This window comes from Prionailurus bengalensis, chromosome X (assembly GCF_016509475.1).
Source record: "Prionailurus bengalensis isolate Pbe53 chromosome X, Fcat_Pben_1.1_paternal_pri, whole genome shotgun sequence".
Taxonomy (NCBI): Eukaryota; Metazoa; Chordata; class Mammalia; order Carnivora; family Felidae; genus Prionailurus; species Prionailurus bengalensis.
The window spans coordinates 38,525,771-38,653,095 of record NC_057361.1 but is presented as its reverse complement, the minus strand read 5'-3'; the positions used below and the strand labels follow the sequence as shown (position 1 = coordinate 38,653,095).

Genomic DNA, 127,325 nt, shown 5'->3' with positions numbered 1-127,325 from the left:
CTCACAGAGGGGGGCTCTAGATGTTACAGGCCATTCCCATCGGCAATGGCCATTTCTTTTTGAGCCACAAGTTAGGGCAAAATGTTGGGTATTAGACTTAATAATCAATCCTTCCAACTTCTTCCTAATAGAATCTTGCTTTGGTTCAGCTATTCGCCCACTGTTCTGCTGCAGGATAGCTAGGCTGGCCACGTCCTCAGCCCCAAGTTGTGGGTACTGGTCAGTCTAAGCAAATCGTGGTGGGCCTGTTTCCTTTGTCAATGATTGACTTAAGCCTATGTGATGCAATTCTGCCTAATGGAACAAAAGAAGTCTTGGGAGGTAGGCTAGAGCTTCTGGGAAAGTGAGGGAAAGGGTTCCTCACTCTTTTTTTTTTTTTTTTTTTTTTTTAAGATTTGATTTTTAAGTAATCTCTACACCCAGTGTCGGGCTCGACCTTACAACCTCAAGATCAAGAGTCACATGCTCTACTGACTGAGCCAGCCAGGCACTCCAGGGACCTTCATTCTTAAAAACAGACACATGAGGGGCGCCTGGGTGGCGCAGTCGGTTAAGCGTCCAACTTCAGCCAGGTCACGATCTCGCGGTCCGTGGGTTCGAGCCCCGCGTCGGGCTCTGGGCTGATGGCTCAGAGCCTGGAGCCTGTTTCCGATTCTGTGTCTCCCTCTCTCTCTGCCCCTCCCCCGTTCATGCTCTGTCTCTCTCTGTCCCAAAAATAAATAAACGTTGAAAAAAAAAAAAACAAAAAAAACAAAAAACAGACACATGAAATAAAAAGTCCCCTCCCATACTTCCTATGGACAAGTGTCTGGATGAGATATTCGTAATCGCTACAACCATCTAACTTTCAAGCCAATGACAAGTCCCACACGCAGAACAGCTCAGGGCTTAAAAGTCACAGAGAGGGGTGCCTGGGTGGCTCAGGTGGTTAAGCGTCTGACTCTTGACTTTGGCTCAGGTCATGACCTGACGGTTGTGGGACCGAGCCCCGCGTCGGGCTCTGGGCTGATAGTGCGAAACCTGGCTTGGGGTTTTTTTCTCTCTCTCTCTCTGTCTCTGCCCCCCCCCCCACTTTGCACATGTGCGTTCTCTCTCTCTCAAACTAAATAAATAAACATTTTTTAAAAAGTCACACAGAAACTGAGTTGCATTCCTGATGCACCCTGCTTACAGCCTACCCTGACTCAGGATGGCTGACCATATGAGAAATAAGTTCAACAGTTTTAAATACGTGTTTTCTGGTATTTAGAGTCCAAAGCATCCTACAAGATGCACCTAACTCGACATAACTTAAGACCTTCTTTCAAGACCGTCTTTGGATAATAATCATGCTTATTATTAATTGTGATAACAGCTACCCTTCATTACACATGTATTATTTACAAGACACTGTATATCATCTCTTTCAATCCTGAGATCACCCCCATCATCTCCATTATACAGATGAGGAGTCTGAGTCTCAGAGATGCTATAAGACAAAGGTCTCATAATCAGGAAGAGGTGGACATGAGCTTCAACCCCCCACCCCCACCCCAGGAGTTGTTTTGAACCTCTAGGTGTTCTCTTCACTTCCTGAGCCAGGCTTATAAGAAGTTATCCAGATGTCCATCGATGGATGAATGGATAAGGAAGATGTGGTATATACACACAATGGAATATTACTCGACAATCAAAAAGAATGAAATCTTGCCATTTGCAACTACGTGGAGGGAACTGGAGGGTATTATGCTGAGCGAAATTAGAGAAAGACAAATATCATATGACTTCACTGATACGAGGACTTTCAGAGACAAAACAGATGAACATAAGGGAAGGGAAGCAAAAAGAATATAAAAACAGGGAGGAGGAACAAACCATAAGAGACTCAAATATGGGGAACAAATATGGGGGTTACGGGAGGGGTTGTGGGAGGGGGGATGGGCTAGAAGGGTAAGGGCCACTAAGGAATCTACTCCTGAAATCATTGTTGCACTGTATGCTAACTAACTTGGATGGAAATTTACAAATAAATAAATTAGTAATAAAAGAAAAAAAGAAGTTATCCAGAACACCAAGGACCTGACCTCTCTGAGTTGCTAGTATTTCCAAAGCCTAGATATTTTCCTTTGCAAAACAGCTTTTTTCTTGCTCTCTTAGCACTCTGTTGAACCCCAACATCTTCTTGAGATATATATATATATATATATATATATATATATATATTTTTTTTTTTTTTTTTTTTTTTGCCTACTGCACTATATGGATCATAGGATCATGCCCATTCAACCATAACTCAGCAAGTATATATTGAATACTGTCTCTTCCGGGTCTTCTAGGTGCTGGGAATATAGTTGTGAACAAAACTGAGGAAGCCCCTCCCTCATGGAGCTTAAATGCTAACAGGTAGACAATCAGTACTGTGATGCACCATCAGTGGAGAGAAGTGTCATCAAGCAAATGCAAGCAAGGTAGGGGACAAGTTGTGGTGTGGGCAGAGGGTGGCTATATGCTCTTTGGGGGAAGAGCCTTCCAGGCAGGCGAAACAGCAGGTGCAAAGCCCAAAGGTGAGAGTGTGATTGGAACATCAAAGAAATAGCAAAGGAGCCCGCGAGGCAGGAGCAAGAGTCACAGAAAACTAGCGGTAGAGGAAATAAGGTTGAGAGTTTGACGGGAGCCAGGTCATGTTTTAGGCCATAGTGAGGCTCTGGCTTTTTAGTCTGAGGGTGAAGACAATCTACTAGAGGGTTTCTAGCAGGCGAGGAGGTTTGGCAAATGCTGGGCCACCTGGGTGGCTCAGTCCATTAAGCGTCTGAGTCTCGGTTTCAGTTCAGGTCACGATCTCAGGGTTCGTGAGTTCAAGCCCCATGTCTGCCTCTGCGCTGCTTGGGATTCTCTCTCTCCCTTTCTCTCTCTCTCTGCCCCTCTCCTGCTCATACAGTCTCTGTCTCTCTCAAAATAAATACACTTAATGTTTTTTTCCAGGGGCACCTGTGTGGCTCAGTCGGTTAAGCGTCTGACTTCGGCTCAGGTCGTGAACTCGCGGTTTGTGAGTTCGAGCCCCGCGTTGCGCTCTGTGCTGACAGCTCGGAGCCTGGAGCCTGCTTCAGATTCTGTGTCTCCCTCTCTTTCCGCCCCTCCCCCACTCATACTCTGTCTCTCTTTGTCTCAGAAATAAACATTAAAAAAAAAACTTAAGGGGCGCCTGGGTGGCTCAGTCGGTTAAGCAGCCGACTTTGGCTCAGGTCATGATCTCACGGTCCGTGAGTTCAAGCCCCGTGTCGGGCTCTGTGCTGACAGCTCGGAGCCTGGAGCCTGCTTCAGATTCTGTGTCTCCCTCTCTCTGCCCCTCCCCTGTTCATGCTCTGTCTCTCCCTGTCTCAAAAATAAATAAAACGTTAAAAAAAATTTTTTTTTTAATTTTTAAAAAACTTAAAAAAATTTTTTTTTCCAAAAAATTTGTTTGTAAGAATTACTTTGTAGAGGATACTATGGTCTGCCACCCAGATCCCTCTGCTGGGGACTAATGGTTCTCCTTCTCCCTGGAATTTAGGAAGCTGATAGCTCATGGCTGTATCCCTTTCTGTAAGCTGATGAAATCCCCTGGCCCAAAGATCTGCCCCTCCCTAGGGGTAGTCCACATCCAATGACTGGGCTCAGATGACACCTCTATGGCAATGAGGTCATAGTTCAACTTCACCTTCTGCCCAGTTTTGTTTCCCTCACTCCCTCATAGGTGTTGATCCCAAGGGCACCCTCGGGAAAACTTCCTTGGTCGCCTGGTCTAGTGTAATAGACTGGAGAGATCTATTACATACCCATGGACATCCAAGTGTAGATGGCAGGTAGACTATTGACCATGCCTGTTAGAGTTTAGGGGAGAGTTTGGGGCTGATGATATAATTCGGGGAGCCCTGGGATTGAGTATAGATAGAGAAATGTCTGGGGATGCACCCTGAGACATTTGAACATTTCGTGTGAAATGTTCCGTATATATTCATTCAATTACAAGCAGTTGTGATTCTGGGGCGCCTGGGTGGCTCCGTCAGTTGAGCCTCTGACTCTTGATTTCAGCTCAGGTCATGATCTCACAGTCCGTGGGTTCGAGCCCATGTCAGGCTCCATGCTGACAGAGTGGAGCCTGCTTGGCATTCTCTGTCTCCCTCTCTCTCTTCCCCTTCCCTGCTTGTGTTCTCTCTCCCTCTCTTTCAAAAATAAATAAACATTTTTTTAAAAACCCAAATAGCTGTGATCCCTAAAAGAACCATGGCAATTAGAGTACTCAGAAAGACTGCTGCTATCATCCATGCTTTCACTCTGATCATCCATTATGAGCTACATTATTACCGCTTTTCAATGATGATAATAACCTGATGTTAGAAGGTGAGTAGTTATTTTTTTAAATCTCCTGAAAACATTTGTTGTATATTTCTGATGTTCAGACACCTGGTGAAACGATCTGCTGCTGTTATTTATGTATTTGCTTATTGTCTGCTCCTTCCCAAAGGATTTGAGGCAACATCTAGCAGTACATGTAAATATAAAGATAATAAATCAAAACAAAATCAAGACGTGTGCCCTCAAAAAAGATGGCGGGGTGGGGGAAGGAAGGGGGGAATCTGAGGGACAGGACTCTGGCAAGGACACACTGACCAAGGCCTAAAGTGTCCCTGTTTTTTTAAATGTTTATTCATTTTTGAGAGAGAAAGCATGGGGCGTGGGGGGACAGAGGATCCGAAGCAGGCTCTTCGCCGACAGCAGCGAGCCTGATGTGGGGCTTGAACTCCTGAGAAGCGCCGAGATCGTGACCTGAGCTGAAGTCTGACACTCGATTGACTGAGCCGCCCAGGCGTCCCCTCCATTTTATTTTGTCGTAGTCTGAAACATTACATCAGAAAGCCTCTTGGTTAGGGGTCTCTCAAAATGCACATTCAGCCCACCAAGTGAGCTCCTGGCACGTCTTACCCTAGTGTGAATAAGCTTCATCAGATTGTGGTCAACCCAGAGATAAAATCTTCTCCGGAGATGGATTTCTGAGCAATATTGGCACCAGGTGAGCTCGGGATGTTGGGAGACCCATGATTCCTCCTTCCCCTTCACTTTCTGGGCTCCTTCTCCGGCTCTCCCCGTCAATGTCAGCCTTTCCTCATGCCTCTCCTTGGCCTCCTCCTGGTCTGCTTTTGGTGGGCGACCTCCTCCTTTTCCAAGATCCTGTGGCCGGGAAAGGGCCCCCCACGTGTGCCATGTTTTCCGGGGGTCAGGAAGGGGGTTGCTAAAAGATCCTTTACGTGGCTTGACCTTACGTGTGTTGCCTGTTTGAAAGAGCTCAGTGAAAAAGCGCACGGGCCAACTGGGATAAAGATGGGTGACGGGGAAGGCGCTTGGTGAGTTCTAGTGGCCTTTTGTCCACCCAGCAGACTGGGGCCTGAGAACCCTCTATTGGGGCTTGTACTTGCGGGCAATACCTCTTTGTTGGGCAGCCTCCCCTATTGCCAGCTTGGAGAATTTCTACCTTGTGTCTTCAGCCGCTCTGCTCCAGAAGGTCGTTCTTCAGGAAGTCAAGGGGAGGAGGGTGGGCTGGGCCAGTGAGGCTGTACCCCCAGCGCGATCCATCGGGACTTGCAATCACAGAGTACCCCTGGCTCGGTAGGGTGACCCGGATAGGTGAGCAGGGAGAGCAGCAGGATCCCAGGTGGGACTGGCAGGTGAGTCAGTCAAGGTCTCAAGGGAGACTCGGGCAGGTGGATCCAGAGGTCCCGCCCTCAGCTGGGGGCAAGGGCAGGAGGTGGGAAGCTCCTGGGTTCCGGCTATATCCTGGCCTCACAGGGCAATTAAAGTGCCCAACGCAGACCACGGGCCTAAGACTGGGTCCAGACCCCATCCTCTGACAAAGATAGGTCTGCCTTAGGGAACAGGACTGAGGTTCTGTGCCCTATAACCATCAGCAGCCCCCTGGGAGGGGGCTTGAAAGCACTCACCTCGTGCCAAACGATCCTCATATTGTCCCAATACTGTCTTCTCGCTTTACCTAACCAGAAATTTCACCTTGGACGGACTCATGTGTGTCGCCAGGAGTGGGAGTCCAGGGGGTGGAGGAGAAGGTTGGCCTAACTTTAAAAAACGCGGGCGGGGGTGGTGGGGGGGAGACCCTCCCCCGGGTGTGCCCAATGTCAGTCCCAGCCCTTGAAGTGAGCAGGGGGCGGGACTGGGTTTGTTCCTTTCTGTGCCGGTTAGTTTTAATTTGTTAATTTTGTATTTCAGCCCGATACCCAGCTTCCCCCTCAAGACTGGGCATGTCATCAATGATCGAGCAAAATAAATAATGAATAAATGCTTCTCTCTTAGATTCCAATTTAAATCCAAGGAGCCCTGGTGAGATCTGAGGACTGTTCCTGTCAATTATTTCTTCCAGACTGACCTCCGGTTACTAATTGGCTCATTTAAATTCCTTCTTTTGAGGGCATGTCGCAATGGAAGTAAAATAATTAAAGAGCAGAAAACTTGAATTTGTGGCTGGATACGTTTGAAGCTATGTCATTACCATTATGATGCCAGGCACCATATGGAATTGTGGTCCAGGGAAATGACAGTGGGTTTTAATTTTTCTCCCGCAAGTGGTGTTTCTTAGGAAAATATGAATATTAATGATGATTTCTGGTCCTTGCTTGCTTACAATCTCTATGTGTACCAAAAATACTGGCTTAAGTAAGTGCTTTTCACACTCTGCTTAGAGGGCTAATGGTCCCCAGATCTCTGCACACATATGCCCTATTTGTGGGGGGGCTTATCATTTGGGGAGATATTAGACATCATTTAAACAAATGTGTGATTTCAAAGTTTTAGGGAGGGAACATCAAGACGATGATAAGAGATTATGATGGAGAATTCTTTGTGGGAAAGGGATTGTCAGGAAAGGCGTCATGAGGAAATGATATACCATCAGTGACCCAAAGGATTTAGCCAGGAGAGGGAGAGAGAGAATCTCCACTCCTGATGTGGAGTCCGACGTGGGCAGGGCTCGATCTCACACCCGTGAGATCATGACCTGAGATGAAATCAAGAATCAGATGCTCAACCGACTGAGGCACCCAGGCGCCCCCCTAAAGGCAATTCTTAAAATAAATCAAAGTGTACATGTGGCAATCATAAGTATTCTCAGTTCTGTGTTAAATCCAGGAACTGAAACCAACATGCTTTCCTGTCCCTGAGCTGAACAATACGGGAACCGGTCAAAATAACTTGTCCTAGGACATACTTGCTCCTCGAATACAATGCTCTGAACTGACAAAAATATATTATCTACCAAGACTAAGGGCTCGCTCATCAAGACTCCCTTCATGACCCTGACCTCACTACGCCTGTAGACTCAGCCAATCTTAACCAGTTTTCTGCCTTGCAAGATCAGCCTTAAGGATCACCAAGCCCAAGTTGAAAACCCTAGAACTCCATCAACCCTGCCCTAATTTCTCCACTGCCAATGTGGCGTTCTCCCTTACTGCAGTGAGCCCGACAAACTGAGCGTTGCCCGATCGACGCGTTTTCTCGTCTTTCGGGAGGCCGACGCTTGACAGGGGCCTGGTAGGATACTTGTACTTTGAGGTTCTGCTAGCTAAAAGGGGGACTGAGAAGGTTTCTAGAAAAGCACAGTATTCAGTCATGGGCAGAGTCTGAAAGAACTTGGGTCAGAGAATAGATATCTCCTTGGATTAGAGAATAAAAATTTCTGTTCTCTCGTTTATTGAGGGTGAGAAACCTGGAGTCTAGTTTTGTGCTGACGTAAGACGATACGTTTGCTTCTCACGATCACAGGTTCCAGTCTTTCTGTATCGAGAAGACAGAACCGGAACCAAGAAATGGTTATAGTCAGATGTGTGTGTGGCGGGGCAGGGAGTGGGGGCATTAGCAGAAGCAGAAGAGAGCGCGTATGTTTTTAAATCATTGAAAGATCTCCCTGCTGCTCCAAATTCAGGCACCTGAAATAGAAGGAATTTGAGGACAGACAAATGATGGCATTTAATTCTTGGGTTTCAAGAGCATGAAGGCCCACGTGGCAGGTTGAATAATGACCCTGACAAAGATGTTCATGCCCTAGCCCCAGAATGATGAATCTATTGCCTTCCGTGGTAAAAGGGACTCTGTGGATAGGATTAAGGATTGTAAGAGGGAGGTTACCCTGGATTATCTGGGTGGACCCCATTTTTAACGCAAGTATCCTCCTAAGAGGGATATCCTCAGGAGGGTCAAAGTTAAGGAGGAGGTCGTGTGTCCGTGGTAGCAAGAAACTGGAGTGATTCGGCCACCAGCCGAGCATGCTGGCAACCTCTGGGAGCTGGACGAGGCAAGGAATGGATTCTCCCCTGGAGCTTCCAGAAGGAGCCGGCTCTGTCGACCCCTTGATTTTAACCCTGTGAGACTCATTTCAGACTTTTGACCTCCACAACTACAATATTAAGTTTGTGTCGCTTTACGCCACGGAGTTCGTGGTCATTTGCGATAGGACCGATGGCAAAATAATACAGCCCAGAGAATTAAAACGGCTGACATGGCGGGGCGGCTGGGTGGCTCAGTCGGTGAAGCGTCCCACGTTGGCTCAGGTCATGATCTCGAAGTCCGTGAGTTTGAGCCCCGCGTCAGGCTCTGTGCTGACAGCTCGGAGCCTGGAGCCTGCTTCAGATTCTGTGTCTCCCTCTCTCTCTGCCCCTCCCCTACTCGTGCTCTGTCTCTGTCTCTGTCTCTCTCTCTCTCTCTCACCTCCCCGTGACCTTGTCTTTAGGATGCACACTCTGGCCTGCTCTGTGCAGTCTAAATACAAAACCCATCTCACCCTGGCAGCCGAAGACCTCCTTTTCTTAATATAAATCCAATTCATGGTGAGACCTACGGAGTGTATATCCAGGCTGGGGTGCATGCTTCACCCGGCTTGGATGTGGTGTTTCCAGGGCACGATTGCTGAGGTCCTTCTGTTTGGTTCCAGGGAGATCCCATTCACCGAACCCGCAGGACTCCCAGACACCTTTCAGGATGCCGGGCACTATTAGCCATAGATTTTCTGAATTTACGTAGCCCAGAATAATACAGGCCGTTGGGGGACCTCTAAGGTGGTCCCCGTACAATACAGGATCTAAAAGAAACACAATTTGGACTCCCAACGTGTAAAGAGCCGTGATCTTACTGCACCACGACTCCTAGCTTTCTGTGTTCCTGGCTTGTCAAGGCAGCTTTTGAAAAAAACCCTTCTCTCCAGATCCAAGTTGACTTCCTGGAACTTTCTGTTCTTCGCACCTCCCAGCCTCTCTCTCTCTCTCTCGCTTTTTCCAGATTAGTTCCCTGCCCTAGCTAAGGTAAAACAATTCCTTTCACCTCTCTTGGCTGCCACCAATTTTCTTCACCCCGTGTCGTACGGACACAACAGAAACTGAGCCGCCAAACGCTTCTCACAAAGCACCTTCCTGGGGGATTTTGGCAGAGGAAAGGCTGTGGACATATTAAGCATTAAATGTTTTTGATCCATGTGGCAACTGGAAAGCAAGAGAGCACAGACAAATGCGCCTGGAGGACATTCGGGGTGAAGGCGACACCCCTTCGTTTCGCCAAGAATGAAAATTCGTGAATACTTTAGGCTTTCCCTTGAAATAGCAGTATTTGGCCAGAAGATGGCACTCTTTTAAAACAAATTTAGGCGGCCCCTTCGCACAGGGAGCTGGAAGAGCATCCTAGTTGATACAGATTTTGGGGTGCCGAGAAGGGCTGGGTAGAGAACAGGAACAGACTTAAGGTGAACAATGGTCCATGGAGCGAGTGGGACTTAACATTCAGCACTTATCGATGATGCTTGTGACTTTCTTTCCCATGTAGCCATGTTGTCCGCTCTGGACCGAATGGTGGTGTCCCCACCAAAATTCCTCCGTTGAAATTCGAACCCCAAAGTTGACGGTATTAGAAGGGGGGCCTTCGGGACGTGTGTAGGCCATGAGGGTAGAGTCCTAATGCATGAGATTTGCGCTCTTAGAAAAGAAGCTGGGGCAGTCTCCCTCACCCCTTCCGCCAGATGAGGACACAGGAAAAAGGCATCGACTGGGAACCAGCGAGTGGGCCCTCACCAGTCACCGAATCTGCTGGATCCGGTGATCTTGGACTTCTAGCCTCCAGAACTGTGAGAAATAAATTTCTGCCGTACGGAAGCCACCCAGTTTACGGCATTTTGTTGAAACGGCCCGAACGGACTAAGCCATCTTCTTATTTGGTACTTCCTTTCTCTGTCCGATGCCGTATTCTCATTGATTTGCTACATGGTGACACTTCTAAAGGCTTGAGGACGTATCCTGGAAACTTCCCCTTAAATCTCATGTCCTCCCAGAACACTTCCGCCGCATTCATATATTGTGTGCCTCTCTGTCATGGCACCGACCAGACCCACGGGGAATGTGTTCCTTGGCGTCTACACTAGACTTCGTGCTCCGTGAGGTGGGCTCTGTCTGTCTTGGTCACTGCTAAATCCCAGCACGGTGCCTGTCAGCACATAGTAGGTGCTCAGTAAGTATGTGTTGAGTGATTGTCTGTTCCTCTGATGTCTCAGCCGGCCTCTTCAGGCTAAGGGACACACCTTGCATTTTTACTATGGACAGTAGTTTCATAGTTTTTTTTTTTTTTAATGTTTATTTTTAAGAGAGAGAGAGAGCGAGCGTGAGTAGGGGAGGGGCAGAGAGAGAGGGAGACACAGAATCGGAAGCAGGCTCCAGGCTCTGAGCTGTCAGCACAGAACCCGATGCGGAGCTCAAATTCATGAACCGTGAGATCGTGACCTGCGCCGAAGTCAGATGCTTAACCGACTGAGCCACCCAATAGTTTCATAGTTCTAAGAAAATCTGCTCAATATTGATGTCCTGATTACGAGAATTACATCGTGGTCAGCACAGACTGAGCGCTGACAGAAGGATATGCTTTTCCCAATAAAGTTTGGTACGTTCTTGTCAATAGTGACTTTGACATGACCGGAGATAAGCATTGCCTGGGGTGGGCTGGAAGAAGGGCAATTTCTTGAGGGAGATTTCTGGTCTAAGAGGGATTTTTTTTGAGGGGGGGGGCTCTTTTCCCCTTTGTCTTTTTGTCCTTCCAAACCAGGCCTCTCTTACGTGTTCTAAATAGTTTCACAAGGGGCGCCTGGGTGGCTCAGTCGGTTGAGCATCCAACTTTGGCTCGGGTCATGATCTTGCGGTTCGAGAGTTCGAACCCCGTGTCGGGCTCTGTGCTGATGGCTCGGAGCCTGGAGCCTGCTTCACATTCTGTATCTCCCTCTCTCTCTGCCCCTCCCCCACTCTCACTTTGTCTCATTCTGTTTCTCAAAAAATAAATAAATGTAATAAAAAAAAAATAGTTTCACAAAATGGTTGCTGGTCTTATAGTGCCACTTCTCAGAAAACCAAAAGCACCCAAAAGAATTTGTTATTTAGGGGCCCCTGGGTGGCTCAGTCAGTTAAGTGTCCAACTCTTGATTTCATCTCAGGTCATGATCATATGATTTGTGAGATGGAGCCCCACATCAGACTCTGGGCTGGCAGCGCAGAGCCTACTTAGGATTCTCTCTCTCCCTCTCTCTCTGCCCCTCTCCCCTGCTCGAGCACTCACTCTCTCACAATAAACATTAAAAAAAAAAAAAAAGAATTTGTCATTTAAGTGACGTGAAACCAAACCCTGCATTTTTATCTATCAGAAACTTACAGAACAATTTTGACATGTGAGCAAAGCCTTCAAATGTTTTCACTGGTTAGCAATCTTTTGAAGGAATTCGAATGTAAATACTGTTGAGAGAGGCACCCACCAGGTCAGCCACAATCCCTGCTACTCTGGAGGGCACCCTCCCTGCTGCTTGCTGTTCATTTTTAGCTGACTGACTCCTCAAAACATCAGATTTGGGGCTCTTGCTTATAAATGCACATCTCCCCTGCTTTGATCCGCTAGTAACCTGTGGAAGGGGCTTCTTCATTGAGACAGAGGTTGAATGATTTCCAGTGTTTCTTCCACTTCTGAGTTTTTTCTTGCCCATACATAGCACAGAAGTACAACCTTCTAAAAACGGTTTCCTTATCTAACAGGGATAGGCTCACGGAGATAGCCCCGTTCTATCTGTAAAACCGAAGCTCAAGTTCACAACGTCTTTTCCGTGACAAAGGGCGACTGTATGTTCATGGGGAGTCAAGTGGCTACCACATGCCCCTCCCCAGATTTCCCAGCTACTGGCAGTCGTCCTTGGACCTGCCTCACCCAAGTCAAGGAAACACCCCCTTCCCAGAGGGCAGCTAATGAAGGGAGAGAGGCCAGATCCCCTGTCTCAGTGGGGATCAATTCTGAAGCGTCTTCCCAGCCCCTCCTGAGGGTCTGCCGAGGTCTCAGCTGCAACTGCTTTCTGGCCGCCAACTCCTGCCCTCTTCGGCCTTGCTCACCCCCTTCGCTGTATTTCCTGAGAGCTGTCCCCAGTAAAGTTTCTGCCCCGACTCTCAGTTTGTTTCCAGGGAACCCGACCTAAGACAAGGAATGAGCCAAGACACAGGCTGAGGGGCAGCTGGGTGGCTCAGTCGGTTAAGCGTTCGAATCTTGATTTCAGCTCAAGTCACGATCTCGTGGTTCGTGAGTTCGAGCCTCGGGATGGGCTCCGTGCTGATAGCGTGGAGCCTGCTTGGGATTCTGTCTCTCCTCCTCTCTCTCTGCCCCTCCCGGGCTCACATTCTGGCTCTCTTTCTCCTCCCCACCCTCAAAAAAAAAAAAAAAAAAAAAGATAAAAAAGACACAGAAAGGCTAAGTGACTTGCCCTTACAAAAATAGAGTGCTAAGCGAAATAAGGCAGTCAGAGAAAAGACAAATATCATATGATGTCACTCATATGTGGAATTTAAGAAACCCAACAGATGAACACAGGGGAAGGGAAGGAAAAATAAGATAAAAACAGAGAGGGAGGCAAACCATAAGAGACTCTTACATACAGAAAACAAACTGAGGGTCCCTGGAAAGGTGGGGGGATGGGTTAAATGGGTGATGGGCACCAAGGAGGGCGCTGTTCGGGATGAACACTGGGTGTCATATGTGAGAGATGAATCACTGGGTTCTACTCCTGAAGCCAAGACTACCCTGTATGTTAACTAACTTGAATTTAAATAATAGTTTTTTTTTAAAGGATGCAAAATTCAAAAAAAAAAAAAAAATAGGCAGAGTGCTGATGTGTACATCACATAATACTGAAAAAGAATCTTTAGAAGCCATCAAGTACAGCCCACCCTTTTCCAGAAGGAGACTGAAGCAGAAAACCACGGTGATTTGCTCAAGGTATCCTAAGCTGAGAAAGCTTCCATCAGACTCCACACTGATTGTGGCCCCGTCAGGAACACAATGTCCTAGCATTTAATCAGCTCCCCGGAACCCTCGGTACGACAGAAGAGTCACGTGGAAGTCTGAGCATTTGGGAGTCCATACAAAGTGGCCTTTTGAGCCCACTATCCATGGACGAGGCCTGCTGGTGACCTCCTGCTCTATGAAGCCAGTTAACCTGGGGAGCACTGACGGAAAAGAGGAGCCAGGTCTGAATCAGGGATGGGAGTGCACTTTATTAACAAACAAAACAGTACCACACAGGCAAAGTCGTATTTCAGTGGCAAAACACACACATACGTGTACTCGCACATGTAGCGCTGGGGCACATTTCAGACAGAACACGAGGCACCAAGTTCACAATCCAAGTAAACATAGTTCACAATCCTTCGGTAGTTTTCCTTCAGTGTGGTTTAAGTCGTTCTTCAACATCCGGGACAAAAAGGTGCGCTTTTTACGTCTACTTCTCGGCCTTACTATGGAGTGAGGCCTACTCAGCCTTCAGAACCGGGAAGCTAACGCCAGGCCCTATGAGCTGCTTAAACTGCCTTTCATTTCTCAGGGTTGGAAGAAAGACCTACCTATGGGATCTTGGCAGTGGACAAACAAAATGGCGGGTGTCCTCAGCTCTGATTTCCTACCTAGGTACACCTGGACCAGCATTCATTTTTAAGCTCAAGCTGCAGTTTAACAGGGCTGGTTCTCATCAGGAGAAAGAAATGGGTTTTCTAAAGAGTTTGAGAAGAGGGTACATCACAGACTCAGGAGTCTTTCTACATTAAAGACTTAGCTATGCTAACAACCTCCTCCCAGTTAAAACTGTTGCCAGTTAAGAGGTTTAAATCAGCATTTCCCAAAAGGTGTGTCAGAACCACGTTAATCAGTAAGTGAACAGAAACAACTGAAATAGATCAGGGATGTGATTTCTCTAAGCGGTTTGATATAGTATGCGGCAACTCCTTCCGGACTGGAGCACATCCAAGGCGTTACCCAAACTCCTACGTTAGCTAAAACGCTTTTCAATTACAAAGTAAAGAGTGGCAGAAAAATCCTGCTCTTTGCTCTTAGGACAGGCAAAACTGGAATACCTTAAGCCCTCGTTATCAGGGTCCAGTGACTTGCAAATTTATAAGGTTAATTATGCAATAAACTTGGGTTGATTTTTCTCTGCAATCTTTAATTCCCATTCAATAGGAGATAGGAGATGAGGTCAAGAGGTATTAGGATAATAAGGGTATGAAATAAAATCCTGAATATGGGAGAAGATAGAAGGAGCAGTAGTAGACTTAGCAGCTATAAACCAATCATGTGACATTCAGCAGAGGGGTAAACACAATGGTATCATTCTCTCTTATGAAAGTATAAAATAATTGAGGCACTTAACGATTGACCTAATTAAAAAAAGATGAATTTGAATCTTGTTTGTTGAATAATGTGTGGAAGTATGCCCATCAAAAATTTTATGTAAACTTTTTGGTACTTTAAAGAGTACACTTCAAGTATCTAGAAACTTCCTCTAAAATGCCTCATTCATCAGTGACGTGGGGGTTAAGTGCATATCCACCTGTGTACCCAAGTTCACTGAATCTTGTCAACTGCTTTATTTGATCACATCGGTGCTGGTTTTTCTTCTGGATGCTTATATCTAAAAAAGTAGTGTTTTAAGGCTGAAACCCTCTGGAAGGGGCTTTGAAAACAAAACAGAACAACAACTGAGGTTTTAAAATGGGAAAGGCCAGAAAGAGGTGGGCACCATTCTGGGCCCACATTACTCCTAAAATAGAGAAGTCACTCTTCGTATTAAAATCAGTCAATGTCATGTCTGTCATGAACTTAATAACTAAAGCCAGTGAGGGTATGCTAGAAAGTCCCAATTTCCTTTCTGTATTTGGTAGTCTCAACAAATAACAATTGGAAATTTATCAGGTGTATTTCAGTTCCTACTTGAGAGAGATTAGCATGCCAGTATTTACTCAAAGGTAACTGTGTCATTTAAGTTAACAGACCCGCCTAATTCTACTACGGTCCTAGGACAAAAGAAAAAAAAATATATGCCACTAGGGGTCTTCAGACAGCCAGGGTCTACCTGCAAAAAGGACAATACTGTCTTGAAATCGGCATGAATATTATCACGAATGATGAGTGAAGTGATGTTTAGCCATCTTCTAGGAGGAAGAGAAGATACCGAATGCAGCTGGTCTCTTGCAGAGCTCATAAGGACTGTCCTCGCGGGAGACAGTCCTGCCACTAGGTCTACTGTGATCCCCTGGGGAGCTACACAAAAGTCACAGCAAGTCAACTGAACATTAGATCGGATGTCTAGAAACTTCACAGGAATTAGAAGCGGTCAGGAGATCCCTGAGGCACTGCCCACAAGATGTCCCCCACTAATGGTCTATCTGTACGGCTTCCATTTACTACCCCTCATCCAAAGGGGGAGCCTCAGCACCCCCAGGAAGCTATGAGCCTCTGGGCTTCACCATTTCCTAAGGACTGAAAAGGACAATCACAGGCTGGGCTTGTGCCTACGCAACCGCTCCAGGGAGAAAGTGAAATGCTTCATTTGTGCAATCATCAAGCATTTTGTATTAACGAGGAGAAAAAACCCGACATGGTAATGGTTTCTGATCAGCAATTCAATTTGATGTCTTGAAATTAAGAAATCGATCACATGGCTTTACTCTCCCAATCAGAACAAATCAGTCTACACAGGCAAATCATACAATGAAGTTTGATCTTATTGAAATTACGAGGTGGTTTTTTGGGTTGTTTTTACTCTGACACCGAATGAGACTACACCGAGGGGTTAAATCCGGTGCATATTAACAACAGTCCAACGACACAGCCTTTGCCAACAATTTGCTTTTGATGCTGCTGGGGAAGAGAAGCAGAAGGACACAGGCAGAAGAACCTCATGACCGGGACAGGAGCCTGAATTTGTACACCACAATGCACGCGGCAGTTACTGAGGTGGTAAATCCGATGATCTTCAGCAGTCCTGACACTGAGGGAAGGTTTCTCTCCCAAAAGGTGCGGGTGATCTCTACAGCTGGAACGTCCTGCACGAATGAGCAGAGATCATTAGCAGACAGCTCTCGCTCGCATGGACAAGGACGGGCGGAACGTATCCGCCAAGTCGATGCATACGTGTGTCCTAGAGCGGCACAGTTTTTTACGCAATTACTTGTCAGTGGAGGTGAAGCTGCTAGACTCACCTTTGATTCAGGTTCTTGAACCTTGATGTCCTTCTTCGCCACCTTCCCGAGAGCATTCAAGACCTGCAAGAAAGTGGCCACGGTATTATGAAGTGACATTCTGTAGGTCCGACCGATTTAAGGTTGGGGGTAGCCACAGATGAGCCCCATGAGTGGCGTGAGCGGCCGAGAAGTGGATGCACAAACGTACCAGAGTCAAGATCCAGAAAGAAAGGCCAGATGCCAAAACCGCCACCGCGCTCCGCAGGGCGAGTGACACGGCTGTCTCCCTTACCTCTCTAGCAGCTCTCTCTCCAGCCTCTACTGCCCCTTCCATGTAACCGCTCCAGTGTGTGGCAGTCTCAGTGCCCGCAAAGTAAATCCTGCCGACCGGCTGGCGGATCACCCTTCCAGGGAACAGAGAGGTCGCGCACAGTTACTTGGGAAGGCCCATCACTGCCCTCATTTATTTATCCCACCCAAGACAGGGCAACTCCAGCCGTTCAAAGACTCCCATGCGGCCCAACCGAAGGTGAAAGGCTGCCCCCACACCCCTATTGTCTGGGCCTGCGCCCAAGGGGCTGAACTTTCAAGCCAGGGAGAATCAGGCTGCCAGATCATCGGTCGCTAAAGGGGACGTTGGCCTTTTCCTAGCCAACCAGGATCAGAACACAAGAAGACACGTGAAATCCGCAATCGGATTTCCTGGCTGTGGGTTTCCCTGTTTGTGGTCCATTCTGGTCCCTACACCGTTTCTTCCAAAGGGGTGCGTTCTTCACAAGAGGGCATCCGGCAGCAGACCCCAGCCGTGCAGGCACTCCCAGGGTGTCAGGAGGAACCGCAGTGGCCAGTGGGAAGACAAGGAGATCACTGGTTTTCTAGCAAAGGAGGGACCCGAGGGATTCTATGTCTGTCTCAAAATAACCAGCTCTGTACAGTTAGCTTCTGTGAATTTATCTGGCGCCTGGCTGAAGACAGGGAACTGGGCCTTCTCTCACAAAGAGGTCTTGGCAAAGGGGAGCCTGGGTGGCTCCGTACGCTGAGCATCCGACCTCGGCTCAGGTCACGATTTTGCAGTTAGTGGATTCGAACCCCACATCGGGCTTGGGGCCGTCAGCATGGAACCCACTTCAGATCCTCTGTTCCCCTCTCTGTCTGCCCCTCCCCTGCTCATTCTCTCTCTCAAACAAACTTAAAAAGATCAAATAAAATAAATAAAAATAAATAAAAGACAAAGAAATCTCATGTAAGGAAAGGGTTAACAAGTCCTTGTTTCTCTGTGGACACATGTGACCTTGAGTTAACTTTCGAGCTCCGAGCTCCGTTCCTCTGGGAACCCGCTGAAGGTATAATGCCAGGGACGTTACCAGGCGACACTGCTTATGCAAAAATGCCTCCCCCCCACCCCCTACACACACTGGTGATAGCATCTGGGGCGGGAAGACTTGTCATGAATTGCAAATACCCAGTAGGAGGCTGTCACTTTGGGCTTCCCTGAGTGTGGGGCCTCTTGTAGCAGGGCATATCTCTTGCAGGAACCCTGGATGGACACTATGCGTATGAGGCTGTTACAAAAGACAATGGCTCCTATGGGGCAGGGGGCTTCTAAGCTAAGGTGGACTCCCCTGACACTGTGAGAGATCACCCCCGCTGTGCAGTGGGGACGCCTCCCCGTCAAGACGAATGGCTGCAGCAAGACGTGTTTTGCTAACGTCCTTCTGCGTAGAAGGCTACCCAGAAGCCTAGGGTAGTCGTGTGAAACTAAACGTCTGACTGAGCTCAAGAAGGCCCCTTGGAGGGGTGCCTGGGTGGCTCAGCCGGTTAAGCGTCCGACTTTGGCTCAGGTCATGATCTCGCGGTTTGTGAGTCCGAGCCCCGCATCAGACTCTGTGCTGACAGCTCAGAGCCCGGAGCCTGCTTCGGATTCTGTGTCTTCCTCTCTGTCCCTCCTCCGCACACACTCTGTCTCTCTCTCAAAAATAAATACACAGGTAAAGAAAAAAAGAAAAGAAAAAGAAGAAGGCCCCTTAGAGGACAGTGCGGCTCGAAGAGTTCCTACATGGAGCACTGACACCTGAAATCCTCACCCGTGCTCTGCTCTCATTCAATGTTCTGACAGCTATTGTTCTATGTACCGACATCCCTATTTTCCTATAGATGTCCAGAAATATACACACTAGCTACCGGATTCCAAATCAAAGTGCTGACTACTATTTCTAACTTTCCATCAAGTTTTGCTTATGAGTTTAAGTTTGGTGTATGTCTTTTACATATATATATATATATATTTGGGGGATGTGTCTTTCTTTTTTTTAAATTTATTTTGAGAGAGAGAGAGCAAGCAAGCACGGGAGGTACAGAGAGAGGAAGAGGAAGAGAGAGAGAGAGAGAGAGAGAGAGAGAGAGAGAGAATCCCAAGCAGGTTCCACGCTGTCAGCAAAGAGCTCAGCTCAGATCTCACGGTTCGTAAGATCAAGACCTGAGCTGAAACCAAGAGTCGACGCTTAACCGGCTGAGCCCCCCAGGAGCCCCCTGTGCATGTCTTATATTAATCGGTATAGTGGCCACGTAGTACCTTCCATATTGAGTCATGATCCCAGGGGGGAAGTAGGCGGTGTAACAGCCCCCAGAGTATTGCTCCTCGCACCAGTTCTTCTCTTCATAGTGCACGGGCTGCAGTTCAGTGGGGAGAAAATTCCAAAGGGAAGACAAAGCTGAAATGCAACTTGTCAACAACGAAGTCTCTCCTGTATCTTACTTTAACAACAGGTTTATGTTTAAAAAAAGGTGGCCCTGCGTCGCGATTTCGTTTAAGGGGAAACATGACGGTACCAAGCAAATGGCCTTCTGTGAGGTACCAAGTGACAGAACATGTATATTTTGGTTTTCTCAACCTCTTGGCGAGGGGAGCCACAGAGTAGTCCATTATCTGGCAGAGAGGGCATCGCCACGCAGACTCTGAAGTCTTTAGAATAAGTCTGCAGGAAACCCCATCAGGGGTCGGGTTCTGGAAATCTCTGGATTCTCTGAATAACAGACCTTACTTGCCATCCACCAGGGCTGAAAGAAAAGGGTGGAAGGGAGAAGGCAGAAGATAAGCACAATGTCTACGAAAGGCTTTCTTCGGAACCATTTCTCCGAGCTGGAAAAGCAAATGATGGGAATCCTGTCTAAATGGGGACCACTGAAGATGAAAACTGGTTTCCAAGAGACACGAGAGAACGTTGTCTGAGTTTTTCCCTGACACGGTCCGCAAGTTTATTATCGAACAGTTCAGAGATAATCCCCTGAAAAAGCCTCCAGCGATCTAATAGGATCCTCAGATAGAATCCCTAAGTGAGCTGTGAATGGAGTCTCCAGATGGAAAAATCAATGAGGATGACTTTGACCTGAGAGAGTCTAGATTCAGCACTCGGCTGGCTGGTGGGGGGGCAGGACCTCCATCCTGGGAACTGATCTCACCCAGCTCCAGGTTCTGACTGCAACTGGCTGCCAGTTTTCCAGTGAGCACTGAAACAGCCCAAGAACTACTGCAAAAGAAATTGCATGCACCTGCCGGCAGCCGTTACTGGCTTTTTTGTGATGGAAGTTAATCCTCCAGTAAGTGTATATCCCTTTATAAGACTCTCTTCATAAGACTGTCGGGAAACCGGAATCGGCTTTGCTTTACCACTTAGAGCAAACAGAGCAGAACCTTCTAGGGATTAGAGCTGAGGGTTTCTTACGTGTAAAGCTTCTTGGGATCCTAGCACTTTGGCGTACAGCTCACAGATTTTCTTCTTCCTATAAAAAACAATAAAAAAAAATGTGAAGGAAATAATAGCTGAGGAGTATAGAGTAAACATAATGAGTTCCAGGGCTGCTGCCAATGAACCAGATTTATTAAGAAAAAATAAAATCGATGGTAACTACACAAAAGGAACAGTTCCACGGATCTCTGCACTCAAATTACCCCTCTACGCCTCAATATAGTCATTTTATTTGAAGACTCAACAGAATTTTCCTTTTACACTTTCACCTCTTTTACTACCCCATATCATGTCTATTCAGGATTCAAATGGGGAAAATAAGATTAGATTTAGTGCAGGCAGTTAAGGAAATGATGTTAAGTGACTTTTCTGGACTATGGAGACTTCTAGGATAATCCCTTTTATAAGTCTATAATACATATGACCGTGTCTTTGAACTATCCTCTATTTATGTTTTAAAGACCTATGAACAACTAAAGCTCACTTAATCTTTTAAATATAACATAAAATATTCTACACGACGAGAGGCCTAAGGTCGTCCTAGTCTAGTAATCAGTCACTTGACAGAATGGTCTGTGAACAGAGTACTTCCAAGGGCAACTGACATGCTGTGCCTCATGACGTTACCTCAGTCTCTGGCTACCCTCATAATTCATTAGGTAAACGACTCCACAGAACATGGCCTGTATTAGGTCTTAAAAACCAGTAGCTTAACTGATCTAAGCACTTCCTCAAACATATTTTCACACTCACAGTGACTCTTGGTGAAATGAAAAAGTTCTTGGGGTGCCTGGGTGGCTCAGTCAGTTGAGCGTCCGACTTTGGCTCAGGTCATGATCTCGCGGTTCCTGAGTTTCAGCCCTGTGTCGGGATCTGTGCTGATGGCTCAAGGACTGGAGCCTGCCTTAGATTCTGTGTCTCCCTCTCTCTCTGCCCCTCCCCCCTCCTTCCCTCCCTCCCTCCCTCTCTGAAAAATAAACATTAAAAAAACATTTTTTTACGTTCCAATTTACTAAAATCCCCCCCTTTAGAAAGAAATGGTTCAATTTCAGGATTTGTTTGAACAGCTTCACACTGATCCAGTTATATGCTTTGGTATTTACCTTCCTTAGTCTTTACATAGTTTAAACACTGAAATTGCTCCAAAATATTTGGTATACGCTAATGAGCAACTGAAAAAAATGCTTGGTAAAAAATGTGGCGAAGGGCTTAACTCAAATCTGAAAGATGAGCCCTGAAAGCTGAAGAGACAAATGGCCAAAAAAGAGAGGAGGGGAAAGGAGGTAAGGGAAGGTTATATTTACTAGTAATAAAAGAAACAGAGGTTTTTTAAAAATGAAAATTTTAGGGGCGCTTGTATGGCTCAGTTGGTTGAGTCTCAGACCTCGGCTCAGGTCATGATCTCACAGTTCATGAGTTCGAGCCCCGTGTCGGGCTCTGTGCTGACAGCTTGCAGCCTGGAGCCTGCTTCAAATTCTGAGTCCCCCTCTCTCTCTGCCCCTCACCTGCTTGCATTCTCTCTCTCTCAAAAATAAATAAATATTAAAAAAAATTTTTTTACGTGACAATTTTATGTTGCCAATAACATTAGAAAACATTATTTAATGTTTATTTTGAGAGAGAGAGCATGCCCTCAGGCAGCAGAGGGAGAGGGAGAGAGAGAATTCCAAGCAGGGTCTGAGCTGTCAGCATGGAGTCCCACGCGGGGCTCAATCCCATGAACCGCGAGATCATGACCTGAGCCAAAGTTGGACGCTTAACCAACTGAGCCACCCAGGCGCCCCCATAGAAGGTTTTAAGGGAAAGACAAATGTGATGGCTAGGGTGATGTCCTAGAACATTCATGGCTATGTAAGTTCCAGCACAAACAGGAAAAGTTTCGTTTCCTTGAAAGAGCTGTTCGTAGTACAGATCAATAATCATAACGGAAAGGCAGAACTACTGTCTGCCTGCCTGCCTGTCTCTGTCTAATCTATGCCCCTCATGTAACGATGAGGTGGCTGAGGTTCAGTGTGAGCAGATGGGTACAACATCACTCAGCAAATTAATGGCAGGGCCAAGGCACTTACTCTCCTGAGCAATCCTGCCTGCAGCTAGTTGCTCAATAAAAATTTACTGAGTCAAAATCCGTCCTCGGCCTAGTACGGTACCCTCCTTCCTACTCTCGAAGGAGATGACTAATTCTTACCCACCTACTTCATGTGAGTGTTAGGAAAGGAAATGCCAACATTTGTGAGTCAACCAGAAAACAGAAGTATGGACAAGCATTATTCTGAAGGGTTAGTGATGCTTAGCTTATTTTGGGGACATGTGATAAAAATCTTCATTAAAACAGAGTGAAATCTTGGGGCGCCTGGGTGGCTCAGTCAGTTAAGTTTCTGACTCTTGATTTCACGGTTCGTGGGATCAAGCCCCACATCGGGCTATGCACTGACAGTGTGGAGCTGGCTCAGGATTCTCTCTCTCCCTCTTTCTCCTAAATTCCAGTCAACTTACGTTGCAGTTAATTTTTCATTCATGGACAATAAGTCACTTATATAGAAACGTAAGTCATTATTTACTGTATTTTGTAGTATTAGATGAGTCAAGGATAAGTTCATACAAATACATCAGGAAATTATCTTCCCTATCCCTTCCTCCCATTAAATTTAAAATTTTAGGGGGGCATCTAGGGGGCTCAGTTGGTTGAGCAGCTCGCTCTTGATTTTAGCTCAGGTCGTGATGTCACAGTCATGGGAATAAGCCCCAAGTCGGGTTCTGTGCTGAGTGTGGAGTCTGCTTAGAATTCTCTCTCCCTCTCCCTCCCCCTTCTGCCCCTCCCCTGCTCTCTTTCTCTCTCAAAATAAATAAATACTTAAAAAAATTTTTTTGTAAATGTTTGTTTATTTTTTGAGAGAGAGAGAGAGAGACACAGAGTATGAGCAGGGAAGGGGCAGACAGAGAGGGAGACACAGAATCCGAAGCAGGCTCCAGGCTCTGAGCTGTCAGCACAGAGCCTGACGCAGGGTTCGAACCCACGAACCGTGAGATCATGACCCGAGCTGAAGTAGAATGCTCAACTGACTGAGCCACCCGGGCACCCCAATAAATAAATACTTCTAAAGAAATTTCTGATTAAAAAAAATTTTTTTAACTTAAAAATTTTGGAAAAGTTACATAAGTCAAAAATGTTAGAGCAATGCACTGATTAGTTGGACTTTAAAAGTAATAGAACATAATGGCCAATAGAGGTCAGTGTGCAAATCTCTTGCAGTTGTATTTACTCACTGGTTTCTAAATCTGTCTGCTCATCATAATCATTTAAAAAGCTTGTTAAAAGGGGAGCCTGGGTGGCTCAGACAGTTAAGCGTCCAACTCTTGATTTCTGCTCACCCATGATCCCAGGGTTATGGGATCGAGCTTTGTGCTGGACTCTATGCTGAGCGGGGAGCCTGCCTGAGATTCTCTCTCTCCTTCTCCTTCTGCCCCTCCCCTCTCATGCTCTCTCTCCCTGTCTCTCAAAAAATAAAAAGAAAAGCAATTAAAAGAAAAGCTTGTTAAAAAATACAAAATACTCAGGCCCCACCGCTAAGCTACCAAAAATCGTAATCTACCAGCCTCAAAAATATATATTTTCCAAATATATTTTCCTGGTAGATTTTGAGGCAGTCAGGTCTGGGAAACTTGCTCCAGTCAATGACATATTCGGAGTTCTAAGGGTTGTGCTTCATAAAAACTTTTGAGAAGCTCAGCTACCATGTGGAATCATAACCAAATGTCTACATCCAGGCTGGTATTTATTTTACTATTAATAAGGAGGGAAAGCAGGAAATCCAAAAGAAAATGTCAAGCTTAGTGTGGCGTAATGAAAAAAACGCATGCGTTAGATGCTATTTCTAACTTTGTCGCAAGCTAGCTGTGGAGACTTGGACAAACCATTCCCCGTCACTGGACCCCAAATTCTTCCTCTTTTGACTGAGTAGGTGGACAATGGTTTCCTTCCCGAAATCAGAGCTCATGGTAATTCAAATAAACACATTCGTGTGCAAATGTGGGAACCTCTGCAGCCTGAATCCCAAAGTCATCGAAGTAACTCTCAAAGCAAAGGCGGCTTGTGCATTTGCTGCTTAATTTGTTTCAATTAAACGCAGAGAGAAGTGTACGCGTGTGCGAACTGGTCCCCTAACAAAGGATTTAGGGCTACCCTCGAGAAGGGAAGCCCAGAAATTCCCCGAGGCAACCCCCCAATAGCCAAATGACTATTTCCAGGGAAGAGTTCCTGGTAAGATTTTATTTGAATGAAGGAAAGGATTCCAAGGCAAAATAAAGCAAATACAACATGGCAGAAAGAGAAAGGGAGAAAGAAAGAAAAAAAAGCCACTGTCCTAAAATGACTGTGTTTGTTATAGTAGGAAGCTATCGAAGGGAACATCAGAGCTGCATGCTAGATAAACAAAGGGGGACACATGCACACAAGTTGCAACACGCTGAAACACACCTATGCATTTGCCTTCCAGAAAAAGGATACGCCCGTCCGAGAACCACGTCCCAGGGCTAATCTGAGAACCATGTCAAAGGGCTAATGGTCTCACAAGGTGAACAGGACTCAGCCTCAAGCTTTTTGCACAGCTAGTGTTTCCTATCATATTTCCTCCATCTCTCCTGCAGAGAAACCCTACTTCTCCACCGCTGCAAAATAAACCCAAATATGTAAAACTAAATGAATATACGCATGTGGGCAAGCACTGAGTCCACGGGGCTATAACCAAAAGTTTGCCACAAGGTTGATTTGTTGCGTTTTTTGAGAATACTCGTGGACTGTGGTGTTTTTCATGATGCCGTCAGACTGTTGTTAGTGCAACAAGCACAATATAAAGCTAACCTTTCGTGTAGGTTTCCAATGTCGATTCTTACCTGATTTCTTTATGGAGCTTGGCAAGTCGGTCTGCTTTTCGGGCAAGTATGAAGCTGGAGAGAGAGGTTACATGTGAACGATTAGGTGACAGGAGAGTTGCTTTTTTTTTTTTTAAGGTGTTCTTGCCTCCACATACTCAACATTGATTAACTCTCCCACACACTCCCATTATTTCCCCCTACGACAGCAAATGCCATACTATCTCCTGTCTGCCTGTGTCCAAAACCCCTCTAGGCTGTGGGCTCCTAAAGAACTGGTTACCTCCTACTCAATATTTTACCCCCAAAGTTCAGCACAGTCCTTGGCATATAGCTGGGATAGCAAATGTTAGTTGAATTCATGTTGCATTAAATGATATCCTGGGAATGACTGTTACCCTCTGCCAAACACTTGATAAAAGCTGGAAAAACATGGGATGCCTGGGTGGCTCAGTCAGTTGAGCGTCCAACTCTTGATTTTGGCTCAGGTCATGATCTCACAGTTTGTGAGCTGCAGCCCTGTGCCAAGCTGTGCGCTCACAGCCAGCGCGAAGCCTACTGGAGATACTCCCTCTCTCTCTGCCCCTCCCCTGTTCGCATGCTCTCCATCTCTCTCAAAATAAATAAATACACTTAAAAAATTTTAAAGAGCCCAAATGTCCATCAACTGACGAATGGATAAAGAAGATGTGGTTTATATATACAATGGAATACTACTTGGCAATGAGAAAGAATGAAATCTGGCCGTTTGCAACAACATGGCTGGAACTGGAGGGTGTTATGCTGAGTGAAATAAGTCAGTCAAAGACCGATACCATATGTTTTCACTCATATGTGGAATCTGAGAAACTTAACAGAAGACCATGGGGGAAGGGAAGGGAAAAAAATTAGTTTCAAACATAGAGGGAGGCAAACCACAAGAGACTCTTAAACACAGAGAACAAACTGAGGGTTGAAAGGGGCTTGGAGGGGGGCGGGGAAAATGGGTAATGAGCACTGAGGAGGGCACTTGTTGGGATGAGCACTGGGTGTTATATGTAAGTGATGAATCACGGGAATCTACTCCCGAAGCCAAGAGCACGCTGTATACACTGTATGTTAGCTAACTTGACAATAAATTAAATTTAAAAAAAAATTCTTTTTTAAAAGCTGGAAAAACATCTATAAGTAAATAGCTGTAGTGGATGCCATGGTGAGCCACCCAGATCCCTCTTCAGGATCAAGCACTCGTTACCCTCAGCTCATGGGTGAACACTTCCCCAGCCACTGCATTCGGCAGCAGAGAACTGCCTGGCTTGAGGTCCTGCCACTCCCCAGAATGACTAGCTCTGGGGTGCGGTGAGGGTATCAAAGCCCCGCACCTCAGTGCACGACACCTCTGAAGGGCCATCCCAGCTCTAGACCTCCTTAAGGGCTGGCCGAGACTTCCAGTGGGACAACACTGGTGCCCAACCTCTCCCCCTGCCCTGTCGTGACTCCTTCCCTTCCCCACGGGCAATAACCCTGAGCGCACACCCCAACGGATCCCCTCTACCCAAATCTCCATCTCCAAGTTGGCTTCTGAGAAACTGGCCTAGCAAAGCCTTCAAATTCAATCACTCAGTAAAACTCAGTTATAATTTATCTGTAACGCTGATATTACTAATTGTTCAAAAATCCAAATGAGCTACAGGACAATGAAATTTTTTCTCGGATGAAATTATTCGAGATCATTCTGGGAAGCAAAGATTACAACATGCATTTCGGGGGAAGCTGTGGACTACTTAAGAAATTGGAACTAATGAACTTTATGGGATATAGTCCTAATTTTGCTTGATTTAACACTGTTACGTCATGGGGCTTGCTAGAAATGATTCTGGTTAAATTTTACGTGTATGTCAGAATCAGTCATTTTAGGCTTACACAGGATTTCAATGAAAATCCCCAGTATCCAATGAAATATTAAATGATATATCTGAAAACCTTTTCAGATCTTGGGTGCTTCTTACAGTTACTTTTTAAATTTTTTTTTTAACATTTATTTATTTTTGAGAGATAGAGAAAGACACAGCATGAGCAGGGGAGGGGCAGAGAGAGAGGGAGACACAGAATCTGAAGCAGGCTCCAGGTTCTGAGCTGTCAGCACAGAGGCCGATGTGGGGCTTGAACCCACTAACCGTGAGGTTATGACCTGAGCCGAAGTCGGACCCTTAACTGAGTCATCCAGGTGCCCCTTACAGCTCCTTTCCTAAAGGGCGGTTAGTGTTGGCCGTTCCTGTCAAATCTCAAATCAAGAATGAAATAACCCCTTGGATCTAATTCTAACCACGGACGACTATTCTTTAACTTTCTTTGCTGTTTTATTGAGGAAATTAAACATGCTGGCTTTGGGTGGGGGACATTTCACAGCTCTGAAGTACAAGGTCCTTTCTAGTTTCCAAAAGGTACTAGTTATCACAAACACAGTGCTGGGCAATTACCACCCCTATCGTTAAGGCTTTCATTGCCCAGAGCAAAGAGCAGGGTAGAGGCAATCCAGTGTCAAGGCAAGAACAGGGTGGAGGCAATAAATGTAGGTGTCCAGATAAGACAGATTAGAATATCACTTTTTAGGAACTGCCTAAATTGCCCCATTCCCATCTGGAAAACTACGGCCACACATGTCTTTGTTAATAACACTGAAGAAATCCCAGAAGGGCAGAGGCCACAGTATCTAATTCCCAAGGGCAAGAACATCAATGTCCTTCCATCCACAGTTGGATTGCTCTTGACGGACAGTCTCCCAAAACCTCCACCTCAACCTTCAGTTTTCCTTTGGCATAAAGAAGGTGATGGCAAACTGCCCACGTAATCTGGACCCCTTCTTGCCCAGTGGGGTTAGAGACGAGGAGGATGTGTTGTTCCTGTGATCGTTCCTTCATGAGTGCCTGCCCTTCACCCTTCCCAGGGAGGCCAGCGCCATTTCTGACAATTTACAGCCAGAGAAGTGGTTGCAAAATATCTTGTGAGCAGCCCAGGAACGCAGCCTGCAGAGTCCTGGGTCTTGGGTCTGCTCCTTTTGGCTTGCTAATTTCCCTTCTATGATGCAAACCTGCGTGAGCTCAACTGTCCCCAGGGAGAAAGGGAAAACCACCCTGTCTCTCTGAAAGTTGCTTGCCTGTTACAGAAGCTGTGCCCTTCTGGTGTCATGTGGTAGAAACAACAGCCCTTTTATTTGTGTAGCTTTGAGGCCACAGTAGCTGTTGGAGGGGGAGGGCGGGGCGGGGATGGGAGGAGAAGCGGGGAGGCTCTCCTCTTCTAGACACAGAACCAAACCCTGAACCATCCCCAGTGAAGGACAGCCGTGGAGCGACCTACGGGGAAGAGTGACATCCACTCGAGGCCTGGCTCTAATTCCAACAGCACTTCCTCATTGGCTATCTCTCTTATATACTAGGGTGATAATGAACGTATTCAACAGATGCTATGCAGTGATGCTTGGAATAAAGACGAGGCTAAAGCCTTCCCAGGGTTCTTGTGCCACATGCAAAACACTACTCTAATATTTTAATACGTGGAACAGGATATATTTCTGTAGGGTTATTTATGACTGCTTGCATTCGATTCCATATGCTCTGCCAGCATCCACACCAACACACCAATACGAACTAGAAATTTAGAAATTTAGTTAGAGCATCCAGCTCTAACCTACCCCATGATAGCAGGCAGTGATCCATCTGGCTTGGTGTCATCCAGAGTTATTGAGATGGGTGCTTCCTCATCTTGAATGATCATACAGCCACAATAATCTTAATAAGGAGAAAATCGGGAGATTGAAATTAACCTCATCCGAGATTTATGGGAAAAATACACATACACACACACACACACACACACACACACACAAAACTATTTTGCTGGAGCACCTGGGTGGCTTGGTTGAGTGTCCGACTTTGGCTCAGGTCATGATCTCATGGCTTGTGGCTTCAAGCCCCACATGGGACTCTGTGCTGACAGCTCAGAGCCTAGGGCCTGCTTTGGATTCTGTGTGTCCCTCTCTCTTTGCCCCTCCCCACTCACACTCGGTCTCTTTCTCGCTCAAAAAAAAAAAAAAAATTAAGAAAATTTTTTCTTAATAAAATAAAATAAAAATAAAACAGCAACAAAAAAACACTCTACGGGGCGCCTGGGTGGCTCAGTCGGTTAAGCATCTGACTTCAGCTCAGGTCACGATCTCACGGTTCGTGAGTTCGAGTCCTGCAAGGGGTGTGCCCCACTTCTCTTTTCTCTGTCTCCCTCCCTCTCTCTCTCTCTCTGCCCCTCATGGGATTCTCTGTCTCTCTCTGCCCCTCACTCACTAGTGCCATCTATCTCTTTCTCAAAAGAAAAGAAAAGTGTAAGACAAAAAAAAAAACTGTGTTGCTAAGAGGAAGGCAAATCTCAAAGCATAGTCTTTGCCCCACCCCTAGTAGGTATTTCCTGTTCAATACACACACTAACTACACAGGGTGTCTGTGGAGCCAGACACATGGAAAATGACCCACGTCTATGAGCTTTACATAATGGTCACGTATGACCAATGCGTGGCTCACACTGTACCGTGTCCCTGGAGCCCTGGGCTACACGGGGTAACAGGTGCTTGAGTTAGACGGAATCAGCCTTATGAGCCCATGGAAGAAGCTGGCGGAAGGAATCCTTTCAGTACGAGCAGGTTTAGCAACGACAGCCACCATATCCACCCAGGCCCTGCCTCATCTCATTCTCGAAACACCCTGACAGTAGGCCTCCTTGTTGCCATTCTGCACAAAGACACGGAGGCGGAGAGGTAGTGCCACACCAAGGCCGCTCAGCTGGTAAGCAAGGGAAGCCCACGACTGCGGGGCTTCAGAGCAGCGGTCTCCCCACAGAACCCCTCCGTGTCACTCTGCTCACGAAGAGTAAGTGGCAGGACCCAAGGCAGGAACCAGGGCCCCACAACTGGTGGGGTCTCTTCCTTTCCTTTCATTGACAGCAAGTGGTGCTGGGATCATTTTGTGTTGCTAGAGGCTATGAAGAGATGGACAGCCTGAGATTTCTGATCCTTTCTCTACCCATTTAAAAACACTTACCTTTTTCTTAATGTTTATTTGAGAGAGTGAGAGAGAATAAGCCGGAGGGGGAGGGGCAGAGAGAGAGAATCCCCAGCAGGCTCTGTGCCATCAGCGCAGAGCTCGATGGGGGGGGACTCGATCTCATGAACCTGAGATCATGACCTGAGTTGAAATCAGGAGTCAGACACTTAACTGACTGAGCCACCCAGGTGCCCCTTTTTAAAATTGTTTTTAGATAGAGAGAGTGCAAGCAGGGGAGGGGGGCAAGGAGGGAGAGAAAGAATCCCAAGAAGGCTCTATGCTCAGCACAGAGCCCGATGCGGGGCTGGATCCCATGACCCTGGGATCGTGATCTGAGCTGAAATCAAGAGTCGGACGCTCAACCGACTGAACCACTCAGGCGCCCCCAACACGGACATTTTTAATCTATTTTCTGTTTGGTATCTACCATAAGGTCCCTAAAAGAGTGTGGTCCTTTCACTTAACACATTTTAAACATGAGTAAGTTCAACCTACCGTTCTTCTTCCAAAAGGCCTCCTTGTAATACATCATGCACTTAATGATAGATCCCATCGGAAGACGTTGAATTAACTGGTTTCTCTCTGACGGAAGCTCTGGTTTGAAGTGCATCTTGGCAGTCAATGTTGGAGGGATGGCGCTAATTACGTATCTGCACTGAAACACACAGACACAAAATACCACCTTAGACACGTGAGAGTCGGTCTTCACAGAGGGTGGGAAACATCATATTTACCATCTTGAATGACCCTGAGCAGTTACCACATACAAACTGAGGCCACTGTGAGGCGACACAGCAGAACAAGGCAGGTCAACTAAAAGTGGTCATTTGGAAGACAGAGGGGGAAACGTGCGGGCACTAATTACCCCACTGTCTGGGTCACATTTGGTTACAAGTTGCAGAATACACGAGGCCTGCTTAGTATATGCTCTTTTTTGGCTAGGCTGAATTACCTCATACACTTCATGATTCAACGTCTCTATGATGATGCTGTCACCTGACTGGTCAACATAGGTGACAGGACGCTTCAGCTTCACCCTGTCCCCGAGGTGGTCCATTATCCGTTCACTCACTTGACCAGATCCACCCACAAACTTCCGTTCCTAGAGGAGAAGGCAGGTGATGAGGCTACAATCACACAATAGCAGTCGTGATAGCTCAGAAAGCAAAATACAGGTCAAAAGAAGCAATGTGGAATTTCTAAGTATAAAGATACTGAAAAGATGCAAGTGTCCTACATTTGCTGAAGCTAAGGGTCAAATGGGCAATAGCTCTTGGGGCCACAAGAACAACTTAGAAAGTTCTGGAAATTTCCTAAGGAGAGGAACTATTCACTGGTTGGAGAAAGACTCTACACCTTGTGCTACAGTACAGAGCATGTCTAGAACAGAAATAACCTGAAGCATGATCATTTTACCCATTCGAGGATTTTTTTCGAAAATCACTTGATTGTAGGAATTTGGCTCCTCCTACAGGGACTAATTTTCCCTACCTTCAAAAAAAAAAAAAAAAGGAAGGGACTGAATTCCCCAAATCTAATTAATTTGAGACGGAACATTCTTTAGCTGCGAACTCATCTTCAGGAAGGAGAAAAGGAAATGAGAACTGTTTTCAGGCAAGTTGGTTGAAACCATTTCCAAAACTCAGGTTCCAAATTCACTCATGTTTCAAAACGTGGAAGCGGTTACCTTGTAAGACACTACCCTGGGTAAGGGCAAAATCACAAAGGAAGTTGGTGGGTGGGGGGGAATGGACACTCCGTACCTGGCCCCCGTTGGTAACCGAGAATATCCGAGTGGTGCCTCCACACTGTTTCACGTACCACAGGAACCACAGCGCAGACACCTCGTGGGGTTCAGAGGTCACATTGATGTTCACGAAGAGATATGCAAATTGCCTAGCAGTCCTGGTCACATAACAAGAGCAGCCGTCAGGCGTAAATACATACACGCTTCACAGGATATCACATCTTTTTAAACCATAATTTAGAAAGCATTTGTGTTGCTTTTGGGGGGAGAAAAAAAACTCGCGGGCTCAGTCTCTGAAGGAGTGCATGTTTTAACTCTTGGTGAAAATAAGCTTTTCCTTTGCTTTTAGGGAATTCTGGGTCAGCTCCAAATATATTCATTCTGGAACAGTCTAGAGGGTCAATATTTTTGAGATGGATCATTAAGGATATAATTCTCATTGATTTGAACAAACATTCTCTCTTCTCTGCCTCCACCACTTACTTCCACTCTGATCCAGGCCACCAACATCCCTCACCTGGGATGTGAGGGCAGTGGTGACTCCTCCGGGCATCCCTACCTGGTTTATGACCACACCCTCTTTTGATCCTTTGCCACGTTACAGCCAATGAACTCTTTTGACAGTGCAAAACAAAAACACACTTCATAAAACCCTTCAATGACATGCATGGTAAAAGGCAGAAATCTTGAATGGGGCCACGATATCTTGCACCATCAGCTCCCAGTGAGCTCTCCGACCTCTTAATTACATCACTTTGTCATGACATCCTTAGAGTCCAGGCATACTGTCCTATCATTGCAAAAACATGTCAATCTCCCCATCTCAGGGCCTTCAAGAACTGTTTCCCGCTCTCTCTACATGGAAAACTGCATCCTCCACACCACTCACCCTTCATATCTCCCACCATCCGCAATGGCTCACTCCTGGAAGATACCATCCATTACGCCATCCATCTTTCCGGTCTCCCCCATCCACAGTGGCTCATTCTCGGAAGATACCATTCATCACACCATCCATCCTTCCGGTCTCACCCATCCACAGTGTCTCATTCCTGGAAGATACCATCCATCCTTCCGGCCTCCCACCATCCACTGTGGCTCTCTCCCGGAAGATACCATCCATAATGCCATCCATCCTTTTGGTCTCCCCCATCCACAGTGGCTCACTCCTGGAAGATACCATCCATCCTTCCGGTTTCCCCCATCCACAATGGCTCACTCCTGGAAGATACCATCCACCACACCATCCATCCTTCCAATCTTCCCCATCCATAGTGGCTCACTCCTGGAAGATACCAACCATCACATCATCCATCTTTCCAGTCTCCCCTATACACAGTGTCTTATTCCTGGAAGATACTATCCATCCTTCTGGTCTCCCCCATCCACAATGGCTCACTCCTGGAAGATACCACCCATCACGCCATCCATCCTTCCGTCTCCCCCATCCTCCACAGTGGCTCACTGCTGGAAGATACCATCCGTCACGCCATCCATCCTTCCAGTCTCCTCTATCTACAGTGGCTTATTCTTGGAAGATACCATTCCCCTAACAACGTTCATTCTTCGTATCTCCCTTAAACCTCGCTCATTCCTGTGATACCATCCTCTAACATCACTCCCTGATACTGTCTACACTCATCCACTGCACCTCATTCTTGGGAGTTACTTAACAGGCATATCATTCACCCTTCCTGTCTCCTCTTACAGCAAGGTAGCTCGTTCCTGGATGGGACCATCCCCTCACACCATCCACTTTTCCTGTCTCCTCCATCCACTATGGCTCATTCCTGGAAGACAGCATGTTCCAACATCCCTATTCCTGTCTCTCATCCACAGACATGTAGCTCATTGCCAAAAAATACCATCCCTTACACCATGTATCCTTCCTATGCCCCCCCCCCCCAACACACCTGAGTCACTGTGGTTCCTTCCTGGAAGATACCATCATAAAATGGGCCATCCACCCTTCCTATCCCCCAACATGTACTATGGCTCATTTCTGAAAATACCATCTCCCTATACCATCCACTCTTCCCCATCCCTCCATCCACTGTGGTTCAGTCCTGGAAGATACCATCACCCCCACCCCTGCCATCAACCCTCCTGTCTCCCCCTACCCATGTGGCTCATTCCTGGAAGATACCATCCCCCTTATCATTCAGCTACCCTTTCCAGAAAATTATCTCACTACCACATCACCTTCCCGCCCCCAACCCTACCCTTACCACCCCAATCACTGTGATTCTATCCTGAAAAATATAATTTCCCCACCAGCCACTCACTCTTCCTGTCTCCCTTAAACACTGTGGCTCAATACCAGAAGATACCAGCTCCTCACTGTATCTGCTCTTCCAATGTTCCCCCATCAATTGGCACATTTCTGGAAGATACCATGCCCCCCACACCATCCATCCTTCCTGTCTTGCCCATCCACAGTGGCTCATTCCTAGAAGATACCATTCCTTCAAACCTTCTTCCCTTTCCTACCTCCATGGATAATGGCCCATTCTTAGAAGATAGATACCATCCCACCAATCCATTCATTCTTATTTACAGTCTCTCTTCACTCACTGTGGCTCAGTCCTGAAAAATGCCAACTCCCCACACCATCCAAACTTTCCCATCTCCCCTCATCCACTGTCGATCCTTCCTGGAAGATACCATCCAGTCAACAACTCTTCCAGTCTTTTCTCTTTCCATAGGGCATTTCTGGAAGATACCCCCCCTACCCGCACCCCCACACACACACACACCATCCATCCTTCCTGTCTCCCATCACCCTTGTGGCTCATTCCTAGATGATACCATCCCCACACACCATTCACTTTATCTCCCCCATCACTATAGCTCTTCCTGGAAGATAATATGCTCCAACATCATCTACCCTTTTCAGTCTCTCACAAACAGTCACTATAACTCATTCCTGGAAGATACAATCCCCTACACCAGTTATCCTTCCCATCAGCCCCTACCCCAGTTACTGTGATTGCTTCCTGGAAGATACCATCCCCCCACTAACCATCCACCATTTCTGTCTCCCGCCACTCCCCCTCCATCCACTAGGCCCTATTCCTGGGGCATAACATCCTCCACACCATCAATCTCTCATGCCCTTCCTCATCCATTATGGCTCATTCTTTGAATATACCATATTCCTACACCGTCTATTTTCCCTGTCTCCCCCCACTCACTATGACTCACTCATGGAACATACCATCCTTCCACACCATCCATCTACCCTGTCTCCCCCATCTACAGTGGATCATTCCTAGAAGATACCATCCCACCACACCATCCCACCTTCCTGTCTCCTACCACGCACTACGGTTTATTCTTGAATATACTAACTACCAACACTATCCATCCTTCCTCATTCCTGGAAGATATCACTCCTACAGACTATCCACTGTGCCTCATAAAGCTTGCTCATGGAAGACACTATCCCACCAAGCATCCATTCTTGTCTCTCCCAGTCCACTGTGTCTCATACCCGAAAGATACCATCCCCTCACACATTTCATTCTTACTCTTTCTCCCATCAGTTGGGTCGTTCTTGGAAGATACCATCCCCCCACACGCCATCCAGCCTTTTTGTCTACCAGCAAACACTGTGACTCATTCATGGAGGACACCATCTGCATATACTGTCCACCTTTCATTTCTCCCCCCTTCCGCTGTGGCTCATCCCTTGAAGATACCATTCCCCCACAGCATCCACTCTTCCTACTCTCCCCATCTGTTACAGTTCATTCCTGGAATATGCCATCCCCACACCATCCATCCATTTGGTCTCCCCCCATTCACTGTGGCACATCCCTTGTTGATAACATATTCCCACATCATCCTCCCTTCCTGTCTATCCTCCAATACTAAGGCTCATTTCTGGAAGAGCCTTCTTTCCACACCATCCATCTTTCCTCTCTGTCTCCCCTATCCACTATGTGGCATTCCTGGAAGATACCTTGTCCCCCATACCACCCACCCTTTCCTGTCTCCTCTCATCCACTGTGACTCATTTCAGTTGATGCCCTAAGTCCTTGGTTTATGTTTAAAGACTGCTGCATCTAGGAATCTCTCCCTCACCTTCAGGTCAAGTTCCCTGTTACAGTCACTCCTGCAACATAATGAAATTATGTGTATAATGTCAGTCTCTCCTGCTAGAAGAATATTCCCTCTGTGAGTTTAGGGGCCATGCCTAACAAATTCCCTGCCATTTCCCACAGGTTGGTATAGTGCCTCCAGATAGCAGCCCCAGAAAGCTGACTAAATGATCTGTAAGTAACTCAACTAATGACACAGGTTCTCGATGAAAATGTTAGAAAATTTCTATTTCTCATTAACACAGACCAGCTTTCCTTCAGTTTCGTATTTTTCTATACCTGTAGGGAATTAACTTTGATACCTTCCCAAATTGCTTCTGTAGCTGACCACTACAGAATCTGAGTACACAACTACTTGCTTTACTGCAAATCACACAGCCCTTTCATTAAAAAAAAAAAAAATCTACTTCCTTCGCCTCCACTTTTTCTATTATTTTAGGTTCTTTTTATGTTCATACCCACTCTGAAGTGTCTGAAGTTCCCCCCCAAGTTGCTCCTGACTGAAAGATCATTAGGTTTCCTCGTAACTTTTTTCCTCCAGCTGATTACAAAAAACACCACAGTGCAAGATCGGACAGAGAAGATCCAAAGAAAAGATAAAAAAGTGAATTTTAAATAGTCGAGGATTACTTTGTCCAGCAGATTTTATCGATGAGCTCTTTCATGGTCATCTTGTCCCATTCCTTAGCATGTGGGGCCTCCCATGGTGCATCGGCTGGAATCTGCAGAGGAAGAAGGGCCCACAAAGGTGTGCTGGTTACTGCCTACTGCCCCACCAAGAAGCCTTGAGAAGCACCCCTTAAATCCAGCACCTCTGTGTCTGTGTCGGAATGAGTGATTGTCATAAAATTCTACTATAGACAGTGATGGGGTTGGGATGGATAGGTCTTTGGATTCTATGCCTTAATGCTGTTGCCAAAATAATAATTATTATTACTATTATGCAAAAAAGGGGGGGAATTACACATAAATGTATACATAAATTAATATGAAATTATGATGATGTTGATCATCGTTATCATTAAGTCCCCAATTTAAGTATGAGAGCTTGGGACAAGGTAAAAATACTCTGGGGGAACAAATCCCTCTTTCCTTTACTGTCTAAAGTGGTATCACACATGAGTAAGACAACTACGAGCAGGACACCTGGCAAGAATATGTCACATGAGTTCTCACGTGGCATAGAGCTAGAAGCACACAGGCATGACAGTCAGAGCATGACAATTCAATGCGTTTGAATCCTGGTTCCCTTGCCGTGTGGTGTTGGGCAAATCGACGTAACCCCCGGCACTCATTTTCCTCACAAGTGGAAATGACACGCATTAATGTCCAGAGCCATGTTCCCTGCGCTGTTGGAAGGATATGAAACAGGTGCTATTGTTATTTTAGTAACAGGTCACAGGTAAGCCGAACACATGTTTTACCTCCTTCCCCATGTTATCCATTGTCCGCCACAGATTGTTGTAATCCAAATACGCGACAGGATTCCACACCGGAGGAAAGGCGCCCCGAAAAGGATAAGTTTTCCCCTATAAGACAAAAGCAAAGGATAATACCTTAAAATAGGATGGCATTCTAAAAGACAAAACCAAGCCAACCTGAGAGCCATTTTCAAACTAACAGTATCCTCTACTGTTACAAAAAGCGTCACCTTTGATGGAAAGTAAATAACATTTTGCCTACACCAGCCCCAAATTTCAATTAGATTAGCAGAATTCCCCCTGGTGCTGTGCTACTAGTTTTCAATTTATAGGCAATAATACCTGTGAACTTATTTCTGCTTATAGAGAGAAAATAAAGAAAGGTAGCTCATCCTAATATCTAATGCTGATGCCGCAACATTCTCAACCCTTGAGTTTCTATCTAATCTCTTTGGAACGATGTTCCCACTCAGATGAGACCAGAATGATGACACACATAGAGGACCTTGGACCACATAGAGGGCTGGAACCACAAAGCAGAATATCTGAGACTGTGCTGTAGGGTTCAAACAGGCGAAATAAAGAGACTGGCTAGACCAGCGACCGTGCCTGAAGTCAAGAGTCAAAATATGAGAACCCGGAACAATGGGCATTTGACATTTCTTGGTCGCCCAGCATCCACACTTCCTTTCAAGTACTATCCTGGTTTCTTTTTGGGAAACTGCTTCTCCTCCTGGGTATCATCCCCCAGTATAGCAGGCAATGGGCTAGATCCTTTCTCCACCCACCCTGGCTCCTGGTGCAGCCAGGCTGAGCTGGGCCAATCACGCGCTCTCTGACCCTGGAACGAGTCGCCCAACAACAGAAGGAAGCTGACTATGGGTTCTTCTTTCCCATGGCAGCATGCTGTGCAGATGTTTCCTGCTCTAAACGCTATGGCTGTGGTTGCTGCCTCTGACTTGCCAGAGCTCCCCTGATCTCTGCCTATTCCCAAGTGTGGCCCTCCAGGCTCTCGATGATTCTCTTGTTGGCCCGAGTTGTTTTTTATTGCTTGGTACCAAGACCTCTAACACAAAGACAGCGATTGACAAGCCGCCATTTATTTCATCTCAACTGCATGATAAGCCCTACGCTGTGTAAACGCAAGCGTGAGGCAAGAGTGGATCCTTGGGAAAAAGAGACCAGGTCTAGGTATGTTCTAAGGTCTTATTTCTTAATTTAGTTCCTTTAAAATAAAACATCCAGAAGATCAAAATGTCATCTACTAATACAATTTTGCATGAGATTTAAAAAATTTTTTTTAATGTTTATTCATTTTTGAGAGAGAAAGACACAGAGTGCAAATGGGAGAGGAGCAGAGAGAGAGGGAGACCCAGAATCCGAAGCCGGCTCCAGGCTCTGAGCTGTCAGCACACAGCCCCACGCAGGCCCCAAACCCACAAACGGCGAGATCAGAGACGAAGTCAGACGCCCAACCGACTGAGCCACCCAGGCACCCCTATTTTTTTTATCAAATAAAAACATACTCAATATTTGCAGAAAGCCTATTGTATGCACTGTACAATATTAAGGACTGTGTTGGACTTAAAAATTTTTTGTGAGTTTATTTATTTATTTTGAGAGAGACAGACACAGTGCAAGTGAGGGAGGGGCAGAGAGAGAGGGAGACAGAGAATCCCAAGCAGGCTCCGTGCTCCGAGCACAGAGCCCGACGCAGGGCCTGAACTCACGAAACCACAAGATTATGACCGGAGCCAAAACCAAGAGTCATACACTTAACCAACTGAACCACCCAGGTGCCCCATAACTGTGTTGGATTTCAAAAGGTGGGAGGTAGCCAAAGCAAAACTCTTGACCATCAGGGAAAGGACGCAAGACCTAACAGCATTTGCATTCATGTGCACACACTTGCACATGGACGCGTGCACGCACACTTCAACTGAGTAACAATATACAGCAGCCATTAAGTGATAACTAGTTTTGCCTGCCACAGTAGCAAATTCAAACAACCTTGGCAGATCATGTGATCTGGTTTCTTATCTGAAAAATGCGATGTTGTTATGCTGCAACACGACTTTTCGAGACTCCAAACCTTTATCATCACCACCGCCCATATCACCACCATTATTTCTGACATTCATTGAGATCTTTCTCCATGCCAGGCCCTGGCTAAGCTCTTCATATGCATTCTCTCTCCCCAACCCTGTGGAGGCAAGCCCTGTTACTATTTCCATTTTATAAATGAGGAAACTAAAGCCCAGGGATATGAGCTAGAAAATAGTAGAGCAGAAATGTCCTGTTCCCAAAGACTCTTTACTCATAAACATTAGGCTTTCTGGCCTCCTATGTGGTCAACAGAATGTGGAGATAGAGACATCTTAACCTTCCAACTAAATGAAAGACAACTTGGGAAATGTGAAAGTTTAGAAATCTTCCACACACATTTTTTATGTTTCTGAGGAATGCAGATGGAGACGAAGAAGCTCGGGGGTATTAGCTGACTGTTGAGGAAACAGGGTGAACCCTGAAAAATGCTGAAGCATGTTTGGAGGAAAATAGGCAGACGTTTTACCCAGAACGCAAAACCAGCTATGGAAAGGAGTCAGACTGGGCTTAACAGCTCATGGGCAGCCTTCAGAACAGCTGGTTCTCATTACAATTCTTCCCTTAATTGAAATCAGGAAAAATCTACATTTTTCTCGGTAAAATGTGTTTATACTCAAGTAATAGTCTCATATGAAGCTGATCTTTCCTTTGAAAAAAATGATTTTTTTATAAAAACAAACATGCTCAATCATCTGGGGACATTGAGAAAAGTATCATAAAGATAGTTCAACAGGGGCGCCTGTCTGGCTTCTCTGTTGTTTTTTTAATGTTTATGTATTTTGAGAGAGAGAGAGAGTGAGAAGGTGAACAGGGGAGGGGCAGAAAGAGAGGGAGACACAGAATCCGAAGCGGGCTCCAGGCTCTGAGCTGTCAGCACAGAGCCCGACGAGGGGCTCAAACCCACAAACTATGAGATCATGACCCAAGCAGGAAGTCGGATGCTCAACCGACTGAGCCACCCAGGTGCTGTCTCTGCTCTTATTCCACTAAAGAAGTTCATATATATATATGGGCACAGGCACCTACATGTCACCTCTGCCTTTCTCAGAAAGCTCTAGAAGGCTTATTTCCTCCACGGCCTGCTTCTAAACTCAACGGCAATGGCAGGGAGTGGAGCTGTCTCTTGATTGAGAGAATGGCCTGCAAACCAGACCTTCTCACTCTCTTAAATGTGATTGTATTGTTTTCTCACAAAGATGTCCGCCCTTTTTCAATATTTCCAAATGGCTACCGCTCCTTAGAAATGAAAGGGAAAAAATCTTGAGTAAAGGTCAAGTCCATTTTGTACCTATACTCTGGAGCTTTCCACCCCTTCCAAAGTGGCCTTTCATCTCCAAAGCACAGTGTCTCTGACACAGCAGAAATGGCTGAGGTCGAGAAGAACACAATGTTCCTGGAACCGTGCCCAAAATACTTAAGTCCCTTTGAGAAACCACATCCCTCATCTACCAATGTTCGTAATAACAAGAGACTATTGCCAGGAGATGGCAGTTTACGGCTCCCACATCATTCTTTATTGTTAGTCCTGGAAGATAAAGCAAGTTTAGAGTAAGCAAATAACATTTACTGATTGGCAACCTTGTTGGGAAAGTTTCATCTCTCTGTACTTTTATTATTTTAGTTAAACAAAAGGAAGTGGGTGTTATTAAAGAGGATCACAGGCCACCGAGGAAAGCTGCCAAATATTTTTTTAATCATCTTGAAAATAAACAGCTATGTTCTAGAATGGTTTAGGAACAAGTCTGCCCAACCCCTATGAATTCCTTGGCACTCTTCTAGTCCCACTGTTTTGCGACAAGCCTATAAGAGAACGATTTTGGTTTGTTTTCTACAGTACACAATAATGCTTTAAATAAAGAAATCAAGGGTGCCAGGATGGCTCAGTCGGTTAAGCGTCTGACTCTTGGTTTTGGTTCAGATCATGGTCTCACACACAGTTCGTGGGTTTGAGCCCCACATTGGGCTCTGTGCTGACATTAAAGCCTGCCTGGGATTCTCTGTCTTCTCTGTCTTCACTCCTCCCTGAGCATACTTTCTCTCTCTCTCAAAATAAATAAATAAACTTAAAAAAAAAATCACCTAGGCGGGGTCTGGCTGGCTCAGTCCGTGGAGCGTGCGACTCTTGATCTTGGGGTTGTGAGTTCAAGCCCCATGTTGGGTGTTGAGATTACTTAAAAATAAAATAAAATCTTTGAAAAAAAAAAGGAAAAAAATAATCTAAAACGAGACCCATTAAACAGGATGGCAGTATTGTGCTATATTAGTAGCCTCTTGGGTAAGTAAAGCCAATTGACAGAGCATTCGAAAAATGTTTTCCTCTTCCACAAAAGCCATGAACTGAGGAGAAACGGGCAGTTAGAAAAAAAGATGAAAATGTTACACTGTGAGGATGAGTGGCTGTTTTTCCAGAATGGCTTTATTAAGACATAATTCCTGTACTCAATACTCCACCCATTGAAAGTGTACAATTCCACGGGCTCTGGCAGATTCACAAAGTCACGTATCCATCACCACACGTGACTTTAGAACATTTTTGTTACCCTAAGAAGAAACCCTTAGTCATTAACAGTCACTCTCCATTCTTTTGCAAAACACCAGCACCTTTTTACATTCCCACCCATAATATATGAGTTCCAACAGCTCTATTTTCTCACCAACCCTTGGTGAATCCTTTTGATTCTAGTCATCCGGGTGGGTGCACAGCAGTATCTCAAGGTAGTTTTGACTTGCGTTCCCCTAATGACTGATAATGGCCAAAGTCAAATTAGGCTTGTTGAGTGGATGGTCATGTTGTTCAGTACATACATCGTCTCCATCTTTGCTGCCATGGCCACTTTGCTATGCGGGCCCACTGAACAAGTGATAACGGAAAGAGAGGGTGTGATGGTTTTGTAAGGTGTTGACTTGTCCAAGCTGAACTGGATTTCCCAGAATTTTCTTTCCTATATACTTCTGCTAAACGTAGCTCATAGCTAGACTGTGGCACATCATATGGACAGGGGCAGGACATAAATAATCCAATATTACTCTCCTAACCAGTGTGCCATGTTCCAAACCAACCCAAAGCCATTGGGCAAGGGAGTCCAGTTGATTCTGCCCTTACAGGTCTGCTTCCCTGGGTGCAGAGTAGGGTGGAGAAGGGTGGAGAGTAGATCTGAAGGTACTTACAGGTTGAAAGATAACAAAGACACTGCTATGTTTAATGACAGAAAGATGAAAACTAACAAATCACTTCTGTTTGCTCTGAATCCATCACATTGGCTATACAGACTCTATCAGCTCTCAGGTATATGATTACTATTGGCCAGGCCTTTGTCCCCCAATTTGGTATGTTCTAATCATACCATAGGTCAAAATGCATCAAGAGCTTTCTACAACATGATCTTTGGGTTCTTTTTTTTAAATTTATTTTCAGAGAGAAAGAGAGAGAGTATGCACGTGCACACAAGTGACGGAGGGGCAGAGAGGGAGAGATAGAATTCCAAGCAGGCTCTGCACTGTCAGCATGGACCCCAATGTGGGGCTCAAACTCATGACCCATGAGATTATGACCTGAGTCAAAATCAAGAGCCAGACACGAAACCAACTGAGCCACCTAGGCACCCCATAAGCCATTTCTTTTTAGTCCTTCCTTTCATTAAACTTTACTTAAAAATACTAAAAGAAATGATACTTTCTGTTGCGGTTGCCCATTTCCTTCATTAATATTTATTTTCTCTTATACTTTTCCTTAAAAAATCATTTACTTGCTTGACTATTATTATGCCCGGATCTCATGTCTGATTTCTCTTGGTTTTCACTGCTCCTAGTTAAAGTCTTGCGACTGTAATAAGTGAGATGCATCACAGGTTAAAAACTTTGGGCTGCTTTTGATGAATTTAGCAAGTTCACTATGTCTTTGAAGATATTCGGAAGTCCACATTACATATCTATTAGATCTGTAATATATAAGTGGGTGTATATGGGCATATATTTATGTGTGTGTACGTGTATAATTTGTTTAATCCCAGCTGGTGCCTGGCAGCTAGAGTTCATGACTCCAGGATCTTGGTCTGGACTCCCCTGCCCTTCCCCTCTGTGCCTTGGTCTCCATGTCAGGAAAACTGAATCTGCAGTGCCACTGAGCTGGACCGTCCACCAGGAGCTTAACAGGACGTGCTTTCTAGATGTGGAGGTTGCAGGTATGAGAAAACACTGATCTGAGAGAAACATGGTCCCAAAGATTCCACCTAGCTGCCTAAGTCAGAAACCACTTCTGCTTCCACTGGCAGACTAGGGCTGCCATGGCACCTCGCCATTTTCTACATTGTATTAAACTGATTTAGGGGTGCCTGGGTGGCTTGATTGGTTAAGCGTCCGACTTCGGCTCAGGTCATGATCTCACGGTCCATGAGTTCGAGCCCCGCATCGGGCTCTGTGCTGACGGCTCAGAGCCTGGAGCCTGTTTCAGAATCTGTGTCTCCCTCTCTCTCTGCCCCTGCCCTGCTCATGCTCTGTCTCTATCTCAAAAATAAATAAACGTTAAAAAAAAAATTAAAAAATAAACTGATTTACGTAAGAACTTTCCCAACGAGTTTCAACACACCTTAGAAAGACTGCGCCTCACACGTTTATATCTCTTACACTCCTTTGTACATTCCAACATTCTGAGAAAAGCTCGTTAAAGGGAGGACTAAAAGGGAGAAATACAATTCTTGCATTTACAACCCATCTCTTATCACATCTAGCTCTCCCAGGCTCCAGAAAGGGTCCAGCCTCTTTCTACCCAAATGGCTTCCTCCTTTCCCACCTAAGACAAGATCTTCTTTTTTTTTAATTTTTAAAAGATTTGATTTTTAAGTAATCTCTACACCCAATGTGGGGCTTAAACTCACAACCTCGAGATCAAGAGTCCCTTCTCCACCATCTGAGCCATGCGGGCGCCCCCCTCTCTTCAGACAAAATCTTCTAATGAATGCCAATTTAGTGCTGATTTTTAATGATCAATGCCATGTACATACCTTTTCTAAAATAGCCATAATCAATATTACCATCAAATTTACTAGAACTCCCTATGTGTAAGGTGTTGAAGGGAAGAGAAAAAGATGGAAATCTCTCAAACCATTTTCTATGTGAGCATTTCTCATGCTCTTTATGGGTGCTGTATGAAAATGGGTTCCATGGTCATGGATCTGGGAAACTCTGGCTTAGAGTTAAATAGCTTTTTTATGTTTAATTTTTTTTTTTTTTCTGCCAGTCCTCATAGGACCCCTAACTTGCTAACAGACATCTCGGCACTCAAAGACAAGGCTAGGACACGGAACATTACCAAAATGTATCTGACCAAGAAACACCCTCTTTTGCAAAGCACTTTTGGCATTCTTTCTTTCTATTCTGGCTGGCACTGGCAGGGGCCTGAGGGAACATGGGAGAACATGGGCTAGAAAGAAGAGCTCTGAAAAACAGAGGATTTATTTTCCAAATGATAGTAATGGGAAGATATTCTCATGTGTGCGTTTCCTGAACAAGAGCGTGCGTCATCCCACAACAACGAGTCAAACAGGAGAAATAAAATGAAATCACTTGTTGGTCTAGTTAAATTGCAAGTGCTCTGTTGTTGAATCTCGAGCCTGGGACTCGGCCCCACGGAACAGGGCAGTACAAAGAGAAAGTACGTCGGAGCAGGTTGAGAGGGTCAAGGGCAAAGCAGAGCTTCCTGCCAGACTGGGGGTTAACTGAGTGCATTCATCTTGTGTATCCCAGTGACTGGGCAGACGCAACCCTGTGACTGTGGTGCATGGGATTCCTGTAGTGATGTCTCCTGTGATCGTGATGGTGGAGACATGGGAAGGAGAGGGGACCACAAGCCTTTAGATTCTTAGCACAATCCCCCCCACATTTGAACATCAGAAAAGGATTTCTAAAAAAACCTACAAATTGGGGGCGCCTGGATGGCTCAGTCGGTTGAGTGTCTAACTTCGGCCAGGTCATGATCTCACAGTCTGTGAGTTCGAGCCCCACATCTGGCTTGCTGCTGACAGCGCAGAGCCTGCTTCAGATTCGGTGTCTCCTCCTCTCTCTGCCCCTTCCCCATTCACACTCTCTCAAAAATAAAATAAACAATTTTTTTAACATTTAAAAAAATAAAAGATAAACAAATAAAAATCTACAAATTGGGGAAAGTCACAGACACTCAGGATTTCTTTGGCCCAAAGAAGTATGTAGATTAGCGACTGTGCCCACATCTGTGCCCCAGGGTCAACTTTTGTGACTACCTGCTGGGTAGCAAGTGTGGGCAGAATGGTGATTTCTTCCCATCAGCTGTGAAGCCTGAGATTTTTTGTAGAGACATTCACCTACTGGGTATGGCTGTGGAAACTAGGCCACCGGGTACTTAGTAGGCAAGCACAGAGAATTAAATCTCGGCCTGAGGTTCCCTGTGTATCACTGGAGTCTGACAAATTACACAAGTGCTGTAGGAAGGAAAGGAAATGGACTAGTAGATCAGGAATCAGTCTCTCTGTTTGAAAAACATGACATGTGAAAAGTCCTTTAAATGGAAAGGACTCAGTTCCACAGCTTTTGGGATCAGAGTGTTTATTACATTTAACAATACTCAACACTGGGGTGCCTGCGTGGCTCAGTCGGCTACGCATCCAGCTCTTGATTTCAGCTCAGGTCATGATCTCAAGGTTGAGAGATCGAGCTCTGAGTGTGGCTCTGCACGGGGTGTGGAGCCTGCTTAGGATTCTCTCTCTCTCTCTCTCTCTCTCTCTCTCTCTCTCTCTGTCCCTCCCTTTACAAAAAGCAAACAATAAAATGAAGTGCCATGAAAACAGTACTGGGCTGCTCAAATAGAAGTATCCACATTATTATCATTATTTGTCTCTTCAGTTTCAAGTTCTGTGTTCGCTTAGGTTAGTTATCAACTAGGCTTCTGCCTGCCTGTTTCTCTCTCACTCACTTCTGTAGGACCTTGAACGAAATCCTTGCATTCTTACAACTTTCTCTTATCTCTTAAGAAAAACTGTCACTTACTAAAACTCTGCAGTCCACCCAGTTTTCAAAAGGTATTCATTCAATGACCTTGACACAGAAGCAAAAAAGCTTAGGGTGCCTGGGTAGCTCAGTCGGTTAAGGGACTGACTTCGGCTCAGGTCATGATCTCACAGTTCATGAGTTCGAGCCCCGCGTCGGGCTCTGTGCTGACAGCTCAAAGCCTGGAGCCTGCTTCCGATTCTGTGCCTTCCTCTTTCTCTGCCCCCTCCCCTGCTTACACTCTGTCTCTCTTTCTCTCAAAACTAAACAAACATTAAAAAAATAATAATAATTAATTAATTAAGGGAAAAACAAAAGAAAAAGCTTAGAGTCCACATCTGAAACAGAGGGCTATATAACAGCACCGATCCTATTAAATGGCAGGACAGGGCAATGAGAACAAAAAGTTTCTGGCTGGGTCAGTGTATCCATGTGACAACGGAACTTCCCTTCTTCAGGAAGTACCCAGAATGGACCAGGTATGGGATTTATAGGACGTTAAAGGGTGTCTCCGGTTTCAACTGTTAGAGAAGGCTACTGTACAAAAGTTTGAAACCTCAGGACGGATGATTAAGTCTTTTGGCTGGGACAGCAGACTTGTGCTCTGGGGTAAGGTAGGGACTACAGAGGGGGAAATAGGGAAGAGGTAGAAAGCAAGAAGGGGGGAGGAAAAAGGAGATGTTTTTTGACCTCGCCCTGGCAACCACATTCTAACTTGAAAGCTCAAAACCTCCAAGACTTGAGTTATCAAGGAGACAAGAGCAATTTCTCTCGAGGAAGCTGCTTATGTGAGGTTTCATTCCATTTACAAGGTTCTTTTTTTTTCTAATTTTTTAATGTTTATTCATTATTTTTGAGACACAGTGTGAGCGGGGGAAGGGCAGAGAGAGAGGGAGACACAGAATCCGAAGTAGGCTCCAGGCTCTGAGCTGTCAGCACAGAGCCCGACACAAGACTCGAACCCACGGACTGCGAGATCAGGACTTGAGCTGAACTCAGATGCTTAGCTGACTGAACCACCCAGGCACCCCTCCACTCACAAGGTGCTTTCTGCCATTACCCACAATGCCCAAGCCTCACTCGAGGGGGGTGACTGCAAAGTTCCACAGCCTTAGAGAAATCCTTTGTGTGTGACCTAATCCCCTTTCTGTGCTGTCACTGAAAGCCAGCTCACTGAGTCACAGAGGGCAACTCTGGGCTACTTCTCAATGAATGGTTGGAAAAGGATTGCTGTCATGAATCGCCCTCTATTAAAAATGAATAGCAAAAAGATGAAAAACGTTCGGTACAGATGATGGGTGTACAAACATGTGAATTTACCTGATGTTGGAGAACCGTACATCTAATGGTTAAGAAGACAATTTTTATGTTATGTGTATGTTACCATGATTTTTTCAAGAAAGAAAAAAAATAGAGGGGGTGGGGGAAAAATAACGACAAAAAGGGGAAAAAATGGAAGGAAAAAGATCTAGTCATTAACCTGACTTTGCTATGTATTGGGCTGTCACTTCAACCGAGTGGAAGGTTTGCTCTCTACAAACTACATCTGAGATTTATCCCTGAAAGTTTCTAGGAAAAAGAAAAGAGGCTTTGAGAGAAAATGGCTAATGCTGACCTAGCTTTCTAAACACTACAAGGCTTTAAGAGTGATTTCTGTCATTATGCTTTCCTTTAAACAAAAGAAACAAATGAAGTCTTTTAAACATGGAGGAGGAGGGGTGCCTGGGAGGCTCAGTTGGTTAAGAGATCGGCTCAGGTCACGATCTCCCGGTTTGTGGGTTTGAGCCCCACATCAAGGCTCCTCCTTCTCTCTCTGCCCCTCTTCTACGTATGCTTTCTCTCTCTTGAAAATAAATAAATAAATCTTTTTTTAAAAATGGAGGGGGGAAATGAATGGAAGTTACTAAAACCTTTTTTTTTATTTTACAAGCTATGTCCATATATCTTTGTACTAAATACTTGCTAGACCAATGTGAGACTATATGAACATTTTTAGTCTCTCTGCTTTTAAAAAACCTACGTATAACTGGAATTTAGAGAAGAAAACAAGTAATCCCTCTTGTATTACTTCATTTCTATGATCAAACAGAATTTCTATCATGAGCACATGCCCATTACCATTTTCCTGTTCATACCTAATTGGTTTGGTTTTTTTTTTTCATCTCTACCCTGACTTCTACAGCTTACAAATTATTTTAAATCCTCTCTCTTTTTTCTCTTTAAACCAAGCAGGATATAATGGCATAAAATAAAATACTCTGATCTGGGTCATACTTTGACGAGTAAGTTCACATCAATCAATTAACAAAAAGAATATACAGCCAACTATTCCAAACCGTGCTGTAGACTTAGTATTTTAACATAATAAGGGGACTCATCTGCTGAGCCCGCTGAGCCTAACTGGGGTGGTCTGGGGGGTTGGTCAGGAGTCAAACGCTCACTGAAGGCCAGAGGCACCCCAGATCTATGGCTCAGGGTCCACGAGAAGAGAAGAAGCCACCCTGGTGAAAGGGACCACACACGGCTCCCAGGCACCCCACAGGACCTTGCCCGCGTCCAGAGGAGCCCCTACCATCTGAGTGGCATGTTAGGACTTCAGAGCTTATCAGGGTAAGGTGATTTTTATCATACCTTAGAACGGGTTATTAAAAGGGATTTATAGGGGCACCTGGGTGGCTCAGTCGGTTGAACGTCCAACTCTTGATTTAGACTCAGGTCATGATCCCAGGGTCATGGGATCAAGCCCCGCTTTGGGCTCCATGCTCAGCATGGAGCCTGCTTAAGATTCTCTCTCTTTCTCAATCTGCCCCCTCACCCACTTATGCTCTCTCCCTCTAAAGTAAATAAAATGGGAGCCCCTGGGTGGCTCAGTAGATTAAGTGTCCAACTTTAGCTCAGGTCATGATCTCGAGGTTCAAGGATTCAAGACTCACGTTGGGCTCTGTGCTGACAGCTCAGAGCCTGGAGCCTGCTTCAGATTCCGTGTCTCCCTTTCTATCTGCTCCTCCCCTATTCGTGTTCTCGCTCCTTCTCTCTCAAAAATAAATAAACATTAAAAAAATTTGTATAAATAAACAAAATAAAATAAAATAAAATAAAATAAAATAAAAAATTTTAAGGGATTTACAAGTTGACTTTCTGCCCGTGGAATAAGGAACTTTGTGATGTAACCCCCAGAACCCTGAGCTCAAGAGCCAGAAAGCCTTACTTTGGTGTCTAAATTTTCTGAGCCTCAGTTTTTTCATCTGTGAGATGGGGGGAAATGCTTATTAAGCCATAGGATCACGAGGTAACTCAAATGAGGTGACACAGGTATAGGAACCTTACAGATGGAAGGCAATACCAATGCATGGAGTGAGGTGGCCGGGATTCAGGGGATTAAAAGAAAGGAAACAAAGACACAACAAGCAATATCCCTAGAAGAGCCTAATGCCCTTGGCTTCCTGCCTTCCTACAGAGCGGCGTTGAAAGTGAAAGTATAACTTTCTTTGAACACAAAACATACGCCTTCTGGGATTTGGTATAGAAAACGGTGTTAAAATCAGCTTAAAAATATATGTCCCTGATCCAAAAGAAACACTATTATAAGCAAGGGGTCAGAACGCAGTTATTTCTGGCAGGCATTAAGACACCCTAACAAAAATAAATAAGTAAGTAAGTAAGTAAATAAATAAATAAATAGATCCCCTGCTTTCAACACGGCCTACTGGCTAAATAAAGTCCACCTCTAAGCAACAACAACAAAAAGTTGACTTAGTATTCCAGAACACACATATGTGGCAAGCCTTTGATTGCAGCTATTGGCCTAGAAACCTTCAAGTAAATGGCTGTGGGAAGAAAAGAACCAGTACTAGGAAAACCTGCTTGGTGAGCTGTTACTATCAGGAAAGCCTAGGTTGTTTTAAATAAATATCACACCATTCTCTAAGAAGAAATGGGTGGTATATATTTATTGTCTCGATTTTTTTTAAGTTTATTTATTTTGAGAGAGATTGAGAGAGAGAGAATGAGCAGGGGAGCGGCAGCATAGAGCCCAATGGGCTCGAACCCATGAACCAGGAGATCATAACCTGGGCTGAAACCAAGAGTTGGACACTCAACCGACCGGGCCACTTAGGCGCCCCTAATAGTCTTGACTTTTATTTAGGGTGTGAAAGCAGGGAGAAAGCGGGAATGCATAAATATGTCAACTTCTCCTTCAGAGCAGCACCTGCAAAATGCGGTGTTCTCCCTCTCTCCACCCTACCTGTATTATTAAGACCTGGAAAAACCCAGGGCGCCTGGGTGGCTCAGTCGGTTAAGTGTCCAACTTTGGCTCAGATCATGATCTCACAGTTCGTGAGCTGGAGCCCCGTGTGGGGCTCTGTGCTGACAGCTCAGAGCCTGGAGCCTGATTCAGATTCTGTGTCTCCCTCTCTCTCTGCCCCCTCCCCTGCTCACCCTCTGTCTCTGTCTCTCAAAAATGAGTAAATGTAAAAAAAAAATTAAAAAAAGATCAGAAGAACCCATTAAAAGAAGGAAAAAAAAAAAGGAAATCAAGCATTTCTGCTTTCCTTTCCAAGACCTGGCACTGTAAAACTTAACAAAAAGCCTCCACAATTCAATGAAACTTACTCATCAAATAACCCGTAATGATAGTGCATCTAATTCACTAATGCAAGTAATGGGTCAATTAATCCAAGGAGCATTCAAGTCCACCTGCTTCCCTTACACCATCCAAAGGAAAAGAATAGATGTTTTAAACACATTTAGCTGGTGCTACTTCAAATCCGCCTTTTAGGTTAAAAACAACATGGTTAATTTAATTTCACAAAGCAGATATAAACTCCTAAATAAAGCCATTATCAAATTCACAACATTCATAAAACCTGTCCAAGAACCTATTCTATAAGAATCAGGATCTACGAGGGAGCCTGGTTGGCTCAGTCAGTAGAGCATGCGCATCGTGATCTCAGGGTGGTGAGTTCCAGTCCGACACTGGGTGTAGAGATTACTAAAATAAATAAACTTAAAAAAAAAAAGAATCAGGATCTACTAAACCAGAATTACAATAGGTATTCTAGGGGCGCCTGGGTGGCTCAGTCAGTTAAGCATCTGACTTCAGTTCAAGTCATGATCTCACAGATTGTGAGTTCGAGCCCCGCATCAGACTCTGCACCGACAGCTCAGAGCCTGGATCCTGCTTCATATTCTATGTCTCCCGCTCTCTCTGTCCCATCCTTGCTCTCACTCTGTCTCTCTCTCAAAAATAAACATTGGGGCGCCTGGGTGGCTCAGTCGGTTGAAGTCATCCGACTTCAGCTCAGGTCATGATCTCGCAGTTTGTGGGTTCGAGCCCTGCGTCGGGCTCTGTGCTGATAGCTCAGAGCCTGGAGCCTGCTTCAGATTCTGTGTCTCTGTCTCTCTCTCCCCTCCCCCACTCGTGCTCTGTCTCTATCAAAAATAAATAAACTGTAAAAAAAAAAAAGTTAAAAATAAATAAATATACAAACTTAAAAAGATTAAAAAATAAAGATAAAAAAATAAAATAAAAAAAGAACAGGTATTCTATTCACAAGGTCCATGAAGAATACAGGCAGAAATGTGAGCTAATGGTAAGTTCCATGAAAGCAGGAGCTTTGATCATGTGTCCACCACTGTATTTCCAGCCTGGAACAATACCTTGTACAGAGGAGACTATCCAGTAACTGTTCATTGAACTGATGAATTTAGCATAATGATTTGAACCTTCTATGAATGAAGTAGACAGACATAGTCTCCTAGGAAGGGACAGGGTGCAAAACACCACTAAACGTCTATCTCCACTGCTCAGCTCAGAGGTTCAGGCTTAGAGTCTCAATTTGCCCTGTAAACACAATCTAGCAAGGGTCAAGAACCATTCTTTGGTGAATACTAACAATCGTTTTAGAGGGGCACCTGGCGGGGGCCCAGTCAGTAGAGTATGCGACTCTTGATCTCAGGGTTTCGAGTTCGAGCCCCACGCTGGGTGTAATCTTAAACAAACAAAAAATCATCCCAGAATACATTGAAACTGGATCCACTACAGTCTGCTGTCAGAAGAAACAACCGAGGCAGTCTTTAAGGCTGCGCGCTGGGAAAATTTAAAAGCTGAAGCAATCTGGACCCTAAAGAATATGGCTTGGTTTAACCAGACACTGGCAATCTTCTGGATTCACCTGCTTCATTTCGGTGGTATTCACTGAAAAGAATGCACTGTGGTAGATTACAGAGGCTGGGGTTGTCTCGAGAGCCAATTCAGAGTGTCACAAAGACAATTTGCACTATTAACCCGGTGCACTACGGTGACAGGGAAAAGTCCATTCCCCTAGCCCCCACCCCCCACCCCACCAAAGTGGACACAGCAGTAAGGGTTGAGATATTTTTAAATAAGTGGAATGATTTTTTGCTATACGGTTTGCTAACAATCTTCCATGGAATATAGTCTTCCTGCTTTTCCCTAATCTGGCCGCCTCACTTTACAGGGACTCCTTCAGCTCCAATAAATTAACCTCTAACTGACCCACTATTATCTTTAGCTGAACATTGCGGTCTACCTTGGGTGAAAATATGTGTGCTTTGGCAGATTAAAGTATGTGAGAGGATGGTTTAATGGTATTTCCGTGCTCCATCTTTTCTTTAGATGGGATTGTGTCTTAAAAGAAAAGAATGGGGGCGCCTGGGTGGCGCAGTCGGTTAAGCGTCCGACTTCAGCCAGGTCACAATCTCGCGGTCCGTGAGTTCGAGCCCCACGTCAGGCTCTGGGCTGATGGCTCGGAGCCTGGAGCCTGTTTCCGATTCTGTGTCTCCCGCTCTCTCTGCCCCTCCCCCGTTCATGCTCTGTCTCTCTCTGTCCCCAAAATAAATAAAAAACGTTGAAAAAAAAAATTAAAAATAAAAAAAAGAATGGTGCTCAGCACCTTAAATGTGTGCTTCTTTGGAAGCCAGTCCTAAAATGCATGAATGGTATGAGCTCGGGGGGTAAAACAGACCATTACTCGTTTCATAGTCTTGTCGAGCTGCTTTCTCTCTCTGAACCTCAGTTTTCCCCTCTGTAAAATGGGGATAATCGTGCCTGCCTAATGAGGTGTATGTAATGATTTACGGAGATCATGCATAAAAAAATCACTTAGTTGTTTACTGTGAGACTTCAGGGAAAATAAAAAATCTCTCAGCACCTGAATGTGAGAGAGGAAAAGATCATAAGCATGAGTCTGCTCAGATTCCAGGACAATCATCAGACTCACTTGCTTCCTACTTGGACTGAAGAGTGAATTTATGGGACTGTTTATTTAGTACTCCATGCAAAGGATTTGGTCTCTCTCCCTACATTAAATATGCTAACACATGTAAAAGTGCTCAATAAATGTTAGTTACTATCATTCTCACCGTTGTCATTATTTGTTAATCCAGGGAAGCACCCTGCCGTGTAGACAGAGAAAGTGATCAGGAAGCCTACCGAAGCTAGCGTTGTATAGTTTTTTATACTTTCTTCATTCCCCCCTTGACCTCCGAACCCAGTTTCTCTCAAGGCTGCTGGTTTGTTTTTGTTCTTTCACATGTGCAACTGCCAGACCCTTCCCCAAACAACCCAAACCATCCCAAACCATATCAGAATGTCTTAAGATCCCCTGATGGCGCATCAGTGTGCACATATCACAAGTACCCTTGACTCCAAGCTCCAAAAACCCCCCGAGGGCTCCAGACCCATGTGACTGAGTGGGGTAGAGCCGCTCAGAGAGTGACGTGATCACTGGTGTGGGAATCCTGCCATTAGAACGAGTGCATGACCCCTGCCCTCGAGACGCTAGTTCTGGGAAGCCGGCTGCGAAGGCAGATCGGACAGCCTGACCTCTCAAGGCACATTTCCAACACTCCAGCTGCTCCATGTTTGGCTTCAGTGACAAAGAATAACTCTGGCAACAGCTGGATATCAGCAGAGTGAAACAATCTTGTTTAAACAGTGGGAAACCGCACAGCCCAGCTAGACTTCCCGAAAGTCAAGGCTCAGTACGGAGGAAATTATCAAAGCATGCAAAGAAACGCCAGGTAACGATGACAATGAATAACCTGCTCAGTCTTAAGAACTGGCCTCGGACTACTGTGTTCCTTGGGGCCTTAGAATTGCCTCATAGGTGCCTCAAGGGCTGCCTGTGGCTCTGTGTGTGTGTGTGTGTGTGTGTGTGTGTGCGCGCGCGTGTGCGCGAGCGTGCACACATCCGTAGGCACATCCATGTGTCTACCACAGGTAGCTTCTGTCCCCGCCCCCTTGCTCCCCATAGACACTGAAGAAGCAAAGAAGCTGAAAGCCTCATACCCTTACTCCAGTTGGACTGGGGGTGCAGCCATTAAGGGCCACAGTGTGTGATGTGCAGAGGGGGCAAACTGAGGCATGACCCCTTACAGGGATTCCCAGGGTCCCCAAGGATTTCTTTAAAAAGAAAAAGAAAACGCAGAAGACTACTATAAGGCTGAGAGCCTATTTTTACAATTGCTTTGAGAAAAAACTAGGAAGAAAACCGAATATTTTCCCAAATACAGTGCTCCCCCACTGGTCACTTGAGTAAAATGTCAGGCTTACCTTTACATATTGAACAAGCCGCTCACATACGTTCACTTTGTAAGTTTCTAGACCCAGCTCCTTAGATAACCGTAGGATTCTATTCTGGGTTGGTCCCACATATGCCCCGCCAACATCTACGTAATTGACGTGTTCATTCTGTACAAAGAGAAAAAGGGGTCAGAAGACTTTAGTTAACACTTGGGGAAAACAAGTTTCTATATCTTAAATTTTTTTTTAATGTTTATTTATTTTTGACACAGAGAGAGACAGAGCATGAATGGGGGAGGGTCAGAGAGAGAGGGAGACCCAGAATCCGAAGCAGGCTCCAGGCTCTGAGCTGTCAGCACAGAGCCCGACGCGGGGCTCAAACCCATGGACTGTGAGATCATGACCTGAGCCAAAGTCGGATGCTTAACCAACTGAGCCACCCAGGCGCCCCAACAAGTTTCTATATCTTAATTAAAAACAAAAAAATTTATTTGTTACACCTTAAATGTGCCTTATTTCTCTCTTATAAAGTGCAGCTGAAAATACCAATTTTTTCTCTGTCACCCAAGAACTTGGCGCAACCCTGTACGACACTCATCAGGAAACAATCCCATTTGTATAGCTACTGGTGAGGTTGATTCAACAATAACATGTATAGTAGATAAAGAACGCTATAGTACATCCTGCCGATCTAGATCCTTTTCCAAGCATTTAGGTTTTTATGCAGGCTTTTCTTTGGGGTTGTTGCTGGAGGAACCACCTTGAGATTTATTAGGCCCAATTCTCTGATTTCCAACAGATGAAGTTTTAAATCAGAACACATTGATGGGCTCTTGAGCTTATGTTAAAATACTTTCTGGATCATTGTTTTACGCTTATCCTTTTTTGGTGCCTTGTTTTCCTTGTATGATTTCTCATTTTTAACCAGGAGTTACTTCTTTTCTTTGGAGTCTATTTCTGCCAGCCAGTGTGGCACTTTACATAGTCTGCCTGACGTTTAGCATACCATAAAGGTAGTGTAAATTTGGGTGGAAACCATGAACGAGGGCAAGGTTTATTTTTCTCCCTTTCTGAATGGTAAGCTTTATCACACTTCCACGTATGAAGCATTCCAATTGGAGCGCTTCCTATTAAAATTCCCTATCTTCAGCAGGTTCGGAGTTTCATCTACTGTTCCCTGCGCGCCATATGGCCATCACCCTGTAATTTGCAAAGTCTTTCGGGCTCAGTAGGCATTCAAGGTGAAAGTCAAGTTTTGAGCTCATTTACTTCCTAGGCTTCATGTTTTTACTTTGCTCTGGGGATTCGCTTGTTTATTCAACAAGCAAGTACCTTGCTCTCCTACAAGGTGCCAGGTACTGTTCAAGGAGCTTCTGTTCCATCAGTAAACCAAACAAAGATCCCTGCTCTCAAGGAACTTACATTCGATGGGAAGAGACAGAAAATGAACCCAGAACATAACAAGGAAGTCTCTCAGAAGTTGGTAAGAGCAACGAAAATCAAAAAGCTAAAGTAGAACACGGGAGACTGAAACCGCAGAGAAGAAAAGGAGACTGCAATTCACAATGCACTGGATATGTAGGCCGCCTTGAAGAGGTAACGTTTGCATGAAGACTGTAAGTAGATGAAGGAGTTATCCATATGCCAGGACAAGGGCATTCCTGGCAGAAAGAACAGCAAAGACTAAGGCAGAAGGGTGCCTGGTGTGTTCAAGAAACAGGAGACCACGGGTTCCTGGGTGCCTCAGTTGGTTAAGCATCTTGACTCTTGACTTCTGCTGAGGTCATGATCTCACGGTTCATGAGTTCGAGCCCCACATCGGGCTCCACACCGAATGCGCAGCCTGTTTGGGATTCTCTCTCCCTCTCTCTCTGCCCCTCCCTCCACTTGTGTGCACTCTCTCTTTCTCAAAATAAGTAAGCATTTAAAAAAAAAAACAAGAAATAGGAAGCCAGTATGGCTAGAACAGAGTGAGCAAGGAAAAGAGAATTAGAGATAAGGCTAGAGACGTTATTGGGGGGCAGGTCATGGGAAGCCCCAAAGGTCATTGTAAGGACCGTGGCTTGACCTCTGAATGAGGATAGCTTCTGGAAGCTTTTTGGCAGAGACACACCAAGATCTGACTTAGGTTTGAGAGGCTCATTCTAGCTGCGGCACTAAGACTAGATTATAGGAGGCCAGGGTGAGAGCAGGGAAATCAGTTAGGAAGCCATTGAGGCATCTGGCTTAGAGATGGCGGTGACTGCCCCCAGGAGTTGCCATGGCAGCGGTGCGAAGTGTTGGATTCTGGATGTATTTCGAAGGCAGAGCCAACAGAATGAATGTGAGGCATGAGCATATTGGGTGTGACTCTGAATTTTTTGGAACTGTCATCCTTTCCATCAAGGCTGCTGGAACAGCGGGTCTTGATGGAGAAAGTCAGAAGTTCAGATTGGGTGTGTGAAACGTGAGCTGTCTGTTCAGCATTCAGGAGGCCCGCAAATTTCCGATTTCCGTGTCAAGGCAGCAGAGTGTATTTTATACAACACTTTACTGATTCCAATGGGGAGAGGTAACCAGGGCTTCCATCCTGCCACAAGACCAGAAATGAAGTGTGCCTCTGACTTCTTTAAACTAACCCTGCGGCGCCTGGGAGGCTCAGTCAGTTAAATGTCCGACTGTCTCAGTTTTGGCTCAGGTCACAATCTCACGGTTCATAAGTTCGAACCCCGAGTTGGACTTTGCACTGAGCGCAGAGCCTGCTTCAGATTCTGTGTCTCCCTCGCTCTCTGCCGCTCTCCCGCTCGTGCTGTCTCTGTCTCTAAATAAATAAATAAATAAATAAATAAATAACTTTTAAAAATAAAATAAATATAAAACAAAACTGGTTAAAGTACTTGCTTTAACCAAGCAAGGAGTCGTGGGAATTTCCAAACATGATGTCTTTAGATGACAGACACTAAAGCCAATAATCCTAAGTGCAGGATTATGAGGCATATTGCAGAACATTTCCTTTTTTTATCATACAAATTGTTACAACACTATCGACTATACTCCCTATCCTGTACTTTTCTCACGTCTGTGACTTACTTATTTTATAAGTGGAAGTTTGTACCTCTTAATCTCCTTTACCTATTCTGTCCACCCCCCGCCACCTCCTTTCTGGCAACCACCAGTTTGTTCTCTGTACATAGTGTGCTTCTGGTTTTGTTGGTCACCCATGCATTCATTTGTTTTCTTTTACAGGATGTTTCTTTACAAAGGTTAAAGATTCTTTTACTTTGAAAGTTTATTCTTATGTACTTTGAGAGAGAGAGAGCAAGCAGGGGAGGGTCAGAGAGAGACAGAGACAAAGAATCCCAAGCAGGCTGCATGCTGTTAGCGCAGAGCCCGACGTGGGGCTCGAACTCACAAACCATGAGATCATGACCTGAGCCGAAATCAAGAGTCAGATACTTAACTGACTGAGCCACCCAGGCACCCCTGTCCATTGTTTCTATTTAGTGGAGTCCTGGTGGTACCTTCCCTGATGGTACTTTCCCTGATGATATTAAGGCAACAACACAAATTAATTAATTTGGTCCTGAAGAATTACAGAGGAACCACACGAAGGAAAAACTGGGAAGTTCTAAACTGACAGGAGATCTATCTGAACAGTGGCCAAGCGACAACACCAAACGTAGTATTTCGGTACTTAAAGATCCAGAGTAACTGTTAGGGCGTCTCCACCCCAAATTATCCTAATTGACTCAGAACTGCTCTTACAGGGGAGCCTGGGTAATGATCTCAGAGTTCGTGAGTTCAAGCCCTGTGTTGGGCTCCGTGCTGAGAGTGGAGCCTGTTTGGGATTCTCTCTCTCTCTCTCTCTCAAAAATAAATAAACTAAAAAAAAAAGAAAAGAAAAGAATTGGGGTGCCTGGGTAGCTCAGTCGGTTAAGCGCCCGACTCCTAGATTTCGGCTCAGGTCATGATCTCATGGTTCGTGAGATCGAACCCCACACTGGGCTCTGCACTGACAGCGAGGTACCTGCTTGGGATTCTCTCTCTCTCTCCCTCTCTCTCTCTCTCTCTCTCAAAATAAATGAATAAAATAAAAATTAAAAACGTAACAAAAATAAATAATAAATATTTTAAAAATTGCTCAGTAGGAATTCTAACAATATCCAGTTCAGTTTCTTATTATATACCATTTCTGTTCCTTTTTCTCAAAGCCCTTTATTCTCCTTCTATTCACTTGAAATCTTACAAATGTTAATTCCTACTTTGTAAGCATTTCGAAGCGCATTTCAAAGTTCTTTCCTCATATACCTAAAGAGTTACAATTATCATGCTTCACACACAATACTTCCTGTATGGTGCTGACGTATATAAATGATACCGCCTGAAAAATCAGCCTGGGGCAATAACACAGATGGGGACAGGCATGTTGGAATTCTCATTTCCTTTAGATCAAGAAACTTGTTCTTACTTGAAAATCTGCAACATGACTGATGCCCCTATTTAATAACCAAAAGATTTTAGAGATAAGAAAGTAGGGCTAAGGAATAGCTGAATAACTATCGCCAAACTGAAGGCATAATTTTCTGAAAATGACAGGGGACTTGTATCTAATAAGGTCAGACACGCAGAATATGCAATCCTTCTTTTGCACTACAACACACTGTCTTCAATTAGAACTTGAAGTTGCCAGGGAGCTTGAAGTACATTTAGATTGTATCTCACGGCCCGGGGGGGAAGACAGAGATGTGAGGTGCCAGCAGGATTTGGCCCAGGTTAAGAAGGGATGTCAGGCGGTACAGGGGCCAGAATCTCAGTCTCCTCAATTCCAGACCAATAGCTTCCCGGTGCACCGGGAAGCGCTCAGAAATTCTCCAGACACGATTAATCGGGATTCATTTAAAGCAAGCAAGCAAACACACCCCACAGAGCAGCACTGCAGTAACATCCCCTGGGGAGCTCGTCGAAATGCAGATTTGGATTCAGTGGGTCTAGGACCAGGGGCCTATGATTCTGCATCTCTATCAAAGCTCCTGGCGGGGAGGTGACTCTGAGGCTACTGGTCCATGGATTACACTGAGTAGCAAGGCTGTAGAGCACTCTTAGAACTGAATAAAGTGAAAACAGACCCATGGTATATCCCTGTGTGTATCTTTTTTTTTTCATCCCTGCGTGCATCTCAAAAGGTAGGGGGCCGCCTGGGTGGCTCAGTCGGTTAAGTGTCCACCTTCGACACAGGTTATGATCTCGAGGTCTGTGAGTTCGAGCCCCACGTCGGGCTCTGTGCTGACAGCTCGGAGCCTGGAGCCTGCTTCGGATTCTGTGTCTCCCTCTCTCTCTGCCCCTCCCCTGCTCATGCTCTGTGTCTCTCTGCCTCTCAAAAAGGAACAAATGTTAAAAAAATAAAAAATAGAAAATCATAAAAAGGTAGGAAGCAGGGACGCATGGGTGGCTCAGTCGGTTAAGTGTCAGACTCTCAATTTCATCCCAGGTCATGATCTTATGTTTTTGTGAGTTTGAGCCCTATGTCGGGCTCTACCCTGACAGCGCAGAGCCTACTTGAGATTCTCCCTCTCTCTCTCTCTCTCTGCCCCTCCCCTGCTCGCACTCTCTCCGTCTTTCTCAAAAATAAATAATAAATAAATAACGTTAAAAACGTAGGAAGCAAATGACAGGGGGAGCATGGCCTGGTCTAACAGAAAAACATAGTCTACAATATTCTAGTTCACATGTTGGTTAGCTATTCCACATCCACTCATATTGCCTTTTCCATGCCTGCTTGTATTATGCAGTCTGGAAATGCTAAATGCTTGCTTTCCCGGGCTCCCCAGCAGCTAAGGGCATAGCTATAGACTAAAGCAAATGTCTGCTGGGGGTCTTCTGGTAAAGGAAAAGCTTTGTTGCAGATAAAGCTGGGGCTGCCTCACCACAAAACAGGCTCTTAACTACAGAGAACAGGGGCACCTGGGTGGCTCAGTCCGTTGAGCGTCTGACTTCAGCTCAGGTCACGATCTCGCAGTTCATGAGTTCGAGCCCCGCATCGGGCTCTGCGCCGACAGCTCAGAGCTTGGAGCCTGCTTCGGATTCTATGTCTCCCTCTCTCTCTGCCCCTCCCCCACTCTCACTCTGTCTCTCAAAAATAAATAAACGTTAACTACAGAGAACAAACCAATGGTTACTAGAGGGGAGGTGGGTAGGGGGATGGATGAAACAGGTGATGGGGATTCGGGAGTGCACTGGTCGTGATGAGCACCGGTTGTCCTATGGAAGTGACGAATCACTGTATTGTACACCTGACACGAAGGTTACACAGAATGTTAAGTAATGGGAATTTAAATACAAACTTAAAAAGAAAACCTCGGCTTGCCTCTTCATCCTCTTTCCTGTCCTCAGTGAGGACTGATGCTCAGAGTTACAGCAGCCATCTGGTGCCCATTAGGCAATAAGACAAAATGCAAAGAATGGCTGAGCAGAAGAGAGAAAGAGCATAAAGCCTTGATGACAAAGCTGAGCCCCCCCACCGCCCCCTGCCCTGCGCCAGTCTGGACTCCCTGCCACCAGACCACTTCTTATGCAAAATAACTGCATGTTTGGATTGCTCAAGCCATTGTGACTAGCGCTGCAGAAGCCATTTTGCTGTAAGCCCAACACATCTCATTAGATAGATGCTGCCTCTCTTTCCGGTCACTGCAACCGGCTGCTTTCGTCCTGTCGATCTCCAGCCTTTACCACTCCATTTGCAGGCTGGAGGAAAGGCTCTCATTAATGACCTAACTGACAAACACAGGGGCTTCCTCTTTCCTCCACCCATCTGCCTCTGCCACCGCTGCTTCGCTTTGGCTCCGCTGCCTCTGCACCCATTAAATCTGCATGCTCCCCAAACCTCTGCCTTTGGCCCTACCTCCTCCCCACCCCATGTCGTCTCCCTGTGCGCATCCATCAGCTCCCACAGACTTGACTGCCTACGACCGTGCCCTTGAATAATGGCAAACAATACTTGGGATGCGTTGTTTTTTTTTTTTCCCTAGAATGGTGACATCAGCCCAAGTCTAAAAAGGCAGTGATGTAGCAAGAACTGAGCTTCGTCCTCATGTCTAGCCGACCTTACCCAAGCAAAGAGTGTCCCTCCCAACAGCCCTCCTCTTAGGAAACAGGGGCCAAGGACAAAGTTGCACAAAAATATGCAGCATTTTGCTTCTGCTTACTGTAGCCGCACTTTTTTTCTTTCAAGTTTATTTATTTACTTATTTGCTTATTACAGAGATTGCACAAGCAGGGGGAGGGGCAGAGAGAGAGAGGGAGAGACAGAATCCCAGGCAGGCTCCATGCTGTCAGCACAGAACCCGACATGGGGCTCGAACCCCCACACCGCGAGATCATGACCTGAGCCAACATTAACAGCTGGACTCCTAACCAACTGAGCCACCCATGTAGCCATACTTCTTTTAAGTTGTGTATCCTTAAATAAATAAAGATGGAACCTATACTCTGTGTGTGTGTGTGTGTGTGTGTGTGTGCGCGCGCACGCGCGCATGTGTGTTACGGGTATATAGTCATTTCAAGTCCAGTCAAACCGTAACCCCATCTGAGACACTACCTAGTCTACTGAGGTCTCTGGTATGGAAGTTATGACAGTGTACTGAAGTTATTTGTTCACGTTTGTTTTCATCACTAGACTATAAGCTACTGAAGGTGAGAGGCGTTCACTCTTCAGTGAGTGTTTATTTGGTTTTGTTTTGTTTTATTTTTATCTTTTCAATTAACATCCAATTTAGTTAGCATACAGTGCCACAATGACTCCAGGGGTAGATTCCTTCATGCCCCTTCCCCGTTTAGCCCCTTCCCCGTCCCGCAGCCCCTCCAGCAACCCTCTGTTTGTTGTCCGTATTTATGAGTCTCTTCTGTTTTGTCCCCCTCCCTGTTTTTATGTTATTTTTGCTCCCCTTCCCTATGTTATCTGTTTTGTCTCTTAAAGTCCTCACATGAGTGAGGCCATATGATATTTGTCTTTCTCTGACTAACTTCGCTTAGCCTAATACCCTCCGGTTCCAGCCACGTAGCTGCAAATGGTCAGTGAGTGTTTGTTGACCACAACGGATGCTTACTTGTTGGAGTAGCTGAAGGCTCTAGAGGACACATGGCTTCTGTGCCTTCCATCGCTCCCACTTCTAGTTTGAGTGAGAAATTATACGTTAAGCATTAAAAATCACTTACCCTCACAGTGTATGTTCTTCCTCCAACTCTGTCCCGCGCTTCTAAGACCAAAACATTCACTTCATGTTCAGCTAAGAGTTTGGCGGCAGACAGCCCTACGAGGAAAATTTAAAAAAAAAAATCAAGGAACATGTTAAGACCTGAACATGAAACCTCCAAGATTTAGCCAGATCTACACACAAAATGAGTGCAGGAAGGACATCCTTCATAATCCACAGATTCTGCTATCTTTCTAATAAACTCCGACCACAGTGTGATTAACAGAGCTACCAGTGTTATCATCTATCCTCTGTTACATTAGCATAATATTATCCATCATGAGGCTGGTTGACAAAATGTAATAATTTTTTTTATTTAAATTCAAGTTAGTTAACATACAGTGTAGTCTGGGTTTCGGGAGTAGAACCCAGCGATTCATCTCTCATATAGGACACCCAGTTCTCATCCCCAAAAGCACCCTCCTTAATGCCCATCACCCATTTAACCCATCCTCTCACCCACTTCCCCTCCAGCAACCCTCAGTTCGTTCTCTGTGTTTAAGAGTCTCTGATGGTTTGCCTCCCTCTATGTTTCTATCTTATTTTTCCTTCTCTTCCCCTGTGTTCATCTGGTGTCGTTCTTAAATTCCACAGTGATAATGCAATCTTACTTAAGAGAATGTGTCGAACCCTCAGTCAACCCTTATCTCGCCCTTCATCCAGAAATCCTGATAGTATAAAGAGAAGGGTATGTTTTCCTGGAAACTCCCTCTGGCTACACCAGCCCTCAGTATATCTGTGCTTTTCTCAAGTTAAAAAACCCTTATAATCACCTCCCATGATTTATCTCTGGATTACATGTTTGCTAGTTGTTTTTCCCGCTAGATTCCAAGTTCCCAAAGGGAAGAACCATGCGTCGCACTTCCTTCATTGGCTCAAAGCACAGGTTTTTATGTGTAAATAAAAACTGTCATAAAAGATCGATTTAAAACCCAGTACAGTAATACCAGAAAAGTAGGGAAAATATGGTGGACTGACATTATAACAAGGATGTATGCTATTAACATGACTTGTCACCGATGTTAATCCTGATTACCTGGCTGAGGTGGCATTTGCCATTTTTCTCCACTGTAAAACTACTCCTTCTTCTCCCGTCCAATCCTGTATTCTTTGGAAGGAGGTCTATGCACACCCCACACTTTTTAAGACGTAGGGAATTATGTTCCACTTCTTTGAGGGTGATGTGTCTATATAAATTATTAAGAATTCTCCCACCCGGTAGATTTCTCTCCCTCCCCCGTTTATTTACATATTCAATCATGACCTTATTACATCAGTGTGGACCCACAGATAGTTGTATTACACTTTGGGTTATAATCCAATAGTATGTTATTTATTTTGTTGCTCAAACCCTTCCAGCTTTGGTCTCTGAGAGTTCTTTCAGTTGGCTCTTGTGTCACTCTGACATGGCCCCATCACTTTGTGTGTGTGTGTGTGCTTGTGTGTGTGTTTGCTTGGGCGCTTCCTTACTTTCTGGTATTACAAGATGTTCTAGGCTCAGCTTGTGTCTCTCTGTGCAGCCCCCGAATCAGCCATTTCTCCGATGAGCCTTGACAGCATTAGAAACCAGGATTTGGGCTCTAGGTGTGCTCGTTGCTGCTCACAGATGTCACAGATCTCTCAGCTCACAGAGTAAGGAAATCTATGTCGGCACACACTTATTTTCAAATCTACGTTGTTTCTGCACTTCCAATGCTAGCTTATGTCTAGTTATCTTTAAACTCCCGTTACGAAAAGTACGAAGCACACTAGAGATAAACACACTTCAAAGAGAAAAAGAGGGTTTGTTAGCATATTAGGGTGAAAGAGACATAAGAAGGGCACCTGGGATAAGTTGGGTAAAATGGTATAAACGTGATTTTAAAACTCAGTAATCTGATAGCTCATTTCTGACAGTATACATCCGGAAGACGGCAATCGTTTCCCTGGAGCTGGCATTAGTATTGTCATTTTGAGGCTATTATGGATGTAGTGTGGGATAAAGCGAATGCAGAATCAGGCCGATGTCACTGAGAACCAGGGTTTTTGGCCTGGGGATAAGGAAATTCAGATAGAAGAACAATGACATTAAGTAAAAATCCTGTAGTCCTGAATATGAATTGGAATTGCTGGTATGATCTCCGGCTAGATTCTATCTTCAAAAAATACAGGGGCGCCTGGGTGGTTCAGTCAGTTATGCATCTGACTTCGGCTCAGGTCATGATCTCATGGTTCGTGGGTTCAAGCCTCACATCAGGCTTTGTGTGGACAGTCCAGAGCCCGGAGCCTGGAGCCTGCTTCGGATTCTGTGTCTCCCTCTCTCTGGCCCTCCCTCCTTCCCTCTCTCTCAAAAATAAATAACATTAAAAAACTACATATTTCTTAGTCCTGCCCAGTGAAAAAGCTTGGAAAAAATTACCTACCTAGAAGCAGTGAACACTCCCAACACCCAGATTCTGGTTCCTAAACAATGAATTTCCAATGAAATGAATCATGGCTTGTGACCTATTTCAGCTGTAGGGTAGGAAATGTGCAAAGACGAATCTGGAACCAGTCATACCAGAAAGTGAGGCGGCTACGTGAGACTGCCTGGATTGTGACAGAAAGGCTCAGGAACCTACCTATAGAAACTCCCACTGGCCAGAGATGGAAGAATTTGAGTATCAAATCAAAATAACAGCAAGAGGGAGAGGGGGTGGAGAAAAAAAACCAAAGAATCCCAACTGCGATGCTGAAATCCACGAATTCATAACGATATTAAACAAAGAAAAATTCTCATTGGTTCATCTTTGGAGAATGCTAAGGAACCACCTTACCAGTTTGAAAATGACTGAAAGAAAAGAATCTGACAGTCATCCTGCCTTTCCTATTTGCAGTGAACCTCAAAGCAACCAAGTAGCTAACAAAGGGAGGTTTTGTTGTATAAAAGTACGCTAGCTAATAAGTAAAGACAAGTAAAATTAGAATATCAGCATTTTGCGGGGCGCCTGGGTGGCTCAGTCAGTTAAGCGGCCAACTTCGGCTCGGGTCATGATCTCACAGTTCGTGAGTTTGAGCCCCGCGTCAGGCTCTGTGCTGACAGCTCAGAGCCTGGAGCCTGCTTCGAATTCTGTGTCTCCCTCTGTCTTTGTCCTTGCCCCACTTACAGTCTGTCTGTCTCTCTCTGAAAAATAAAACCAGTAAAAAAAAATTTTTTTTTAAAAAGAATATCAGCATTTTGTGCCCCCTAATTGATGGATCTAGTGTAATAATCATTAACATCTGCTAACATCACACAAAAGAAGAGAGAGAACCAGATGTTATCTGCCTCCCGATGGAAGAAGTAGTTAGGAAGGAAGGGGAGGAAGACGAGGAGCAAACACTAAATTCTAACGTGATCAAGCCTCCAGATCTAATACTCAGGGGCCAGAGGAACACGTTTAAATGACACTACCAAATGCAATCAACAAAATCCAGATTGCAGGAACTGATACAGGACTACCCTGTTTTATTTTTTATTCTTTTTAAGGTTTATTTATTTACTTATTTATTTATTTTTTTTAATATATGATATTTATTGTCAAATTGGTTTCCATACAACACCCAGTGCTCATCCCAACAGGTGCCCTCCTCAATACCCACCACCCACCCTCCCCACCCTCCCACCCCCCCATCAGCCCTCAGTTTGCTCTCAGTTTTTAAGAAAAAATATGGAACGCTTCACGAATTTACGTGTCATCCTTGCACGGGGGCCATGCTAATCTTCTCTGTATCGTTCCAATTTTAGTATATGTGCTGCCGAAGCGAGCACAAGGTTTATTTATTTTTGAGAGACAGAGCGCGTGCAGGAGGCACACAGAGAGAGGGAGACAGAGAATCCAAAGCAAGCTCCATGCTATCAGCGCAAAGCCTGATGCGGGGCTTGAACCCACGAACCATTAGATCATGACCTGAGCCAAAGTCAGACGCTAAACCGACTAAGCCACCCAGGCACCCCAACCCTGGCTTATTTTTTTTAACTACTTGCCTGCACCTGCTCTCTCTCCCCTTTATCCTTTGCAGGCTTCCCCTACAATAAATCTCTTACAATGGCGAGTTCTGTCTTGATGTCTGCTCTCAGAAGACCCAGACGGACACGGTACTTTGTTCATATAGAGAATCAAGAATGAATTTGGGTCTAGAAGACCGAGCATGCAGGGAGGCTAAAGCATAATATCCAGCCCTGCTATCTGCCAATGTCTGTTTGTACGTAGTTTTGACCTGTTCAAGTACAATGTACCCTTACGTTGTTGACATTCATCAAAGATTTAGGTATGCAACAAATCTTTGGAATCTGCTCACAAAGAAAGCGTCCATCCCGTGACATTTAAATAAATGCAAACCAAGGTCTGCAAACCTTGGTGCAATGTGTTTTCTGGGACAGAGCCAAAGGCAGATTCTGCTGCTGGTCATTTAAAAAAGGACGAAGGTGTTATTAAAAGCAGGCTTGTGCACACATCTGTTCTTATGTCAAACTACCACTCTGTATTTAAAAGCAGAGAAAGGCAGATACGAAAAGGTTAATTTGTTCCCAGTTCACCTTAACCAATGGAACTATAAACCAATGAGAAAAAGACAGCCAGGGGTTTATTAGAATTAATCGGTAGCTCCTCTTCTAAAGCAAGGGACACCGACCCTCTGTGTGCTGCCTACGGAGAGGCAGAGGTGGCTTTGACTTCCAGCAGCAGTGGGTCCCGTGGCGTCCTGTCGGTTTGGTGCTACACATACAGATCAACTTCATGTGCCTTTCCTGTTACCCCTCCACAACCATCCCTCGGGGTAAACTTCATTATCCCCATATTCTATATGGGAAAGCCAAGTAACCGACAGGACCGCAACAAAGTCTCCTGAAAGGTGACTGGTTTTACTTCTCACAGGCTCAGTTGGAGCGTGAATAAAATCCAATCTAATGGGTAACTCTAAATAAGCTTGGTGAATCGCCTTCTCGGCCTTTTGCCTAAGATCTAGTAAATAAGCTGGGTGAGTGGCTTAATAATACATAAGCACCCTTCGGGAAGCTAAAGGGGGAGGGGGGGAAGCAGAGCCAGCAGAGCCAGAACAATGACCACACCAGCGACGAAAGTCATTTTGCAACTGGCCATTTAAGGCTACAAACAAAATTTAAAAACTGACCATTCCAATAGTGGCTTCTGCACTACAGGAAAATGGCTGGTCCTATCTCAGCAAGGAAAGTGTCAACTCTTAGTTTAAGAAATAAGGAAAATGTTCAAAACATTTTATAAGGATTTCAGAGGGGGGCAATGGTTTTAAAAAGGTCTTGGGAGTTTGAGGAGGGAAGACGTAAGTCACTGAGAAAAGTATGTCTTCTACAGTGCTGAATAAATGGGGTTCTGGTGTTTTGGTTTGTGTGTTTATTGTGAACAACACCCTGATCAGGAACTTCCACGACCACTGGAAGGTGAGAAAATCCAGAATACGGAAAGAAAAGCAAGGTGCCATTAAAAAAAAAAAAAAAAAAAAAAAAGTTCTTTTTGAATAAGAACCAATAACTAAGTTTGAATAAATAACTCAGTCAGTCAAAAATAAAGCACAGGGGGGCGCCTGGGTGGCTCAGTCGGTTGAGCGTCCGACTTTGGCTCAGGTCATGATCTCGCGGTCTGTGGGTTCGAGCCCCGCGTCCGGCTCTGTGCTGACAGCTCAGAGCCTGGAGCCTGTTTCAGATTCTGTGCCTCCCTCTTTCTCTGACCCTCCCCTGTTCACGCTCTCTCTCTGTCTCAAAAATAAATAAATGTTAAAGAAAATTAAAAATAATAATAATAATAAAAAATAATAAAGCACAGGGAAATACTTGGGGTCCAGAAATGTAGCAACTGTGGCTGTTGATTTGAATGAAAAAAAATGAAGATGATGCCTGCTTCAAGATGTAAGTCTTAGATTCTACTCCTTAACTCTTGTTTTTTTAATTTGAGAGAGAGAGAGAGAGAGAGAGAGAGAGAGAGAGCACACCCGCGAGTTGGGGAGGGGAAAATCTCAAGCAGGCTCCCCGCTCAGCACAGAGTCCAACGCGGAGCTTGATCCCATGACCCTGGGATCATGATGTGAGCGGAAATCAAGAGTTGGATGCTCAACCGATTGAGCCACCCAGGGACCTCCTTAGCTCTTTTTTTGTTCTTATTCTGTGTCTCACTGTGCATCCTACCCTCCATCACCACAGAACTCAATAATCACTTACAGAAAAAAAAAAAAATCATATCACAACTACACAGATTAGCTTAAGGGCTTTGAGTTTATCTTTCAAAAACATTTATTGAGCTTTTTTTTTTTTTTTTGGTAAATGGGATGACACTGTTAGAAACAAAGTGTTTTTAACTATTTCTTTATTTCTTTAGGTAACCTCTACACCCGTGGGTCTCAAACTCACAACCCTGAGATCAAGAGTCACGTGTTCTACTGACTGAGCCAGCTGGAAGCCCCAGAAAAGAAAAGGTTTTTATGTCTGAAGGCAAGCCACCAAATACAGTATAGCTACTAGAAAATAGCTGCCATCTATCACCAGACAACGCGGTTACAATACCATTGACGATATTCCCCAGGCTGTGCCTTTCAGCTCCGTGACTTACTCATTCCTTAAAAAGATTTTATAATCAAGTATTTTTTATTTTCATATTTGTTATGAAAGAGAAAATCTCATATTAAATCTATTTCATCTTGTTCTCAAGAAATATAGATTCGCCAGAGCTAAGAGCACTTTCATTCATTTCCCTATCATTTCATTGCCACATGGAATCTTGAGTGATAGAAGAGACTCGCCCCTGATCCAGCCCTCCAGCAACACACAGCCCCCACTCCCCCTGCCCAAGATAAGGAAAGGGTCTGATACCATGGTATGCTGCTAAGAGGTTAACAACCATCTCTGGGCTGGGGAGAGGGAGGGGGCCACCTGATTTGAACCATTTGGGTAGGCCTCTCCGGCCAGTAAAAGCTGGCTCCCACACACATTGTTAGAGCTAGAAACTCATGGCCTCAGATCAGAGAGGGGAGGGATGAAGTCAGGGAGAGGAGAGTGTCTGTTAAGTGTATGAGATTCATTGGGTTGTAAGGGATGAAGGGCCACCTTGGAAAGGTGTCCTAGACTCTCAGTTTCCCTAGTGTCGGAAGTCTCTGGTTCTCCCATGGTTCTTCCATGGAGGGAACCGTTCTTCCCTCCATTTGAAGGAAGAGGTCTAAGGGGCATTGGCAAAATCCACCATCCCTCACGCCTGCACAGAGAGTTCTTTCTCTTCCCCATCTTGGCAAACCAAAATCCTTAGGCGCAAAAGAGCCCAGGACTCCCAAATGTCCTGTGGTTTTCCATGAGAGTACAGAGCCCCAAGAAGCTACATTCACAAAGAGTTTGGTAAGGACTTATCAAATAAATAAGGATCTGATCACTTTCTAAATGAAACAAAACAAAACCTGAACAACAGGAAAATCAGAGGATCAGGGCACAAGCAAATCTTTGCCCACTTTGCACGTAAGTATTTTATTTTATTTTTAAATGTTTATTTTTTGAGAGACAGAGAGACAGAGTCCAAGTGGGGGAGGGGCAGAGAGAGACACACAGAATCCGAAGCAGGCTTCAGGCTCTGAAGTGTCAGCACAGAGAGCCCCAGGCGGGGCTCGAACTCACAAAACACAAGATCCTGACCTGAGCTGAAATCGGACACTTAACTGACTGAGCCACCCAGGCGCCCCATGCGCTTAAGTATTTTAAATAGGAATGAGGACTTTGAAACAATTCCTCTTCTGATTTTTCTTCAATCGTTTGGGTTTTACACAACCCCAAATAAAATAGGTTAAAGGATGTATTAGAGAGGCTTAAAAAAAAAAAAAAGAAAAGCAAGTCTGCTAAAAGAACCCCTCGTGTGAGAGTTCAGGCAATTGTTAATGTTGGTTATTAGATCGGGAGAGCCTGGGTGAGATGGTGTATGCAGCCAGCCCCTGCTACCATGGCAACCACAAACCAAGCTCCAGCTTCTTAAAGGCACTGCTGTGGAAACTGTGTTCCTACAGATTGTTCACTGCTTCCAATGTCCTGAGAAGCAGGACCTCCCCAGAGAAATGGTATAGGGATGATTTAACGCGCACAGCACCTGGAGCAAGAATTAAGAGTCTCTGCAATGAAGCCTTCAAAGAGAAGGTCCATGCCTCCTGGGATATAAATCTGTTACCGTGGAACCCTAGCTTCACACTTAACCCCTGCCTCTTCTAAATTTTTTTTTTTTTTTTTTTTGAGAGAGAGACAGAGCATGAGCAGGGAAGGGGAAGAGAGAGGGGGGCACACAGAATCCAAACTAGGCTCCAGGCTCTGAGCTGTCAGCACAGAGTCCGATGGGGGCTCAAACCTACGAACTGCAAGATCATGACCTGAGCTGAAGTCAGGAGCTTAACTGACTGAGCCACCCAGGCGCCTTACCCCTGCCTCTTGTAATCTCGCCAAGGGCCCTTCCCTTTACCTTCTTTCTTCAAGTACATTCATATGACTCTATTCTAGGAAAAAAAGAAATTCATCCATTTGATTCATGCCACCCTTTCCAGTTCAATTTCTGATTTTCCTTCCACAACAAATGATCTGGTGTCTCTGCTCCTTCACTAGAAAAAACCTTGAAATGTAACGTATTCCTGATGAAAAATGTCCAGGGACCCCGTGTTCAATACAGGCAAGTGTTTTAAATCTCCTGCCACACTCTGTCCCTGTTAGCCTGTTTGATGTTTCTTCTTAGCGCCCAGCACCACCTGGCAGTAGACATACTACAGCGTTTAGGTCACCCGCACTGGAATGAAACCCCTGAGAAAGTAGCGTCATTTGGGCGTCTCGAGGTCAATACATCTAAAACAGGACACTTGGTATTTCCCCCACAACTCATTCCTCCCCTGGCCCTTTGCAACTTCGCAAATGCCACCACCATTTAGTCAGCTGCTCTGATCAAAACTCTCAAAGCCGTTTCTGAGCCTTCTCTTTTTGTCATATACCTCATCCATTCAAGTGGCAAGTCCTGTTAGACGTAGCCTCAAAATATGCTCTGAATCTGCCTGCTACCGACTGCAACCACAGTCACCCTTGTCTAAGCCATGGTAGGCTTCTGCCTTCATCCAAGGCACCTGACCTCTCGCCCAGAGATCTGACTCCTAACGGGTGTGTTAGGACCTTCCTGAGAACAGAAATGTGTTCTACGTCTTTGCATTCCTAGAATAGACCCTGCCATGTTGCAGGTGCTCAAATGCTTGTTGCAAAGACCAGAACAACCACACACCAAGAAAACAAAACCATGCTCACTTGGATGAGGGCAACAGGGAAGTTTCTAAGGCTTAGATTATATTTATCTTGAGCAACCAAGAAAGACTGACAAAGATAGGGTGCCACATCATTTTAATGTTTATACCGAAATAAGTCAGCAGACTCCAAATACTAGGAGTACATTTTCTTTTTTACTTTTTTTTTTAATTTTTTTTTTGAACGTTTATTTATTTTTGGGACAGAGAGAGACAGAGAATGAACGGGGGAGGGGCAGAGAGAGAGGGAGACACAGAATCGGAAACAGGCTCCAGGCTCCGAGCCATCAGCCCAGAGCCTGACGCGGGGCTCGAACTCACGGACCGCGAGATCGTGACCTGGCTGAAGTCGGACGCTTAACTGACTGCGCCACCCAGGCGCCCCTCTTTTTTACTTTTTGTTTATATTTTTTTAATGTTCATTCATTTTTGAGAGAGTGCGCACATGTGGGGGGCGAGGCAGAGAGAGAGGGGGACGGAGAGATCATGACCTGAGCTGAAGTCGGACATTCAACCAACTGAGCCACCCAGGTGCCCCATGAATACATTTTCTGGTCTCTGAACCAATATTGCACTTTTTAGCAACAGAGAACAGAGAATATCAGCGTACACACAAACTTGTCCCTGATACATGTAACCATTTCTTTCTATCTATCCATCCCTCTATCCATCTGTATTTTGTGTTTCCTTTCCGAGAAATAATTCTCTGCTTTTGCAAATGCCAAATCTTCTAATCCCCTTGATAAGCTAAAGAGACAGTACTGTCTCAAATGATAAGTAGATGAAAGCTAACAATTAACTTCAATTTGCCCTGAATTCGACAGACTGGTTGTCTAGACAGTCCTAATTTATTTGATTATTGTCCAGCATTCATCTTCCCTTTGGATAAATGGATCTCACCCGAGTTAGGGAATGCAATTATCCCTTAATTCATTACCCGCCCCATTCTTTCACTGAAACTTAAAAAATCCACACCAAAGACCCTCCACACTGCTGTCCTTAGATTCTGCACCCCGGGATGCACTGTGGTTTCAGGCAATAGTTTCCAAGATGTTTTATAGAACACTACTCTTCAAGACGCTCCAGGGAAAAGTATCAATGTTCCTGGATGTTGGGACAGGCCATTTCTCCTTCTGGGAAATGTGTGACACACACTGGCATATTAAAGACCCTAATAAGTCCTGCAGTGAAGAGACCTGTTTGACTCCGCATTTGTCCACCTTATGCCTTTATTTTTTTTTTAATTTTTTTTAACATTTATTTATTTTTGAGACAGAGAGAGACAGAGTATGAGTGGGGGAGGGTCAGAGAGAGAGGGAGACACAGAATCTGAAACAGGCTCCAGGCTCCCAGCTGTCAGCACAGAGCCTGACGCGGGGCTCGAACTCACAGACAACAAGATCATGACCTGAGCCGAAGTCGGATGCTCAACCGACTGAGCCACCCAGGCGCCCCCACCTTCTGCCTTTAAGACAACAACAACAACAACAAAACCCTATTGGGAAACACACTTTGGGAAAGCTGGTTTCATCTGTCAGAAGACTGTCCAAATATTTACAGTAATAAACTCCCCTGGGCAAGGACCCAGGTAAGCCTAGAACACAACAAGCTAAGCGTTTTGAAGCAAAACTTTAGTACAGCTACGGCTTATGCTCTGGTTCTCCTGGTTCTTCCTCTTAATTGCTAAAAGTGACATTTTTCTTGGGGCGCCTGGGTGGCTTGGTCGGTTTAAGCGTCCGACTTTGGCTCAGGTCATGATCTCACGGCCCGTGAGTTCGAGCCCCACGTCAGGCTCTGTGCTGACCGCTCAGAGCCTGGAGCCTGTTTCCGATTCCGTGTCTCCCTCTGTCTCTGCCCCTCCCCTGTTCATGCTCTGTCTCTCTCTGTCTCAAAAATAAATAAACGTTAAAAAAAAAAAAATTTTTTTAAAGTGACATTTTTCTTCAACTTTCACATTCAACATCACCTAGGAATGTGAATAGTGTGTGTCCCATACTAAATTTTTAAAGTTAACTTTCTATTATTCAGCAAGGTGATCTCTGGCCCAGAGAATTCTTACATAACCACACGCTTGGACTCTTGGACTGAAGGCTGCGAGGACAATAAAAAGTATAGTCAAACATCAGCTCACTGAAGCTTTAGAAGCAATGTTCCAAAGCAAGAAAACATAAATTTTGCTCACAGCACGTACTGAACCACTCAATCGACAGATATGTATTGAATGAATGAATGAATGAATGAATAAGTGAATGAATAAATACATGCAGGTGTGCCAAGAAAAAGGTCTTGAATTTAAGCCACCGTTCCCAGCAAACTCATTTAATCTGGAAATGGCCACCTTTAAAGGTTATCTTTAGTATGTCAACTATACTTCAATTAAAAAAAAAAATGGGGGAGCCTGGATGGCTCAGTTGGTTAAGTATCTGACGGCTCAGGTCATGATCTCATGGTTTGTGAATTCAAGCCCCGCGTCGGGGTCTATGCTGACAGCTCGGAGCCTGGAGCCTGCTTCAAATTTTGTGTCTCCCCTTCTCTCTGTCCCCCCATGCTCATACTCTGTCTCTCAATAATAAACAAATGTTAAAAAAAAATTTTTTTTAATGTTTTGGCACACCCGGCTGGCGGAGTCAGAGAAGCGTGCGATCTTGATCTTGGGGTTGTGGGTTTGAGCCCCATGTGGGGTGTAGAGATTACTTAAAGATAAAAATCTTCTAAAAAATGTTTTAAACAGAAAAGAGGGGCGCCTGGGTGGCTCAGTTGGTTAAGCAGCCGACTTCAGCTCAGGTCGCGATCATGCAGTTCGTGGGTTCGAGCCCCGCGTCGGGCTCTGTGCTGACAGCTCGGAGCCTGGAGCCTGCTTCTGATTCTGGGTCTCCCTCTCTCTCTGCCCCTCCCTTGTTCATGCTCTGTGTCTCAACAGTAAATAAATGTTAAAAGAATAATAATAAATGTAAATGTTCATGAAGCAGTAACATGCCACGTAATATATTCTAAAATGTTAATTACAGTGAAACAATAGCCACAAAGTTTTAGAGCATCAAGCATTAAAGTAAAGCAATAGGAAAGTTCACTGCAGTTCTATGACTAGGCCTATAAGGCCAGCCCAGTGAAGTGGGGTATGGAAGCGGTACTGCCCTAGCAGTCGATATTTTAGGGGTCCAAGGTCAAGTTATGCCAGTAAGAATTTTGTGGCACTTGGTAGTTCACTTCATCCCTCTGAGCCTCGGTTTGGTCCCTGTGAGCCCTTACAGGCTGCAATTCTGTGACCCTTGAACATGGTTAATATGTAATAAACTCAACTCTCAAAGCTTATCGTCTGATTTTTATGTTCCTATTGACACTCTTACCTAATCAATTGATTAACTATTGCTATAAAGTGGGGTTTTATTTACTTTGGCTTAGCAGCAACTCCAAAAGGGCTTTGAAACAAGGATCAGAGAAGTCATGGAGAAGGTGTGAATGAACATGTGTAAGGGAGCCCCAGACCCTGATTTTAGTGTAGGATGTAGGGGCGCCTGGGTGGCTCAGTTGGTTGAGCAGCCGACATCGGCTCCGGTCATGATTTCACCGTTGTGCGTTCGAGCCCCGCGTTGGGCTGTCTGCTGGCAGCACAGGGCCTGCCTCGGATCCTCTGTCTCCCTCTCTCTCTGTCCCCCCGCTGTTTGTACTCTCACTCTCAAAAATAAATAAAACGTTTAAAAATAATTTTTACAAAAATTTACCGTAGGATGTCAATATGAGAGATCATGCAAACCATTTCCAGAATACAACATGGAATTAAAAACAGGTTGAGGATGAGTCCAAAACAGAAAGCTGCAGAGACAGTTAGGAAAACTACTAATTTCTAAAAGAGATGCTGGAAGAGACATCACATATAACATAATCCAACTTACTCCAACCTCTAATTTTATATATGACAAAACCAGTTTAAAGATTTTAAACTATGCCCTGGGGGTTCCTGGCTGACTCAGTCAGTAGAGCGTGCGACTCGATCTCGGGGTCGTTGAGTTCGAACCCCACGCTGGGTGTAGAGATTACTTAAAATTTTTTCTTTAAATGTTAAAAAAATCTATTTTAAGGTGCCCTAGTTCACAATGCTAAATGACAACATAATAAGGAACACATCGTCAATGTGGCAATCTCAATTCCTGGCACACCTGTATTTTTCACAATAAAGGAAAAAAGAAAAAAACAGTCCTAACGATCAACTTGTCTCAAACCTTACAAAAGTTAAAAACGTACCAAAACTTCTTTTGGCTGATCTTGTGCAGTTCTCATCACTCAGACATAAAACGAAAGGGAGCTGTCATTATGAAATCTATCCATTTCATACGTGCAAGTGTAAGTGTTCAAATGGACGCTAATTGGATGTCTACACTCTTGCGAACCCCTGCATGTGATAGAAAACCACAACAGGACCTCAGGCTTTCTGGGTACACCTGTAAAATATGTGTATGTCACACCTGCACAAGAACGGTATGACCCATATTCGCCACTAACGGACTTCCGCATTTCCTACTTCAAAAAATCAGAACGCAAATTTTCTTGAATTTTTTGTTTAACATCAAAAAAGTTTCTGGGGCGCCTGGGTGGCGCAGTCGGTTAAGCGTCCGACTTCAGCCAGGTCACGATCTCGCGGTCCGTGAGTTCGAGCCCCGCGTCGGGCTCTGGGCTAATGGTTCGGAGCCTGGAGCCTGTTTCCAATTCTGTGTCTCCCTCTCTCTCTGCCCCTCCCCCGTTCATGCTCTGTCTCTCTCTGTCCCAAAAATAAATAAACGTTGAAAAAAAAAATTAAAAAAAAAAAAAGTTTCTAAAGTGAAAGCATCCTAGTGAATTTTTGAGGGGAAAAAATGCAAAAGAGAGGCAAAGAAGGGTCCAGAAATGCAGAAGAAAAATCAACGCTCAGTTTGCGCTGAACCTCAGAGTATCTAAATAACTAAGGCGCCCAAAATAAGCCGCATTTTTAAAAATGTTTTTCTTAATCACTACAGAACCACAAGGATGTGCTGCCAAGTTCTGGGTTAAAATGGCAGAAATGCTCTCCGCAGAACTGACTCTTCACGGCGATGTATTTCAGCAAGAAGGCAAATTGTGGTATGTCTCAGAGGATGGGAAGGACCCAGTCCCTGCTGATTTTACACAACACCGAGTCCTGGGTGGCTAGTGCTCTCTATTCTTTTAAAACAATGGATTTTTTTTAATTTCTTTTTTTAATTTACATCCAAGTTAGTTAGCATATAGGGCAACAACGATTTCAGGAGTAGATTCCTCAGTGCCCCTTCCCCATTTAGCCCATCCCCCCTCCCTCAACCCCTCCCGGAACCCTGTTTGTTCTCCGTATGTAAGAGTCTCTTACGTTTTGTCCCCCCTCCCTGTTTTTATATTAGTTTTGCTTCCCTTCCCTTATGTTCATCTGTTTTGTGTCTTAGAGTCCTCATATGAGTGAAGTCATATGCTATTTGTCTTTCTCTGACTAATTTCACTTAGCATAATACCCTCTAGTTCCATCCACGTAGTTGCGAATGGCAAGATTTCAAAAATACAAGGAAGTTCCACTACTCAGACACTAGTTGGAAAGAGCTCTTTCTACATGATACTTAAAAATTTCAACAAGCATGCAGAAACTACCTACCCCGGACTATCCAGCGTTATCACTTGGAAACTTATCTCTCAAGGTCCCAAGACTTTGTTTACATTCATGCCATTAATATTTCTCTCACTGTATGAATGTCAATTACGCTCTTCCTTGATTACTTCTAAAAAGAGGACCAGGCACCTTATGGGCGGAGAAACTACTTACTCATCGTCATCCCTCTTTCCCCGTGATCTTGCCATCGCCTGGCATATGGAATAGAGGCTCCCAAAGGGCTTGGAGGAGTCCAGACACACAAGGAGTTGCTTTGAGGGGCCGAGCATTCCCCTTCCCTAGACGTGTTCAAAGCTACAGCCAGACCATCGCTAAGGAGATGCCGTCAAGAGGATTAAAATCTTAGGGGATTGGACTGGACTGCCTTTCCAAAAACCTTTTGGCCCAAAGACTCTGAAGTAGACAATGTCCCCTGGAGATGGGCTTTTTTTTTTGTTTTTTTCTTTTCCTTTTTTCTTCCCCTTAAAGAAAGCCAACTCAGAAATGCTCAGTTCAGGGCAGATTTTTAAATCTTACCCTGCTTCGTTTCTGCCATCTGCCCTCTCTCTGTCAGCTCCTGAGTAAAAACTAGCATCTATAGTCAAGGACTGAATTGCCATAGTTAAAATAACATCAAGAGGGTCGCCTGGGTGGCTCTGTCGGTTAAGTGGCCGACTCTTCATTTCAGCTCAGGTCATGATCTCACGGTCCGTGAGTTCGAGTCCCACATCAGGCTCCGCGCTGATGGTGCAAAGGCTGCTTGGGATTCTCTCTTCCCCTCTCTCTGCCCCTCCACCGCTCACATGCTCTTTGTCTCAAAATAAAAAAATAAACTTGAAAAAAAAATGACATCAAGAAATACACATAGAGACAGAAAATGAGTGTAGATTGTTAGAGAGGACAAGCACTAATAGATAGAGAAAAATCAAGGCCAGCCAGGGTGGTCAAGGAAAGGGTCATGAGTCAGGTGACGAGGAATGGATAGGATGTAGGCAGTGAGAGAGAAGCACTTCCATGTTAAGAAACACAAAAACAAAGCTCAACTCCATGCTGGGGGCAGTGGGAAATGCTACTTGTCCAACAAAGTGGGGCCAGATAATTGGGGATGCAGTGGGGAGTTTGAGAGGCTGGGAGTAGACCAGGGAAGGTCTTGAGCAGAAAAGCAAGGTGATGAAAGAAGTGTTTTAAAAAAAAGCAAGTCTGGAGGCGCCTGGAGGGCTCCACTGGTCAAATGGCAGACTCTTGATTTCGGCTCAGGTCATGATCTCATGGGTTCAAGCCCCCACATCGGGCTCCACGCTGATGGTATGAAGCCCACTTGGGGTCCTCTTTCTCTCCATCTCTCTGCCCCTCCCCCACTCATGCTCTCTCTGTCTCTCTCAAAAATAAATAAATTAAAAAAAATCAAGTCTGGTTACGGAATGAATAAGCCACAGGGATGAAAGGCAGAGTATATGGAATATAGTCCATGGTACTGTAATGGCAACGTAATGGGGCAGATGGTAGCTACACTTGGGGTGAACACAGTGTGAAGTACATACAGACTTGTTGAATCACCAAGTTGTACACCTGAAACAAATGTAACATTGTGGGTCAACTCTGCTCAAGTTAAAAAAAAAAAAAAAATCAACTCTGGGAGAACACTGCAGGATGGACATGAAAGGAAAACCCAAAGTAAAGGGTGGCCACTGGAAAGACGGTCGTAACTTGGAGAGCTGAAGGCGTCCAGGGTCTATTCTGGGGACGGGGGGAGTCACTGGGAATGGAGAAGAGGAAGAGCCCAAATAAGGAATTGAAGGTGGAGCCAAGAAGTGAGGGAGACAAGTTGGGCTGGGATGGCAAGGAGGCTTTTGGACATGATGAATACGAAGTAAGAAGAGGACACTCAAGTGTGAAATATCCAGCAGCAGATAAGCTGTAGAACAGGAGCTGAGAGAACGAAACAGACCCCAATTAGAGATTTAAGAGCGTTCTATAGATAAATCTGAAGTCCTAGAATGAGAAAGAGAAGGGAGAGAGTGCATAAGAGCCCAAAAGTGACCAACAACGGAAACTCGGGGCCATTTCAAAACTAGAAGTTCACAAGAATATGGGCACATGAAAGGAACAGAAAAGGAGCGATCAGTGTGGGATAAAAAATTCAGGATCCAAGTGTCACAAAATGAAAGGAGTTTCAAGAAGGACTTGGTGACAGATGATGGATGACACATAAGGGCCAGAGCATGCTAAACGTACCATTATACTGCTTACAAACGAGCAGGTGGGTTTTTCCATCTCCACTAGTGACATAGTAGATACAATTATGTAATTGATTAGTGGACAGAAAAAGGGGTTTTGTGGCTATAAGACATGCTCTGTTTTATGTTGTTTTTTTTTTAATGACAAAAGAGAGCTATATTAAGATCCTGTCATTCTGTTACTATAGATTGATTTTGAGGAATGTTATTTGGAATTTGTACTCTTCTGGGAGCTGCTTTGTTACAGATGCTAAGTATTAAGTATTGGCCATGTATTGTAAGTGTGTGAGTAGCATATTAAAGTGTGCAAGTCCTGACAAAAGCTGTAAGAAATATCCCAAAGCATTTAAAAACTGATAGAGGGATTATTAAGTAACTCATGGGATTTTGCCAGGCCCACACAAAGATTATGCTTCTGGTATCTCAAGAGCTCTTGGGAAGTAATGCCTCTCACCTCCTCATGAAATACCCAGTCTGCGTGCAGGGTTTATCCTGAACCAGACTTGTACCTCCTTTTATTTTAGTTGTGAACCATCTGGGAAGCCACCAGAGCCGGAATGCAATGTCTCTGGCCAGTTTTGGTGTTAAAAATCACGCAAATCCGGGGCACCTGGGTGGTTCAGTGGGTTGAGCGTCTGTGGCTCAGGCCATGATCTCGTGGTTCATGAGTTCGAGCCCTGCACGGGGCTCACAGCTGTCAGGGCAGTGCCCACTTCAGATCATCTGTTGCCTTCTCCCTGTCCCTCCCCTGCTCGCACTCTCTGAATGACACAAAGAAATTAACAGTCACTAGTGACTACAGACAGATCCAGGTTTTGAGGGGCCTGAAGCTTATATTACTTGCATGCTTTTTTCTAAGAAAAAAAGAATGCCACGTTACCAACACAAGACTCAGCATGAAGCTATTTATTCGGAATGAGAGCCAGAAGGCACCTGCAGCTGTAAGGCCATAAAGCATGAGGGTCACCACCTACACGGTAAGTCCACCTCTGCTCAAGACCACCTACTGGGAGTAAGGTGCGGACAGGGAGAAAGCAGGTAATCAGGCAGAGGGAAAATGAAAGACAAAATGCTCCTTAAGGAATACTGGAGCACAGAACAAGAAAAGGACAAAGATAAAATCCCAGAAAGAAGTTCGAATTGCAAAATCAATGGGAGATGGGAGATGGGAGAAGAGAGAGAAATAATCAATTTACTTTACAAGGCCACACTATCAGAATATTTATTTCCTAGTGATCACCAATCACATTGCTTCTAAGAGGCTTGCATAGGAGCACCAGGTTTTTGGAAACAACCGTTCTCTTCATTGCAGGCACTCAGAGAGTGGTTGTTGAATGAACGAATGAATGAATGAATGGAAACAAGAGAAATATAGTTCTTTTTCTTACTCGCCACCAGGGTCTGCTTTCCTCCGATGCTCCAACATACATACATGCATGTTTTTTTTGGCACTGGTTGGAGTTGTCAAAGCAGCAGCTCAGGCCAACCTCTTCTCTGGTGTTTCAGACTGTTGATCCTCAACAGACCAAGTCAAAAGCTATCTCCACCCAAAATTAATTTGTAAGCATGTTCAGAGTCTCCCCAAAAGAATTATACACAAAAATGGCTACTGTGGGGCTACCAGACTTACTCCCTTCCACCTTCTTTCTCCCTCTTCCTATATCAAATTCTGCAGATATATTTCAGAAATTAACACCTTCCCGCTCCTGGGCAGATTCACGCGGGATTTTAGCTAGGGCTGAAACACAATTCCTAAATTTCAAATATTTTACCAATTATGACAGCCTAAGTGACAATTTAATATATCAATCATGATGAGATTTCCAGGAAAATACTGGCAAGCCTCATGCACCGCTCGGTCAGCTGCAAAACCAAGACAGGACCGGGCGAACCCAGGCTCACCAGCTCCACACAGGACAAGATTCAGATGGTAGGAGTGCTTATAAAAGACACAATCAGCCTCTGCTTCAGAAAGGGATTCCCTTTGGGCAATAAATGCCCTACACTTTCCTGCAAGCTCTAAGAAACGGTGGGAGTTACGTTCAACCTAAAAGCCCATCCTCTTCTTAAAAAAGAAATATTGGGGCGCCTGGGTGGCTCAGTCGGTTAGGTGTCGGACTTCGGCTGGGTCATGATCTCGGGGTTTGTGGGGCTCCAGGGTTCCAGCCCCAGGTAGGGCTCTGTGCTGACCGCTGGGAGCGTAAAGCCCCCTTTCGGATTCTGTGTCTCCTTCTCTCTCTGCCCCTCCCCCACTGGCACTCTGTCACTCTCTCTCTCCCCTTCAAAATAAACATTAAAAAAAAAATTTTTTTTTAATGTTTACTAAACGATTTTTCCTTCCTCTTCACTCACCAAATTTTCTAAAGAAAAGTGCTTGGAGAAGAGTAGAACTGGAATAACTCTATTACTACCTCCATAGTACAAAAATCCGAACACTGATGTCCTGTTTAGGGCAAAGGACATGAAATGAGTGAATCAAAGCAGCCGCCACCTCAGGGATTAGAAGTAAAGGTCTTAACTGGAAAAAAAAAAAAAATGATTTCGCCACTTTCTGGCTAAGTGATTTGACCTCTGGAAAGTTATTGGAAAGTCTCCAGACCTCAGTTATTTGGTTTTGTAAAATGGGGGCGAACATAGTACCCGTCTCCCAGAATTGAGAAAATGCAAGTAACGTACTGAATTTAACTGCACAGCAAGAGCTAGTTAAATGTTAGTATTTAATTGTAGTAGTAAAATTTTTGTTCTGCCTCCCCCAGTTCACACCACAGGCAAAACTGGCCCAATCCCCGCGCTTGCAGGATCCGGGGCCGGGCACTGTTGCACACCAGCATGCACAAAAGAGACCCCCAAACGCCGCGGCGTTACTGCAAGCCCCCACCCCAGGCCCGCCAGGGCCCCTCAGGTTACCGCTACGGCCCACACTGACCTGAGATGCCGCCTCCTATCACGACTACGTCGAACATGTGGCCCGCGACACTCGCCTTCTCCCGACTCGCCATGCTCTGATTGAGACTCTCCCGGGGCGTAGGTATAGAAGTGGGGCCGGTCAAGGGCGGGGCGGACCCTTCTACCGACTCTCGGGGGAGGCCAGGGGCGGAGTCGATTCTTCCACGGACACCCGAGTGGAGCCGGGCACTGGGGGCTGGGCGGATCCTTGTCCCGACGCTCGCGAGGAGTCCGAGCTCGGGACCGGTCCCTGCTGCGAACCTCGGGGGGAGCCGGGCACTGAGGGCTGGGCGGATCCTTGTCCCGACGCTTGGGAGGAGTCCGAGCTCGGGACCTTTCCCTGCTGCGAACCCCGGGGAGAGCCGAGCATTGAGGGCGGGGCTGTCTCTTGCACCGACGCTCCGGAGACGTCAGAATACCGGACAGATCGTTGCAGCGAACCCCGGGGGGAGCCGGGCACTGGGGGCGAGGCGTTCTCTTGCACCCACGCTCGGTAGAGGTCTAAGTACGGGACAGATCGTTGCAGCAAACCCCGGGGGGAGCTGAGCACTGAGGGCGAGGAGGTCTCTTGCACCCACCCTCCGGAGACGTCGGGGTACGGGACAGATCCTTGCAGCGAACCCGGGGGGGAGCCGAGCACTGGGGGCGAGGCGGTCTCTTGCACCCACGCTCGGTAGAGGTCTAAGTACGGGACAGATCGTTGCAGCAAACCCCGGGGGGAGCTGGGCACTGAGGGCGAGGAGGTCTCTTGCATCCACTCTCCGGAGGCGTCGGGGTACGGGACAGATCCTTGAAGCGAACCCCGGGGGGAGCCAGGCCCTGAGGGCGGGGCGCTCTCTTGCACCCACGCTCGGTAGATGTTAGTGTACAGGACAGATCCTTGCAGCGAACCCCGGGGGGAGCCGGGCACTGAGGGCGGGGCGCTCGCTTGCACCGACGCTCCGGAGACGTCGGAGTACCGGACAGATCTTGGCAGCGAACCCCGGGGGATGCTGAGCACGGAGGACGGGGCGGACCCTTGCAACAACTCTACAGTGGAGTCCGAGAGCTGGGCGGATGCGTCTACTGACACTCGGGGAAAGCCAGCTACTGGGAACCGCAAGGACCTGTGCTGTGACACTAGAGGGGAGTTAGGTGTGGGAGGTCCTTGCACCGAACTCCGGAAGGAGCCTTGCACTGAGGGCGGGGCCAACCTTTGTGCAGACTCCTGGAGAGTGTTACTGGGTGGAGGAGGTGCTGGTGTAGATACCCTGAGGAAGCCGGGTGTCACGGGCGGGTCGGACCCTTGCATCGACTCTAGGGAAGAGTTATTGGTTATAGGAGGTCCTGGTACTGATACTCGGGGGTAGCCGCGCCCTGCGGCCAGGGTGGATTCTGACACTGACACTCGGGTGGAGTCTGAGGGCGGGGCGGGGGCTGGTACCGATCCCCGACCGCTGCTGGCGTCCGGGTCGGATGCTGGGGCGGCCCTCTCGGCGGTGCTCAAGCGGGTAGCAGACTTGGGGATCTGGTGACTCTGGCCGTGGGCGTCAAAGCGCCAGAGGCTTGTGTTAGAGTCCGTGTTGGTCCTCCGGCTAAGACTGAAATCGAGTTCGGCCGACGCGCTGGACCTGGAGGTGTTCTCGTATCCGGTGTCCGTTGTGGACCTGCTCCACTCTTGCCTGGCCAACGAACCGGTCAAGGTCCGCCACTCGGCATGGATGTTCGACCCGGACATGGAAGATGCGGCCGCGCCCGAGATGGAGGCCTGGCTCGGGATCTGGGCAGCGATGCCCTCGGCTCCGGGAGCGCGCTCGGCCCCCCCGCCACCTCGGCCCCCCTGCGAGGCGGGCGAGTTGTGTGCGCTCATGGTGGTGTAGCGCGTGAGGAGGGACGCGGTGTTCTGCCCTCTGCCCCTCCCCTACGGGCCCCCTCCTGGCCGGTCCCTGCTGTCCCGAACCGGCACTCTCCCGGGCCTGCCCGGGGGTGAGGCGCCCAGCCCACTAGGTGGCGGGGAGACCACCTCGCCTGCCCCGAGAGGCGGGCGGCACCACCAAAAGATGGAGCGGTGGGCGCGTGAGAGTTTCAGCCTAGTGCCGTTACTCTCACGCCGTGACTAAAAGTGGACTGGGCCGGGTGGGCTCGGGAAGGGGACTAAGATGGCAGGGTGATGGCCGCGCCCACCCGCTATGGCTCTTTTGTGACGTCACAAGGGGCCAGGGTGAGGTCTGCGCAGCCGCGCGCGGGCCCTCCCTAGGGAGGGGGCGGGGTGAAGTGGGAACTGTTACTTGGGCTTGACTTGGTGACGATTGCTTCTCTGTGGGGTGGTTCAAGCTGAGGTGCTTGACCCAAATCGAAGCGCGTAGGCGAGAAAATTAAGAACTCAACTATCACAGATTAAGTGGGACCTGCACTTTAAAAGTGAAGGTGAAGGGCTGGCTAAGGGCGCAGAAACAAAAAAAGAAAACGTGTTTCCCCATCCTACGGAAAAGAGGGATATTTAGTGCCCATGTTTTACTGTACAACCAGCCTCTTGCTAGTTTTATCCCTTCTTTATATTTACACTTTATCTTCCTAGAGCTGGTTTGGTCATCATTATTAGAACCCTCGAAAATAGATGTAATTATAACATCTAGGGTAGGTGATGAGAACTCCAGGAAGTTAGCTAGAATCTGTTAAATATTTTTTTAAAAATCAGGGGCGCCTGGTGGCTCAGTTGCTTAAGCAACTGACTTCAGGTCAGGTCATGATCTCATAGTTAATGAGTTCGAGCCCCGCGTCAGGCTCTGTGCTGACAGCCCAGACCCTGGAGCCTGCTTCTGATTCTGTGTCTCCCTCTCTCCCTGCCCCTCCCCAACTTGTGCTCTGTCTCTCTCTCAAAAATAAGTATTAAAAACAAATTTAAAAATAAAAAAAAAGACTTAAAAAAAAGAAAAATATTTTTTAAAATCCACCCTTGGGTGGCTCAGTCGGTTGACAAGCATCAGCTTCAGTTCAGGTCATGATGCCTGGGTTGGTGCTTTCTGCTGTCAGTGTGATGCCCACTTCAGATCCTCTATCTCCCTCTTTCTCTGCCTCCCCCCCCCCCCACTTGTTCTCTCTCTCCCTCTCTCCCTCTCTCAAAAACAAACACTTAAAAATCCACCTATAACTCTTTCTCTTGTCCACCTCCCAATTCCGTATCAATATCTTGTTGAAGAAACTGTGAGGGAATATATCGTCTTTATCAGGCTTTAAAAGCTTTTACTTTCTAGAAAAGTGGTTGAGATTATGACTAAATTGATAACATTTTTATCTTGTTAGACATTGAAGTGAAGAGGAAATAAGAGATATAAAGAATTCAGACCTTTCCTAAATATGATTCCATCCAACTTTCTCCATACCCCTATTGCATTCATTTCTTTTCATTCAAATATTTGATTACATGCTACGTGCCAGGCACAGGGCAAAGTACTGAGGATACGCGGGCAACACGAGACAGCCAGAGACCTTCACCGAACATACAGTCTGCTAAAAGAGCTATAGTAGAGGGTATAGACAACCACACGCATGATGTGTTCTGATAAATGTTTATTTATTTGTGAGAGACAGAGCATGAGCAGGGAGGGGCAGAGAGAGAGGAAGACACAGGATCCAAAGCAGGTTCCAGGCTCCGAGCTGTCAGCCCAGAGCCTGATGCAGGGCTTGAACTCAGAAACCATGAGATCATGACCTGAGCCAAAGTCGGATGCTTAACCGGCCGAGCCACCCAGGCGTCCCTCTTGGTCTGTATTCTAAAGCAATGGAAGCCACTGCATGATTTTAAGCAAAGGGTGATACAACTAGACGGCATTTTGAAAACATCTATCTGCCTACCATGTAAATAACGGGTTGAAGGAGAAAAGAGTAGATACATACGAAGAGTCCAAAGCTTGGGATTTTTCAAAGAAAGCTGTGATGGGGTCTTGGACTAGGGTGGGTGGTGGCACCTGGAGGGCTGTGGACATATTAGAGACATTTACATGTAAAACTGACAGGACTTGGTTGTGGCTAGAATTTGGAAGATCATGAGCCTACTTTTGGACATGATCAGTTTCAAATGCCTTTGAGACATCCAGATGAAGGTTATAGGGTAGATAGTTGAACAGAAAGCCAGAGATTCAAAGCAGGAGTTTGGCTGTAGATAAAAATGTGGGAGTCTTATTAATAAATAATAAATGAGGGGCGCCTGGGTGGCTGGCTGGTTCAGTCGGTTGAGCGTTCGACTTCAGCTCAGGTCATGATCTGGCAGTTCATGGGTTCAGCCCCCCCCCCCCCCAGGTTCTGTTTTGGCAGCACAGAGCCTGCTTTGATTCTGTGTCTCCCTCTCCCTCTCCCTGCACCCTCCCCACTTGCATGCTCTCTCTCTTTCAAAAGTAAATAAACATTTAAAATAAATAGGGGCCCCGGGGTGATTAAATCGGTTAAGTCCCCTTGGGTCACGATCTCACGGCTCATGAGTTCCAGCCCCTTGTTAGCCTCTGTGCTGACAGCTTGGAGCCTGGAGCATGCATCGGATTCTGTGTCTCCCTCTCTCTCTCTCTCTGCTCTCCCCCACTTGCACTCTGTCTCTCTCTCTCTCTCAAAAAAAACATTTACAAAAATTAAAATAAATAAATAAATAATGAATAGGATAGGTGAATGGAAATATGGAGATTTCCTCTTTCCATTTTATTTGTTTGTATTGTATATTTTGAATATCTTTTGTAAAAAAACCCCAAAAGTTGTTTTGAAATAGATAAATAAAGGAACGATTTCAACATACCCTACAAGTATTATTTCCTCCCTTGTCGGACCTTGGGCAAATTACTTAACTTCTCTGTGCCTGTCTCCTCAAATATAGAATGTCATAAGTTGTATCTGTCAGGGTTCCAGCAGGAAAACAGCAAACTCTTATTCAATCATTTGAAGAGAGGGGCGCCTGGGTGGCTCAGTCGGTTGAGCGTCCGACTTTGGCTCAGGTCATGATCTCGCGGTCTGTGAGCTCGAGCCCTGCGTCGGGCTCCGTGCTGACAGCTCAGAACCTGGAGCCTGCTTCGGATTCTGTGTCTCCCTCTCTCTCTGCCCCTCCCCTCATGCTCTGTCTCTCTCTCTCTCTCTCTCTGTCAAAAATAAGTAAAAACATTAAAAAAATTCAATCATTTGAAAAGAGTATCATAGAGGAAATATTTTAAAAGGTGTGGCCAAGATGAAGAGAAACCACACGGAATCAGTGTACCTCCCGGCTGCTGACAGCAAGAAGGCTGATCACCGTGAAGGGGTAAAGAGAGAGAACAGTTCTCAGAACCCGGTGACAGAGGTGTTTGGTCAAGGCTGCCTGACACACAAGCTGTGGCCTTTAGTTCAGGGAGACATCCAGCCCAAAGGAAACTCACAGAGTTTCCAGGACAAATAATACCCAGCCTTCCTCACCTGCTTCCCCCTCACCTCCCCCTATTCCTCTCCAATGACCTACCCCAACTAGAACGGAGAAGGCAAGGGATCCTGTTCATGCAGTCCTTGCCAGTCGGCCGTCAGGGGACAGAACAAGCTAGAGAAGAGTGGTTAGTGCCCATGGAAGGGCCAAGGGAAGGTATCCAGTATCGTCTTACTGAGGGTTCAACAAGCAAATACAAAATACTTAGCTAATTACACAATATATACTCACACTTTAATTTCTAAAAACCACATTATATTCATGTCATGGACTGTACTTTACTGAACTGTTATCCTCTCATATGAAGCGTGTAGAACTTTCCAGCTTTTTAATATAATATGTAACATGGGGATGAATATTGTTCTACATAAAATATTGTACGTGTATTTTTACGATTTCCTTGAGATGGAATCCTAAAACTAAAATTATGGGGTAAATTTAAAAGGTCTTTGATTGAAGTTACCAAATGACCTGCCCAAGAGATCATACAAACTTATACCTCAACAATGTCTATGAATGGCTGTCTAAGGCCCTGGAATGTGGACAAAGCTCTTACTTAAGTAGGCTCCATTCCCAACATGGGGCTTGAACTCATGACCCTGAGATCAAGAGTCAGATGCTTTACCGACTGAGCTAGCCAGGCTCCCTCTGCAGTTCTAATTCTATTTTTCACTGCTTCTATTGCAGATATTGACAATGCTATTTCAGTTTAGGATTTTTTTTTAACTTTAAACTAAAAAAAAAATGTTTTTTAACGTTTATTTATTTTTTGAGAGACAGAGACAGAGCATGAGCTGGGGAGGGGACAGAGAGAGAGGGGGAGTCACAGATTCTGAAGCAGGCTCCAGGCTCCGAGCTATCAGCACAGAGCCCAACGTGGGGCCTGAACCCATGAGCCACGAGATTGTGACCTGAGCCGAAGTTGGATGCTTAACCGACTGAGCCACCCAGGCGCCCCTTTTAACTTAAAAATTTTTTAAATGTTTATTTATTTTATTTTTGAGAGAGAGAGAAAGTGTGAGTCAAGGAGGGGCAGAGAGAGAGGGAGACAGGGAATCCCAAGCGGGCAGCACAGAGCCCAATGCAGGGCTCAAACCCACGAGCCATGCTTTTATGACTTGAGCTAAAATCAGTTGCCTAAGCGACTGAGCCACCCAGGTGCCCCTAACTTTAAATTTTTCTTGTATGCGACTCACTTTTCATTGATGCCATGTATATCTTGCTGTATTTTCTCCTTATGACGTCCTAATTTTGTGCCACAGAGATCTAGTTTTATGCATTTTCTGAGGATATCTACTGATTGTGACAATGCTCTTCTTGGCAGACACACATCCCGCTCTCATTCATTGCTAGCTCAAGCACACAATGGTACAACCGTTGTGGAGAGGAATATGGTAATATCTAACAAAGTCACATACGCATTCAACCTTTGACCCCGCATTCCTGCCTCCAGGAATTTATTCTAATGATACACCTCCACAAACAGGTCAAACATTCACAGGGCTATTTATTGTGAACTTATTTTTTTTTATTGTTTATTTTTTAAATTCATTTTGGAGAGAGAGAGAGAGCACGAGCTGGGGAGAGGAGCAGAGGAGAGAGAGAAAATCTTAAGCAAGCGCCACACTCAACCGGGAGTCTGATGCCAGGCTGTCATGACCCGAACTGAAATCAAGATGGGATGTTCAATTGACTGAGCCACCCAGACGCCCCTTGAACTTATTTTTACTTTTTTATTTATTTATTTATTTATTTATTTATTTATTTATTTATTTACTTTTAAACTCAAGTTAGTTAACATATAGTGTAATATAACATATAGTGTAATAATGATTTCAGGAATAGAATTCAGCGATTCATCACTTACATATAACACCCAGTGCTCATCCCAACAAGTGCCCTCCTTAATGCCATTCACCCTTTTAGCCCATCCCCCTACCCAACACCCGTCCAGCAATCCCCAGTTTGTTCTCTGTATTTAAGAGTTCCTTATGGTTTGCCTCCCTCTCTGTTTTTTTTTTTTTTCAACGTTTATTTATTTTTGGGACAGAGAGAGACAGAGCATGAACGGGGGAGGGGCAGAGAGAGAGGGAGACACAGAATCGGAAACAGGCTCCAGGCTCTGAGCCATCAGCCCAGAGCCTGACGCGGGGCTCGAACTCACAGACCGTGAGATCGTGACCTGGCTGAAGTCGAACGCTTAACGACTGCGCCACCCAGGCGCCCCTCCCTCTCTGTTTTTAATCTTATTTTTCCTTCCTTCCCCCTATGTTCATCTGTTTTGTTTCTTAAATTCTACATATTAGCGAAATCATGTGATATTTGTCTTTCTCTGACCTATTTTGCTCAGCATAATACACTCTAGTTCCATCCACCTTGTTGCAGATGGCAAGATTTCAGTCTTTTTTTATCACCACATAATATTCCACTGTATATACACCACATCTTCTTTATCTCTTTGTTAATCAATTGAACTTACATTTAATAGAACAATTAATTCAAAACAATTTCCATGCCCATTGATGGGAAACTGGTTGCATAATCTTTGATTATGTCTACATAGTGGACAGGTCATAGAAGTGAAACACTATGCAGCCATTAAAAAAAGATATGAGTGATTTTCAAGATATATATCTTTATATATGATATATATGTGTGTGCGTCTGGTGTATATATATATGTATATATTATATGTGTGTGTGTTAGTACATTCATGTAAGAAAGATATGTACCTTTATTTGCAAAGGAAAACATAGGTAAGATAAATTATAAATGGAGAAACAAGGGTACCTGGGTGGCTCAGTTCGTTAAGCATCCAACTTTGGCTCAGGTCATGATTTCGCGGTTTGTGACTTTGAGACCCGCGTCTGGCTCTGTGATGACAGCTTGGAGCCTGGAGCCTGTTTCGGATTCTGTGTCTCCCTCTCTCTGCCCCTCCCCTGCTCGTGCTCTGTCTGTCTGTCTGTTTAGTCTCTCTGAAAAATAAATAAACAAAACAAAAAAGGAATGCTATATAGCTATATATATATATATATATATATATATATATATAAACAAAAAATGGAGAAATGTATGACGATGTAATGGAGGGGATAGGGATGGGAGTGACATTTCTGAGTTTTTTGTTTGAAAATAGTACAATTCCCATTATGGATTTTCATGGGCTCAACTAAACCTTCAGACTCCTAAAACTACCATGGGCCACATTTGGCATCCGTCTGCTCAGAGAGGTACAGATTGCCAGCAGTGCAGAATGTTCTTCCATGGGACACCGTGCAGTAGCAGACAGATCAGTCCAGATAGCAGACAGTCGGTCCCCCAAGTGGTTGTTCAGGGACAAGGGAAGAAGTGTCACATCAGGCAATATGGAACCTAGCTTGGAGTAGCAGCCATATGCCCCATAGGAGCCAATAATTTATTCATAGTCACAGTATCCAGGGTCCCTCATCTAGGACATACCCAACAGTGACAGTCACCACACCTAGAGAAGCCCAGAATGATGGTATTTGCATCACGTGTCTATAGTTGATTTATAGTTTCTACCCGTCTAGATGCTCTTTACCAACCAGAGGGCACCCATGTTTGCTGTAAATAATGTTGCTTAATCAAACTGGAGCCATGAGAGCATCAAAAGAATTATGGAAAAGATTAATGAAAATGCATTAGGCCACTGTGTTATGACAATATAAATTAACAAAATATTGGGAGAAAGGAGCTTAAAAAAGGAAAGTTATTCTTTACAGTAACTATCAGGCAGTAAATATAGAATATTTATTGTTAAAACACACCATTTCAACTCTTACAGTAATTGGTTCAAGCAAGGATCTCAGGAGATGCTAAAAACCTTGAGTGAAAGATTATTAGGAAACTGGTTACTCATGTGGTCTCCAAGTATTACTCCACAGATAATTTTATTAATTCTAAAGGAAAAACATTCCTTTGCAGTTAAGACATCCAGTCGTTATCACTTTAACCAAATGACCAAACTTAAGATCACCAATTATCAATAGTCTAATACAAAGGCGCTGGCTGGCTCAATCAGAAGAGCATGTGACTCTTGAACTTGGGGATGTGAGTTCGAGCCCCATGTTGGGTGTAGAGCTTACTTAAAAAAAGGATCTAATATAAAATGTCCTTTGATGTGATGTAGTTACATACACAATCTCACGTGTGCAATATTCTTACTAAAAGTGCCTAACTTGAATCCAATCATGAGGCAAAAAATCACACAAATCCAGATACAGAATATTTTACAAAACAGCTGGCCTGGATCCTTTAAAAAAAAAAAAATGTCAATGTTGGAAAGAAATTAAAAGGTGGGGCACCTGGGTGGCTCATTCAGTTGAGCATCTGACTTCGGCTCAGGTCATGATGTCACAGTTTGTGAGTTCAAGCCCTGTGTCAGGCTCTCTGCTGACAGCTCACAGCCTGGAGCCTGCTTCTCATTCTATGTCTCCTTCGCTCTCTGCCCCTCCCCAGCATGTTCTCTCTCTCTCTCTCTCTCTCTCTCTCTCTCTCAAAAATACATAAACATTAAAAAAGAAAGAAAGAAAGAAAGAAAGAAAGAAAGAAAGAAAGAAAGAAAAGGCAAGTGCACTTTCAAGATGAAGAGAATAAAAAGACATAAAGACCAAACACTGTGAGAAACCTGATTGGATTCTGGATTGGAAAATGAAAAAATCTATAGACCTTGTGACAATTGAGAAGATTCAATGAACTATATATTTGATGATGTTACTCATTAGTGTTAATCATACTGGATGTGATAATGGTACTGTGGTTTTGCAGGAGAACGTTCTTACTTTTAGGTGAATATCATGAGTGTTTCAACTTGTTTTCAAATAATTGAGAAAAACACCCCAAATGCTGAAAACGTGTGAAAGTGTGGTAATATGCACAACAATTGGTGAATCTAGGGAAGGGTGTATTAGTGTTGATGAAAATATGCTTTTAAATTTCCTGTAGGTTTGAAAAATATTGTGTTGGGGAGAAAAGAGTTCAAAGGAAAAATTATTTTGAGCCAAAAATTCTTTACCAAGGGAAGTTATTAAGCATTATGAAGGCAAAGGAAATTCATTAAATAAGCAAAAAAGAAAGCTTATTACCTCTCTTTCTGAAAGTATATATTTTTTTAGTATGCATTCCAGAAAAATAAGGCTGAAAACTGAGAAAGAGGGCTATCCCATGGCAAGGACCTAACTGGAAATCCAGTAAAATATCAGGGACCACAGGTTGGCCATCCAGAAAGCAAACAGACCAAGTTAGGATTGAGTAGGCGTTAGGACTACAGTGGATTCCAAATGAGATATAGAACAAGTGAATTGGAATGCATTAGAAGTACATAAAGAATACCTAATATTGGGGTACCCGAGTGGCTCATCAGTTGAGTGTCTGGCTCTTGATTTTGGCTCAGGTTATGATCCCAGGGTCATGGGATTGAGCCCCACATCAGGGCTTCCTGCTGCGCATGGTGCCTGCTTAAGATCCTCTCTCTTTCTGCCTCTGCCCCTCTTCCCCATTGTGGTCTCTCTCTTTCTCTCAAATAAAATAAAATAAAATAAAATAAAATAAAATAAAATAAGGGGCATATCTGTGAGTCAGGATGTTAAGTGTCTGACTCTTGATTTCGACTCAGGTCCTTATCTCACAGTTCATGAGATCAAGCCCCAGGTAAAGCTCCGAGCTATCAGCATAGAGCCTGCTTGGGATTCTCTTTCTTTCCCTCTCTATCTGTCTCAGCCTCTGTCTCTCTCTCTCTCTCTCTCAATAAATAAACTTTAAAATAAAATAAAATAATTTAAAAAAGAAAGCCTATTATTATCCTCTCAATTAAAGGCAGAAACAAAGAAAAACATGGCATTATTGAGCAATTTGTTGCATTTGAGTAAAGCAAATCCAGGGACACCTGGATGGCTCAGTCGGTTAAGCGTCCGACTTCGGCTCAAGTCATGATCTCATGGTCAGTAAGTTCGAGCCCCTTGTTGGGCTCTGTGCTGACAGCTCAGAGCCTGGAGCCTGCTTCAGATTCTGTCTCCCTCACTTTCTCTGCCCCTACCCCACTCACGCTCTGTTCTCTCGGTCTCTCAAAAATGAATATACGTTAAAAAAAATTTTTTTAAGGAAAGCAAATACATTGATCTTGACAGTAGGAAAATTCTTCTTTGCTTAGCATGAGGATCATGACCATAGAACCAGAAAGAAGGAAACTATATAACTATGCCACATAAGTCAGCTCTACAATTGACTTGTTATTATATAAATATTTTATTGATTCTTCTACTTTTAGAATACTTAGTTACGGTTGCAGAGAACAATACAAATGTTATCAATCTTGACAATAAAAAATAAAGGAACAGCTGACGGATGAGGAGGAGGAAGCAGTAGAGAAAAATGTAGAAGGGTCACAATACTTACCAAGTGTCCAAAGATACTGTAAAAAATTGGTAGAAACTGAAATAAGGAGTTAAGTATATTATTGAAAGATATAATGGAGGAAGTAAATTAATGAGCCAACAACCAAAAATGGGAGTGAGGAGAGAATGTGGAAGCGGTGTAACTGAATGAAATCCTCACCTAAAATACAAGCAAGTCAATAGACAGTGTCTAAAGTAGACAAAAGAGGGTGCCTGGCTGGCTCAGTCAGGAGAGCATGAGATTCTTGATCTCAGGATTGTGAGTTTGAGCCCCATGTTTGTTGGGGCGATCACTTTTTAAAAACGTAATAAAAACCTTAAAACCAATAAACTGGACAAAGGAAGAAATAGTGCCATGAGCTGGGACTATGGGGACAAAAAGCGTCCCCATATTGCTGATAGAAGGTAGGAATCTCAGTAGTCTATTTGAAGGCAATACGTATTAAAAACCTTAAAAATACGGATAGTCTTTCACTTAGTAATTCTACTTGAGGGAATTATCCTGAGGAAATAATTATAAGAGATTTACCTATAAGCACGTTCATTGTTAATACAAGTGCTACATTGAGAGGAACAAATAAAGGAGATTTGTTACATACATTTTGGCTTACCCATAAAATGTATGATTATAACCATTAAAAATAATGATGTATATTTCATTCAGGGGGGTAATCACAGCTATTTTTTTTCATTGAGTCATTTAAGAAATAATTATCAAGCACTCATTATGTGCTAGGCACTGTTCTTGATGTTATGGATATATCAGGGGGCAGAACCGGTAATGTCTCTGCCCTCATAGAGCTCATTTTTATTTTTTTACTGTTTATTTATTGGGGGGGGGGGGCGGCGGATGGGCAGACAGAGAGGGAGACACAGAATCTGAAGCAGGCTCTGGGCTAAGAGATGTCAGCATAGAGCCCATTGCAGGGCTTCAACTCACAGACCTCTCGAGATCGTGACCTGAACTGAAGTCAGAGGCTTAACCGACTGGGCCACCCAGGCGTCCCTACCGTCATAGGGCTTAGATTCTAATGGGGTTGGAGAAGACAGGTAAAGAAGAGGAAACAATAAATAAATAAATAAATAAATAAATAAACTATATAGCATGTCAGGTGGTAAAAGTGCTTTGAAGAAAAATCAAGCAGAGCAAGGGGAAGAACCGTTGGGTAGGGATTAACATTTTGTATAAGGTGAGCAGGGAAGGCTTCTTCAGTCTGGTGACATTGGTATATCCATGTCAACCACATTGAGGGGCAGAGCCAAGAAGATATCTGGGCAAGAGCACGCCAGGCAAAAGAACAGCTAGTACAAACACCTCAATCTAGAAATATGCTTCATTTGTTTGAGGAACAGCGAGGAGACGGGCAATGGTGGCGTGGAGTGAGTGATGCAGGGAATAGTGGGAGACGAGTGTGGTTCAGGAGTGGACAGATGTTATAGGCCCTTGTAGACTATGTTAAGAACTTGTTTAAAAAAGACTTATATTTTATTTTACCTTATTTTATTTTGTTTACGTTTGTTTATTTTATTTTATTTTATTTTATTTTATTTTATTTTATTTTATTTTTGATATATATAGAGAGAGCCTGCATGTAAGCTGGGGAGGGGGCAGAGAGAGGGACACAGAGGATCCGAAGCGGACTCCATGCTGACAGAGGACAGCCCTATATGGGGCTTAAACCCACAAACTGCTAGATCATGATCTGAGCTGAAGTTGGGCGCTTAACCAACTGAGCCACCCAGGCGCTCCTGTTTATTTTTGAGAGAGAGTGAGAGCGTGAGTGGCGGAGGGGGCAGAGAAAGAGAGGGACAGAGGATTTGTGCTGAAACCCGACGGGGGGACTCAAACTCACAAACTGAGCTGAAGTTGGATGCTTAACTGACTGAGCCACTCAGGTGCCCCTAGGCTAAGGATTTTGGATTAATTTTTTCTGAGTGGTGGGAAACCATTCAAAGTTTTGAGGAAGAGAGTAAAATGATCTGACTTTCAGTTTAGAAGGATAAAAGTAGCTGACCTGTTCGAAGGTAAGAGGGTGCCCCCACTCCCTCAAACCACCAGAGCTAGCCAACTCTTTCAAGGATGGCCTCAGCCAGAAAAAGGAGGCACCCAAATTAGGATAATTTGAAGAAAGGTTAGTAACCAGAATATATGCTGAACTGGGATGGGCCAGAAAGACTTGCAGTCTGGAAAGATAAAGCCATACGTAAAGGACTACCTCAAGAGGAGCAGTGAGCGCTGGTTGAGAGACACAAGTAATCCCTGAAGAGCTTACAGGGAAGAAACAATGGGTTAAGTACCCCAAACTTTCCCTTTTCCCTGTTATCTCCCCATTGGATGAACTCAACAAGAAGCCAGAGCACATGGGAGTCCGTTACCGTCCATAGAAGACAGACTTTCATGGCAGAAAGCTGTGTGCAAGAGAGGTACGTAGATCTAGAGGGGTAACTGGAAAGTATTCAGCACTGGTAGCCTTTTAATGAAAGCAATACTATGAATCAGATACCTTGTTTTTCACAACAAAACATCAGCCTTGTCATTTTCAGGCCTAGTAATCAGAATTTAGGGCGCTTTTTTTTAATAAAAACTTTTTTTAAGTGTATATATTTATTTTGAGACACAGAGAGAGCAAGCAGGGGAGGGACAGAGACAGAAGGAGAGAATCCCAAACAGGCTCAGTGGGGAACCTGATGCAGGGCTCAAACTCACGAACTGTGAGACCATGACCTGAGCTGAAACCCAGAGTTGGATGCTTAACAGACTGAGCCACCCAGGTGCTCCTGGCTTTTTTTTTTTTTTTCCTCTAAGTACAGTTAACACACAATGTCACCTTAGTTTGAGGTGTACAAAATTTATGGCCCTTTTATTTTTAAATTGATTTTTAATAAAGTCATGATAAGGATCAAATGACTTTTTAAAAATATTTTATTTTTAAGTAATCCCTACACCGATGTGGTCCTCAAATTTACAACCCCAAGATCAAGAGTCACATGCTCTACCGACTGAGCCAGCCAGGCGCCCTTTATAGCTCTTTTAATAAATATATTTTAACTTGCTAACAACCTCAGTGTCTGATTGTTTGCCACTCATCCACTATAAACGGTCTTAGCTGGCAAAACCAACATTTTGAGATGTGACCTGAGTGGCGTCTTCTAGAGTTGAAGGTTAGCAAATTGTCCAGGCATCTGCTGTCTGAAGTGTTTCTTGATGTGTTCTTTCAGAAATGGCAATTTGAGTGTGAGAAAGGGTAACCAAGGGGACAGGAGTCTGCTCCTTGGTGAGTTGCAGATCGGTGGAGTTGTTGCACAAAAGAAACTTTATTTGCATCATGGGGAATAACTTCCAAAGCCTTGCCTCTCTGAGCAAGGGTGAATGGGTTCCTTTTATTTAGGGTTAAGGTTAGAAAGTGGAGCTTTGTCATCTTTAGCAGAGTAGGGCATAAGGTTGCGCATGTGCCTTAAGGAAACATGCCTACCCATATATTGTATACAATGTAAATGAGGCTTGTGCGCCTTCTTGGGGGAGATTTAGTATTATAATGGGTTAAAGGTAACTGTCAGTCACTGCTAGTCCTACAGGCAGGCATTATCACTTGAGGGGTAGTATCATTGTCCATCATGGGATGCTATGTGCCCACGATTCGCCTGAGTTAAGAGAGAAGCTGGAAAGAAGGGCTTAAAGGAGGGGCGCCTGGGTGGCGCAGTCGGTTAAGCGTCCGACTTCAGCCAGGTCACGATCTCGCGGCCCGTGAGTTCGAGCCCCGCGTCGGGCTCTGGGCTGATGGCTCAGAGCCTGGAGCCTGTTTCCGATTCTGTGTCTCCCTCTCTCTCTGCCCCTCCCCCGTTCATGCTCTGTCTCTCTCTCTGTCCCAAAAATAAATAAATGTTGGAAAAAAAAAAATTAAAAAAAAAAAAAAAAGAAGGGCTTAAAGGAAAAATGGGGGACAAAGGTCTGTGGGTACAAGCAGCTGAGCAGTAGAGATCAGGTCTTGGGGTGTAGCTGGTGACAAAAGGTTCTCTCACACCGAACTCTTGGGAAAGTGGATTGGTACAAACGTAGTAGAAAAACAATTTTGTGATGCGTATCAGAAGCCTTCATAATATTCACTCCTACTGATTGAAGTGTTCTATTTCTGCGACTCCTTCATAAAAATATAAACCCAGACGAAAGATTTCTTTTAAAAAAAAAATTTTTTTTTCTCAACGTTTTTTATTTATTTTTGGGACAGAGAGAGACAGAGCATGAACGGGGGAGGGGCAGAGAGAGAGAGAGACACAGAATCGGAAACAGGCTCCAGGCTCCGAGCCATCAGCCCAGAGCCTGACGCGGGGCTCGAACTCACGGACCGTGAGATCGTGACCTGGCGGAAGTCGGACGCTTAACCGACTGCGCCACCCAGGCGCCCAGACGAAAGATTTCTGTATAAAGTCTGTAGTTCAATCATTTTTATAATAACCCCTTGCAAAAATGAATCCCTACAGCTCAGAACAACTGAACAGGGCAACAATAAGGCAATGGATAGGAATATGTTACAAATATGCCGTTGGACATCATGCAGCCTTCAAAAATTATGTTTGCAAGGGATTTTTTCATGGCATGAGAAAATTATTAGGGTACAAGATGGAAAGAAAAAAGCATGATAAAAATTTCAGTGGCAAGTGGTCTCAATTGTGTAAGACAAAATATATAGGATCATCACTGAAACAATCAAAAAAATTTAAGGTTTTGTTTTGAAATAATTACAGACTCACAGACAGTTGCAAGAACCGTAGAGAAAGGTCCTATGTTACCGTTCACATAGCTTCTCCCAACAGTAACATCTTACAAAACCACAATACATTATCAAAACCAGGAAATGTACTTACCATGCTCACCAGCATCACCAAAGTTATCGCTGAATAATAGTCCATATAAGCCACTAGCGATTATACTTCATTTATATACATATCACTGTTGAAATGCCGACACTTCAACTTATAAAATATTGTTACTTGGTAAAATGCAAGTAAGAGCTGGAATCTAGTTAATTGCATTGCCGTTATCAATTTCCCGGTTTGGCTCTCGACCTCCCCAGCTCTCCCAACACACACACATTGTATGCATCAGCAAGAGCGACCCAATGTTGCATAATTTTTTTACTATGCTGCTTTTTGGCCTGAATTCTCTCTCTACATGAATTTTTGCTGGTACGTTCTCTGTTCATTTGTTAAAACAGCAACAACAAGCTCAAAATGGAGCCATTTGCCCCCAACGACGGCATACCAAGACTTAATTACAGCTTCAACTCTCTCAGGAATGCGACCTTGTAACAGTCGATCTGAAATTCTCTGATTGGCACTAGGAAGGTAATCTGCATGGTAAAAACCCTGCTGGTCCCTTCCCCCCCGGCAAAAGAGGTCCTGGCCTGAAATAACCCTTTCTTCTCTTTTGTTAATAACTTTTTTGCCCGACCCTTCTTCCCGAAGGAGGCTTCCATTTTGTATAATTCCTCCACTTGCTAGGTGGACTGCTGCCAGATTCACGAAACGCTTAAGAAAGCCAAGGAAATGTTCCAAGTTCACTTGGTTGAATTTTGTTTTCCAGTGAATTTGGGGTCAGCAACGGCAATTAGAAGCTAACCTCCAATGGCATTCGGGAACAACAAGAAACGGGCGTGGTGCCCCCGAAAACTCTTGAGTTCACTGTCTTTCTGGCCGTTTCAAGGGCTCTGGTAAGTTCCTCTCGGTTGAGCTTAGGTCTTGTATTGCGTTCAAGCTCCCGATTTAATTGGCTTTCCTTAAAAGGGCAGGTCAGCTTGACCTGGCAGATGGTCCTGCCCAGGAGCCGAGCTGAGCCGGCAGTAATGCCCCCGCGCCCAACCTGGCTGGCAGACGGGTGGGTCTGCGTGGAGCCATGCCTCTGGCTTTTCAGACTGCAATTCCCCGGGTGGGAAACCCCATGCCCTAGCCCCGTCTCTGGATTCCACGTTGGGAACTGCTGACAGTTTAGTCTGAGGTTCTCCATTTGTTTGGAATTGGCCTGCAGTCCCGGTTCCTCGGGGTTTGAGGGTCCAAGCCCTTTTCCCCAATCCAAGATTCCTCGGGATTGGTGGTGGTGCATAGAGGGCCTTTTTGTGGCCGGGAGGCAGTAACACCTCTTAGTTAACTGCTGATACATGGAGGTGTACGTGTTTGTCTGTCTTGCTTTGTGTAGATAAAGGTCATTGCTAAGTGGGTATCTCCGGAGCCAGAAAGAAACCCCAGCCCTTTGGTTTGTCCCGTGGACACAGTATGAACAAAGCTTTTAGAATCGTTACATGTAAGGGAGTTGTGTTTGATTGAGTGTTATTCGAGTCCAGCTGCCCGGGAAGAAGGTACTCTGGAGAATGAACCGTTTTTACGAGCTTATATGCTTTTTCACATTTTGTAAAAAAGCCAGAAGATTATAGATTAGCGTACAGACAGGAGTCTCGGAGTTTCACATCAAGGAATGCAGGGGGTAGGAGCACTGATCGGTGTCTCAAGGACAAGGTGGTTTCCCTTTAGGCAACGCATCCACAAAGCAGGTGCGCATCAGGCTCTGGTTTAAACCAAGTTTACATACAATCACGCCGACCTACAAGGAAACCTAAGATGGCTTTCCTTCTAGCTCAGGCTGGTAAAGACTAGTTTTTCTCTCTACAGTCCCCAGATTGCCCCTGGGAACTGTGGGGGCAGCTGCAACCCTCATTCTTTGCAACCTCATTCTTTCAGCCCTTCCTGCCCCCCCCCCCAGATTATTACTGTGGCTTTAGGAAACCAGAGGCCTAGCCAAAGGAAATGGGATCCTTTATATCCAGAGAGGTGAGCATGCGACCTTCCAGCATACCTGCTTATTTTATTTTACTTTGTAATTTTTAATTTTTTACTTGCTTATTTTTATACATAAGAACTATAGTCCTGGAAGTTGCGGAGATTTACCAAGCTGGCAAAATTTTACTAAAAACGGCTGGAAATTACAAGGGTCATTATGAGGAATGTTCCAAATAGATAAAATCATTTAAAAAGTGCACTTAAGGGGCGCCTAGGTGGCTCAGTCAGTTGAGCATCTGATTTAGACTCAGGTCAGGATCTCGCGTTTCCTGAGTTCTAGTCCAGCTTCAAGCGCTGGGCTGACAGCGTGGAGCCTGGAACCGGCTTCAAGTTCTGGGTCTCTCTCTCTCTCTGTCCCTTCCCCACTCATGCTCTGTCTATCTCTCAAAAATAAATAAATAAGCATGAAAAAATAAAATAAAAAGTGCACTTAAAAACACGGGCTCCCAAATGAAACAAACAGGATAATATTTTTTAAACCTATTTTAACTAGTATGCAGAAGCCTACAACGGGTTTTGAAATTCCAAAATAGCTTCATTGAGTGATTCATTGCAAAAGGCTAATTAAAGAGATAAAAGGTACCGAAAGCAAAAGTTATGAGCCAATTCTTTGGGGAAATGGACACAACTATCCTGTCCGTAGGGCCAACGGTGTGGCTCCAGAAGTTCAAAACTTCACTTACCCTTTTGCCAGTTTCCTCAAACCTCCCTATTCTGAAAATGCTTGAAAAAGGCAGGACTTTGGAAACAGAATTGACCCGCACTTACTTAATCTGTGTCTTTGTGATACAAACTGTCTGTCCTCATCTTCTCAAGGAGCAGGAGCCATTCTTTGAAATGTAAGCTTTAGGGAGAAGTTTCTCAGAAGGAAAAAAAAAAAAAAAAAAAAAAAGAGGCAGGTATTTGGAAATTAGGCCTATAGTGTCCTCTCCACAAATACTGGTAAAAACGAGAGCTGTTAGATCTTTGCATTTGTGTGTGTGTGTGTGTGTGTGTGTGTGTTTACCACATACATGTTTTAATATGATGTATTTTTCTATCTCTGGATGGTATAGCTAAATATAATTTGTTGAAGAGCCCTACTCAGTTGGTTTGAAAAGCCAGCATTTGTAAGTCCTGGACATTCTAAAACTTTCATGAAGAAACTAACCCATCCGACTCTTGATTTTGGCTCAGGTCATGATCTCACACTTCTTGGGATCAAGCCCTGCGTGGGGCTCTGCGCTGACAGCGTGCATCCTGCTTGGGATTCTCTCTCTCTTCTCTCAGCGCCCCCCACCCTCCCACCTCTCTCTCAGAAATAAACAAACTGGGGCACCTGGGTGGCTCAGTTGGTTAAGCGTCTGACTTTGACTCAGGTCATGATCCCACGGTTTGTGAGTTCGAGCTCTTTGTCAGGCTTGTGCTGACAGCTCAGAGCCTGGAGCCTGCTTCAGATTGTGTCTCCCTCTCTGTCCCTGCCCCGCTCACGCTCTGTTTCTCTCTCTCTCTCAAAAGATAAATAAACATTAAAAAAATTAAAATAAGTAAGTAAACTTAAAAAAACAAAAAGAAATTAACCTGAATGTTTTTCAAGTTCACATGATCTGGGGATGATCTTTGATAAATAAAAGCTAGTTTAAGTTTGTAGATTTAATTAAAGTAGGCATGTCTTTTTACTAGTCAAATTCATGTTGTCTCTGTCAGAAAATTTGTCAGCAAAAAGAACTTAGAATGATGACTGTTTTGTCTGATCTCTCATGATGTTTCGTGGGTAATATAAACATAATTATCGGAAGCAAATGATTTACATGTAAGTGGAATAAGGGCTTATAGATAAAATTTTTAGGGATAATTATATTTTATGGGATGTGTACTTAAAAAGAACTTCCTAAATCTCTTTGGTATCTTGAAATTTAAGAGGTTTGCTAAGTTAAATTAAACGATGGAAATTTATTGAATATTTAGATCATTTCCAAACAAGATATTAAATACTGAAAATTTAATTACTGAACATAAGTTTATCCACTTTTAGTTTATTACAGGGAAGCTAAAGATTTTTGTGTCTATTAAGCAAACATGGTTTGTGCCGTGCTATGGCATTTACCATGAGAAAGCATATGCTTCTAGAAATTATAAAAAGTATTTATAAGTCTGTCAAGCCACCGAATGCTAATACCATTCCTAATTGTTTACTTCTTAGTTTTCACTAGAAATTAAGGTTTCTAAGGGGTTAGAATTCTAATTAATACATGTAATTAAAGCTACTAGAAATAAGGGAAAAATCTTCATACGCAAAGGAAGTAACATGTATTTCCGGTAAAAGAAGTATAAGGAATGGAGATACAATTTTTTGAGGAAGAAGAAAGTGTGTGAAAAAGTAATCTTTGGAAAGGAATTTTATGTGCTCAGGACTAAGGTTGAAATGAATATATGTGTGTGTGTGTGTGTGTGTGTGTGTGTGTGTGTATGTACACACACATATATTTTAATGTTTATTTGTTAAAAAATTTTTTAACATTTATTTATTGTTGAGGGGCGCCTAGATGGCTCAGTCCTTTAAGCATCCGACTTCAGCTCAGGTCATGATCTCACAGTTCCTGAGTTCAAGCTCCTCACTGGGCTCTGCGCTGACAGCTCAGAGCCTGGAGCCTGCTTTGGATTCTGTGTCTCCCTCCCTCTCTGCCCCTCCCCTGCTCATGCTGTGTCTCTCAGAAACCGTGAGATCATGACCTGAGCCAAAGTCAGACACTCAACCGACTGAGCTACCCAGACACCCTGAAATGAATATATTTTAATATCAAAAGTGAAAGAGAACCTCAACTACCTGCATTTGGACCTCAAGCTTTTTTGTTAAGTTCTTTCCCCTTATCACTTAATTCAGGCAAAAGACACTTTGGGCAAAGTACCCCCTGCTGGGAACCGAAACTACCCCCTTAAGCCATGCGGACTGCCCTGAGCCATCAAGAGCCAGCTCTGGACAGTGTTGATCTGACCTTTGCTGCCCACCTGCCTGTACCCCCCGACCTTTGTCCTACTTTTTCCTTCTATAAACTGAGAAGTTTCAGCACTTTGGAGACAGTATTTGAGACACTTAGTCCGCTGTCTGCCCGGCGTTGGTCCCACTGAAATAAATTCCTTTCTTGTTTCACCTCCACTCGGTTTCTCTGCCTTTGGGTTTTGTCAGCAGCGAGAGGCTGAACCTGATCTGTTTGGGACCCCAGGAGGCAGTCCTCTTGCACCACTCTGCCCTGGCTGCGAAAGTAAGCTGATGCAAAATTAGAATTTGTTTTTCTCTGTTTAAAGGATCATTTTTTTGACCGTTGGTCTACTTTTGATAACCGATGGTGAAAGTTCCTTTACTTTTAAAGTAATCTACCCAGAAATCAAAAGAGTCCGCATTTTATCTTCCGGGGCGCCTGGGTGGCCCAGTTGGTTAAGCATCCGACTTCAGCTCAGGTCATGATATGGAGGCTCATGGGTTCAAGCCCCTTGTCAGGCTCTGCGCTGACAGCTCATGGCGGCTCGTGGGTTTGAGCCCTGTGTCGGGCTCTGTGCTGACAGCTTAGAGCCTGGAGCCTGCTTCCGATTCTGTGTCTCCTTCTCTCTTTGCCCCTTCCCTTCCCCACTTGCGCTTTGTCTCTCTCTCTCTCTCTCAAAAATAAATAAAACATTAAAAAAAATTTCCTGTATTTGCTCTCCTTATCAGGTCTTTGAATACTTAGGAAACCGAGTCTTAATATTAAGACAGGGAAGTTTTGTTAATATATAATTATTAAGTTTTATAATAATGTGTGATCCCATTTAGACAACTGCTTTAAAACCTTTTCTTGATATGTGTTCCTAAGGCAAATTCCTTTCCTTTCCTTTCCTTTTTTTTTTTTTTAAGTATGCTCTATGTCCAAGTTGGGGCTTGGGCTCCTGACCTGGCAACCCAGATTCACATGCTCTACCAACTGAGCCAGCCAGGTGCCTCTTCCTGAGGCCAATTCTAAATAAAGTCTTTTTGACCTGAAAGAAACTGTGGCATTTTTCCAGGTGGTTCCAGCAACATTTCAATGGATTTGTTAATTAGGCTTATTTGGTATGTTAAATTACACCGGAAGCGTTGTCAAAATAGAATTAGTAACTAAGCCTTGTGCTGTATTTGTATAGGTATATAAGTGTTCTAGAAATTGTATGAAATTCTTAGCAATTTGATATGTCCTGGTGGAATGTCATCACTGTAATTCGGGGTATTATCCTAAAATGTTGTATGGCCTCTGGGATCCCTATCAAAAATGGGCAACACGTAAATAATCTTACCACTATTCTCTTACCTTCTGAAGTTGCTGTCCTCAAAACTGAGGCTCACACTGAAAGGACTAAACCCATCTAGAAAGTGGAGAGGAGCGCTATTGCTGGGTTATTTTTAATTTTTTGAAGGACCTCCACACTGTTTTCCAGAGCGGCTGCACCAGTTGGCATTCCCACCAACAGAACAAGAGGGTTCCCATTTCTCCTTGTCCTTGCCAACATGTTGTTTCCTTAGTTGTTAATTTTAGCCACTCTGATCAGTGTGAGGTGGTATCTTATTGTGCTTTTGATTTGTACTTTCCTGATGATGAGTGACATTGAGCACCTTTTCATGGGCCTGTTGGCTACCTGGCTGTCTTTGGAAAAGTGTCTATTCATGTCTTCTGTCCATTTCTTCATGGGATTATTTGTTTTTCAGGTGTGTGTTCTTTATAGATTCAGGTAAGTTCTTTACAGATTTTGGATACTAGTCCTTTATCCGATATGTCATTTGCAAATATCTTCTTCCATCCCATCAGTTGCCTTTTAATTTTGTTGATTGTTTCCTTTGCTGTGCAGAAGCTTTTTATCTTGATGAGGTCCCAATGGTTCATTTTTGCTTTTATTTCTCTTGCCTTCAGAGATGTGACGAGTAAGGAGTTGCTGTGGCTGAGGCCAAAGTGGTTGTTGCTGTTTTCTCCTCTAGGGTTTTGATGGTTTCCTGTCCCACATTTAGGCCTTTCATCCTTTCTGAATTTATTTTTGTATATGGTGTAAGAAAGTGGTCCAATTTCGTTTTTCTGCATGTCGCTGTCCAGTTCTCCCAGCACCATTTGCTCAAGAGACTGTCTTTTTTCCATTGGATACTCTTTCCTGCTTTCTCAAAGATGAGTTGGCCATACATTTGTGGGTCCAGTTCTGGGTTCTCTATTCTATTTCTTTGGTCTTCGTGTCTGTTTTTGTGCCAGTACCACACTGTCTTGATGATTACGGTTTTGTAGTACAGGCTAAGGTCCGGGATTGTGATGCATTTGTATGGTTCCATACAAATTTTAGGATTGTTTGTTCTAGCTCTGAGAAGAATGTACCCCAAATGTTTATGGCAGCGCTATCAACAATAGCCAAATTATGGAAAGAGCCCAAATGTCCATCAACTGATGAATGGATAAAGAAATTGTGGTTTATATACACAATGGAATACTACTTGGCAATGAGAAAGAATGAAATCTTGCCGTTTGCAACAACGTGGATGAAACTGGAGGGTATTATGCTAAGTGAATAAGTCAGTCAGAGAAAGACAGGTATCCTATGTTTTCACTCCTATGTGGAATTTGAGAAACTTAATGGAAGACCATGGGGGAAGGGAAGGGGAAAAAATAGTTTCAAACAGAGAGGGAGGCAAACCATAAGAGACAAATACGGAGAACAAGGTCAGGGATGGGGGAGGTGGGGTGGGGAAATGGGTGATGGGCATTGAGGAGGGCACTTGTTGGGATGAGCACTGGGTATTGTATATAAGCGATGAATCATGGGAATCTACTCCTGAAGCCAAAAGCACACAGTATGCACTGTATGTTAACTAACTTGACCATAAATTATATATATAAAAAAAAAAAAAGAAAGTGGAGAGGAGGTCTGAGGTGCTTTACAACATGAAAGACTTTTATAGGCAGAAGGGAGCAGGAAGAAGGAAGTTGCACTAGGCAGAAAAGCTGATTGGTCTGTTGCAAGGTTACTTGCCTTTAGGGGATATGGCAGGGATCTGTCCGGCAGATTCCTTCACTAGTGTTCATTAGGTAGTTCCTGACTGACTAAAGTTTCCATTTCTGGGAGAGCTGAAAATGGCATTTAAGTTTGGTGATGGGGGGCTTGGCATAAGTCACTCCATCTTGGGTCCATGGTCTTGTTTTAACAAAATGAAAGAAGATCATTCTGATTATCTATGTGGAAGAGACAGTTACCCTCCTCCCCATATCTGTTTTCCCTTTCTTCCTTTGAAATAGAACCCGTAACTAAGCACGGAAAAAAAAAAAAGAGAGAAATAGAACCCATAGTTTTTGCTGCTCAGAATAAAGACTATAATTTCGAAGCCTTTGTTGCAGCTATGTGTGACTAAGTTCTGTTACGTAGATGTAATTGGAAATGTCATGTGAAACTCCCAGGAAGTTTGCTTAAAGGGAGGGATTGTTCCCTCTTTTTCTTCCTTCCTGCTACCTGGAATGTAGACATGAAGGCTAGAAATCACGTTACCTTCTGGGACCATGACCTAGAAGGAGGCCAGCTGAGTAATAAGAGGGAAAAGTATATACGCATTTCTAAAACCTCTTCTACATGAGTGGTATACTTATTTTTGTTTAAATCATTATTATTTGGGGTTTTCGGTCATAAGCAGCTAACCTTCATCCTTCTGACATAGTTCTTGAAGTGAACGTGGAACAGAAAATATGTGTCTCCTGTTGCCCTGCTGAAGGAAGATAACCTTGTTTCTGTTCTGTTCTACCTTAGCCCAGGGGCTGAGGTTTTCCTTTCACGCCTCCCATCTCCACCTTTTGGTCAAGGGTGGAATGGAAAAAGGGGACCAGTATTGTTGAAAGCTCAGTTGTCCACCAATTATGAGTTGATAGGGATAGGGGAAAGGGGATCCATTTTTCCTCTGCGCTCTGGTTATTGTGACAGAAAATCCATTCCTCCCACTCTTCTGTCTTTCCTCTTCCATTTCAGATTCTACCGTGCATCTTTTCCCACTTTGCCTAGGCTCTGTCTCCTCTAATCTCTGAGAGAGGAAAAGCTGGCATACACATTTCCAAGAATCTTTGACACATAAGTTAGAAGTTTCTTTGAATGTTTTTTACGTACCTTAACTTCACCTGCCATGTAGACTGGAACAACGGAATTGGTCTTCCGTGCACCAGGGGGTGTAAAGAGGGGGGCAGGAAAAAAAAAACCCCAGAGTACAACCAGAGTAATACTTTGAGATATAGCCGCATTGTGGGAAGGAGCCACACCGATCGTGGGGATACCAGGAATGGTTATCACTGAGGTGTGATGTGTTGGACTGAATTAAAGTCTCAGAGGAGTCTCCCAGATACAAGAAGAAATATAAAGGTATGTGGATGAGCTTCTTAATACGTGACAGGTGGGGTGCCTGGGTGGCTAAGTCGGTTGAGCGTCTGACTTGAGCTCAGGTCATGATCTCACAGTCTGTGGGTTCGAGCCCCGCGTCGGGCTCTGTGCTGGCAGCTTGGAGCCTGTTTCAAATTCTGTGTCTCCCTCTCTCTCTCTGCCCCTCCCTTGCTCATGCCCTGTCTCTCTCTGCCTCAAAAATAAATAAAAAAAACATTAAAAAAAATAATACGTGACAGGTGACTTAAGTTCAGAGTGAAGCACTGGATGGTTGGCCGGTGTGGGGGGAGCTACATCATCCCCGCTGCTTAGTGGTTGAAACGGAAGTTTCTGTACTCAGACCCTGAGAGCCCCTGGCTGCTTTAAAGGTTCTTATGTGCAGTGACAGGGGACCAGGGAAAGCTAAGGCTTTCCAAGCACATCAGCATCAGTTCTTTGCCAGACTTCTGGTCAGCAATGATATTGAATCAAGAAGCCCTTTGGATAATTTTTTTAATGCTGGCTCTGGCTCTCTGCATCAATAGCCCCTACAGGGGCCGCATCTGACATTTATAAATGTGTTTACTCTTTCTTTCGCCTAAGTCCAGGTTGTTCTTTAAATCATCCCTGTAACTTTCAATATTTCAAGACAGAATTTGAACAGGAATGATTACAAAACAAAACAAAACAACCCCCCCCCAAACAACAACAACAACAACAACAACAAGAAAACCCCCAACAACACCCTAGAGGTACTCTCTTTTGAGCGAATTAACAATTAAGCCCAAATCTGCCTCCTTTAAGAAATGCCCCTCCAGGCCTTCCCACTGACTGGGACCAGGAAGGGTGAAGTAAAACGGTAAGGTAAACAAACAATTATGTACACAATTTGATCAATATGGAACTGGGAAGCCAGGCCAACAAGACCTTCCTTAAAAGCATCATCTTAAGAGGGACTTGAATTATGAACCAGATAACTGCCTTCAATTTCCTCAAATTGTTTTTTGTATAAACACTTGCAAAGGCCCTAGGGCAAATGCTGTCTATTCTCCACTTTTCCCTCCTCCACACTGCTTTTTCCACTTTTCTTTGCCCTGCTCTGACCCCCCCTATGGAAGGCAGGACCTGAACACCCCTGCCTTTTAGCTTCTGGTCGGGTTGGGCCATGGGGATGGAGGTTAGCTAGAGACTGAAGGGCAGGAGAGAAAGGTCAGAGTGCTTATTGCATCATCATCAGGATCTCTCCCTGTCCCCCACTTAGATGAGGTCCCGGCCATGGTTACCTCCCTCCCTCTGTCCTGCCATTTACCCACAGCTCCAGCTCTCAGCTGGGATCCCTCCCCAAGCTCCGTCAGGTCAAACTATGGCCTCCCACCCTGCCAGTCCCCTGGGTGCTTCGGCATCTCTTGTTGCTTCCCGTACTTAACCCAGCCCATACCTTTGTAAAAACTCCTTTTTTGTTTTTTTTAAGTTTATGTACTTATTTTGAGAGAGAGAGCCAGCGCAAGTGGGGGAGTGGCGGGGGGGGGGGGTAGAGAGAATACCCCGATATGGGGCTCGAACTCACGAACCTCGAGGCCATGACCGAAGACACCCAGGCATCCCTGTAAATACTCCCTTCTTAAAAAGCCTGTTCAAAAATCCCTACTGAGTTTGTCATGCGTCTCTTATCAGGACCCTGATTAATGGCCAACTGCTTCCAAAAGACCTACTGATAAGAAAGACTTTGGAGCTATGGTGACTTTTATTTTTAGTTTTTATTCTTACTTTTTTTTTTTAACGTTTATTTATTTTTGAGACAGAGACAGAGCATGAACAGGGGAGGGTCAGAGAGAGGGAGACACAGAATCGGAAACAGGCTCCAGGCTCTGAGCGGTCAGCACAGAGCCCGACGCGGGGCTTGAACTCATGAGCCGCGAGATCATGACCTGAGCCGAAGTCGGCCACTTAACCGACTGAGCCACCCAGGCGCCCCTATTCTTACTTTTTTTAAGATTTTATTTTTAAGTAATCTCTACACCCAACGTGGAGGCCCAAACTTCACTGCGAGATCAAAAGTCTCATGCTGTGTGAACTGAGCCAGCCATGCGCCCCTGTATGTTCTATTTTTAAGCGAGTCCCTTAAAAGTATTGTGAAAACGAGGTGGGAATCACAGTGTATATGCACGGTAAATATGCCATTCTAAATCTGCTGCACTGGAAAAGAATGTTTGAAAAGAGGTGACCCGACCTCTGATATCAGTCACAACGATCCTTTGCATGGGGGTGAAGGTTCTTCAGAACAGTTTGGATTGGGAGGTGTGAGCATGAGTCAGCCTCGTTAGTTTCAATTGCTTCATGTTCCGGATAAAAAATTTGGAGTTCACAGCTATTGCTGTAAGTGCAGAATACCTTTGCTTGCGAAAATCCTTCCAGTGTATATCTATGATATCTTAAGATTAAAGTTTTCCCTGGAGGGAATTAAAACCTGAAATCATGATTATTGCCAAAAATTTTTTTTCTTTAAGTAAGTTTTATGCCCAACGTGGGGATTGAACTCATGATGCCGAGCTCAGGAGTCCCATACTGCGGAGATCTGGCTGGCTCAGTCTCCAATTCTTGATCTCCCCGTCGTGAGTTCGAGCCCCGAGCAGGATCAGAGATTACTTAAAAGAAGGAAAAAAGAGTTTGCCCACTAAGCCAAGGAGGTGTCCCTGAAATAACATTTTTTTTTGTAAAAGATGAAACTGACCTGGGGGCATCAGATACAAGGCCTGCAGAGAGAGTTACAGATAAAAAAGACATGAAGAGGTACCGCAAGTAGCAGAGGTGAGGTGTCAGGCATTGTATCGGTCTCTTGAGGCTTCTCCACGATTTGAGGAAGGGAAGGGTCTGGAAAGACTGGCTATTGTCTCTGAGCATGGAGTTTGGTATGTGATGGGGACTTTCGCAGGACATAATAACAGACCAATGTGTGTATGTCTGGTGTGTGTGTGTGTGGGGGGGGATTGTACAATAAGACCTCACATTTTTAGGCTAAGGGTTCATTTATTTTGAAAATTTTTGAATACTTATTTTTTAGAGAGAGAGATACAGCGTTAGTGGAGGAGGGGCAGAGAGAGAGGGAGACACAGAATCCGAAGCAGGCTCCAGGCTCTGAGCTGGCAGCACAGAGCCCCACGCAGGGCTCGAACCCATGAACCCTGAGATCAGGACCTGAGCCGAGGTTGGAAACTCAACTTATAGAGCCACCCAGGCCCCCCTAGACTAGGGGTTCTTAACTTGAGGTCAACTCCTAGAACTCAGGAGGATCTGTGATCTTGAAAAGGGGGGAAAAAAAACCCCTTACATTTGCATTTTTTACTAACCTCTAGCTAGGATTAACATTTCTTTCCATTTGCATGTAGATAACAAACCACAGTAGTATTAGCAGTACCTTGTGACTTTGTCACTAGTAAGAAATGCAGGCGGGCATTGTTACATCAGGTTCATTGTTACAATGAACCTGCACGAATAGCCTTATGTTTTATTAATTTTCACCATCTATTCATTTCCCCCAAGTTTACTGTGCCTGGAAGCCTAAAACCCTTTTCTTTCATCCTTTCACGTCTCTACAAATGCATCGCTCTTTTGTTAAGATGCTGTATAAGCCCAAGTTCTAACAGCTTCTTTGAGTTGTCATTGAGTTCTCCCAGGTGTATGCATGTGCAATTTAAAAAAAATTATTTTTATTAAAATTTTTTTAAGTGTCTATTTTTGAGAGATAGAGAGAGAGAGAGAGAGAGAGAGAGAGAGCAGGGGAGGGGCAGAGAGAGAGAGGGAGAAGAAAATCCTAAGTACGCTTCAGGCTCCGAGCTGTCAGTGCCGAGCCCTATGCGGGGCTTGAACCCCTTGAACCATGAGATCATGACTTGAGCCAAAGTCAGATGCTTAACTGACTGAGCCACCCAGGCGTCGCCCCTCATGTCAGAACTTTTAGATGGGAGCCTATTCTTTCTGTTTATGTGAAGGTCACTTATGTTTTTTTTTTAATTAATTTTTTAATGTTTTTAAATTTATTTTGAGAGAGAGGTCTAGAGACAGACCAAATGGGGAAGGGACACAGAGACAGAGAGAGAGAATCCCAAGCAGGCTCCAAACTGTCAGCCCAGAGCCCGACTCGGTGCTCAAATCAGGAGTGCAAAGCTTAACCAGAAGGAACCACCCCGGCGCCCTATGTGAAGGTCATTTCAAACAAGACCCAAAGCGCATTTTCATCATGTCCTCTCAAAGCCATTTGCCAAGAGGATCCACAGAACAGAAGAGTGACACAGCAGTTCCAGAGACGCCTCAGAGGGAAGATATATTGAGGAAGATTAATTCTTCACGTTGAGGAGGGAGGCAGATGTGTTCCTAACTAGCTTAAGATATTGCTTCTGTGGCTGGCACATTCAATCAGGGACAGCAGACCCCAGGCCTCTGGCATTTCTTTGCTATCTCTCTTTGGCTTCCTCTCTTTCCTTCTTTTTCTCCCTCTCCCCTTGGCTTATAACAAAGTGAAACGTAAAATCTTTCAATTGGGTGTAAGTTTTAAACACTAATGGAGGCAGAGGGCCTGGGTGGCTGAGTCCCTTAAGTGCCAGACTCGGTTTCTGCTCAAGTCATGGTTCATGGGTTCCAGCCCCGCATTGGGCTCCGCGCTGACAGTGCAAGGCCTGCTTGGGATTCTCTCTCTCTCCCCCGCCTCTCTGTGTGCCCCTCCCCTGCTGGCGCTTTCTGTCTCTCTTACAATAAATAAATAAATAAGAAAAAATACACTCATGGATGCATGGGGAAATTGTCGGTGTGCACAGTTTTATAAAAGAGATTCCGCAGGATGTTATGGGTCCTCACGTGTACTCCCTAGTCACCTTTATTTGCCTAGGTAGTAGGCTGAAATTTGTCAGGTGACTGCCCGCTGTGTATTCTAGGAGCCTTTTAATTGTTTTATCCCTGTCTCTTGGATGGATGAACTTGAGATTATATTTGAACCAGGATTATATTTGCTCAGTATTCCCCTTGGCTTTCCCCAGATCTTTGATTCTTGCGTTGTTGAAATTTCAGTAAGAATTGCTCTATCTCTTGCAGAGGTCTTACATAGCTGATGACCTAGTGAACAGAAAGTCGCTTAGTGACTGTTCCTTCCACAGGATTCTTCCAGTTCTACTGCTAGTTCCTTATGTAGCTTCCCGTGCAGTTCTTGAAAAATCAGGATGTGTGAATCCCTTTCTAGATCCTCCTTATAAGAAACTCAGTCGTGACACCTTATTTTTTCTTAAGTTTTTATTTACATTCTAGTTAGTTACCATACAGTGTTTTGTTAGTTTCAGGTGTACAATATAGTGATTCAACACTTCCATACGTCACCTGGTGCTCATCACAGGTACACTCTTCAATCCTCATCACTTATTTAAAATTTTTTTTAATGTTTATTTATTTTTGAGAGACAGAGAGAGACAGAGCATGTGCGGGGGAGGGGCAGAGAGAGAGGGAGACACAGAATCTGAAGCAGGCTCCAGGCTCAGAGCTGTCAGCACAGAGCCTGACGCGGGGCTCGAACCCACAAGCCGTGAGATCATGACCTGAGCTGAAGTTGGACGCCCAACCGACTGAGCCACCCAGGCGCCCCAATCCTCATCACTTATTTAACCCATACACCCACCCAGCTCTTTTTTTTTTAAGTTTTATTTATTTATTTTGAGAGAGGGAGAGCTTGTGTGAGTGGGTGAGGGGCAGAGAGAGGAAGAGAGAGAGAGAACCCCAAGCAGGTTCCACACCTTCAGCGCAGAGCCCCATGCGGGGCTCCAACCCATGAACCACAGGATCATGACCTGAATCAAAACCAAGAGTCGGATGCCTAACTGACTGAGCCACCCAGGAGCCCCTAAGATTTTACTTTTAAATAATCTCTGTACCCAATGTGGGGCTTAAATTTACAGCCCCGAGATCAAGAGTCGCATGCTCTACCGAGTGAGCCAGCCAGGAGTCCCAACCTATTATTTTTTTTTATAACCCTCTTCTATTGAATATTATTCCATCTATCTTATTTTTTATTTATTAAGTTTTTAAAAATCTTTGTTCATTTATTTTTGAGAGAGAGAGTGCAAGCAGGGAATGAGCAGAGAAACAGAGGGAGACAGAATCTAAAGCAGTCTCCAGGCTCTGAGCTGTCAGTGCAGAGCCTGACATGGGACTCGAACCCATGAACTGTGAGATCATGACCTGAGTTGAGGTCGGACACTAAACCAGCTGAGCCACCCAGGGGCCCCTTATTGACTTTTAAGGGCTTTATTGAGGTGTAATTGACCTACAACAAACTGCACATATCTAAAAGTACAATTTGATGTGTTTTAGCACCTGTATGCACACTGAAACCATCACCATGGTTAAGAAAATGAACATTTCCATCAGCCCCAAACATTTCCTTGAGCAGCTTCATCATCCCCCCCACACCTAATTCCCAGGCAGCCACTGATGTGCTCTGTGTCACTCTAGATTAGTTTGCATTTTCCAGTATGTTGCATACGCTGATTGAAACAGGATATGTTCTTTGTTTTAATCTCGCTTCTTTCACTCAGCATATTATTTTGAAATTCACGCATGTTGTGGTCTGTATCACAGCTCATTCTCTTTTATTGCTGATGTTGGGTATTCGTGGATATTGGGCAATTGTAGATCTACTACGATTTGTTTATATTCACCTCTTGAACATTGGGTTGATTCCGGTTTTATTACAAATAGAGCTGCTATGAACATTCTCATGCAGGTCTTTGTATGGATTTGGGCTTTTATTTCTCTCGGATAATGCCTGCAGGTGGAATGCGTGGATGATACAGTTGTTCTATGTTTCACTCTTAAAGAAACTGCCAAACTGTTTTCCAAATGGTTGTGCTATTTTATATCCCTACGAGCAATGTACAAGGGTTCCCGTGCCTCCATATTTTTGGTGTACCCTGTTGAATATTAAGAGTGTCACCTTGGCAAAATGGATTTGGTATAATTGTCATAATAAAGAGAAAGCTTTTATTTTGTATAGGAGTCCATTTACATGTATGTTGGAGAGAAGTAATAATATTGTTCTAACAAGTGTTACTATTCTGTTCTCTGGTTTTTTTTTTTTTTTTTTTTTTTTTTTGGAGAGAGAAAGAAGAAATCTTAAGCAGGCTCCATGCTCAGTGAGGAGCCAGATGCAGGGTTTGATCCTAGTACCCTGGGATCATGACCTGAGCTGAAACCAAGAGTCAGAGGCCCAACCAACTGAGCCACCTAGGTGCCCAACGTTCCATGTTCTTAAAATCCAAATTCCTATTACCCTCTCTTTGAAAATCATATCCAGGGGCGCCTGGCTGGCTCATTTGGTAAAGCATGTGACTCTTGATCTTGGGGTGTTGAGTTTGAGCCCCACGTTGGGCGTGGGGTTTACTTAAGAAAAATAAATTTAAAAAAAAAGGAAAATTCTATCCCACTGAAAAGAAATACGACAATAAAATTCTAGTATGGAAAATAAAACCATCAGGGCACCTGGCTGGCTCAGTCAGTAGAACATACTCTTGATCTTGAGGTCATGGGTTTGAGACCCATGTTGGGGGTGGAGATTACTTTAAAAAAAAAAAAAAAGGAAAATGAAACCACTGACTTCATATTTAAATAGCTAAAGTATATTAACACATGTTAGGAATAATTATTGCAAACTTGTATGACAAGAGGACAGATGATAAATTTATCACCACATTTTTTGGATTTGAAATGTAAAAATAAACATTCAGAGTGTTTGATGGACACATTTCTTGGTGATATACAAGTGATTTTCCAAGTACTGCTGCAGTAAAGGAACAGACTTTTCTATTTGTCAAACTCATCTAGGGCAGTGAGGCTAAAGTAAGTCACAGACCAGGTTATTTCAGGAGCATTTCTTCCCTCAAGGAAATGCAGAGCAATACAGTAGACACATTTCTGTGTCTCTAGTACCTCACTGTGAGTTTCACTTTGGAACATTTGTGCAAAACATAAAGCTAGCACCTTCACATCTGATAATACACATCTGCTCAAGTAACATGGGGTCTAACTAACATGAAATGTAGCTAACAACACTTTCCCTTCCAGGTGTCCTTGGGTCCTGGGGCTTTACTGCTGATGGCTTTCTGGGTCGAGTAACCTTGAGGCAAAATCCCTTTGGTAGATCAGTAAGTAAAGTCTTTTTACTGCTGCACTTGCGAGAGCAAATAGAGTGAGGGCAATGATCCCGGGCTTTGGACTGTTTAAAAGCCCTAAAAGTCTTGGGAGCCATTCCACAGTGGGACAGTGTCTTAGCCTGCTACTGTCCCACGTTCCAACCCATTTCAACGAACCCTTCTGTCCAGTTCCTAGAGAACAGTGATGTGAATGAATCCTGTCCAACGTGATACGGAGTATCTCGAAATTAAAAAAAAAAAAAATACTACAAAAACTGATACAGACAAAGTCTTTTTGGTATCTTAAATTGTGAGAAAAAGTATTTTCAATGCAGGATATAATTGTTTAAAGGTGATATTAGGGGTCACCGGGTGGCTCAGTCGGTTAAGCATCTGACTCTTGGTTTTGGCTCAGGTCATGATCTCGAGGTCATGGGATTGAGCCCCGAGTTGAGCCCTGCGTCCAGCTTTGCACTGGGCATAGAACCTGTTTGGGATTCTCTCTCCCTCTTTCTCTCTGCCCCTTCCCTGCTCGCTCATGTGTGTGGGCTCTTTCTCCCTCTCTCTCTTTGTCTCAAAATAAATAAATAAAATTAAAAAAAAAAGTAATATTAGGTGGAAGAAAACTTTTCTACTCAACAGCAGAAATACAGGATGTGTTCATCTTTCTTCTTAGAGGAGCATTTTCCATATTTTATGAATTCTTTGTAATCACTTTGTGATTACGTAACAGCCCATCAAATGCATACATTGACTTACTTTACATGTTTGACATTTGTTTTCTTGCCACTCGAGTTATGCTGTAATGAAAAAATGTGTAGACCAAAGCTTTTCCAGTATTTGGAATTGTTTCTTTAGGAGAGATTCCAAGAAACAGAAATACCTTAACTTACAGAATATTAATGTCTTAGTTTTAGTATCAAATGTCACCGTATCCCCCCTGCCCTTCTGGCAAAGGCTGTGCCAATTTGCACCATGCCAATGGTAAGAATGTGTTTCATCAAAACCTCACCAGCGTTGGGCATTTTATAATTTTTTCCTGTATGCTAATTTAATAGAGAAAACATTGTTTTAATTGCATTTTATATTACTAGAGATGATTTGTTCTTTTAAAATTTTAATGTTTTATTTATTTTTGAGAGAGATAGAGTATGAGCGGGGGAGGGGCAGAGAGCGAGGGAGACAAAGAATCTGAAGCAGGCTCCAGGCTCTGAGCTGTCAGCACAGAGCCCGACACAGGGCTCGAACCCATGAACTGTGAGATCATGACCTGAGCCAAAGTCAGATGCTCAACTGACTGAGCCACCCAGGCACCCCATGGTTTGTTCTTAATACTTTCTTTTGAGTTATCTACTCATGCTATGAAACATTTATATCTTTTGAAGTATCCATGCTTTTATTTATTGATGTATATGAGCTTCTTAGACATTAAAAATATCAATCCTTGGGGGCGCCTGGGTGGCGCAGTCGGTTAAGCGTCCGACTTCAGCCAGGTCACGATCTCGCGGTCGGTGAGTTCGAGCCCCGCGTCGGGCTCTGGGCTGATGGCTCAGAGCCTGGAGCCTGTTTCCCATTCTGTGTCTCCCTCTCTCTCTGCCCCTCCCCCGTTCATGCTCTGTCTCTCTCTGTCCCAAAAATAAATAAACGTTGAAAAAAAAAATTAGAAAAAAAAAATCAATCCTTGGTCTAGCCATGAAAAACCTACCACAAATGAAAACTCAGCACTTCTGCTTGGGAATCTAGTTCTAAACTAACCCTAGGTTGAAACATCCCTACAACTAAAACTAAGTTGAAGCTAAATCATTTTTTATTCCTTTTTAAAATTTTTTTACTTTCATTTATTTTTTTTTTAGTTTATGTATTTTGAGAGAGAGTGAGAGAGAGACTGTGGATACGTGTGTGGATGGGGGAGGGGCAGAGAGAGAGAGAGGGAGAGAGAATCCCAAGCAGGCTCCCCACAGAGCCTGATGTGGAACTTGAACCCATGAACCATGAGATTATGATCTGAGCTGAAACCAAGAATTGGATGCTGGAAACCACAATTTAAAAAATAATTTAGCTTCTGGGGTGCCTGGTTGGCTATGTCGGTTAAGTGTTGGACTCTTGGTTTTGGCTCAGGTCATGATCTCATGGTTTGTGAGTTCGGGCCCCAAGTTGGGCTCTGTGCTGTGGGCTCTGTACTGGCAGCACGGAGCCTGCTTGGGATTCTTTCTGTCGCCCTCTCTCTCTGCCCCTGCCCGTTATCTTTCTCTCTCTCTCTTTCTCAAAAATGAATAAGTAAACTTAAAAAAATTTCAGTTTCCTATCGACCTCTTCAAAGTTCCTCACTTTACCACTTTTTTTTCTTTTTTACAATTTTTTTAATGTTTATTTTTGAGACAGAGAGAGACAGAGCATGAGCGGGGGAGGGTCAGAGAGAGAGGGAGACACAGAATCCAAGGTAGGCTCCAGGCTCCCAGCTGTCAGCACAGAGCCCGACGCGGGGCTCGAACTCACAGACCATGAGATCATGATCTGAGCCGAAGTCGGACGCTTAACCGACCGAGCCACCCAGGCGCCCCTTTCACTTTTCCACTCTTTTTTTTTTTTTTTAAATTTTTTTTTCAACGTTTATTTATTTTTGGGACAGAGAGAGACAGAGCATGAACGGGGGAGGGGCAGAAAGAGAGGGAGACACAGAATCGGAAACAGGCTCCAGGCTCTGAGCCATCAGCCCAGAGCCCGACACGGGGCTCGAACTCACGGACCGCGAGATCGTGACCTGGCTGAAGTCGGACGCTTAACCGACTGCGCCACCCAGGTGCCCCACTTTTCCACTCTTAAAACAATATTCTAAGGAAGATACTTTCTGCTGCATTCATATTTTAGCTATTTGCACTCATGGCCTTTCTGTTTGCCAAACTTCGAATATCTTTTACATTTTATAAGGGGTTGTTTGAGATCAGAATCCCTATGCCCAGAAAGTAGACCCTGAGCCAGAACTTAGTGTATAGAAAATGTATTCAGGCTCATTCTCAGGATCAACACCTGGGGAAGTGAAAGGAGCAGGGCCTGGTGGAGGTGAATGGTGCTACAGACAGAGCAAAGGTGTCAGCTGATATCCCAGGGAGCTCTGAAGCTGGGATGGCCCTTCAGAGTTGCTATTGACCTTGAGATAAGGGGACCAGACTCTCCACTCTAACCTTGACCAGTCAATGGATGAGGTGTACTTAGAAAGGGAGCATGATCTTAAGGCAGTTGATTCTTCTTTGCTTTTGCCAACTCCTGGACAGGCTTCAGCTGAGAGATAGAAGCCAGCAGCATTCCTGGCAGTTGGAATAATGAAGTTCTCAGTCCTCAAGGTGGAATCTGGGATGATGGATTGCGACAGGGTTGAAAACGCTGGCGAGACTCACAGTTCTTTGTGGCCAGTGACTTCTCTGCCATATCTGGTCTTCCACAGGCCGGGGAGGGGGAGTGTGGCTTTGTTAAACCTAATTTGGTCCCAGGTCTTTGCATTCTGGGTCTTACCCAGTGGTTTACCTTCGAACTTTGGGTGGAGTTCAGGTGCTTCCTGACACGTAGAGTCACCATTTCTAAGGCTCACGTGGCGGATCTGTGAATTACACATAACTCCTCTTCTTGCCCCAAGAAGATGCCCGCACCAAGCCCTGCAGATCTAATGGGATCGTGAGAAAACTGGCCTTCCCAGGACCTCGATGTGCCAAAGTGGGCCTCACGTCTTCCTGATCTTTTAACATCCTACATCCTCGCTCAATCTGGACCTGATAGTCCTTGATCAGATCAGAAATCAGTCAGTTTTGATCTTGGATGTTGAAGGAATTGCTACCCAGGCATTGGCTTAAATATTTCTAACAGATTTGAGGGGAAATTTCTAGGCCCCCACAGAAGGCAGGCATTTTGCAGGGTCCTTTCTGTTTGTATTATTATCTACAACCAGAGAACAGAGAGATGTACCAGAGGCCCCTAGATATAAAAGGTTATAGAGGTTCTTCTGAAAGCCTTGCTGTATCTATGGTGAGACTCATTGAATACTTGTTGAAGAATCATATTCATTGCTTAAAAGAATGCCAAGGGCCCACTCAGACGAGTTAAGGAGGGGTCATTGGAGATGTTAAGGCAGGTGCTGAAGGTGGCCACCTACAGAGCATCTTAATAGACCTTTCTCGGGGCACTTGGCTGGCTAATCTGGAAGAGTGTGCGACTCTTGATCTCCAGGTTGTGAGTTTGAGCCACACGTTAGGTGTAGAGATGACTTAAATAAATAAAAGTTAAAGACCTTTCTCCCCGAGATGGTCCAAGCCTCTTTTCTTCCAGCTTGCCACGTACTCACAAAAAGAATAGTAATAAGCCTACTGCACTGCTCCTTGAGTCAGAAGAACTTGACTAAACTTTGTCCATATGCAACTGTAAAGAAATCAGGTAACTGCCCTGAACCTCAGTGTTCTCTTCTGCAAAATGGGAGCAGTATCTGAGCCTGGTTCTTGTGATCGTTCCAATGGCATTAATGTATTAATACCTTACTTCTGGAGTATCACTGAAGCAAAAGGTATTCTGCTTGAGTGAGTTTTTCAGATAACCCATCCATCTAGTAGGTGGCATAATGTTAACTATTTTGAGTGGCAATCTTTAAAAATTTTTTTTTTATGTTTGTTTATTCTTGAGACAGAGACAGAGCATGAACAGGGGAGGGGCAGAGAGACAGGGAGGCATAGAATCTGAAACACGCTCCAAGCTCTGAGCTGTCAGCACAGAGCCCGACGCGGGGCTCGAACCCACATACTGTGAGATTGTGACCTGAGCCGAAGTCGGATGCTTAACCGACTGAGCCACCCAGGCACCCCTTGAGTGGCAATCTTTTAGAAACTACATTATACATTATATACATTATGCATTATAAATCTTTTAGAAACTGCATTATACGTAATACCTTGAAGTTTTTTTTTCAGGTTTATTTACTTATTTTGAGAGAGAGAGGGGGAGAGTAAGAGAGAGCACATGAGCAGGAGAGGGGCAGAGAGAGAGGGGGACAGAAGATCCAAAGCGGGCTGGTTGTGTGCTGGCAGCAGAGAGCCCGATGAGGGGCTCGATCTCATGAACTGTGAGATCATGACCTGAGCCGAAGTTGGATGCCCAACCGACTGAGCCACCCAGGCACCCCAAATACAGTGGAGTTTTTGAAAGTCGTTCACAAGAAACATAATCTTGATAACTTTGGTCACCATTATGAATATCAGCCACAGTATTTTGATATCATGAACTCCATTTAAACTGTGTTTTTTCTCAATTTTAACTTTCTGTTGAAGTACACTATACATCCAGAAAATTGCACAAGCCAAACACAGCTGGGTAGTTAGCACACAGATAAAGAAACAGAGCATTACCAGCATTCCAGAAGCTTGACTCCTGCTCCCTTCTAGTTACTACGTGCACGCCTCCAAGAGAAACCATCATCCGGACTTCTAATAGCATAGGTTAGTTTTGCCTGAAGTGTTATCTCATTGCAAATACTTTTATTTAACAAGAGTAATTTATCATCTCTTCTTATGATCTCACAATTTTTATGTAATTTAGTACACTTTGATTCTGCTTTGTTAGTTGTTTTTCATCAATTCACCTATTCGAGCTACATTTTTTAAAGTTTTACTTATTTTTTAATTTATTTTTTATTTTTTATTAAAAAATTTTTTTTTACATTTATTTATTTTTGAGAGACAGAGAGAGACAGAGCACAAGTGGGGGAGGGGCAGAGATAGAAGGAGACACAGAATCTGAAGCAAGCTCCAGGCTCCCAGCTGTCAGCACAGAGCCCGATGCGGGGCTCGAACTCATGAACGGTGAGATCATGACATGAGCTGAAGTCGGGCGCTTAACCGACTGAGCCACCCAGGCAAGGCACCCCTGTTCTTTTTTTTGTTTTTTTAAGTTTATTTATTTTGAGAGAGACAGGGATAGTGTGAGTGTTTTCTTAGTGACCCTTACCCATTTAGCCCATCCCCCCTCCCACACCCCCTCCAGTAACCCTCTGTCTGTTCTCCATATTTATGAGTCTCTTATGCTTTGCCCCCTGTTTTTATAGTATTTTTGCTTCCCTTCCTTTATGTTCATCTGTTCTGTGTCTTAAAGTCCTCATATGAGTGAAGTCATATGATATTTGTCTTTCTCTGACTAATTTAGCTTAGCATAATGCCCTCCAGTTCCATCCACGTAGTTGCAAATGGCAACATTTCATTCTTTTTGATTGTCGGGTAATATATATATATATATATATATATATATATATATACACACACACACACACACATATACACACACACACCACGTCTTCTTTATCCATTCATCTGTCGATGGACATTTGGGCTCTTTCCATACTTTGGCTATTGTTGCTGGTGCTGCTATAAACATGGGGGTACATGTGTCCCTTTGAAAGAGCACACCTGTATTCCGTGGATAAATGCCTAGTAGTGCAATTGCTGGGTCGTAGGGCAGTTTTATTTTTAGTTTTTTGAGGAACCTCCATACCGTTTTCCAGAGTGGCCGCACCACCTTGCATTCCCACCAACAATGCAAAAGAGATCCTCTTTCTCCGCATCCTCGCCAACATCTGTTGTTGCCTGAGTTGTTAATGTTAGCCATTCTGACAGGTGTCAGGTGGTATTTCACTGTGGTTTTGATTTGTATTTCCCTGATGATGAGTGATGTGGAGCATTTTTTTCATGTGTCGGTTGGCCATCTGGATGTCTTTGGAGAAGTGTCTATTCATGTCTTTTGCCCATTTCTTCCCTGGATTATTTGTTTTTTGGGTGTTGAGTTTGTTTGATAAGTTCTTTATAGATTTTGGATACTAAACCTTTATCTGATATGTCATTTGCAAATATCTTCTCCCATTCTGTCGGTTGCCTTTTAGTTTTGCTGATTGTTTCTTTTGCTGTGCAGAAGCTGTTTATTTTGATGAGGTCCCAGTAGTCCATTTTTGCTTTTGTTCCCTTGCCTCCAGAGACGTGTTAAGTAAGAAGTTGCTGCAGCCAAGATCAAAGAGGTTTTTGCCTGCTTTCTCCTCGAGGATTTTGATGGCTTCCTGTCATAAATTTAGGTCTTTCATCCATTTTGAGTTTATTTTTGTGTCTGGTGTAAGAAAGTGGTCCAGGTTCATTCTTCTGCATGTCACTGTCCAGTTTTCCCAGCACTACTTGCTGAAGAGACTGTCTTTATTCTATTGGATATTCTTTCCTGCTTTGTCAAAGATTAGTTGGCCATACGTTTGTGAGTCCATTTCTGGGTTCTCTATTCTGATCCATTGATCTGAGTGTCTGTTCTTGTGCCAGTACCATACTGTCCTGATGGTTATAGCTTTGTAGTATAGCTTGAAGTCTGGGATTGTGATGCCTCCCGTTTTTTTTTTTTTTTTCAAGATTGCTTTGGCTATTCGGGGTCTTTTCTGGTTTCGTACAAATTTTAGGATTATTTGTTCTAGCTCTGTGAAGAATGCTGGTGTTATTTTGGGGCACCTGGGTGGCTCAGTTGGTTGAGGTCCGACTTTGGCTCGGGTCATGATCTTGCGGTTTGTGAGTTCGAGCCCCGCGTCGGGCTCTGTGCTGACAGCTCAGAGCCTGGAGCCTACTTCAGATTCTGTGTCTCCTTCTCTCTCTGCCCCTCCCCCACTTGTGCTGTCTCTCTCTGTCAAAAATAAATAAATGTAAAAAAAAATTTTTTTTAAAAAGAATGCTGGTGTTATTTTGATAGGGATTGCATTGAATATGTAGATTGCTTTGTAAAATGTATCGACATTTTGACAATATTTGTTCTTCCTATCCAGAAACATGGAATCTTTTTCCATTTTTTTTTTGTGCCTTCTTCAATTTCTTTCATAAGCTTACTATAGTTTTCAGTGTATAGATTTTTCACCTCTTTGGTTAGATTTATTCCTAGGTATTTTATGGGTTTTGGTGCAACTGTAAATGGGATCGATTCCTTGATTTCTCTTTCTGTCACTTCATTGTTGGTGTATAGGAATGCAACCGATTTCTGTGCGTTGATTTTATATCCTGCAACTTTGCTGAATTCATGACTCAGTTCTAGCAGTTTTTTGGTGGAATCTTTTGGGTTTTCCATATGGAGTATCAGGTCATCTGCGAAGAGTGAAAGCTTGACCTCCTCCTGGTCGATTTGGATGCCTTTTATTTCTTTGTGTTTGACTGCAGAGGCTAAGACTTCGAATACTATGTTGAATAACAGTGGTGAGAGTGGACATCCCTGTCTTGTTCCTGACTTTAGGGGGAAAGCTGTCAGTTTTTCCCCATTGAGGATGATATTGGCGTTGGGTCGTTCATCTGTGGCTTTTATGATCTCGCGGTATGCTCCTTCGATCCCTACTTTCTTGAGGGTTTTTATCAAGAAAGGATGCTGTATTTTGTCAAATGCTTTCCCTGCATCTATCGAGAGGATCATATGGTTCTTGCCCTTTCTTTTATTGATGTGATGAATCACGTTAATTGTTTTGTGGATATTGAACCAGCCCTGCATCCCAGGTATAAATCCCACTGGTCGTGGTGAATAATTTTTTTAATGTATTATTGGATCTGGTTGGCTAATATCTTGTTGAGGATTTTTGCATCCATGTTCATCAGGGAAATTGGTCTATAGTTCTCCTTTTTAGTGGGGTCTCTGGTTTTGGAATTTAGCTACATTTTTGAAAAAAAGTTTATTCATTTCGAGAGAGAAGGAGACAGCATGAATGCGGGAAGGGCAGAGAGAGGGAGAGAGAGAATCCCAAGCAGGCTCCTTGCTGCCAGCATGGAGTCTAGCACGGGGCTCGATCCCAGGAATGGTGAGATCATGACCTGAGCAGAAAACAAGAGTCAGATGCTTAAGTGACTGAGCCACCCAGGCACTCCAAGCTACATTTTGTGATACCTGTTATATGCCTGACACTGTTCTAACAACTGAGGACAAGACACACCCAGTCCTTGACCTTGTGGAATTCACATGGGAAGACAGACAAAAGTAAACATAGATAAGTACTAAAGATTGTCTTAAGTGTTATGATGGGAATCATTAAAGTTCTAAAATAGGGAGTAGAGTGAGACACTTCTTTTTACATTTTAAAAATTTTTGTTTAATTCTTTGTTTACTTTTGAGAGAGAGAGAGAGAGCGTGAGCGAGCGCGAGCTCGAGTGGGGCAGGGGCACAGAGAGAAGAGGACAGAGGATCGGAAGCGGGCTCTGTGCTGTCAGCAGAGAGCCTGCCTGACGTGGGGCTCAAACTCAGGAGTCATGCGATCGTGACCTGAGCCGAAGTTGGATGCTTAACTGACCAAGCCACTCACGTGCCCCTCAGCATTTTTAATTTTAATTTTTTAAAGATTTATTCGAATCATCTCTACACCCCGTGTCGAGCTCAAACTCACGACCCTGAGATCAAGAGTTGCATGCTCCTCTGACTGAGCCAGCCAGGTGGCCCTAGGGAGTAAAGTGAGACGCTTTTGGCAGAATTGCCCTGAAACGCGTTTTTTCAAGAGGGACATTGAGGTTAAGCAAGCGCCAGCCATGCAAAAAGTCAGGGGAAGCATGTAACAAAAGTAGAGGAACAGGAGGTTCAAAGGCCTTGCGTTGATTCTAGAGCTTTGCATATTCTAGGAACTTATTATCAGGCCCATGTGGAGGAGGTATTTTGAACAAGG

At 44.6% G+C, this 127,325-nt stretch overlaps 1 protein-coding gene and 1 non-coding gene across 3 annotated transcripts; both read right to left on the bottom strand.

Annotated features, from left to right (window-relative positions):
- Nucleotides 1-13,551: 13,551 nt before the first annotated feature.
- Nucleotides 13,552-85,332, bottom strand: MAOA (monoamine oxidase A). Of its 2 annotated transcripts, none has more exons than XM_043571046.1 (15): nt 83,449-85,332; nt 63,352-63,446; nt 55,192-55,329; nt 37,494-37,598; nt 36,700-36,791; nt 31,983-32,124; nt 31,172-31,321; nt 30,715-30,874; nt 28,821-28,917; nt 25,172-25,225; nt 20,255-20,312; nt 19,105-19,202; nt 16,825-16,936; nt 16,551-16,613; nt 13,552-16,394 (listed from the first exon to the last, which is right to left on the bottom strand). In XM_043571046.1, the coding sequence occupies exons 1-15, from the start codon at nt 83,519-83,521 to the stop codon at nt 16,248-16,250; spliced, it is 1,584 nt and encodes a 527-aa protein (XP_043426981.1). In that variant the 5' UTR covers nt 83,522-85,332; the 3' UTR covers nt 13,552-16,247. The 2 variants fall into 2 exon arrangements, with proteins under 2 accessions (XP_043426981.1, XP_043426982.1); XM_043571047.1 differs by lacking the exon at nt 83,449-85,332 and adding an exon at nt 78,460-78,580.
- Nucleotides 67,052-67,158, bottom strand: LOC122478184. The gene has a single exon (XR_006295914.1). It is a non-coding gene; the product is annotated as a U6 spliceosomal RNA (small nuclear RNA).
- Nucleotides 85,333-127,325: the final 41,993 nt, after the last annotated feature.

Bases quoted from the DNA above. Each gene is read 5' to 3' on its own strand.
- MAOA (XM_043571046.1), bottom strand. From the start codon at position 83,521: ATGGCGAGTCGGGAGAAGGCGAGTGTCGCGGGCCACATGTTCGACGTA. The intron at 30,875-31,171 runs GTAATTCAGCCT...TGTGTGTTTCAG, and splicing joins TGAATCATGAAGTGTATGAG to TGCAGATACGTAATTAGCGC. The intron at 20,313-25,171 runs GTAAGAATCGAC...TGTTTTTTATAG, and splicing joins AAGCTCCATAAAGAAATCAG to GAAGAAGAAAATCTGTGAGC.